The sequence below is a fragment of the Cryptomeria japonica genome, chromosome 6 (genome assembly GCF_030272615.1).
Source record: "Cryptomeria japonica chromosome 6, Sugi_1.0, whole genome shotgun sequence".
Lineage (NCBI taxonomy): Eukaryota > Viridiplantae > Streptophyta > Pinopsida > Cupressales > Cupressaceae > Cryptomeria > Cryptomeria japonica.
In genome coordinates, this window is record NC_081410.1 from 106,412,707 (window position 1) to 106,556,885 (window position 144,179).

The window sequence follows — 144,179 nt, forward strand, 5'->3', positions numbered from 1 at the left end:
GGAGAAAACACGCAATGGACGTATCCTGCATGGTAGTGTACCTCGCAGAAACAAGCACGCATAGGTCACGTCCCACATAGAGATGTATGTAAAAGGATACTCACCATAAGTCAGAGGTATACATGAGTAAGGTCCACCCACATGCCCACCAACACATACTAACTGGAAGCTCATGTGGACAAACCTACCTTTCATGAAGACAAGGCAAAGGATCCTCTAAAATACACCATCACTATGCACAAGAAATGCCATCAAAATGCTCAAATAAAGGAAGGAATAGGTTGCCACACATAAACCTATAAATAGATTCATCAAAAGGGAAAGTATTGAGTACACCTTTGATACAATTTTATAGTATAACTATATCATTCCTTGAAATAGAGAAGCTAAAGTCGCTTCCCACCAACATTACTCGTATGCCAATCCATACTATTCAAGGAATGGTGACTTCGAATACTACCCCCTAACATACTGAATTACCCACAACCCAAGGTTTGGTACTCAATAGGGAAACAAATAAGCAACATCACATAAACAGTATGGTTTCCCATACTCTTAAGCAACATATCCTCCATGGTTGATTATTTCACCAACCCATGGGCACATATAATAAGCATTGGTTTCTTACAATACACACGAATACACCAGTACTGGTTTAATCACAATTTATGGGGAGTACTTTTCAGTGTGCTATCTTCTACTCAAGGAAGATGTTAATTATGCTTCCCACATGAATAACTGAATAAAGTTTACTCTAGATTTAGGCATTGAAATTATTAACAGTTCAAAATTACATAAGGAAATACATCATTCCTATATCTTTCTTGAATTTCACTAAGCATTCATATTCACATGCTTAATAAACATTCTATTTAAATCAATGCATTCTTCGTAGCATTTCTAAAAATCTAATAATATAGTCAACGAGAAGGGAAAGAGAGTTTGATAACCAAACTATTTCCTACAAAGACACAAGATCAACAAGATCACACTACAATATAATATTTCTCACTATAAGCCTATCATTTCAATTTCATGGTTTTCATTTCGCTACCGTTTAAGAAGGATATCAATCAAACTAACATGACATTTCCAATTATTATGGTTGCAATAGAATGTTCTAGTTTTCCAATCAACAGAGATCAAAACAAGTAATCTTATCGATGATGCAAGGTCTCTTGAGAACACTCACTACTATAATACAATACAGACACATGTCATAATTTGCAACCTATCATTGAAAATCAAGTTACGATCAAAAGGTAAGCGAGGAGCTATCAACAAAATAATACATACTAATGCATGCACATCAAACAAGCTTTTCATTTGCACTTTCTAAACATAATAAGGTAATTACATATACCCAAAAGCAAGTTCAATGGAGCATTGCTAAAATAAATTCTCGATCAAATTGGTTTATGAAACACATAAAACAATCTTTCGTGGAACACATTAATACACTCTTGAAGCTATTATAACATGTTCCCTTTAATACTTCTTTTTTACAAACTAAGCAGTTTCACATAACAACTATCCGCATATTAATGCACATTACATAAGATAGAATTTAATTATGTTACTCCTACATTACACATGGAGAAATATTTAATGTAAACATACAGTTTTCTCCCAACAACCAATATTAACTTTCAACCCAAAGCCCTTTTATAATCTAAAACACAGAAGCGTCATAAGGCTCACACAAGGGTTCAAGAAGTCACACCTTTCTCTTGCAAAAAGAAACCTCATATCAGAGATAATTTAAACATATCCCAAACATTTTTAATTTCTAGAGAGAGAGAGGAATGGTCATAATCATTCAGTTTGCTACAAAATAAGCATTCAATATCTACCATACAAGTCCTTCTAGCAAACAACACTAAACTAGATCATAATCTTAAACAAGCACATTTCGTACTTTCAGATTCTAGACAAGCACTGACCAACCCAAATGGATTAGTCTAAAGAGTACAACAATCAATGAGGAAGGTACATACGATTCTCTTGCAGAATATGAGTAATCGTAGACCAAGACGTCAATAAGAAACAAAGAACATATAATCACTCAAAACACCAACATCATGAAGGTGAAAACAAGGTGTGAACACACACGTTACACACAAGTTAAGGTCTGCTCAATCACTCACATACACAAGGGAGGACAATCATGCATGTAAGGTCAATACACCTCACAACAACTAAGGGCACAACCAAACTAGAGATCCTAGTGCTTGCAACATGGGCTCTGATACCAAATGTAAAGCCCTGCCAGGAAACCCCAAAGGAATTAAGCCATAACACAAGAATAGAGTGCAATAAATTTTTTTTAAAAGATAAACACAACATTAAGATACAACAAGATATAAAAATTCAGATTACATAGCGGAAGACAACAACTAACACCTACAGAGTTTCCCAATGTGATTACTTAATTCCACAATTCACTTAACTCACACTAATAAATCCAATAAGCTGATTATCTTATAACGAGATAATTCTTAAACAAGGATAATTCCTTTCAGAAGATGAAAATATAAATCACATGCTAATGTTTATCCATTATGATTCATTCATACCTTACATTCAAACCTTTCATTAAAATATAAGCCATGCATCTAATACTCTAACACACAAGAATTTCATTATAAACTTATGAGATCTTTCAATGCATACTTAATCTTATTAACAATAACTGAATGCATTCTATTGCTCTAATCTACTATCTACCATGATCCCATTCCAACATTAAAAAGACGACTGCATACATGCATTTAAAATTAATTCTATCTTATCCACTTATACATTCTATCAAAATGGCATTCATACATGCTAACACTGAACATGAAATATAAGAAGTAAAAGCATCACATAACACCAAGATGATCTCGGAGTTCACCCCTAAAGGGCTACATCTCCGAGTCTACTCAACTGCAAGACCCCTCTAATAATTAATAAAGTTAAAAATACATGAGGTTCTCATAATTTACAATCCTGCCATCAAGGCGAAACATAATCAATATACAATCGACCACATCGGTCAATAATTACATAAACGATCCCTGAAAAGGAAAGGATCCACCTAAACATAATTGAAGCTAATACAAAGGTCCATTATAGCATCCACAAAACTGAGTCATCACAACCCAAGGTCTAACATAAAGCCGGTACTCACAAGGGCATAGACAATAGGATGACCCACAAACATGCTCCTATCAGGACAATACAACAACATACTAGCGAACGTAGGGACAAGTGTCATCACACGACCTGGTATGGTTACCATGGCAGGTCTTCATAGGTTCCGGTCCCATACACTGGGTTACCCTAGCAACCTAATCCGAACTTCCGGCCCATCCAAGCCTCATGTGGACCCACACATCCTTTCATGAAGACAAGGATGATGGTTTGCCATTTCAGGCCTTCTCACAACATGTCAAGTCTGTGTTACCACTCATCCCATGTGTGAGGCACAATTATCTTACTTAGAGATTAACATTCTAATCTACTATTAGGTTATCACTTATTAGACTCACTTCCGATGGGTTACCCTGTAGCCACTTTAGGTGCGGCCCCCAATCGAAAGCCACTTTCCCATATGACACTAGACTATACTCAGACGAACTCAAAAACCAAGGAATACACATGGTCAAGCAAATGGAGTTCAAAAAGGAGGGAACAACCATTTGGTCAAACATGACTCAAAGAAGAGGTTCACTTACTGACGGTACTCTAACCAGATACCTGACCAACTATGGTCAACCACGAATCATCATTCGACACCCACATAAAGGATATGACCAATAGCAACACCACAACAAAAATAATAGTCAACTCGAGACCAAGGACAGGAACAATTACCCAAATCCACCATATAATAGGGTCAAATCAAACAAATCAAAGCTTGCCATTACGTAAGTAAAGGTGAATACAAAAATTAAACTCGCATAGGCAATAACTAGGAAGGACAATTTTCTTTCCCATTGATTTAATCAATAAAGTTCGATGAAGTTTTCTACCTGATCTAAGTTTCCAAAATACACTAACAAGAAAACATCATAGCAAGGTGAATACAATACCACAATTTGCAATAGTACCATTGTCTATTTCTCAAACAGAGGAAAAATATAATTAAACCATTTATTTTACTAATTGAGAATATCAGTAACTTAACAATTTTTCCAAATGATACTTAATTAAATTTCCAAAAGCATATCGTTTAAATTCATAATGTCCAATGATAAAATATTCATTTCTAACATTTCCAGATGGCCTATAACATTCAAATCTTCAAATAATATATACTCTTGAATAATGTATATTTTATCTAAATTTTTTATCCAATTTAAATAATATTCTATCTTTTTCCAAAAAGAAGCTTCTCTAATATTACAGGTCCAAAAGGATTAAATATTAATTTATATATATATATTAATTTTCACTAATAAAATATATATTATTAATAATTTAATAATGTACAACTTTCACATTAAATATTAATTAACACACACACACACACACACACACACACACACACACACACACACACACACACATATATCTATTTCCATTAATAAATATATATTAATATTAATTAATAATTAATTAAAAACTTTATATAAAAAAAAACTTTTAAATTAATAAATTTATTTATTTATATTTTTTTTTTTAACAAAAAAAATAATAAAAAAACAAACAAAAAGGGGGGCGGCTAGGGCCGGACCCACCTCCCTTACGTGGGGGTTGGGTGGCCAAACCCCAGCTGCGGGGCAGCGCCACCGCAGGGGTTGCAGGCCCCGCAGTGCTCACACAGTGGACGCGGGGACCCTGCGGCCACCGCAGGAGTTGCCGCTCCCTGTGGCCGCCGTGGTGGTCGTAGGCCACCACCGGCTACGACCCGCATAGGGGGAGGAGGCGCGGGTAGAGCTCCACTCCCTGCCCTCCAACCACAAACAAAAGTTTTTATTTTCCCAGTAAAAATTTTGATAAATATATTTTATTTTTTTAAGAAAAACAATTTCGATTTGATAAAAAAACATATTTTGATTTATGATCTTTTCTCAAAAGAAACAAACCCCCATTTATTTATTTTTCCCTTTTTTTTAAAACACAAACACCCATTTGTTTAAAACAGTCTCATAATGAGACTTAAATAAAAATTTCTAGCATAATAGAGGTTTTCAAAGTTGAAGGAATATGCGGAAAAACCATCCAAATAAATAATCTTTTTGGGCATAAGAAAGCTCATTGTTCATGCAAGGATTCAAGCAATAAACCAATATCAACTAATTTCCACAATGATTCATAACCTTGAGGGCAATCAATGGAGAAATTAAAACCAAATAGCATGAAGAACATCCAATGCCCATTTAAATTTTTTTTTTTAACAATAACTAATTGATAACCAGAATTCCTACCTCAATAGCATTCCTGGAAAGGATCTGATGAAGAGCCCCAACCTTCAGCTCAAGAAATCCTTCTCCTTCCAAAATCCCCAAATCTTTCCTCCAAAATATTTTCCAAAAAAAAATATTTTTCTCCAAAAAATTCAATCCCCAATATTTTCCAAAAGTCTAGGTTATAAGGGAAATGTTTGACCAAAAATTTATTTTTTCGAATTAAAATTTTTATTTAAAATAATTCACAAAAATAATTCTTTTCCAACTATATCAATAAATTAAATTGCTTTTCAATTTAAAAATCGATTTTTCCAAATAACTCAATTTAACCTTTCTATTTCCAAAATGCCGAAAGATAAAATCAATTCTATTTCAATTAAATTTCGATCTTTCATTTCATAAGCATAAACATAATGCATTTAATAATTAAATTTAACCATTTAATTGAACTTGCTCCTAAACTGAATCGAGCACTTCAATTAACGATTAATCACATAAAGAAATCTTGATTAATTTAGTCCATAATCTTTAATGCACAACACATATTTAATCAAATTAAAGATTAAGGATTAATTACTCAATTTAACCACACACACCAAACACGCAAACCAAGAATGCCAAACAAACAGATGACCCGCAAACCCAACCAAAGGGAATACCGACAACGACTGACGATGCTCTCTTGAGCACGACTATGGTCACAGGAGGATAACATGACCACCTAATCCAACTCTAAGGATTAAAGAGGTACACTCAAACCCACGAATCCAGGTGAAGACGAACCTCACACTCATGCGGTACTATACTTGAAATCTTCTGCCACCAAGAGTCATACATGCATACATATAAAAACTTAATGAAAGCGTTAGCTTGAGATAATAACATGAAATAGGAGAATTAATTAACTTGCATACAAACTGGTGCGAAAACCACTTCAATAGCTATGCACTAAATCAAAACATCTGACTATAATCATTATATTAAGGTAAACTAACCAAGGTCAAACTGAGATTAGAAATTGATTAGGGTAGGGGTACTACAAAAATCGAGCAGGGATCAGGATAAAGTTGGAGATGGGATTATTTTGGATAAACTCAAAAAATAGTTTGAGGCTCGAATGGGTTTTGATAGGTGGGTTTATGAAGGAATCAAAAATCTAGAAAAAATGGATAAGTAGCAGGAAGAGAAGGGAAAGAAAGCTGAAAATAACCAGAAGCAGTGGAAAAAGGGTATGGAGGAAAAAGTAGAGAAGCTGGAAACTTAGATTAGTAAACTGGAGGAAGGAAAAACTGCCATGAAAAACTTTTTGGTAATGATTCTAGATATCCTTACCTCTGTGACTAAGAATTTGGAGGAAATTACCAAGTTCCTTGATGGCTCCAACACCTCCAAACCTATTGTGGACCTTGATATTGATGAGGATGATATTGAGACAGGGACAGTGGAAAGTGCTCCTGGTGGACCAGCAAAAAGAACAAGGGCAAGCATGAAAAAAGTTGCTTTGGCCTCTTCCAAGGATATCCCTATGCTCGGGGATAATATTAAATATTTTCAAGGGATTAGCGGAAATTTGGCTAATACCCTAAAAAACATTAAGTAATTTGTCTTTTATTTTTTTTCTGTTATGGTTGGATGTTGCTGGTTTTGTTGGGCTTTTATGGTGATTTTTGCCCAAAATTGTGCTGGTTTTTTGGCAAAATGTCTTTCCATGTTTCTTAATGCTACTATCTTTTAAGGATCTTTTGTAAAGGGTTTCAGGATCCCTTCAAAACTTGTTTTTCCTTTAATAAAAAATGTATTATTGGTTAGTTGAAACACTTCACTAATAAGAGTGAAAGGAGAGTGTTGTTTATTTGGTTTTTCTTCATTGGTGCAACATTTTAATATGGATGCATCAGACAAGATGATCTCTAAATGGCTGTTGAGTTTGTTGTATCTAGTGTTTGCTTCCTTAATGGACCCCTTAGAAATAAACATAATGTGAACCTACTTCTGCATGGCTAGAGTGCAGCTGAGCTATTTCATCAAAACATGTGACTCTAATTTCATAGCCCTCGGTGTCGACAATGTCGAAGCTAAATGCGTGGCCATTTTTAGTGGCTGTGTTGTATGGCTTTATAGACCGTTTATGAGTAACTATGCCTTTGATTGTCCATTTATTTTGGTATGGATTTAAACTTTTGATTGGGCTTATATTTTCAAAGGTTGTGCTTTTGGGGGATGGCAATTCAGTAGAAAATTGAAGAGACCATTTAGATGATGATGGTGTATCCTCAGTCATCATTTCTAGTTGTTTTTCTTTGAACAAGTATACTGGTTTACCAAAGAATGGAAAATCACTTTGTTTTACTTGCAAACTAAGTATTATAATAGTCCTATAAAAGGAAAAGACTTTTCTTTAACATACTTTCAATTATAGTTGAAACAATTAAATAGAGAAGAAGGATATTTTATTTAATAAACATAGTCTGTTTCCTACCTTGTGTTCCATATGTATCTACATGTATAAGTGGACAATAGGACTATCGAGCCTATTTTAAGAGTGTTCGAATCTATCAGAGTGACATACTTAGAAGGCAAGATTTCTAACTGCATGTATGTGCCATCAGACAACACTAGTTTATATCTGTCTGTATCATCTTTGTTATTCTGCATTTTTCTGAAATGACAAAACTTGCAGCAATGCTGAAGGAAGCTCATCCCTAGCATTGATAGATTGAATTTCAAATGGGGTAGGGGCATAGTATTGGGTATTTTCCTATAAAAAAATAATATGAATATAGAGGATTTAATGTCAACGGCAACTAAGTCATATATGTGTTTATCTATCAATGTAAAGTTTGTTGTTTATCAGAGTATGTAATTAAGCTATGTAAACTATAGACAACTTATCTATATTTGTCTATGCTATGAAAAAGGATGCATGCAATAATGGAAAGGATGGAATAAAAAAGAGAGATATATTATGAAACAAATAACAGCAAAGTTGTTTTTTTTTAAAAGGTTTGATGTATTAGCTTACCAAAGTATCGATTGTTGATTGTTGTATAGATTCAAAGGTGTTTGGTGGAGATGCCATTGTGGATATAGACCTTTTAATTTGAGAGAAATCTTAGGACTAATTGTACATGCCAGTACATGTTATTAACAACTAATTAATTTATTTCAACGTATAAGTTATATTTATTGGAAGAATTGAATATCGTACAGCTCGTATGAAATAAAGAGATCGACATGTAAAGATATGTTCATTACCTATTTGTTAGTTTCAAAATGCTTTCAAATTCAGTTTGACGAAAGAAGTCTCGTCATCTGGACTGGTATATTGCCTTGCAGAATAAAGATGATTGTGTTCCTATTATGATGTTTCAAATATTCTGTTAGAATAGATTGAATGGCATAATGGATTGAGTAATTCATTGTCATCCATAAGTACGTAGCTAAATCCTACTAAATAGGAAATTTGTAGACAAAACAAATCTGAAATTGCAGTGTGTTTTTTTTGTGTGGTTTTATTTAGTAATCCATTAGTTTGGACCAGTTAAAGTAACTGGTGAACTAACAAATAAAAAGGTAAAATTGTATCTACATTTAGAGTGGATGGATGTTTCTATTACTTTACTTGTCATAGGCATATATGAATCAAATTATAAAGTTTGACTTTGTGATTTCCACAGTTAACAATAAACTACAAGGATCATGAACCGTACTTTTCATTTCAAAATCTAATCAAAACATGAGTTCAACTAATCAAAGATTCATATGTATACAAGTACCAAAATATAAAGTTTCACTTTACAATTTAGATATTTAACAATCAAGTACAATGAACATGAAGTATACTTATTGTTTCAAAGGCTAATCAAAATATGAGTTCAACTCATCAAAGACTGAGTAATTAAAGAGAGAGAGGATCAAACCAGGCAACCCATCCAAGTTGGTTATCATTCTATTTAAAGATCTTGTCTCCTAATGTGAAAATAACTAGTGGATCAGTTAACTGTTCAACAGATGGTATTGGAAGAGGGCATAATTCCATACTATGTATGGAAGTAACACCAGTGGAAGAAGTAGAGGGGGACTCTATTGATTGGTTGGCCATTTTATATTCATACTTATGAATTAACTTTGTCAAGTTGCCCTTTATCTTATTGCTCTCTTGCAACATCTTTGCAATGACACTGTTAATATCCTCTGTTTCATTGATTGCTCTATGCATTGTAGAAATTTGGTTGTGTTAATGTGGCTCTTTTCTGTTGGAACCACAAAATCAAAATCCATCACTTAAAAAGTCAATACAAGAGAAAAACAGAGTCTATCTCAAAGTAAATCATAATTTTTTAAGGAAATGCAAAAGAATTTTTTTTTGACTTGTTATAAAACATTAACTGAAAAAATTAAAAAACAAAAATCACCGGTAGACATCAGGAGTGCTATGAGGGGAAAGAACCTGATTCAAAATGCCGCAAATGAATAGAATTTCTATTTTAAATTTTTTATAATTAGTTGAAGAATTTAATCTGAGTAACTAAGTTTATCTTCGTACAAGTATAATCTCGTACTACAATCTATTTCTCACAGCTTTAAGATGATATGCATCAAATAGATGCACATCAAAAGGCTGCATAACATGCTAGTGTTACCAGCATGGGGGATGAAGAGTGGATGACATAAGTTTTTAGGGTCGAACAAATAGTATTGGTTGCGTTTAGTAGACTCTACAATACAAACCATTTATAACAAGCACTCTTTATAGAAATTGTATTCTGTATAGTATTACAACCTATAATGCAAAGTATATGTAAATTAACTCTTCATGCCACTTTCTTTCTGGGCATCATTTTGCATTTAGTGGCAATGGAGATGGTGGGTGGTCAACTTCTTGTTTTGGAAAAAAATTTAAACTCTGGTTGGTTTTTGTATAGTGCCAATACTATATATTATATATCAATAATGTAATAACCCTCTTTACTCAACCCAACAAAATTTGACCACTTTTTTTTTTGTTTACTTTAATCATTTGTGTTTGATTCAATCACATACTCTGGGCATCCATCCATCAGGATTAGGCATTCATCCATCCAGGATGAGCATCTAACCATACAGGTTAGGCATCTGTCCATACAGAGCAAGAGGTTTCATCTATCCAATACGGGATAGGCATCTACCCATATGGGGTAGGCATCTATCCAATTGGGATAGGAGGTGCTCTGGCCAGAGACTTAGACTCATCAGGACCATTCGAGTCCTGAGTCACTCACTAAGTACTACACTCTTCTAATAGGAGTGCACCGAGGTCGTCGTCCTTAGTTGAAATCAAAATAACATAATACAAGCTTGAATTCCACCTCAGAATTTGGCTTAAAGCCTCAGGAAGTCAAGCGAATCTATACGAGATTCCTTCCAAGTATGCATTGAATTACTTTTTTCCTTTTTATTATACTTATCTTTCAAATTAGGATTCTACTCAATCCTTCTTCTTACCAAACCTAGACCCCATCCACGAATGCCTGAGTGCTAGGGACAACTCCGTCCCTAGACTGCCTACATACCTGTTTCGACATGGGATCAAGGCGTAAAGTATGTAGTTCCATTTTCTACTCTATGCTTTGATGTAAAATGATTAGTGGGTACGCAACCCTTTCTAGGGTCAATGTACCAGACAGTTTCTCTGTGGTTGCTACCCACAGTGGTAGCACTTAAGCAAAGGCTCAAGATGGCCTATTGCTTGTGGCCTAAAACAACTAGATCCTAATACCTATCATAAGCGTCACCCTTGACCCAATTTTCAATCAACAACAACTCTTTGAGATTAAATCAATTTCATAAAAGCATTTCACTCAATCAACCCTACAGGGGATTTACTATGGTTTAACTCAGCGGATGTAAAATCATTTAAGGATTATCTTATTAGATTATCGATCCATGGGGGATTACTCACCCCTTGGATTTTAACTCCCAAGTGTCCCTTATTACTCCTCGAAAATTTATAGGGACGATGCCATAGACATCGTTGATGCAACTTTATTAGGCATTAAGTACAGTAGTTCAACACGATGGCATTACCCGTAAGCGTGACCCAGAGGCACCGTAAATACCGAACGCTGGTAGGTTTTGGTTTTTCAACTTCCTTTATTTAGTTTTCTTAACTAAGAAGCTATGAAAAACATCATGCTTGGAAACAATTATGAATTGAATGTGCATAATTAGACATTGCAAAGTTTAATTAATTGAAATAACTACTTGATGAACCACGTGGAATAAAAACTATAACTGAATTATTTAATATTCAAAACTTGAAATATAACTTGCACAATAATGACAATTATGAAACTCGCATATTAATAATTAAACGTGTAACTTGCATGAAGATGAAGAAAATGTAACTTTGTCATTAATAAATGCAATTAATGTATAAGTAATTCACATGAAGTAAGGATAGTGTAAGTTACATGCAAGGTTAAGCAATGTGTTGATTTCTACCATGAGAATAATCACTTATAGAGTCACTGGTCCCAAAAATAGCAATTAGCTTAGACATTTGGTTTGAATCATATTAATATGAATTAATTGCTAAAATGTCAACTAAGTGCCCTAATGGATCTTAAATAGATTGAATAATTCTAATTATAAAATTTGATATAATTTAATTTACAATTATAAAATTTACTAAAGATAAATTAATTATAAATTTACTAAAGATAATTTAATTATAAATTTACCTAAGTTCAATATTATTAAACTAAGATTTAAATTAAAAAGAATTTAACAAAATCCAATTGCCAAGAATTAAATTTATGTAGGGGCTTTTATAGCCAAGTGGGAGTGGGGGCCACGGGTCCCATCACCACTGCGGACCTGTGGGTGCAGGCCTGCAGTGATGAGGGGACCGCCGTGGTCCCCTCCACTCCCCTGCGGCCACTGTCGTAACAGTGACCGCAGGGTAGTGGAGGGTACCACTCCCGATGGTTGTCATAACTCCGCCCCGTACATTGGCCCATTATTCCATGCAAAGGATGGAATTTAATCTACGGATTTCTCCGTACTATTTCGTATATATTTTGTTTTGTATAAATTTTAATTATATATATATATATATATATATATATATATATATATATATATATATATATATATATATATATATATATATATATATATATATATATATATATATATATATATATGGTTTTTTTTTCATTCCAATTTATTTAATAGTATAAGAGAGAAATATATGAAAAGATATATGTATAAGAGAAATGTTAATGTAAAAATGAGAATAAGAATTTAATCACAGGGATGAAATAAAATAGAGAAATTATTTTGTTTCAGCAATATACAGATAACTAAATTATCACAGAGATAGGTAAATGCTTAAATTTGATTTCACAGTGATCATATTCAACAAATTTGTCTTATGTTGAGATAATAAATTTTTTTATGAGATTTCCAAGAAATTGATATTCACAGAGAAAGATTTATGAAAATAAATAAATAACAAGATAATATTTCCACAAGGATTTCTGAGAAGAATTCTTACTTGAAATATTATATCACATAGTGAGATTTCTTAATATAATGATTATATGCATAGAGAAAGAAATTATTTACATAGATAAAAGATTTTGAGTTTGGAACAAGATTTTATTCCTTTAATCTAATTCACAACAAGAATTTGAACAAGATTTTATTTATCCAATCTACTTCACAGTAAGAATTTGAACAAGATTTTATTAATCTAATTTGCAGCAAGAAATTGAAACAAGAAATCTAATTCTCAGCAAGAAATTGAAACGAGATTTCATTAATCTAATTTGCAGCAAGAAATTGAAACAAGAAATCTAATTCTCAGCAAGAAATTGAACAAGATTTTATTTATCTAATCTACTTCACAACAATAATTTGAACAAGATTTTATTAATCTAATTTGCAGCAAGAAATTGAAACAAGAAATCTAATTCTCAGCAAGAAATTGAAACAAGAAATCTAATTCTCAGCAAGAAATTGAAACAATATTTCATTAATCTAATTTGCAACAGGAAATTGAAACAAGAAATCTAATTCTCGGCAAGAAATTGAAACAAGAACAAGATGCATGATTCAAATAAATAAAAAAAAGAACCTGGATACTTGCAACTTGATGTAAAATCCCCTCTGAATTCTTTAACTAGCCTCCCTTGATCCTTCCTTGCAAGCTTGGAAAAATTCCTTCAAAACAACCTTAACTATTCTCCAAAATGAAAATATGCCTACTAAAACAACTATTTGAGAAAAAATTTCTTCCAAGAATAACCAACTCCCTCTTTTGAAAACTTGCATGCAATATATAGGAAAAATCCCTTAATTCCACTATCTAGAGAAATTAATTAAGAATGAGATTCTTTTCCAATATTGGACCCATACAAAATTGATTAATATCCTAATGGGGGAGTTACATGCAAGGTATTGAAGATTCCTCTAGAAGCTTCTAATTTCTCCTACAACATGTGCCATAATTGGGAATAAAAATAAATAATGCCTTTTGAATTATATTCTCCAAGTGTGTATGTGGGTCCATTATTTATTCTTTTATAATATTCATTCAATTATTTTCAATAGCTCAACCAAAAATATAATAGAATTGTATCAAATCAAAAAGTGATAAAGGAGGGTTGTGACAAATAAAATATTTAATTTGACTCTCATTACATTTTCTCATTATGATGATTTCATATTTTGAAGTTGCTATTGGTTTTACATTTAAGGGCTAGGTGTTTGCTAACTTTCAACACTGTAATGTCATTAGTGTGAAGGTATGTGTCCTATATAAATATGTTTCTAATTATAAATTCAATTGTGAAATAACAAATAAGCTAAACACAAGGTGAGAACCATACACATCAATGGCATTACAATGTTGGCTATTAAGCTAAACACAACCCTAAAACCTAAAATGATTTTCCACTAGGAAAAAATCAGCCGGATTGACTTGCACTTCGGCGGCAAACATCCCTGACTAAAAACCTATCAACCACTGGTTTTATATTTAAGGGTTTCATGTTTGTTAACATCCAACACCCTAATGTCATCTATGCGAAGGTATGTATCCTCTATAAATTTGTTTTTGATTACAAATTTAATCGTAAAATAACAAATAAGCCAAACACAACATGAGAACCATACACATCAAAGGCATTACAGTGTTGGGTATTAAGCCAAACAGAACTGTAAAACCTAAAACAATTTGAAAAGTAAACTTCTTTCTGTTTTAATTGCTTTACTTTTGACATTTTTTTGATACATTGATTTCCTGTCATTAGATAGTCTTTGCAATTGGTAAGTTCTTATTCTTTGTAGGGTTTTTGTGTATATAATTTTTTAAATGGAGTTATAGTTTGTGCTACAGGTTGTGTGTTAATGTTGTTAATCTGCACGGTTCTGCCCTCTTGTAAGGCATTATAACACTAAAAAATTATTTATGTCTTTGCTGCAGTTGATGGCTATTAGAACACTCTAAAATAACTGTGGCATATTTTACGAGTTTTAGAGCACTGTAACAGTGTGCTACATTTCCACCTAGATTTATTGTTTTCTTCTCATTGGATACTGTAGATAGGAATTTGGAATACATCAGAGCAAATAGGAATTTAGACTAGCTCAATCACGAAAAACTAAATTTCAATGATAACAATCCTAAAAACATTCAATAGAGATATGAAAATAAGACATTCAAATCAAATGCAAACCATTCCAAATGTGAATATCTCCTCCATAATTCTCCATTGTCCTTCTTTCTCCTTCAAATTGCTTTGTTTGTGGATCTCACCTACAAATGCAAAGGGATAGCATGAAAGCAAGATGAAATGGCAGCGTAAGGATACTAGAAGCGTGATTGATTGATTGGATCCTTTGATTGAAGAAATTCATCCAATTTATAGATAAATTGAAGAGATGACAAGATTAGCATGAAGAGATTTGAAAGGAAATTTCAAATCAAGGATGACAACTATGACAAATTATGACAAAATTGACACTTTCTATGCAAGATTGATTGATTGACAAATTATGACAAAATTGACAAGATTGCTATGCAAAATTGATTGATTGACAAATTATGACAAATTATGACAAGATTGAAATGCCATTCCCATGAAATTAGGGGAAATATTAGAGAAATAGGAGAAAATAGAAAATTAGATGAATTGGAAATTAGGAAATTAGAAATTGATGAGAATTAGGTAAATTAATTAATAATTTTTCATTCATTAATTAATTCACAACAAGAGGGGGAATTAATTAGCCAATTAAATAAAAATTTAATTGTGACAAGAAGACTTAGGATAAATAAATAAATTATTTAACCTAGAGGGAAAATGACAAACAAGATGAACAAATCATAAAACCCTAAAGATGAATTAGAAATGCAAGGACGATGATTAGGTCTTGACAAAAGATAATTGATGTAAGGTCGATTTGATTAGGATTTTGACTAACAAAGGACCAGTGCTGATAAATGGTTTGATTGATAAATTGACCAAGATTGACAAGGAGATCAAATTGATAGGCGCCAATTGACGAGGAACAATGACTAATTGATCCAAATTGACACGATTTGAAAAGGACAACGATCGATGACGAATCGATCGCAAAATGACAAGATTGACAAGGATGAGGATCAATGACAAATCGATCGTAAGATGACAAGATTGACAAGAACGAGGATCGATGATGAATCGATTGCAAGGTGACAAGATTGACAAGAGGACAAAACCCTAATTCTATCATCGATTAGGATTGACAATGTCCAAAATGATGATAAATGAGCATGCACATTGATGCAACAGGATAAGATTGACCAAAATCATGACTAAAGATTATTATCAACAAGACCAAATTCGAAAGCAAGACAAATGAAGAATACAGAAGAAGGAATCGATGCTCGCAAATGATAAAGACCAAGTGCGCAACATAGAAGAAATGTTAATGCAACGCAAAAACCCTAAAATAAGGCAATGTGCAAATGTTAAAGTATGACTCCGCAAGTGTTGACCATTTTTAGACGTCTATAGATACCATTAATTGCTAGCATTATTGAGTATTTGTTATACTGTCATCAAATTTTGTTTTTGTGTTATGCAACTTTTTGGTACTTATAGATTATAAGGTGTGTTTTTTGTGGGTGCTCCGTAATGCTGTTAATTTGCAGGGTTATTGATGTGATTAGTGACTTTCTAGACATGAAGCGTTTTAGTCTGCAAGGTAAATAGCCTTTTGTCTATAAAGGCTATAAATTTCAGAAAGGATTTATTCAAACAAAGGATTCCTTGGACTGGATAAAATATTTTTAAAAAGCATTACACAAGGTCAGAATCGCACAGACATATAGCACTAAAATGCTTGGATATAACCCAAACTGGACCAGATAAGTTATAAGCACTACCAACCTGCTAAGAAAATATAACGATAGGAAAACAACAATGCTTTTACATTTTAGGGTTCGGTCATGGTTGACATCCTACAGTATAATTTCATTAATCTGAAGGGATGTGCACTCTATAACTATGTTTGCAAATTCAATACCAACCATATATGATAATCCATAAATGTTTGTGCTAAAGAATATCAAACATTCTTGGAAAATAGAGAGAAAGCTAAGTTCAAATACATTTCACATATTCTGCACAACATAAACGCTATAGAAATATCAGGAAGGAAAGTAAGAGCACAATTTAGAAATATAAAATTTTCTTACCTGTGAAGCTTTGAAAAGAATCTTACCTTGCAGAGTATAACGGGTAATAGATAAGCCTAACACAACATCAAACTCGTGCAGAGAAATAACATTACACTATTGGAGGTCAACCCAAAGAGAACCCTAAAACCTAAAACCACTTGCAACCTGCAAGCAAAAGCCAATCATAGGAAAACATTAAACCTCAAACACCTAAAAACGAAGGGAATTGTAAAAGAAGAACTTAAAATGTTAACACTTGCCTTGCATAGTAAAAGGGTTCACGACCATAAAGTGTCAAACAACACCAATAACCCTACAAATTAACAAGATTAGGAAACACCAATAACCGACAAAGAGCAAAAAATTAAGAGCAAAACAAAATCTAACGACAGTATAACAAAAACGCAATAAACCTAAAAACAAAGGATATCCAATTATCACAAAACATTGCAAAATGTAAACGATCAAAACAGGAAACATACCTACACTCATAACTTGGGAAATTGTAAAAGAACTTAAAAAGTGAACACTTGCCTTGCAGAGTAAAAGCCTTCATAGCCACAAAGTGTCAAACAACACCAATAACCCTAGAAATTAATAGGATTAGGAAACACCCACAGGAAAACACCTTCACGAACAGAAAGTGACAAACGATAGGAATAACCCTGCAATGAGAGGAAAACAAAATATAAGGACAATATAACAAAAACACAATAACCCTAAAAACTGAGGGTATCCAATGATCATAAAACATTGAAAAATGAAAACGGTCAAAATAGGAAACATACTTGCACTTGTAGCCTTCTTAAGAAGTCAACGAAAGAATCCCTTGATAGATTAAAAGGGGTAAATCAGAGCAATAAACCTAAGTTGATGCCTAAATCCAACCTTAGCACAAAAATTGTAGACCAAAAGACTTCACACAATGAACAAAGGCAAATGCATATTAGGGTTACGCAGCGGCCATAACATTCTCCAAGCGATGACAACAACTTTGACATGGGTACCCACTGACCGAGGGGAAACCAATGAACAGATCAACACTTGGGGATTTGTGTTGACCGATGGTCTAAATGCGCAGTACGGGCATCCCGTGCGACCCCACGAAGGTCGACGCCAACACGTCATACACCGCAATGGGGAAATTCCAGTCATCGGGAAAAATTTGGCCGGATTGTCTTGCACTTCGGTGGCAAACATCCCCCACTAAAAGCCTATCGGCTTAAAAATAATTGAATTTTGAATGTAAAGAAAAAAGCATATACAAAGTCACGTGTAATTAAAAAAGATCAGACTAAATACAAGCCAATGGAACTGTTACCCACTAAATGTTGCTTTCAATTTTGATGTGTTATGTGTCTGTTTTGTAGATGAATACGTAACTTCATCATTCTCTGTTAGCCTGGACCATGCTCTATATTTGGTGCTATATTTGGTGATGATGAAGCAAAGGCAATTTATCTTTGATTAAGTTAATGGGGATTCTTTTTGTCTTATGCAGTCTTGTGGGGTGGAGTGAATAAAACAAGAAAAAACCAGGGGAAAGCATGATAATTTCCCCATCTTGGCCTCAATTTGGCTTTTAAAAGTGTCAAAGGAAATATGTTAAATTTGTAGTGAAACTGTATAATTATAAGCTTAGAAATACTTCCCATCACTGTGTAATACCTCATATCATTTCTTTGGTAAATTGTTGCCATACAGAGCTTAACTCTTCTGATTTTATTTAGAATTTCAATTTCAATTTATTTATCATTTATTCATTGTATTTTAAAACATTTTAAAAAGTTAAATCTGTTTATTAAATTTTTTTAGTTTAATTTAATATTTATTTTAATGAAATGTTTTTTATATAATTATACATGAATAAATAACGTATATATTTTTTGGGTCTTCTCCATTTGATCCTTCTTTTGAGGGTCCTAGTGATAGTATTGCCTAGACTGTGGTTTGTCACAGGCAGAAGGGGAAGTCTTCACCCCCTCCCCCAAACCCTTCTTTGTCAAGGCCTGGGTGCGTCTCCCCTTCCTTGAGTTGGGTTTTGGGTTGTTATAGGTTGGATAGGTTTTGTGTTAACTTGTCTAACCTTGGTTTGTTCGGGGTTCACACCCCTGGTTTTTATTTTCTCTTTCCTGGCTATGGGCTTTGTATTAAGGGTTAGCACCCTCGTTTTATGCTACTTTTTTAATCAAAAAATATATATTTTATTTTCATTCGCATTTATTCTCAGATATTAATGTATTTACTTTCTTAGTAGTTTCATAGTTTTAGAGCATACAAATATTTTTTATGCATCTTATCTTTCACTATAATTATCTACACAAGGGTTAATATGGATGGGTTAAAGTGGACTTTATTGGTATGAAAGGGAAAAAAATGTCTTTCCAATATCTATGTTTGAAAAATGAGCTAGGGTATAATTGGTTGAGTATAAATGGTATGTGCTTTTTAGGATCAACAACTTAGATTATTAACAACAACAATTATTCTTTCGTAATGAAACCAACTAATGCCTCTCCCGCCTCTATTTTTTTGAATGCCAACTGTATGCCTGCCTCTGGTGATCTTCCTTGAGCCTCTCCTTTTGTGCGGAGTGATTCTGGTCTCCCTTGCATGGGCGCTTCTGCTGGCCCTGTTGATTTTGATGTGCTCGAGTTGGGTACCCCCCCATGGGTGCCCTAGGTGTGGTGAATGTTTCTCCTAGTGCTTTGGTTGGATCATGCCCCCCACCCCCTCGGGGTGCCCTTCTTGCTATCATGGATGGATCGGGCCCTCACCCACCCCTCTCGTGGGTGTTGGTGGTCTAGGGGTCACTCTTCTACCCTTGGTGTTGATGCTAGGGGTGTGGATTCTCTTGGTGTTGTTGATGCCTTGGTCCCTCCCAAACCTCTTTCTTTCACTGGTGGGCCAAGTTTTGCTCATGTAGCCATATCTACTACTCATCCTCCTATAGATATCATCCTCTTCCTTGTGCCAAATCCTCCCCTATGGTGATTTGTGGACAAGATGTTGTGGATAATATTGATTTTTATCAATATTGTGCATTAGTGTGCAGATTTGTTGGGTTTTAGCCTTCTCTTCTAGACCTCCATTGTTGGGTGAGTGATTCTTAGAAGCCTCTGGTTGCTCATAGCGTTGAGATTTTTCCTTGTGCTAATTTTTTTTTCATTGCTTCCTTTACTTCTTCCTTGGATAAAGATTCAATGTTGGGCAAGCTATGGGCTTGGAGAGATCACTCTCTTTCTATCAAGTGTTGGACAATTTCTTTTAACCCCATTACTAAACCACTTAATCTACATCCAGTATGGGTTCACCTTCCTAATCTTCCTTTCCATTCCTGGGAGTATTCTTGCTACGAGGCCATTGGTAACTCTATTGGCCATTTCTTGAAGGTGTATGATGCCATGTCTTCTATGGGGTACTCTACCTTTGCTCACATTTTAATTGATATTGACATCTCTTTGCCTCTCCCAAGGGATGTGGTTCTTATGGTTGGGGATAGGCCATGGACACAATCATTGGATTATGAGGGCCTCTCCTTTCACTATCAGAAATGCTTCTCAATAGGTCATCTTTCTTTAGACAGTTCTATTCCATGTCATACGGGTGATGCTATTTAGTGGAAGGATGTTATTGCAAGTCATTTGACGTTCAATGCTTTGGACTCTGATTTTATTGGCTCCTCTCATGTTCCTCCTAGGAGGAAGTTTTTCCCCTCACTATTGTTGAAGATTCTATTTTTCCTCTCATTTCTACTATTGTGGCCTCCTTTATTCTTGAGGCCCCCACCCTTGTTTCTCCTATTTTGCAACCTCAAATCTACTCCTGTTGAACCTACTTCTGGTGTTGTTTTGTTGCAACAAACTTATGTTATTTTGTTGTAGCAGATTACTGTCATTGCTGATAGAAACACTGCAAGGTCCTCCCCGCTTGGTCCTTCCTTTGAGGGTCCTAGTGATAGTATTTCCTATACTATGGTTTGTTGCAGTGAGAAGAGGAAATCTTCCCCCCTCCGCCAAACCCTTGTTTGTTAAGGCCTAGGTGCTTCTCTCCTTCCTTGAGTTAGTTTTTGGGTTGTTGTAGACCTTGATATAGGTTTTGTGTTAACCTATATAACCTTAGTTTGTTTGAGGCCCGCACCCTTGGTTTGTATTTTCTCTTTGCTGCCTATGGGCTATTGGACATTGGTGCTACTAAGATATGTTATTGTCATTGATGTCAACATATTCATGTGTGTTGGTGTTGTAGAGAATTATTTTGATGATCCGGTGATTGTAGTGAGTTGATCTGGTTGGTTTATCTATTTGGGATGCTAAATCAACTAGAGATACTTCATTCTTTATTGATTCCATGATGCTATGTGATAATTTTATCGAGTTGAGGATTCTAGTATGGAGACTAGTTTTCAATGTTCAGTGTTGTCGTGTTCTGGTGATTAATCCATTGTGCTCTGGTAAGATCATATCTTGTGTTGTGGATTTGGGAGTGTTTGGGATGTTTGTGTGTATCTTCATTTAAGATGGTTCATGATTTGATGCTCCAAAAGATATCTTTCTTATCTGAGTTGTCGTTGTTAAGTATTCTTGAGTGTTAGCATGTTGATTGATGAAAATTTGAATAAGTGGTGTTGGTGTAGCTATTGCAGATGGTTCTAACGTGATTGTTGGTGTTTCCTAATTAGGTCCTATTTGTTTTGGTGGTCTGCATTGATCCTTGTGTGAATTATTAAAGATCTTTTGGGTCCGGTGATGTTCTTCGTGCTATGCGATATTTTGGTGGTGTAATGTGTTGCCATTGATCTTGACAAGATTACCGGTGGTGGTGTGTGTTTGAGGAGTTGATTTAGGTCCATGCTATGTTCTTTATGATATTGTATTGGTTTGGTGGTTGATTTATTTATCATGTGATATAATTTTGTAAAGGATTTGGCCGACCTTGTAGTCAAGGTTTATGATTTGTATAAATGAGTGTAATATTCATGTAATTTGGTGATGATTGTTGAGCAAAGATTGGTGAAGGGCAGACATTTGAGCTTAATCAAAACTATTCTTAGGCATTAGCAAATGCTATTTTTGCAGTTCATCTTTTTTGGATTGTAGTTTGAATTTATTTGTAAGGTAGTGAACCTTCCCTGAGGGTTGTATCATTTTGGGTCATTGTAATTTGAGTAGTGAGATCTAGGCAATGTGCCTAAATGCATGTGAATTCCCCATTGTAATATTTACACATGCTACTACAGAGTATCATCTTATTGTGGGTAGGTTCCCACCATGGTTTTTCCCTTAACTAGGTTTTCCACATCAAAATATTGGTGTTATGTGTGTTGCTATCATTGCTATTATCTTTCTTTTTACTGCAGTTGATCAGATCTGAGATTGTGCTTAATTTGTCTAATTCGGTGAAAACAAATTTACCCCCCCTCTCAATTTTTCTTCTTTGTTGTTGCCAACAAGTGGTATCAGAGCTAGACCATCCAGAAGAAGCTTAGTCACTTCAGGAGATCTTGGATGGCAACATATGTGTTCAAGAAGGAGAGTCCTATATTTGATGGGAATAATTATGTTGTTTGGAAGGAATGGATGGAAGTTCATTTGAAGTGCCTTGGAGAAGATTATTAGAAGATTACAAATAATGTCTACAATGTTCCTCCAAATGGACCGGTTATTGCTGATGAAATCAAGGAAGCTAAACATAACATAAGGGTTAAGGAAGCGTTGCTAAGTGCCTTGACTGATTCAGAGATGACTAATGTGATCTATTTGAAGACTACACACGAGATATGGAAAAAGTTAGAGATCCTGTATGAAGGAGATACATAAGTCAAAGTTACTAAGTTGTAGAGTTTGAAGGGAAAATATGAGATGACTGATTCAGAGATGACTAATGTGATCTTTTTGAAGACTGCACATGAGATACGGAAAAAATTTAGAGATCCTGTATGAAGGAGATGCATAAGTCAAAGTTGGTAAGTTGTAAAGTTTGAAGGGAAAATATAAGACATTGAAGATGAGAGAAGATGAGAACATAACTTCCTTTATGGATGAAGTGATGAGATTATGACTGTGAATACTATGACTAGAGATATGTTTGTTGGAAAGCTTGCTGCATTTGAGTTGATCTAATTTGGAGAATCACATGATAAATCTGAGACTCCATTTAAAGCCTTTGTATCTAGGAAACAATTGTATGATCTGGGAGAGATTTCATCTAGGATTTCAAGATATGAAAGAGAGATGAGAGAGTAGGAGAGAGAGTTGGATGATCTTGAAGCATTTATTGCTCAGAGATTACCTAAGGGAGCTGGTAAGTATGATAGAAAGTTACCTTTGAAATGTTTCTCTTGTAATAAGATAGGGCATTTTTCTTCTAGGTGTCCTAAAAGAATGTCTAGATATGATAAACATGATAAATTTGAAAGACATGATAGACATGATAAGAATGATATATATGAGAAGCATGATAAGTATGACAAGCCTTATAAGACCTACCAAAAGTACATAAATAAGAAGAGATTCTATTATGCTCTAATGAAGGTGTGACATATGAGGAATCAAACAATGGGAATTCAAGAGATGAATTTGTATTTATTGCTATCAAGGAAGATGATCCGATATTAGTGAATCCTACAAGCTGCATTGTTCAAGATAAAGCTTTGACTGCTAAGATTGAAGATAAAGGTGAATGGGTAATTGAAAATGGTTGTTCACATCATATGACAGGTGATAAAAGTAAATTTGTGAATATGTAAAGGTATGATGATCTAATTAATGTACGTTAGGAAATAGGAAATCATCACAAACAATATAAACATACTAATCATTAGCTCAATCACGAAAGCTTAAATGTAATGATCTATCCTAAACAACACTCAATAGAGACATGAAATAAAAACATTCAAAACTAGAAATTAAGCAAACCAAAGGTATGATTTGAATGCTCCTTCATGCAGCTCCATTGTCCTTCTTTCTTCTCCTAATAGTTTTGTTGTGGATCTCACCTACTAGTGCATGATCATGATATGAAAGCAAGTAAATAAGATATTGCTCAGGAATACTCAAAGCATGATTGACTAGAAATTCGATAATCTAATTAGGGACTTGGGGGTTTGATTGAAGAAATTCATCCAATTTATAGAGAAATTGGAGAAAAAGATCAAATTAGCATGATAGTGATTCGAATGGAAATTCAAATCAAGAATAGCAAAATTATGACATGTGTATGACAAATTGCTATGCAAGGATTTATGACAATTTATGACAAATTGCTATGCAAAGATTTATGACAATTTATGACAAATTTCTATGTCATTTCCATGAATTTAGGAGAGAAATAGGAGGAAATTGAAATTAGGAATTAGAAAATTAAGAAATTAGAAAATGAGGAATTTAGGAATTAAGAAATTGATGGAAATTAGAAATTAGGTAAATTAATTAATAATTTGTCATTTATTAATTAATTCACAAAGAGGAATAATTAGCCAATTAAATGAACATTTAATTGTGACAAGAAGACTTAGGATAAATAAATAATTTATTAATCCTAGAGGAAGAAATGACAAACTAGGTTAAATGATGAAATCACGAAACCCTAGAAGATGAATTAGGTCTTGATGAAAGATAATTGACTCGATCATGATTTTAAATTGATAAATGACCAATGTGATAAATGATTTGATTGAGAAAATGCACCAATTGACGAGGAACAATGACAAATTGATCCAAATTGACATAATTGAGACAAACAACGATCGATGACAAATCGATCACAAAATGACAAGATCAAACAAGAGGACAAGAATCGATGACAAAATAGATTGCAAAATGACAATATTGAAAATGACCACGATTGATGACAAATCGATCGCAAAATGACAAAATCGAACATGACAACGACCGATGACAAATCGATCGTTAAACGACAAGATTGAAAATGATAAGGATTGATGATAAATCGATCGCTAGATGACAAGATTGATAAGAGGACAACGATCGATGACAAATCGATTGCAAGATTGACAGGAGGACAAAACCCTAATTAGGATTGACGATGTCCAAAATGATGACAAATGAGCATACACATTGATGCAATAAGATAAGATCGATCATGACTGGAGATTGTTGTCGACAAGACCAAATTCGAGAGTGAGATAAATGAAGAATGTAGAAGAATGACTCGATGCTCGCAAATGATAAAGACCAAGTGCGTGACATAGGAGAAAATGTTAATGCAACACAAAAACCTAAAATGAGGCAATGCGCAAATGTTAAAGTATGACTTCACAGGCATTGACCATTTTTAGGTGTCTACATTTTGCCCCTCTTTGAGACAATGCGATTTTAAGCGTTGTTTCAAAGAACAATAATGAAAATGCCCTAGACAATGACAATGACATATGCATACCCCCTCGAGGAATTGGCCAGAAACATGCAGAGAAGAGGCCAATTGATTGATAAAAATGATAGGATCGAACAGACTGACAATCAAAGATCGGATGCATGAAGGACAAGCAATTGAAGATGCAAAAGACCACAACCAACATAAGATGGAGAGGGTGCACGTCCAGCTATGCACTGACGAAGATCTATAAATGAGACCAAGAGAGGTGAAAAATGTTCATTTGCACTAGACAAAGAGGAGGTTTTGTTTCTCTGGACAAGGAAATTTGCAGATAGATGGCGAACATTCCAATGGTGGATCACCTCAGGGAACATGTATGCACATTCAGACAACCGAACGATGCAGGAGCAGCGGTATGGATCTCAAAAACCCATGTTTTCAATTTCATGAATTTTGATTGCTTGCGGGACATTGTGGGGCCCACAGGGGATGCAGAAAAGGACTCCTGCGCTTGTGTAGGGCGAATCCTGTGCTTATGTAGGGAGACACAAGCACAGGTTACTTGACACAGGCGCAGGTTCCTTGACAGAGGCGCAATTGTGCAATGCAAACCCTAATTTTGGTCAAAATGACATGCAAATGATCTAGAAAAGGGGATAAGGGTAAGATAGGTCAGATTAGATGAAAAACACCCTGATTGTACATGAAAATGAGGAAATGCAACCCATAGGAGAAAACCCTAAAACTGACAAAATATGCCCCAATTTGTGATGCAGAGTCGACAGTATCCGTTGATCACATGAGAGAACCAACCTGACTGCTTCATTCTACGACATAGACTCAGGAGCACAGAGAGAGATACCTTAGCAAGACTTGGGATATACTATGTCACATTCATGCCCGAAATTAGGGCAAACACAGGACTGCTTACCGCATTAGCAGAGCGATGGCATTCAGAGACCTCCTCATTCCATCTGGCGACTGGAGAGGCGACGGTGACACTAGAGGATGTATGGCGTATCCTTCGCATTCTGATTCATGGAGAGATGATAGAGTATGGCCCAGTGACAGGGAGAGATGCATTGTGCAGATTGTTTGAGTGTGACGCAGATGATCTGGATATCGTAGAGAGAGAGATTGGCTGGGAGACAATGGCATCAGAGTATGATCGATGGTATGTGGCGATAGCAGTGGTGATAGCATGCCTACTAGCAGGAGACAAACGAGGACATGGATTCCCTATTGGATGGGGAAGAGTGCTAGAGTGGATGGCGACAGAGGGGACAGTGTACGCATGGGGACCATGTGTACTGGCTATGTTGTATTTTCAGCTGCATCAGATAGCGTATCAGGGAGTTCAGACATTGAGCTGTGGAGTCACATTGCTATAGGTATGGGCATTTGAGCACATAGCCATATGTCGACCGATCACAGATAGACAAGTAGTACCACATTGACCATATGTGTACTACTATGGGGGAGCACTAAGACAGGGTCCTTTTGGATACATACTATATTGGCGACATGAGCTAGATCGACTGAGAGAGTTCATATGGAGGCCATATCGTGATTGCCCGGGATGGTCAGATGATAGTGAGGAGTTACCATATTGTAGACAGGAGAGGTACCTAATTGGGCGACCAGTGAATCGCCAGAGAGTAATTGAGTTTTACTTGCCAGAGAGAGTCAGACGACAGTTTGGAGAGAGGCAGGATGTACCTAGGAGGACAACACACTTTGCCTGATCTCACAGAGAGACGAGTCAGTGGGGGAGTATGATTCAGCCACACATAGCATATACTGATTTCACACAGCTGCAGCAGAGACAATGGGATTGGGGATCAGATGTGGTAGACACTGGGATGATAGAGGAGTATGAGAGGTGGTTTGTACGACAATGGCCAGTGCCATTGACAGATCCGGATATTCCAGTGCCGAGTAGACAGGAGGACTTCCCACTCATAGGAGAGGAGGAGGGAGATGATGAGGATGAGGAGGAGGAGGATAGTGATGAGGATGGGGATGACAAGGATGGAGATGAGGATGGTGGGGATGATGAGGACGTAGATGAGGATGAGGATGATGAGGATGAGCCAGATTCAGGCGAGCATGAGGCATTGCAGGATATATCCATAGAGTTGGAGACAACTAGGACAGAGGAGATGGAGATGTGCAGGGCTACCATAGCGAGTCAGCAGGATCACATTGTGACTTTAGAGAGACAGCAGGATCAGTTCAGAGGAGAGATAGCTAGACTCACAGCAGCTTGAGATGCAGCAATTGCTTAGGCACAGCGAGAGGAACAGAGAGTCACTGAGTACATTGGGTCGATTCGGGATGCCAGTGCACATGAGATGGCATAGATGCTAGTAGAGATCGGAGAGGAGATACGCCATTGGAGGACACTATATGAGAGTGCAGTTCCACCAGAGCAAAGAGCACCTTCATATCGGGCATGATCGAAGACAGAGAGCAGGGCACGCTCTCAGAGGTCATTGAGAAGCATGGGGGTGAGTGGACCTATGAGACCACCACAGCCAGGACCAGGAGGGACATCATCCATGAGACATGGCAGGGATGAGGAGGACAGAGGGAGCACCCAGTGACAGAGGCACGTGCTCAGTGGACATGATGTAGTTTGACATTTTTGTAGTCAGCCTGCGGGCCATACTTAGGACAGACAATCCAATTTTGTACTCTGATATTATGATGATATATGATATGCATCGATATGATGAGATGCAATATGTTATGACTGATGTTATTTTCCATGTATGGATGACTTAGGAACTATTTATGTACCATTGTGGAGCATGTATGGATGTATATTTTGTTTTATGTGTTTTTGGTGCATTGATAATATGAAATGGATAAGATGCCTAATATGATGCTCGATGTAATGCAAATGTACTAACCAAATGGATGCAGGATGCAGCATGTATGTTTGGGGAAATCTGAGCACTAGACTGAACTGACTATCCGAACTGACGGAAGAAATGTTAGTAAGAAGAAAATGAGATAGAGGACAATTAGAGATGAAGAAAAACTTGCTTTCAGTAATGCACTTTGTAGGTGAGAACCTTTATTTTTATGTAGAAAAATGGATGCGTAGCATCATGGCATTGAAGGCCAGAGCTGAAATGCAACCCTTTTTGCAAAAGACAGACACATCATAGAAAAACAACAATCACAAAAAAAGAAAGGGACCATGAACCATCCCGGTCACTCTAAATCACTCAGTGACATCATCGAGCAACATAGGAGCATGATTGAAGATAAATCAATAGAAAGAGAAGATGCACAAATTCCAACAAATCAAACAAACATCTTGATCTTCATTGTCAAAAGTTGAAAGCGTTGATAGGACGATCATGCTGTCTGGTTTCAGGGAATGTGGTACCCTGTCTAAGATAGGACACAGTCTGGTTTTGAGTATACCACACCCTGTATAAGACCCATGATAGTGTGCCAAGGACGAATTGATTTTGAGGTTGATTGATATGACAATGTTGATCAGTTTGAATGTCTAGTTTGAGTGAAAAGTTCATTTGTTAACGCATGATTTCATTAAAGCACAATGTGTGATTGCGCGTCATTGGAGGGATGCTCAGTGATTTGTCTTATGCACAAAAGGGATCATTTATTTTTTGTTTTGCTTTTTGATTGTTTACAAATTTTTTTGTGTTCATTTTTTCAGGACTTTATATGACTTTTTAGGGATTTTCTCAGGACATTTTTCAATTTTTTTAGAGATTTTTTTTCAGGACTTTATTTGATTTTTTTTAGAGATTTTTTCAAGACGTTATTCAATTTTTATGATCTTATTTCAGGACATTTTTCAATTTTTTTGAATTTAGTTCAGGACATTTTCCAATTTTTTTGTTTTTTTTTAAGGACATTTTTAAATTTTTAAGTTCCAGTGATCAATCATGACAAGGGAAACACACCCAATGCGCATCTAAAAGACATACATAGACCGGGACCAAAACATATGTACAAGAAACTGGGGTATGCAAGACAATGATATTGACCAATAACAGGCCTGGAATAGGACATTGGGTCAAGACAAAGATAGACGTGAGAAACTGGTCGAGAAAAAGCATAGCTTAGAGGTCATGATAGATGACGGAGCAACGATCTCATTTTACACATGGCGCCTATTTGCCAGGTTTTCACTAGAGGGCGAATCATTTTTTTTTTCTTTACTTTTTCTTTTTCTCTTTTTTCACTTTTTTTTTTTTCTATTTTTTCTCTTTTTGATTTTTTTTGTTTTTTTTTTTGTATTTTTTTGTTTTTTTTTTGTATTTTTTCAGGATCATATTTGAAGAAGTACTGATAGAAAATTATGCCCAGTACTTGCGAAGATGCATGCTATTTATAGGATTGGATAGAGGTTCACCTTCTGGGGTAGCAAGCTGATATGCCCCCGAGCCATATGCTGCAGTTACTATGAAAGGACCAACCCAATTAGGTTCAAATTTACCTTTGATGATGTCAGTAGACTGTGCATTCTTAGGGTTTGCCTTTAAAACCAGGTCTCCCACTTCGAAGTGTCACCCTTTGACCTTCTTATTATAAGAGCGATGGAGACGGTTTTGATATGCTTGCAAATGTGTCAGAGCTGTCTGACATTTCTCATCTAAAATCTCAAGCTGATGCAGCCGAGAAACTCTGTGTGTCTCATCATCAATCAGATGTTGCAAGGAAACACGTAAGGAAGGAATCTCCACCTCCAAAGGTAAAATAGCTTCTGCACCATACACCAAGGAATAAGGTGTGGCGCCAGTAGGTGTGCAGATAGAAGTGTGATAGGCCCATAGTGCTGGATTCAACTGTACATGCCAATCTCGACCTTCTTCAGGATCTTGATAATGGTTTTATTTGATGCTTCGGCTTGACCATTCCCCTATGGATAGTATGGACTGGAGAAATGGTGTTGGATATGAAACTTTTCGTAGAGTTCTTTAACATCTTTATTCTTGAAAGGACGACCATTATCTGTGACTATGGCAAGGGGAACCCCATACCGGCATATGATATAATTCAGCAAGAATTTTGAAATTTGGACACCCATGATATAGGTCATGGGGATAGCCTCGATCCATTTTGTAAAATACTCTGTGGCTGTAATGATGAACTTGTGTCCATTTGCAGATGTCCGGTGAATCTTGCTAATAAGATCCAATCCCCATTAAGAAAAGGGCCACGGAGATATGACATAATGAAGCTTTTGGGCTGGTGCATGAATGTAGTTTCCATGAATCTGGCATTTGTAGCACTTCTTAACAAAATCATGAACATCTTTTTCCAGAGTGGGCCAATAATACCTAGCACGAATCAACTTTTTGGCTAAGCTTAGACCATTGAAATGGCCCCCACATATACCATCGTGAACCTCGTGTAAAGCCGTTTGTGCTTCGTCAGAATCCAAACACCTGAGGAGGGTATGGTCAAAGGAATGACGGTAAAGGGTGTCGGCGATGATGACATATTTGGCTATCTGTTGGATAAAGGCACGACGTTGGTTAGCGGAAAGGTTAGGTGGTAAGGTTTGGGATTTCAAATATTGATAGACGTCATTGTACCATGGGGAGTTGGGACCAACAAGAACGCACATCACATCCGCTATCAGAATGTCAAAAGAAGGAACCAGCAATTGTTCGACTAAAAATTCACATTTGTCCATATTGTTTGGCATATTCAACATGGAAGCAATCGTAGCCATCGCATCTGCCGACTTGTTTTGCATTCTTGGAACTTGATTGAAATGGATAGTCGTGAATTTGGTCTTGAAGAAATCTACCATGTGCTTATAGGGAATAAGCTTTTCATCTTTTGTTTTGTAGTCATCATTCACTTGACTGATGACTAATTGAGAACCTCCATAGACTTGCAAATGCGTGATGTTCCAGTGGACTGCTACTCGGAGTCCTGTAACCAGTGCTTCATACTCTGCAATGTTATTGGTAGAGTGGAAAGTTATTCTGTAGGACTTTGGAATAGCATCACCTTGAGGGGTGACAAACAAGATGCTTGCTCCGGACCCGAACCTGGTATGGGACCCATCAAAGTATAACTTCCATTCATTAGAGGATGTGAGAGCAAAGATTGATTCATCTGGAAAATCGATCAACATGGGATGATCATCAGAAATAGGAGCCTCTGCAAGTTGATCTGCTATGACTTGTCCTTTTATCGCCTTTCGCTCCATATACTCAATGTCAAATTCACTAAGAATCATGACCCATTTTGCTAGGCGACCCGTCAAAGCTGCTCGGCTAAGCAAATATTTTAAGGGATGAATTTTTGCAACCAACAATGTTTGGTGGCTTAGCATATAATGTTAGAGTTTCTGCATTGCAAATACCACTACTAAGCATGCCCTTTCAATAGTTGAATAATTTAGCTCATAGCCTACCAGTGTCTGGCTGATATAGTAAATGGCTTGCTCTTTGCCATTCTCATCTTGTTGGGCCAAGAGAACTCCTAATACCATTTCAGTTGCAGAAATATACAATAAAAATGGCTTTCCTTCTATTGGAGGCATTAGAATAGGTGGCGATAGCAAATATTCTTTGAGAGCTTGAAAGGTTGATTGACATTGCTCAGTCCATTTGAAAGTGACACCTTTATGCAATAGATGCCGGAATGGATGACATTTGTTGGCCAACTGAGCTATGAAGCGGCGAATTGACTGGAGCTTTCCTTGCAGACTTCTTAATTGCCAGAGGTTTGAAGGTGGAGGCATATCCATTATTGCTTTGACTTTGGCAGGGTTGACCTCAATGCCTCGGTGAGAAACAATGTATCCTAGTAATTTACCAGCTGTGACACCAAAGACACACTTCTTTGGATTGAGCCTGAGTTTGTAGGTCTCCATTCGGTCAAAGATTGGGCCCAGGATGGCTAGATGACTATCTTTGGTGATAGATTTGCATAACAAGTCATCAACATAGTCCTCCATCAAAGTGTGCATAAAATCATGAAAAATTGTCATCATTGCTCTTTGATATGTTGCGCCTGCATTTTTAAGACCGAAGGGCATCACATTCCAATAGTAGGTGCCCCAAGCACAGGTGAATGCTATCTTATGCTGATCTTCAGGAGCAATGTGAATTTGGTTATAGCCGGAGAAACCATCCATTAATGAAAGCATCTCATATCCAGCAGTCATGTCAACTATGATATCAATATTTGGCAATGGAAAATCATCCTTAGGGCATGCTTTATTGAGATCCCTAAAATCTGTGCAGATTCTGATGCCCCCAGTTACTTTGCTAACTAGTACTAAATTTGAAATCCAGTCTGCATAATCAATGGGTCTGATGAAGCCCACATCTAGTAATTTTTTTAGTTCCACTTTGACCAAAAGAGCCACCTGAGGATGCATCTTTCGAAGTTTCTGTTTGATAGGCTTGGCATCAGCTTTTAGTGGCAAATTATGAAGAACCAATTCTGGATCAAGGCCAGGCATATCTGCATACGACCATGCAAAGCTGATCTTCTTCTCAAGAAAGAAATTGACAAATTCTATTTTTTCCTGTAGTGATAGGGAAGCAGCAAAATGAATGACCTTAGGGTTGTCAGGTGTACCCAAATTGATTTCCTCGGTCATTTCCACTAGCAATGTTGATTTGTCCTGACTTGATAGGGGTATGTCCACTCTTCCACCTTTGGGCACCTCAGAGAGGTTTTCACCCGCAGGTACGTCTTTTATTTTGACTTTTGTATGATCAGAGAGTGCCTTACGGTTTTCACTCAAAGATCTATTCTTTTGATTTTTTACTATTTCTTTTCTTTTTTCATTTTGATGACTGGAAGAGGGAGTTGACTCCCCAAAATATGCTATGGAATCCAGGTCAATAGCAAATCCTGCCTTATGATCACCTTGTGGTATGCCTTCTCGTAGTCCAAGGAATTCTGCAATTGCTTCGTCATTTTGAAAACAGTCCAAAGTGAGCGGTTCTTGTTGATCATGTTGGATAAGTTGGGGGTAGATGAGGGGCATGTCATCATCAGTTGTAAGGAGAGAGAGGGCTGATATGGTAAAGATATGAACATCTATGGTGTCACTATCCAAACTGCTTGTATCGGATTCAGAGCTTGGATCCCAAAATGTCTCTATCCAAGCATGAGGACATGTTTTAGGAAGCAGAGTTATTTCGTGTTTGTCTTCCATAGGCAAATTATCAGGGTCAATGAAAATATTGTCGAGGGCATAGGAGCTAGAAGAAAAAGAACTCCACTCCCATTCATTGGAATCAGTTTCGGGCTGGGTATCCTCAGGTGTTATTTCATTGTTAGAATCACGCCCCTTTTGACACGTGGGCACTTTGGTAGATGTGGATCCAATTCGCAACGGTACAAAACCTAACCCTAAAGTTGGAGGTCACCTCTTGGGTATGACAGGTTCTAGCCTTCCATTGTTGTTCAGGCCTAAGCCACTGCAACCATCATATCCTTTCTTTTGCAGCATAGTAAATCCTTTGCCATATCGTTCCACTGGCAATCTGACAGGTGGGGTCTCAGTTGGATCTTTATAAAGCCAATCTATGACATCATCATCTACAATTTCTTTGTCAAGTTCACCCCATCTTGTAAATGTAGTGGGAGGCTGATATTGAATAATGACCTTAGGTTCCTTTTGCAATAAATGCGGTTTGCCATATGATTTTGGAGATATTGGCAAATTCCCGATGAGGAATGTTTGATCCATTGAATATTCTCCACATCCTTGGTCTTTTATTTTCAATTTTCCTTTGATAGCATCTAACAATTGATTAGGATCTACATAGCTATGTAATTTGGCCTCTCTATTGACTGGGACTTGCTACTGAGGGGTATCGTTTAGAGTAGCACAAAATTGAAATGGATTAGGATCTCCCGGAATTGTTATCTCAGTTCCATTGTAAGGATATTTTAAACATTAATGATAGGTGGATGGAACTGCTTTCATTGCATGGATCCATTGACGGCCAAGGATCATATTATAAGGGAGATCAAGGTCGAGGACTTGCAGGAAAGTGTTTTCTGTCACTGGACCAACTCTGATAGGCAATGTAATTATCCCTTTGGATGGGCGCTCAGCATCATCATATGCTTTGATTGTTATTCTTTTAGAAGCATCAATGTCATTTTCTATATATCCAAGGCCAATGACCACTCTCAAGGTACAAATATTAAGACCTGCTCTGCCATCTATCAAGACTCGTCAAATTTTGCAGTTATGAACAAAGACTTCAAGGTGTAAAGGATCATTGTGAGGGAGCTTATCAGGTGAGATATCATTGTCAGAAAATGCGACATTTTGGGAAACAACTAAATGTCCAATCCGGGCTTGAAACTGGTCAACATCAATATCTATCGGGACAGTGGACTCAATTAAAGCTTTATCCAGGACTGCACGATGCATGGGAGACATTTTCAGTAACTCAAGGATTGATATTTGTGCAGGTGTCTTTCCTAGGTGATCCAAAAGATTATACTGACTTGCAGGAGTTGGCTTGGGAGGAGTTGTAGGAGCTCCTTTCAGGACTATTTTGGATCGACGAGTGGTGACTACGCAAGAAGGATCTTGTCCCTTTATTCTCAGGGTAGAAACATACTCATTTGATGCATGAAAACAATTAATGACATTGTTATAACCAGTATTTGCATAATTGGCCGTTTGGGCAGAGTTGGAAGAAGACGCTTTACCCTTGTCATGATCAAGCAAAGGAGTTTTGAAAATAGTATGATCAGTGTTAGAGGTCGGATGGGGTGGATCTACCTCAATTGCTCCTTGCTCTAATAAATCTTGAATCATATGTTTCAACTGAAAACATGATGTAGTTTTATGTCCTTTGGACCGATGATACTCATAGTATTCATTATCATTCCACCAATGCGGTTTTACCGCTAGTTCTGCCTTGATATCTGGTAGCTTAATAAATTTTGATTGTATCAATTATCTCATTACTGATTCAATAGGCTCTCCTAATGGCATAAATTATCGAGGAGGCCCATCCCGTGATCGGAAGGGTTTGCGTTGCTGATTTTGTTGTTGGCCTTGTTGTTGGTTATATTGTTGAGTATGCTGTTCTTGAGCATGCTGTTGGTATTGCGGTTGTTGAGTAACATTGCTCATTGGTACTTGATTTTGTTCCATAGTTGACATATTAGGAACACTCAATTTCTTGATCGTGAATGGGGGTTGATTTGCATTCACCGCTCTTGCATCAACAACTCCATCATTAGTGACATTCTTGTTCTTATACCAAAATCTGTTTCTATCCCCCGAATAATTGGTGTTGTCATTGTCTTTATTGAGCTTGATAATTCCTTTAGCTACCAGAGCCGTTTCAATGCTCATTCCTTTCTTAATGAGTTTCTCTATAGTACTGGGACTTTTCAATTTTAGCTCATACATCATTTCTGGGACCAAATTCTGGATAAATAGATTCACTTGTTGTTCTTCGGGTATATCAAGAGAAGAACGACTATACAAGCTTCGCCATCGTTGCAAGAAAGTCACTAATGATTCACCTTGCTTTTGGTTGGTGTTGCATAAATATGACATGGTCACATCATTGTCGATGTTGAACGCAAAATGAGATAAAAAATTTTGAGCCAATTTAGACCAAGTCTTTATATTTCCTGGTAGATGTGAATACCAATCCATAGCTTGTCCCGTGAGACTTCGTGCAAATAAGCGCATTAAATACGTCTCTTCATAGCTTACCTCAGTACATGCCGCAAAAAATGCTCGAATGTGATCTTTTGGATTGCCATTCCCTTTATATTTCTCAAAATTAGGTGCCTCAAAATGCTTAGGGAATGGAGGCATGTATACACTCTTGTCAAAAGGATTAGGACATAAATCTTGATCTGTATACAACTTCTTTGTTCCTTTAGTTTCTAATGCGTCAACTTTTCATTGCAACTTCTCAAGTTGTTGCGCAATTGTATCAGATTTTAGAGGTCCATCATTAATCCCGATTGGTATCCTTTGTCGATACATCGCATTTCCGATTGGTTGTTGATACTCTGAAATGGCCATTTTTGGTGTCTCTGGCATATAAAGTTCTTGGTACATCGCTTGTTGTTGCGGTTGTGCTATGCCTTGATATCGACCTTGTTTTTGTGCTTCTTGGAGCCTAGGTTGATATTGCAATTGAGTAGGTTGTTGATATTGCACAGGCGCCAATTGCGGTTGTGAAGTAGGATAGCTTGTTTGCCTTGGCACATATTGTGGCACATGTTGGTGTTGAGGCTGACGGATCGGAATTTGTTGACTTTGTGCCAATTTTTGTCGTGGTGTATATCCTATCATTTGTAAAAAACTTTGTTTAGATGGTTTTCGTTGCTTCTCCTTAGGATGGGGTATAGCACTTGCATTAACTTGCTGTGTTGTTTCTCCAATCCATTGTGATGGTTGCAAGTTTGCATTAACTTGTAATGGTGCCGAAGGAACTGCAATTTGTTGTCGAATGCGAAATTGTTGTTGTTGCACATTACTTGTTTGCACATTCGATTGTACCTTTTGTATATGACTCAATTGTTGCAACAATTGTTGTTGGTGCAAACCACTATCTGTAGCTCTTTGTGTCACCATTATCGAAGGATTTGTCGCAATAGTGTTCGGCAAAGATATTGAACTTAACGGGACATAAGAACTTTGTTGCATCATGGAATTATTTTGGACATTGGTGACATTAGGCATTCCAGTTGTGAAGCTTTCCTGCATCTTAGATTTTGATCCAACTTTATGCATGTAAGGAACCACTTCTTGTTGAGGGACAGCTGTGAATACTTGTGTGTTCCTCATTTGATCTTGTGTTACAGGTGTTGCATTGAATAATGGATTATTTATTGTCTCAAATGGTGACTTTTGAGGAATAGTCACTGTCAATGCCTTTGAAGCACGTTTACTCATCAATGTAGGTTGAGTTGCTTGTTGTGCATTTTCTTCATTTGTATGCGAGGAGAAACTTAACAACTCACCACCTTGTTGATCTTGCACATTGATTTGTTGACTTGAAGATGTCACATTACTCATCATGTTAAGATACTTTTGTGGAAACATCTTAAAGACCTTGTTCAAGAACTTATCCATCTTTTTTGTTATCTTTGGATCTTGAAGGAACATGTCAACATCATCAGAAGTATCGGAATCAGATGAAGAATCTAGTTGGACATTTGGATTCGTTTCTTCTTGAATGCCTTGATCTGAACCAAATCCTTGTGAGAGGGTTTGTTCTTCATATAATGTTTGAGTTTGAATGTCATGTTGCAGGTGTGGTTGATACAAATTGAAAGGCACACTTTCTCTTGGAGTTGGTGGAACACTCCCATGTCCTAGTTTCATAGGTACAAACACTGGTTCATATAATGGAGGTGGTCCAAGTTGAACTGTTCCATATGGTGGTAGAGATGTGTTTGATGAACCTTCAATTTGTACTGTTTGACTAGTTTGAAACTGCAAATTTGCTATGTTTTCCATGGGTTGATACATTGGTTTGCCCATCTTTTTAGATTTTGATCTTGTCTCAACAGGCATGTCACTTGTACAAATGCAATGTTTTTGGAATTTTCAAAGATAATGTATGATATGCAACTAAGTGCAAACTTAAATAGATGAAAATGCAATCTATGTTTTTGGTTGTTTTTGAAGATTTTGACAAACTTTTTGAATGCAAGTCTAAGAGAGGGACCCTTAGGAAATTGGAATGATATCTAGACCTCAAAGGACAAAAGGACTTAAGTGACAAATGGACAAAATGACAAAGTGTCCCCTATATGCTTGGATACTAAGCTAGGTTTGACCAAATGATATTGATGACAAAAGGACAAAAGATTTAATAAGGTCTAGATCTCCTAACAATGACCTAGGGTTGTATCAAAGATTTGGATTACTCAAGTATGACAAGACCTAGTTTTGACACTATATGCAAAGGGACAATTACTATGCAAATGACCTAATATGATAATGACCTAAGCTTAATGAAGAGACCTAGGGTATACAAATGCAAATGTATGACAATGGTATGACTCTAATGCAAGAGGACACATGCAAATGGATGACCCTTATTGATATGCAAAGGAGTATGACCTAGATGAAACCTAGCCTTGGTACTTGACAATGAACTTTGCAAAATGCAACCTAGGATGAACCTAAATGTAAGTGACATGCTTGTTGAGATAAGATTTTGAACAATGTTTGCTAACCATGTTTGAAGATGAGTTTTGAATCTTGTTAAACTTTTGTTGGATGAATGTCTCTTGTGTTTAATCTTATGTTGGATCAATTTTTTTTGCTCTTGAAATGGGATACAATTCAACTTTTGACAAGCAAAGAATACAAGATATTGTAACTTAGACTCAAGACAATCATGCTCATTCCCACATTTCTTATGGTAGGCAAGGAAATTAGGTACTTGAGAGGTAGACTTGTTATGGGATTCAAGGAGAATACATAGATGCTTGACCCCATGGGCTCCCCTCCACGACACTCACTTCTCAAGGCAGCCAAGCATCAGTCCCCATGGACATCTCCCCATGGCAAACTTAGTATCTCTTCCAAGTATCCGAACTTGTCCTTCTCAAGCAACTAGAAGGGTTTTTGGCCTCTAAAACAAGGTGTGTAGTAAGGATTTCTGTTAAGCGTTACTCCTTGATGTCATGCAAGCATGATTGAGACATTAAGCCCATCAAGATACCAAACAAATGTAGTCACGCAAGCATGATTTAGACCAAGAGGCCCTACTTAGATGTTGATATGAGAAAGAGTTCAAGGGTCATCACTTCCCAAGTAACTGCAATTCCCACGTAACCCTTCCTTCAAAGCTTTCGCTCATCAGGTATTTTTTTATAGTGAGTTAGAATGCCAAGGTATTCTAGCCGTACTCACTTTGGGTCGTTCCCTTCTCACGATTATCACTTTCTTGCAAAAGCAAAGTGGTCGGGAAGGCAGGCCCTCTAAAGGAGACACGAGCATGGTATCGAAGATCTGGATTTCCGATCACCCTAAGAAGGATGAGAGCATACTCTCCTACTCCAATGTCACACTCAACAATCAAAGCAAAAACATGTTCATTCCAACCTATTTAAAAATCACTAGGTGCCTAAAACATTAATGACAAACACCAAGTTTAGTTGTTTCTCCAAGGCAACTTGCAAAACCCAAGTTAGAAGTTTGAGGAATTTATTCTTTGACTATTGATTCTACATAAAACATGTTAGTAGTTTAATTTGTTGTCTTTGCCATGTGTATGCCAAGATGCTGCACAGATAATTAGTACCAAAAGCCAAAACATAGAAAACAGAATGCAAAAACAAGACAATTTTCAAGTAAAACACTACATTTTTACCTCTGTTCTGGACTTTACACAGGCGTAGAAGTCATGACACAGGTGCAGAATGTCTTCAACACAGGCGCAAGTTGCTTGACACAAGCGCAAGTTGTCTCACATAGGCACAAAAGTCCCCAGAAAGTCCTGCACTGCCCTGTTTTTGGGTTTTTTGGCCTGCAAATCAACTCCAAAGCACTCAAAGACACAGTAAAGGGGTTAGATGGTTAGTGTTCACGTCGAGTTCACCAATTAATGTACGTTAGGAAATAGGAAATCATCACAAACAATATAAACATACTAATCATTAGCTCAATCATGAAAGCTTAAATGTAATGATCTATCCTAAACAACACTCAATAGAGACATGAAATAAAAACATTCAAAACTAGAAATTAAGCAAACCAAAGGTATGATTTGAATGCTCCTTCATGCGGCTCCATTGTCCTTCTTTCTTCTCCTAATAGTTTTGTTGTGGATCTCACCTACTAGTGCATGATCATGATATGAAAGCAAGTAAATAAGATATTGCTCAAGAATACTTGAAGCGTGATTAACTAGAAATTCGATAATCTAATTAGGGACTAGGGGGTTTGATTGAAGAAATTCATCCAATTTATAGAGAAATTGGAGAAAAAGATCAAATTAGCATGATAGTGATTCGAATGGAAATTCAAATCAAGAATAGCAAAATTATGACATGTGTATGACAAATTGCTATGCAAGGATTTATGACAATTTATGACAAATTGCTATGCAAAGATTTATGACAATTTATGACAAATTTCTATGTCATTTCCATGAATTTAGGAGAGAAATAGGAGGAAATTAAAATTAGGAATTAGAAAATTAAGAAATTAGAAAATGAGGAATTTAGGAATTAAGAAATTGATGGAAATTAGAAATTAGGTAAATTAATTAATAATTTGTCATTTATTAATTAATTCACAAAGAGGAATAATTAGCCAATTAAATGAACATTTAATTGTGACAAGAAGACTTAGGATAAATAAATAATTTATTAATCCTAGAGGAAGAAATGACAAACCAGGTTAAATGATGAAATCACGAAACCCTAGAAGATGAATTAGGTCTTGATGAAAGATAATTGACTCGATCATGATTTTAAATTGATAAATGACCAACGTGATAAATGATTTGATTGAGAAAATGTGCCAATTGACGAGGAACACTGACAAATTGATCCAAATTGACATAATTGAGACAAACAACAATCAATGACAAATCGATCGCAAAATGACAAGATCGAACAAGAGGACAAGAATCGATGACAAAATAGATTGCAAAATGACAATATTAAAAATGACCACGATTGATGACAAATCGATTGCAAAATGACAAAATCGAACATGACAACGACCGATGACAAATCGATCGTTAAACGACAGGATTGAAAATGATAAGGATTGATGATAAATCGATCACCAGATGACAAGATTGATAAAAGGACAACGATCGATGACAAATCGATCGCAAGATTGATAGGAGGACAAAACCCTAATTAGGATTGACGATGTCCAAAATGATGACAAATGAGCATGCACATTGATGCAATAAGATAAGATCGATCATGACTGGAGATTGTTGTCGACAAGACCAAATTCGAGAGTGAGATAAATGAAGAATGTAGAAGAATGACTCGATGCTCGCAAATGATAAAGACCAAGTGCATGACATAGGAGAAAATGTTAATGCGACGCAAAAACCTAAAATGAGGCAATGCGCAAATGTTAAAGTATGACTTCGCAGGCGTTGACCATTTTTAGGTGTCTACACACATCATATGACAGGTGATAAAAGTAAATTTGTGAATATGTAAAGGTATGATGGTGGTATAGTAAGATTTGGAGATGATAAAGCTTGTGTGACTCATGGTAGAGGTTCTTTTTTTTTAATGGTAAAAACAATATTTATGATGTCTGGTATGTTGAAGGTTCAAAGAATAATCTTTTGAGTGTTGGATAAACGGTTGACAAGGGATATGATTTGCAATTTAAGAATGGTAAATGCAAGATTCTAAATGCCTTTGGTATAGAGATTGTAACAGGGACTAAAGCTAAAGGTAATATCTTTCACTTGATTACTAGTGAGAAAAGTTGTTTGATTACTCATATAGATGAAAATTGGTTGTGGCATATGAGGATGTGTCATTTTAATTTTGATTGCATGATAAGGATAAGTTCTACTCAAGTTGCTAGAGATTTGCCTAGGATTGTGAAGCCCTCTAATCTGGTATGTAAGGAATGTCAGTTGGGAAAGCAAACGTGAACATCATTTAAGAGTAAGTTGTATACATATAATGGTATATTGGATCTTGTGCATACTGACTTGTGTGGTCCTACAAGAGTTAGAGCCATGCAGGGTGATAGGCATTTCATGTTTCTAATCGATGACTACTCTAGAATGATGTGGGTGACTTTTCTAAGAGAGAAATCAGGAGAATTAGATAAATTCAAGATATTCAAAGAAAAGGTGGAGACTGAGACTGGATTGAAGCCGAAGCGTATGAGATTTGATAGAGGAGGAGAATTCATGTTCAGTGAGTTTGATACATTTTGTGAGAGGAATGGAATTGGAAGACAACTATCTGCTCCTAAAACCCCTTAGAAGAATGGATTTGTTGAAAGGAAGAACAAAACAATCTTGGATGTTGCTAGAATAATGTCGATTGAAGGAAATGTTGCGCAAACCTTTTGGAAAGAAGCTATAAGCACTGTTGTTTACACATTCAACTAGGTGCATATAATAGGTGATTCTAGTAAGACTCCTTATGAGCTATGGTTTGGTCATGTTCCTACAGTTAGATATTTCAAAGTTTTTGGAAGTAAATGTTATATCAAAAGAGGTGAGGATATAGGAAAGTTTTATGCAAGATGTGATGAAGGAATCTTGTTGGGATATTCTACTAAGAGAAAGGTCTACCAGTGTTACAATAAGAGGTTGAAGAAGATAGTGGAAAGTGCAAATATGAAGGTTTATGAATGTCATTAGAAGCATATTAGAGCATGTGGATAGGAGATTGATGATCAGGATATTGTTTCAAAGCCTGCACAGTTTGAGATCCTGAAGCAGAATAATTTGGTAGAGATGGTTAATCCAGACATTGCTACTACCGATGAAGAAGTTTAAGAGCCTGAGAATCATAAAAATCCAAAGAATTTGAGGTATGTGAAATTAAATCATTCCAAGAATCAGATTATTGGTGATAAGAATAAAGGTGTGATGACTATAAGAAGACTTGCTACTGAAGAGATATGTCTGATTTGTAAGATTGAGCCTAAAGATGTTGCTGAAGCATGTAAGGATGAGAATTGGATAAAAGTTATGGAGGAAAAGTTGAAATAGATTGAGAAGAACAACACATGGGAGCTTGTTCTGAGACCTAAAGATAAGAATGTGATTGGTACTAAATGGGTGTTCTAGAATAAACTGAATGAAGCCAGTGATGTGGTGAGAAATAAAGAAAGATTGGTATGTAAGGGATGCTCTCAGATAGAAGGTATTGATTATGAAGAAACTTTTTCTCCTCTACCTAGAATTGAAGCTGTTAGATTGTTGCTTTCATATGTTGCTTACAAGAATATCAAGGTATATTAGATGGATGTCAAGTCAACCTTTTTGAATGGTGATCTTAAGGAGGAAGTCTATGTTGAGAAACCAAAAGGTCATTATCAGATGAAGGAGATATGGTATGTAGATTGAAGAAAGCATTGTATGGATTTAAGCAAGCCCCTAGAGTTTGGTATGCTAGATTAGATAAACATTTGATGAAGTTTTGATTTTGTAAAAGTACTGCTAACAGTAATTTATACTTTAAGGTTGAGAATAATAACTTTTTAATTGTTGAAGTGTTTGTGGATAGTATTATTTTTGGCAGTGATGATGATTTGAGTATGAAGTTTGTTGATGATGTGCAAAAGTAATTTGAGATATCTATGATAGGTGCGATGAAATTCTTCTGAGGATTGTAGATTACTTAGACTGGTAAAGATATTTTCATTTCTCAATTTAAGTATGTGAAGGAACTATTGAATAAATTTGGGTTTGTTGATTCTAAACCTGTTGGAACTCCTATGGTGACTAGATGAAATTTGTATATATTGTAATCCAATAACATTGACAGGGGGGGCGAATCAATATTATACCAGAATGATCAATTTTAGCCTTATTAAAACATGCATACACCAACCGATATACCGGTACATATAGAATTGAAAGAAGTAAAACAACCTGGAATAAGACAATCACATAAACGAGAACCATAACACACTGAATTATATGTGGAAAACCTCAAAGAGGAAAAAAAACGGTGGGATTTGTGACCCACAATATCAATTCACTGGCCATATGAAGAGATATTACAAAATATAGGGGCCTGCACTTGCAAGAAGGCTTACAACGTAGAGCACACTACTCAATCACAAAAGGAGCCTCACTGACTACATATAAATCCATACTACAATCCAGAGAATTGTTGAACTACAAAAGATAACATCTCCTATGCCTGAATATAGTTCCAGTTAAGCTCTGTCGATTCCGGTATGAAACCCTAAACCCTTTACCAGAATAACACTACATAAATATCCTCACATACATGATCTCTCTGATATATTTCACATCTCCTTCCTAATACATATTCACATTAAATGACATCCACATATATCCCAATACAATATCAAAATGATCTAATCCAACTGACCTATATACCCTATACAACTTATCATGCCTTATGTTGGCTTACAAAGATAATTACAATATCAATATACATGTCAGCTAGATAACATAGATACATGAATATAAAAAACAATTTCCGATGCATGATCCAAGAGATGTCGGCCTCCAATAACAATAACCTTATTCTAAACCTTGTCAGCTTGCATTGCTGGTAACCTGAGAATTCCTTCTATCCTTTCAGTGTCGGTGCCGGTGTAGTGTCTGTGAAGTGCCTGCCGGTACACAAGTGAACCAAAACATGAAGCCGAAACAAGATACCATGTTACCATCAATGAAAACATAGTGAAACCAACCAATTGAGTGTCAATTGCCAACAATCTCCCCCTTTGGCATTGATGGCAAAACTCATGTGAAAAATGGTCAAGGTTTCATCTACCGGTTTCATCCTGCCTACTCCCCCTGAGCTGAATATTCTTCAATACAAAATACTCCATACTTCCATAGTTTTCCATCTATATACTCCCCCTAATGTATACAACTCCCTTTTTATTTTTTGCATCTATATCACTCCCCCTTTGACATCAATGCCATCATAATTTCCAAAAAGAATACCAAAATCCCAAAACTATACAATATCTCAAAAATATCTTACCGGAGCTTAACAAATTTGAAAATTTCTAGATATGCCTTCTCCAATAGCTCAAGCTAAGTATTCCAACCAGATTTGAAAGTGCTAGAAATAGATACAAGTCCATTTAGCATATGGGCAAATGACTCTTTCTCTTTTATCTCTGTTGATGTGGGTTTTCCAACTAGATCTATACACTCCTTCTTATGTACACCAAGTGAATCCAATCGGGGACTCAATAAACCTCTCAAACTTCTGGATCTTCTTATGATTTTGTCTTTTTCTTTCTCAATAGCATAAATTTGAGCTTCCAAAACCAAAATTTGACCATCAATGGATGTAGTCAATGAAGTCGATCCATCAAAAGAATTAGATATACTTGCAATTTTCTCCTAAAATTTCTTAATCTTCTTATCCACAATAACTATAAGTACATATTTTTTACAACATGCCCTATAACTATTTGTACACTTCTTTAAAGAATTGTCTATTAATTTCAACTTTTCATCAATTTTCTTCCTCTCAAATTCAATCATCTGATCAAATGCAGCTCTTTTAACCTAAGTGAACCTCTCTAGTGCTTTCCGGTTAGAAATCTACTGCAAGGATTGGAACTCCTTTGAAATGTGCTCAGTAATTGTCTTCATCTTGCTGGATGAGCTCGCTTCCCTGTCAATCTTGCACTTCGGAACTAGTCTGTGTAAAATAGTAATTGAGTGATCAATAATCCCTTTGTCCATAGATCCCTCCTTCATCAATTTCTGTGCAACCATCATCATGAGTTCAGTAGGACTCATCTCGGTTATGTTTTTCTTTACAACCCATGAGGTGTCAATTGACAACAATGATGGACCTACTACCGGTTCCCTACCGGATTCCCCTTTCTTTTCCTTTGATGATTTATCCTTTATAGCTTCCTCACTTGAATCGGTGGCTTCACCACTTGGTGTAGTCTTTGTAACCATCAGTTCCTCTATAGGAACTATAACCTCAACCTATACATTTGTATCTGGAGGACTGATATCCTCAACATTAGTATCCTGTACATTATCAACTTTTATAGTCTTTGTATTTTCTAGTATCTCAGCATTTTCCTATAAATTTGTATCTACCGGGGGCTTAATTTCCACTATCTTAATGTTTTTCAAAATTGAGGGTGAAGTACCCATAATACCCTTTCCTTTTCCTTCAACCAGGATGTTTGCAGTATCCGTTTTAGATTCTAGTGAAGTAAAGAAACCTCGGTTCTCTTCAAAGAACTTAACCCATGCCTTGTGGGTCTCCTTTATTATCTCATTGTAGCGTCCTAAAATTGTGACACTTGCAATTTTGACTGCATTTCGGTCTTCACAATGGCGACGCAACACGCAACCTAAATGGAGACCCCGAAACCTGATTATGACACTGAAAACTGCATTTTCTTGCACCCTAGCCTAAACCTCCTTTGCACCCTGCTGTCCCGGGAGGTGGGACCAGAGCGCCCAGCGCCCTGGTCCTTCAGGACTAGGGCGCCCAGTGCCCTGGTCCCCAGGACCATGGCGCCCAGCACCCTGGTCCCTGGGTCCTATTTTGGGCCCGGTCTCTTTTGGACTTCGGGTCTTTATGTTTGCAAATTGGAAAATTATCTTTCCTGGTCGGCCTAAGGTCGGGAAAATTAGTCTATCAGCCCTAAATGACAAGTATATAAACTACATTTTCCTCTCCCATTTGGGTAAGAGGGACATATGTGTACAAGCGTGGAAACTATACTCAAGCATTCAATCATTCAAGCATTCATTCCAAGTCTCCATTCAAGGCTAAGTGTTGCATTCAAGACAAGGATTCAACCATTGAAGAGGAGATCACTTACTACATGCTACATACAACATACAACATACAACAAACAACAACATCTATACCTTCGCACATAAGGATACAAACATCCTTACAACAAGGTATTAGTACTTGTTTTACATTACAGACATTTACATTTACAACAATTTCTCATTTCTTGGTTAATTCCAAAACCGGGGTTTGATCTAAAGGCAAACCCCTAATCCCTAACCCCCCAATCGTCTTCGCTTTTCTGTGTGTAGGTTGCAGGTACGCGGCTGAAATTGAAGATCTGGAATCCTTGTGCAGAGACGAACAGATCCCCCTTCGTTTCACGGATTTTTCGGAGGACCGTGGCGCTCAGGCGCCATCGTCCCGACAACTTTTGCTCAAATTTGCAGGACAGCGCCGTATCGACATTTTACTACTAATTCCAGGTCCGCAGCTTCATCCTATATCCCTATCTCAGTTTATAAGCGAATCTTTGTCACTTTCTATGCATTCCTAGCTTAATTCTCCTATGCACATTCTTTACAAAAGAGGGTAGCCTTGCTGTCATAACCCTTGAAACTCATCTAGCATCCAATCTTGCATTGCGTGGGATTGGATCTTGTGGTTTTCAACCCCTCTTTTGAATGTAAAGTCTCTCCCTTAAGTGAAAACCATCAACCCTAGAGTGAATCTCCCTTCTCTCTCCTTGGAGTTGGAAGAGGGGAGAGCAACTAGGGTTCGATCGCGATTTTCCGCTTTACATTTTGGTGAACCCGACGTGAACATCCTTTCTGATTATTCATAATTAGATCTGAAAATTGGATTCCTTGATTACATTTCCATGTTTGATCTTTTACAAAATTTTAGAGGTTAATTGCATAAAAACCCTAAATTTTCTTTTTAGTAATTAAACTTGTGAAATGTTTAATTGTTAATGCTTGTTTCAGATCTGCCCTTCTATTACAAATTATCAATTCATATCTATGCTTTAATTTTGAAAATTAAGTGGTTAAGTGTCAAAACCCTAATTTTTGAAACCCTCTTGATTCAACCTTTGTCCGACAATTTCACTGATCAAAACATCTCCAAATCAGCTGTAACTTTGGATTCCGCAATAAAATCACAATATCTTTCATCCCTGAAAATTTGGAAAAAAGTTGCGAGGACCGTGTGCACTCCGAGCGCCATCGTCCCCGACATTTTTTCCGAAATTTCGGGAGCGAGATCTTACTGTATTTTCCTGCTAAAATCCAGAATTTTGACTGATTTTATCAATTTTAACACCTTCAAAATTACAGTCAAAGTTGGTCTAGCGATTGCTTTGATTGAGACTTCTAATCATTCAAAAATTGTTGAAATTGAAATTTGTGTCAAAATTGTGTTTCTTATAGTCCTAAATCTGAAAAGTGTGTTTGCATTCATTCGAAATTTCAGTGCTTTATTCAAATTCTTGCAATTTGTGACTTTTGAAATTAAGTGCTTAATTACAACAACTTTGATTTCCGCTTTCAAAATTGAATTTTGTGTGAAATTGAGTCAACTTTTGAATTTCAAAATTTGCATTGCTCTTGACATTCCCTCTAAAATCACAAAATTCAAAATTTCAGTTTCCCTCTCTTTTTCAAAATTTAAATTTTGCATTTTTCGACAATCTTGGTAGGGTTCAATTTCGAGATTGCAACTTTAATTTGGCCTATCTACAGATCGTAAAACCACTCAATTTTTTCAGATTAGCTCCAAAATCATCATAACTTTCATCCCTGCAAATTTTGAAAAAAGTTGTCGGGACCGTGTGCACTCCGAAGCGCCACGGTCCCTGACATTTTTTCTGAAATTTCGGGAGATTGTCCTGATTGTATTTAACAGCTTAAATCCAGAAGATTGGCTGATTTTACTGAAAAATGCTACCTCTAAATTCAAAACTTTCTCTCTCTCTCTAGTGCATGAGTTTTACAACAATAAGCCCTACTTACACTATTCCTGTTAGACGAAGCCGTAGAATTAAATCTTTCCGAGGTTTAACTACTGAGGAGATGGAACCTAATTTGAATAGCCTTTTTAACGAGGACATGGGTAATTCCTCTAATCCTCCTAATGATGAAGAAGCTCTCCATGAGGTTTCTGTAGAACAACTTTCAAAATTGGATAACCAATTTGACGATTTTCGACACTGGATGTCTCAAGAATACCCCGATAGTCAAGCTCTTCCTTTAATTGAGGGTCTAAAACATATGCTTCAAAGTGATAAGAATGGAATTGGTATTTTGTGTGGTATTGCACACATTGTGGATTCGAATGTGATGCCTATGAAGAGTTGTGCTGAAAATTTGGGTTATACACAACCTCTTACTCAAGACAATCATTCTATTCCTTTGACGACTCCTATTGCTAGTATACCTACTTTTACATCAAACATAATGACTACTTCAACACAAGACATTCCCCCTATGATCACCAGTCATGGGGGCAATCCCTCTTCTTCAATCAACCCTCTTCCTTCATTCAATCCGACTTCTTCATTCATTCCTTGAATAAGTGTTCCTATTATATCACCACAAATGAACATGACACAAGGGGGCAATTCATTTTCCATTCCTCCTTGTAGTGTTCCTCATGTCCAATCATCTCCTATGACTAATTATCATAGGGTCCCGCCACCTTACTCTTTACCTTCTTTCAATAACATAACACCTCCATCTCAATCTAACACATCTAATATGAACTCTTCGACTGAAGCGACCATTAACAATCTTGCACAAATTGTCTCCTCTTTACAGCAACAAATTGCCTCTATGAATCAATCTAAGTTTAGTGTGCCCACATTTGATGTTGTGAGCCCACTTTCTCTTGACATTGTTCAAGCTATCCCTCCTAAACATGTTGAAATCCCGCATTTGGAGCTTTATAATGGTAAAGGTGATCCTCTAACACATGTTAAGACCTTTCAAACAATATGTACTGATTTTGCTTATGACCAAAGGTTGCTTGCAAAATTGTTCACTAGAACATTAAGAGACAAAGCCCTACAATGGTATTGCTTGTTGCCTTCTTATTCTATTACTTCTTTTGAACAACTTGCAAATGCTTTCATTCAACAATTTCAAAACAATATAAGTCCTAAAGTTACTTTGATTGATTTAATGCATTGTAAACAAGGTGTTAAAGAAAAAGTGACTGATTTCATTGGTAGATATAAGCATTTGTATGCTCAAATTTCTTTTCCAGTGCCTGACAATGATATTCAAAGAATCTTTATTTCTAATTTACAAAAAGATATTCGAGACAAACTTCTGTTTTCTGAGTTTACTTCTTTCCAACAGTTGTGTGAGACTCTTCACAATTATCAACTGACTGTGAGTCAAATGGAACAATCACATCCTATGGCTCCGAGTGATAAGGGTGATAGCAGTCAACAACCATTTGGAAAGTTTAAACCGAACAGAGATTCCATCAAATTCAATGAAAACATCATCAACAACAATGTGAATGCAACATCAGGTGTGCCTCCTATTTCTAAATTTTTCAAGAAAGAAAGAAAGTATACTCCTTTGAATGAATCATTGCATAGTATTATGAATAAGTTATTGGAACAAAATGTGCTTACTCTTCCTCCTATAAGGCAAATTGATCCTGCAAAGATTACTTCACCTTATTTTGATAACAAATCTTTTTGTCAATTTCATCGTCAGCCTGGGCATGATACTGAAAAATGTTTTTCTTTAAAAAGGTAAAATTCAAGATTTGATTGATAATAATACTATCTCTGTTTCTGGTGTGAATGATAAAGGCAACAAATCTGTAGCTCCTCCTAACCAAAATCTTCAGATTTTTACTGATCCATTGCCTTCTCATACCTCTAATGCGATTGATACTACTGATTCCTCTATCTCACCTGATGATCTCATGTCTATGACTCCGAATGTGATTAACTTTGTAGAGCAGCAAGAAAACCCTAAAGAACCTTCCATCACATTTGATTCTAGTGAAACCATTAGGGCACCTGATGGTCCTTTATACATAGTTGCAAAAGTCAAGGATACACCTTGCCGTGGAGTGCTTATTGATCCTTCGTGCATGGTTAATGTTATTACTGAAGAATTTCTTTTTACTTTGCAATTGAATCAAGTAATCTATGATGAAACAGATGTGATTGTGAAACTATTTGATGCATTTTCTTCTCCTGCAATTGGTTCTATTACATTGCCTATTGAGGTCCATAACAAATCCCTTGATGTGAACTTTGCTATTATTCCTTCATCCGAACAATTTCGTGTGAAGCTTGGCTATCCTTGGCTATCTTCCATGAAAGCTATTGCTTCTCCTATTCATACGTGTTTGAAATTTCCCCATAATGGTGAAGTTGTTACTGTCAATCATAGTCTCTTTAAACCAGCTGAAAGAACTTCTAGCGTTCCTATTGATTACTTTTGGCCTAAACAATTCCAATCTCTTCCTCCACGAAGTGATCATCTTTTTAAATCTTATCAAAAGTGGAAAACAGATATGATCCTATCTCTAAGTGAACCTAGAACACCCAAACTTGACATTCCTATCATTCTTGAGAAGGAAGTTCTTCCTTTGAAAGATAAAACTAATGTCTTTCCTCAAGAAGATTCCCAACCCATCCCTATGGATGTGACTATGTCTATATCTAATAAACTTCCTAAAAGTAGACCTATCCCTCCTCATCATGATGGACTTGGTCTCCTTCCTAAACCAATATTCCTCCCTTATATGGAGCAGTTCCTCCTCCTTCTTTTTATAGAGAGAAGAGACCTTCTTCTTCTCCTATTATCCAGCCTAAGAGACCACAACCTAAACACCCAAGTGATAAGGATGAGAACATTCCTCCTCCTCAATCTTCTCAACTTCCTACTAAGACTAGACGAAATCATTCTGCACGTGAATGCCGACGAAAGCGTCGTCTTAGAGCTCAAACTTTGCAATCCCCAAAAACACCTTCAACAAGCATTATTCCATTTTCTCCTCAGCCGACGATTGAGCCGAAATCTCCTAAACATAAGATGCATGATGGTCTTGATCCTGTGCAAGTCAAAGATCCTATTTTTATAAATCTTGATGATGATATAGATGAAAATGTTATTCATGATGCAAATGTTACTCCTGTTCATTCTGATAGTGAATATGAACTTGTTGATATTGATAACCATTTATCTAATAAATTTTCTAAAGCACTTATCCTAGCTCCTAGACAAGAACACCATGGCTTGGGGTATGAACATAGCCCTTGTTTGGATCTTGTGATAGCTCCATCTGCTGTGTTGGATGTTCCTCCTCTAGCGTGTTCCCTGCCTTCCCGAAACATTGATCAGCAAGATCGGGGGGTAGATGACGTGCTAGACTAGTTACATTAGCATAGCAGATTCTCTCCTCCTCTCTTGTGTTACTTCTTCTATACGTTATTCTCATTCTTCTATTTGTTGTCCTTGGTGTTGTCTACTTAAGGACGATGCAAAGCATTGAGATCTCTTTTGGTCTCTCTCATGGTGACTCAAAAGACACATGTGTTCCCTTCTTCTAGGTGACCTTCCTTGATTGGGGAATGAAGAACAATTATGCATACATACATATGATATACATGAATTATCATACAGCATACTGACCCCGAGGAAAGCGAAGTCACCTCGTGCTTTGTGTTTTGTGTCTATTATCCTTGGGCTTATCTCACACTTGGGGGCTAAATCCTTGCGATAACGTGCTCCTTTCTCATTTCTTATATGTATCACTACCTTAAAGCAATCACCCCCGGTGCGGCGTGTGCGATCGCTTTAACGTAGGGGGGCATACATCCCGTTCATATCTTTTCAAGATACTTGAAAATTTCTTGGCAAATTTAGCCTTGCCTTGAAATTTTTTGATATCTTTCTTGCATGACTCATAGTGAGGGAACCTTACTACTGACAGTCATGGTTCTCCCTCGTGATCTTCCCTTTTACTTTGTCAATCGAAGTCGTAAGATCCTTAGTCCACTGGGGGCTTGGTGTATCTTGCCTCCTTGACGTGGTGAAAGTTTTTCAATGTTGTTTCCTTGTACTTTACTGGAAGTATGAGCGTACGCTTATACTCCCGCTAAAGTGGGGGCTAAATGTAGCATCCTAAAATTGCGAAACTTGCAATTTCAACTGCATTTCGGTCTTCACGATGGTGATGCAACACGCAACCTGAATGGAGACCCCGAAACCTGATTATGACACTGAAAACTGCATTTTCTTGCACCCTGGCCTGAACCTCCTTTGCACCTTGCTGTCCCGGGAGGTGGGACCAGAGCGCCCAGTACCTTGGTCCTTTAGGACAAGGGCGCCCAGTGCCCTGGTCCCCAGGACCATGGCGCCCAGCACCCTAGTCCCTGGGTCCTATTTTGGGCCCGGTCTCTTTTGGACTTCAGGTCTTTATGTTTACAAATTGGAAAATTATCTTTCCTGGTCAACCTAAGGTTGGGAAAATCAGTCTATCAGCCCTAAATGAAAAGTATATAAACTACATTTTCCTCTCCCATTTGGATAAGAGGGACATATGTGTACAAGCGTGGAAACTATACTTTAGCATTCAAGCATTCAAGCATTCATTCCAAGTCTCCATTCAAGGCTAAGTGTTGCATTCAAGACAAGGATTCAACCATTGAAGAGGAGATCACTTACTACATGCTACATACAACATACAACATACAACAAACAACAACATCTATACCTTCGCACATAAGGATACAAACATCCTTACAACAAGGTATTAGTACTTGTTTTACATTACAGACATTTACATTTACAGCAATTTCTCATTTCTTGGTTAATTCCAAAACTGGGGTTTGACCTAAAGGCAAACCCCTAATCCCTAACCCCCCAATCATCTTCACTTTTTTGTGTGTAGGTTGCAGGTACGCGGCTGAAATTGAAGATCTGGAATCCTTGTGCAGAGACGAACAGATCCCCCTTCGTTTTGTGGATTTTTCGGAGGACCGTGGCGCTCGGGCGCCATCATCCCGACAACTTTTGCTCAAATTTGTAGGACAGTGCCGTATCGACATTTTACTGCTAATTCCAGGTCCGTAGCTTCATCCTATATCCCTATCTCAGTTTATAAGCGAATCTTTGTCACTTTCTATGCATTCCTAGCTTAATTCTCCTATGCACATTCTTTACAAAAGAGGGTAGCCTTGCTGTCATAACCCTTGAAACTCATCTAGCATCCAATCTTGCATTGCGTGGGATTGGATCTTGTGGGTTTCAACCCCTCTTTTGAATGTAAAGTCTCTCCCTTAAGTGAAAACCATCAACCCTAGAGTGAATCTCCCTTATCTCTCCTTGGAGTTGGAAGAGGGGAGAGCAACTAGGGTTCGATCGCGATTTTCCGCTTTACACTCATTTACCCTTCCTAGCATCAGACTGGTTATTTTATGTTTGCTGTTATAGAATTTTCTATCTATCACCTCAAGTGTCCTATCCATTTCTTTTGGAGTAATAGAAATACAAACAGATAACAACTCTTGAATTTTTATGTGCTTTTCTTCTTGCATTGTTGATAGTCTCCTATGATCTAACATATCATACAATTATGTCGGTATTTGATCTTCAATTTCTATCAAGGCTTTCTTATAAATATCCAAATATAACAATACTTCTTCCTCTACCTCTCTTTGTTTATCATTTTTTAAACGATCATAGTAAAACTATACATTCTTTAACATGCCATCCTTAGTTATTTCATCTACTAACTCTGCACAACTTTTTGGTGGAATGATGGCTACATTACCAGATTGAATTGTCGTATCAATGTCATTCTTCTTCTTCCTTTTTGCAGTATCGGATGGAGTTGAAGGTGTTACTTTTGGTGCTTTCTTTTGTGCCAGTAACTTGAATGTAACTTTCCTAACTAGTTGCTTTTTAGCCTCTACCTTGGTTTCCTCTATTTTCTTCCTTATAACCCTTTTGAAAGCCAAGGGTGTGTCATCCTCAGATGTAGACTCAACTATAATAGAATCAATGACCACTTTTGGTTCTTTCCTCTTCCTGCCTTTCTCCAGGACAACATCAATCAATTGTTTTATGTCTTGTGAGACCTTCTCAAAAAAATTGCTTTCCTTTCCTTCCCGCTTCTCTCTTTTCTTCAGGTTGAAATCTGTTTCAACCTCTTGTGTCTTCTGTTTAGCAATACCACAGGGATTCTTAGCTTCATCAACATGTGCATCAATCAACATCTTTGCATAAGAATCAAGGATCTATGCATCAACTTCATAGTCCATTTCCACAATCCAGATCTTCCAGGGTTTGACTGCTTCCATGAGAGTTTCATCCTTCTTCACCATGAAGCATATGTCAGTTGAGTATTTCTCAACAATATTCTTAGGAACCCTTTCCCAAGATCTCATAGACTTCTAGAATCCCTTAAAATATCCCCATACTTTGTCATCCCTCTGACTACCTAATGTAGCAATTTACTGTTTCAATTGCCTCCCTACCGGGATGTCAAATGCCCATTGCCTTTTCCCAAAACCAGGAGTGTCATTCATGAAAAATAACATTAAGAAAACAATTAAACTTTCATACCGGAAAGTCACTTTCTTTTCACCTTTAATCTTTCCTAGGTTTATTAATAATTCATCTAACATCCAACCACATAGATCCAATTTCTCATTTTCTCTCATCATCTTATAAGCTGGGAAAATGCAGGAGCTAGAAACAGAATTCTGTCAGTTTGACTGAGTTACCTTATAACCGATGATCATGCTATCAAATCTGATGTCTATGTCAGTAATAGTGTTGATTCTCATAGATCTCCTATCTGATGTTGCACCGGTGATTTTGTTGACATAACCATTAGAGACCTTCTTATCTGGATGTTGCCCAACCTATGGCAAACCAGTGATTGTCCTAATGGCTTCCTTGGTGATCTTGTAAGGTCTATCCAACTAGATAAAATCTCCATGTACTCTACTTAAAACATACCTAACTATTTCATCTTTAAATTCCAGAATGTCTAAAATGTCGGTAAACCCTAAGTCTTCAATCTGCTTGTATGCAGGTTTAATCTTTCCAGAATCTCCCATAAACTCGCTCATGTACATGCTCTTTATATCAGATGTCCCAAAATCTTCAATGTGATGGTGTATGTATGCCCTAACATCTTTGACATACACAACTCCCTCTAGAACACAGGAAAATGCTCCAACCAAATCTTCCAGGGTAGCCACATGCAGATACCGCTTGAAAATTGGCCCGATACACTCCTTGACCTCAACAAAAATTAGGTTTGCAACAAAGATAGGAACACATGATGATCCCTCTTCCATGATTAAAGATAAATACAAATGGTTTCTGGTGAAACCCTAACAAACTCTTTCAATCGCCGGTGAAATCGCTCAAGAAGATATCATATCACACTGAATTGCCTTTGATTGCTCTTAATTGCTCTTAATCACATTGAATTGCTTCTAAATGCAAGGTGATAAAAAATGAAGTGAATTCGACCTTTTATCCTCCAAGAAAAACCCTAATCTTTCATTGACATCAATGACTTCCGGTGAAAGCTGCCGGATCTTGAACAAAGCATATCCATGCCCGATAAGCATCTCCAATGTCTAGAACATCTTCTAGAACCTCTTCTTGGGGAATATACAACATCTTCATGAATTTTTCCTACTCCTAAGGCATCTGCCTCCGTTACTAGATGAGCTTCCTACCAGTGTAGGAGCAACCTCTTCTGTTGGATAAGTAACCGGTGCATTCCCATCTACTGATTGATCTTCAGTCTTCTTGACCCATCTCTCGGTATGATATTGCCAAATTTCACTAATTTTTTATTTCCCATTCTCATTTGATCCTCCATTACCAACCGGTGGATTTCTGCTTCTACAGAATTTAGTAATATGTCCAACCTCATTACATGCATAACATGTAACATTGTTCTCTTGAATTGCTTTTCTAAAACCAATATAATTGCTTGACCTACACTAATTAGCCATATGTCCAAATTTTCCACATGCATAGTATTTAAAATTCATTCTACAATCTTCTGTCTTATGACCATACTTATTACATTTAGAACATTGACCAGGAGCATAATCAAGGTTCTGATTTGCTCTGTTTCTACATTGTCTAGCCATGTGACCAAATCTATTGCAAACAAAACATCTACCATTAAATTTATAAGCATTAAACTGCCTTACCGGTGCCTTATGGTTTTGATCTTCATTAGCAGTACTGAAACTCTGTCCTTTCTCAAATCCAAGTCCACTGGAATCTCCATTCTACCTTTGTCTCTTCAATAACTCATCTAGTTGTGTTGAACTAATCTTGAATTTTTCTTTATACTCACTTACAGTAGTTAGATAATCTCTCAGAATTATCATTTGTCTCTCAAGCTTTTGTTCATTACTCTAGGATTGTACTAAATCGGTTCTTAACATATCATTCTCATGAACCAACCTACCACATTCTTCAAATTTGTTCTTTAGGGATACAACAAGATTTTCTTCCTTCTTCTTCTGGTCCTCAATCTCCTTAGACATTCTCAGAGTTATAGCTTGCATTTCATTTTTCATGACCATGTTCTCTTGACTCACTTTCTGACACTATTCCTTAAGTGCATCTTTCTCTTCATCATCCTAATTTTGCAAAAGTTCCTTCCTCCTAGCTTGAACAGATGACAACCTCTCCTATAGGACAAGAATGAATTCCTTAGAAAAATTCAATTCATCTTGTAGCTATAAGTTCTTTAGCCTTTCAACATAGTAATCTTCAAGTGCCATCTCAAGTTGCTTTTCCAAACCCATATCCAAGGATTCCAGATTCAGGATCCTCCTCAAGCTGTTAAACTTCCTCTGAGGCACAAGGATCTGATACCAATTGTTGGAAACCAATAATACTGAGAGGGGGGGTGAATCAATGTTATACCAGAATGATCAATTTTAGCCTTATTAAAACATGCATACATCAACCGATATACCAGTACATAGAGAATTGAAAGAAGTAAAGCAACCAATAAGCCAATCACATAAATGAGAACCATAACACACAAAATTATACGTGGAAAACCTCAAAGAGGAAAAACCATGGTGGGATTTGTGACCCACAATATCAATTCACTGGCTATATGAAGAGATATTACAAAATATAGGGGCCTGCACTTGCAGGAAGGCATACAGCCTAGATCACACTACTCAATCACAAAAAGAGCCTCACTGACTACATATAAATCTAGACTACAATCTGGAGAAGTGTTGAACTGCAAAAGATAGCATCTCCTATGCCTGAATAAAGTTCTAGTTAAGCTTTGTCAGTCCTGGTCTGAAACCCTAAACCCTTTACTGGAATAAACCTTACATAAATATCCTCACATACATGATCTCTCTGATATATTTCGTATCTCCTTCCTAATATATATTCACATTAAATCACATCCACATATATCCCAATACAATATCAAAATGATCTAATCCAACTGACCTATATACCCTATACAACTTATCATGCCTTATTTCGGATTACAAAGATAATTACAATATCAATATACATGTCAGTTAGATAACATAAATACATGAATATCAAAAACAATTGTCGATGTCGAATCTAAGAGATGTCATCCTCCAATACCGATAACCTTATTCTAATGCTTTTCGGCCTGCATTCCCAGTAACTTGAGAATTCCTTCTATCCTACTAGTGTTGGTGCTGGTGTAGTGTTTGTGAAGTGCCTGCCGGTACACAAGTGAACCAAAACATGAAGCCGGAACAAGATACCATGTTTCCATCAATGACAACATAGTGAAACCAACCAATTGAGTGTCAATTGCCAACAATCTAAAAATGATGAATCTCATAAAGTTAATCAGACTTTGTATAGATATATGGTTGGTGGATTGTTGTACTTGACTTAGACTAGACCGAATATCATGCATGTTGTATGTCTTTGTGCAAGATTTCAAGTTGATCCTAAAGAGACTCATGTTACTGTTGTGAAGAGGATTTTTCAGATATTTGAAGGGGATTATTGACTATGGATTGTGGTATCTGAAGAATGATGATTTCATTCTATGTACCTATACTGATGCTGACTGGGCAGGTGATGTAGATTATCAGAAGAGTATTTCCAGTGCAAATTTATTTTTGGGGAAGAAGTTGGTTTCATGGGCAAGTAAGAAACACGATGCTATATCTCTATCTATTACTGAAGCTAAATACATTTCTGTTGCTAGCGACTATACTCAAGTAGTTTGGATGAAGTAGATTTTAAAAGATATTAGAGTTGTGTATGATGAGCCTACTGCTATCTATTTTTAAAATTCAAGTTCTATTAATATTTCCAAGAATCGGGTACTGCACTCTAAAACAAAGCATATATCAATTAAGTATCATTTCTTGAGGGAGAAAGTTAGTGATGAGGAAGTTATACTGGAGTCTATATCTACAAAGGATTAGATTGTAGATATTTTCACTAAGCCTTTGCCTCTAGATACATTTGTGTATTTGAGAGACAAGTTAGGGGTCTCTACCCCTCCTGATGAGAACTAGGTGCATTAAGATGCATCAATCTGGTGGACTTTAGAGTCTTATCTTCTTATCCAGGTTGATGGATTAGTGCTACTACTCAACCAGAGTGGTTAGTGTATTTTTCAGAGCTATGAGTGTATTATAATGGTGAGAGATTTTCCTTCTTAGTGGGAGAGAAGCTTGATCTATTTATGTCTTTGGAATTGTTGTAAAAGGGAGAGAGAAGCATGTGAAAAACTGCTTTATCTTTGGTGCTTTATGTGCATGATCTTAGGGGGATTTTGTTGGAATATGTTGGTGTGGATTTATTCCTTTGCATTGATTTTTTATCACATTCAAATGTTTCCATCAATGACAAAGGGGGAGATTGTTGGAAATTGCTACTGCTAGGATATGTTGTTGTCATTGATGTCAACACATTCTCGTGTTTTGGTATTGCAGAGAATTGTTTTGATGATTCGGTGATTGTGGTGAGCGGATCTAGTTGGTTTATTTGTTTGGGATATTGAATCAACTAGAGATACTTAATTCTTTATTGATTCCATGATGTTATGTGATAATTTGATTGAGTTGAGGATTCTGGTATGGAGACTGGTTTTCAGTGTCCAGTGTTGCACGTTCTAGTGATTGATCCGTTGTGCTCCGGTATGATCATATCTTGTGTTGCAGATTTGTGAGAGTGTTTGGGATGTTCATGTGTATATTCATTTCAGATGGTTCATGATTTGATGCTCTGGAAGCTATCTTTCTTATCTGAGTTGTTGTTAAGTGTTCTTGAGTGTTAGCATGTTGACTGATGAAGATTTGAATAAGTGGTGTTGGTGTAGCTATTACGGATGGTTATAACATTCTTGTTGGTGTTTTCTAATCATTTCCTATTTGTTTTGGTGGTCCACATTGATCCTAGTGTGAGTTATTGAAGATCTTTTGGGTCCGATGACATTCTTTATGTTATGCAATATTTTTGGTGGTGTAACGTGTTGTGGTTGATCTTGGCGAGATTTCCGGTGGTGGTGTGTGTTTGAGGAGTTGATTTAGGTCCATGCTATGTTTTTTATGAAATTGTATTGGTCCAGTGGTTGACTTATGTATCATGTGATACAATTTTGTAATTAGGTGTTAAGGGTTTGGCCGACCTTGTAGTCAAGGTTGATGATTTGTATAAATGAGTGTAATATTCATGTAATTTGGTGATGGTTGTTGAATCTGCATTATCAAAGAGTGGTATATATGTGATCAAGTGATTTCATCTTTCAGTGTGGTGTGTTTAGTAGATATTGGTGAAGGACAGATATTTGAGCTTAACCAGAACTGTCATCAGGCATTAGTAGATCCTATTTTTGCAGTTCTTCTTTTCTGGATTGTAGTCCAAATTTATTTGTAAGGTAGTGAACCTTCCCTGAGGGTTGTAGCCTTCCAGATCATTGTAATTTGAGCAGCGAGCTCTAGGTAGTGTGTCTAAATTCATGTGCATTCCCCATTGTAATATTTACACATACTACTACAAAGTATCATCTTATTGTGGGTAGGTTCCCACCATATTTTTTTCCCTTAGCCAAGTTTTCCCTATTAAAATATTGGTGTTATGTGTGTTGCTATCATTGCTGTTATCTTTTTTTTGCTACAGTTAGTTAGTTATGAGATTGTGCTTAATTTGTCTAATTTGGTGAAAACTAATTCACTCCCCCCCACCCCACCCCCGCCTCTCAGTTTTCCTTCTTTGTTGTTGCCAACATAGGATTTGTATTAAGGGTCAACACCCTCATTATATTTTGCCTTTTTAATGAAAAATAGCTGAGATTATTTTCCTATATTTACAATTCAAATTTTTGGTTTTTAGTTCCTACCGATAGGTAGGATTGCTAATGCATTCATTAGATGCATTAGTTTTGTCAGGCTATCCAATCATATTGCAGTATTTTGAAACATTTATAGGTGTTTCTATAGTTTGATTCAAGGTACATTTTATTATTATTTTAATAAAATTATTTATCTTCTTTCTCATTGGTCTATTCTTGAAACATTTATGGGCAAAAATATATTTTTATTTTGATTAAATCATCCAAAATATTATTTATTTAGAACAATCCAAAATCACAATAAATTTTGGTCTTCTTTGTCAATTAATTTCCACCCAAATCTAGAGAAATCTTTTTTCCTTTCAATAAATTGTACGAAACTGTAATAAAATATACCAAAATATGAATAAGATATTATATTGTAAGATTTGTTCCTCTGAAAAATGAGATTTAATTCAGTGGAGATTTAATTGTATTTTTGACAAAATTGGTATGTCTCTAATGCGTTGAACTGTTTGAACAGAAAAATGTACAAAAACTTCCCTGTCGCATCCATATTCTTTCAACTGTAGCTCACAGTGAATGTCCAGATATACTTCTCCATAGTTAGGGTCCAATGCATTATTGGATTGTACAAGTTGAATACTACTATTGTTTTAATTAATGTAAGGGCATAAATTTTTGTGTAGTCATTCATCGTATTAATTATGTTTTGTCGAGTCTAGAATGTTCATTCATCTGCCTCTATCAGCTTTTGTGGCCTTTGTATTTGAGCACAACTATAGATTGTTCTTTTTGTCTTCCCACTTCAGAAACCATCGAGTAGCACACCTTGTTGTGTGGTTTGTGCTTGCAGATTTAGGTAAAATGATTTTCTTTTGAAGTTGTTCCTCTATGTATACCTCTGATTCATATGTGCTTGATAGGCTAAAGTAATATTGTCACATTTGCAGGCTTGTTGAGGACCCTAGGTATTGAGGACAAAGATATCAGTATTTGAAGATAAAAAAAGGTATGCTTTCAAAGTACTATGAAACCATATAGAAGATTTGTCTATATCATTTTTTGTAGTCCACAATATAATTACCTTTTGTTTTCCGCTTTCTTTTCTTTTTGAGTTCTTCGACGTCTCCCTTGTCTATTACAGATCTAGACAATCTACTTACAGATCTGGACAATCTGCTTACAGATCACCTGTCTAGCAGCTAAAACTAATACATTTGTTTGTAATCTTTTGGGCAATGTTTAAATGATATGAAAGGCTTAATTTACATGAGTGGAATTCATTTGAAATCTAACTATTTGAATAGAAACTAAGATTCTAGAGAAATCTTCTTTTGGAAATACCAGAATACACATTGGTGTGTGAAAACACAACTTGGCTAAGTGCCTGTTGCTTATATTGTTGTAGTTGAAGTCTCTTTTCTATCCTTGAAGTTGATTTCCAAGGAAGTATATAATTCCTCTGCTTTTGTGAGGAAGAGCAGAACAAGAGTTAAGCTATAACTAGTATTATGCTTTTTTAATTTCACTTTTGTATTAATTTCAATGAGTTTCATGTTCATAAACATCTCAGACAATGCTTCTATAGAGAAATTTGAGTACAAGACTTGCTATAAGGATTTACCTGTCCAGGACTTCCACAGTTATAATAAGAAGTCTGACTCTTACTATAGAGCACAAAATCCTCTCTTAGATCTCCAAAGCATATATAATGCATCATAACCATAATTCTCCTTCTGAATTTTCCTCTACCATGAATGCATCATTTGTATGTTTACAGAGATAGATCTAAGATGTTATGGCTATGAAAAGGAAAAAACCACATGTCGAAACATTGGAGTATGCCATTGAGATAAACCCACGTTTCATACCTCTAACACTAAAAATACAAATGTCATGCACTCAAAACTCCATGTTTCAGATATCCAAAACAGAGGGAGAAAAGAGGGAGGTTAGCATTAATCAGCGATGGCTAGAAGATGTCTATCATTTGTACATGCTTTTCAACTTGAAACAAATTGAAAAAAAAATTCACACGCAAATTCAAGCACAAATAAATGATACACTTCCATAAGCAAACAAACAATAGATTGTATTTAAGCTCCACTTAACTAAATTAAATAGAGTTTTAGGGGCTTCTGCAAAATTTATACAACATAAGAGTATCATACCACAGGTGTTTTTAGGAAACTTACAGTACAGGATAATTATGCGGCAATAATATTTTGAAAAACTCTTGGACCCTTTCTTCGACAAGAAATTGCTCCTATTGTGTCACAGTTAGTGAATGCGACGAAGGGGACGCCATGGTTAGGAAACACAAGAGCTTGGTTTACAATATTCCTGTTCTCTTCTATGGATCCCTTCGTCCTTCAATTTTGTTAGGGCATTAGACTGCAACTTTTTGACTAGCAAATCATATTTATTAAACCACAACAAAGCTAGCAGTTCATATACTTTCTACTTGCAGTAGCCTAGACTAGTAGAAGAAAAAGATATGTATATTGACTTTGTATATGCTCCCCTCTACGTCTAGATTGTAATGATGCTTGTTCTTCTTGTTGAGCTTTTACATTGCCTTTTTGTTACCAAGTACAATAAAATGATTAGACATCAAAACAATAGAATTATTATACCTGTAAAATTGAAATGATGAACTGAACTGAATGTTACTATTAGGACCTGAAAACTTACATATCACAGTCCTCCCCTTGCTTTGACTTGAAAATACCACCCCACCCACATATGAAAAGGTTACACATGAAACATTTGTTGTCAAAATTGTGCTAGCTACGTTGGCCTATCTGCCAGTTGTCCTCTGCATGCAGAAATACCCAGCCTAGTTGACATGAAGCATGAAACCAAAATAAAATAAAGGGAGAAGATACCTTTATTTGTTCTTTTTTCTATTACATAGGGTTAGGGTTTTGGATGGTTGTATATATTTGTCATCTATCTGCTTTTAAAAAAATATAGTAATAAACTATTATATTCATTTTTTTACTACAAAGCACATGCTATAAAGGAAAAAATGAACTTATATTGCTACATTGGTTTTTTTTTAATATTATATCTCTTGTTGTATATTAGATTTTTTAATTGTGTTCACATTTTTATATGTTTAAGATAGAGTTTCCGATGTGGAAGCTTGGGAAAATCTACTTCTTCTGTTTGTATGTTAATTCATGGTTGTAAGAAGTTCAACTTGACGAAGTGAACCAAAAACAGTTCAATCATTATTCAAGCTTATTTAAAAAAATTGATCATATTTAAAATTAATTTTTTTTATCGATTAACACTACTGAAATAGTTATACTAATCCATTTAGTATCCTTTACAAAGTACATTTTCCTCTTTTCCCATTTTTATATTACTTAAATAAGCGTTGCTAAAATTCTACTTTAAATTAATGCTATTACTAAATCTTTTATCATACAGTTCTGATTAATTAAGAAAAACAAGTTTTCAGGACCCGAAACCTTTAACAAAGGAAATTAAGATAAGTCATCAAAGAGTCCAGAGCATAAAAATAGCTTACAAAATGACTGGCAATAAAGCCAACAAACCAAAAAGATAGCAAAGGAAAGAAACAACAAATAAACTAGAAAGGCACTACACACTTATAGTCTTCAGAAGGTCCTTTGCCTTTTTCACCAACTGGTCATAGGTGGCTGCAATAGCTTTGAGATCATCCAGGTCCTTATTAGGCTTCTTTTCTTTCTTTTTACCTCTGGTTCTAGTTCTGGGTCCTTGAGCATCTCCTATGCCTTCAGTGTCAGGGTCAATATCCTGGGTATCCTTCTCATCGTCCAATTTGCTGATGAGAGTTTTAGTATTGCCAACAAAAACCTTCAGGATGTATATACTTTGCTCTGCAATACTCTTAAGGATACCCTCAATTTTTGTCAACTAATACTTTATACTTGTTTCCATCAAATCCATTTACCCCAGCACTGGAAAAGGAAAGCACAATAAGTGCTTCCCCAACTAGTGGATTGTTGAATGATATTGTCCACAAATACATTTTCTAGCCAACTGTTTGTGGCATTATTAAAAGCGAAGGTGACAATGATGCAAGTCTAATTTCCTATAATTGTTTGGAAAATTATACTGGTACAACTCATTTGTTAACTCCAGCCTTGGAAAAATTAGGACACACAGCTTCAAAGTTTGTATACCTACATCAAATAACTAGTATGAGCCTTATTTGTTGTAAAGCGGAAAAATCAAACCCTAGATGTTCCCCCACTCCATGGAGAGAGAAAGGAGGTCACTAGGATTGACGGTTTTCACTTAGGAGAGACTTTACATTCAAAAGAGGGGTTGAAACTCACAAGATCCAATCCCACATAATGCAAGATTGAATTCTAGATGAGTTTCAAGGGTTGTGACATCAAGGATACCCTCTTTTGTAAAGAATGTAGATAGAATGATTGAACTAGGAATGCATGTAAAGTAGGAAAGATTCGCTTATAAATAGAGATAGGGATACAGGATGAAGTTGCAGACCTGAAATTAGTAGTAAAATGTTGAGACGATGTTGTTCTGCAAATTTGAGCGAAAGTTGACGGGACGATGGTGCCCGGAGTGCACACGGTCCTCCGAAAAATCCGCGAAACGAAGGTGGATCTGTTCGTCTATGCGAAGGTGTAATAATGTTGTATGTTGTATGTTGTATGTTGTAGGTTGTAAGTGATCTCCTCTTCAATGGTTGAATCCTTGTCTTGAATGCAACACCTAGCCTTGAATGGAGACTTAGAATGCTCAATTGCCTGAAGGAATACTTGAATGCTTGAATGTTTGAATATCGCTTCCGCGTCTTGCTCTTGCTTATTTCCTTCCTCTCTCCCTTTCTAGGAGAGGAAAAGTAGTTTATATACTTGTCAATTAGGGTTAGGAGACTGATTTTTCCGACCTTAGGCCAACCTAGAAGTATTGTTTTCCAATTTGCAAACTTGAAGACCCGATGCCCACAAGAGACCGGGCCCAAAATAGGGCCAGGGACCAGGGCGCTGGGTGCCATGGTCCTGGGGGACCAGGGTGCTAGGCGCCATGGTCCTGAAGGACCAGGACGCTGGGCACCATGGTCCCACCTCCCGGAATAGCAGGGTGCAAGGAAGGATCAGGCCAAGGTGCAGAAAGATGCAGTTTTTGATGTCGCAAGCAGGTTTTGGGGTCTCCATTCAGATTCAACGTTGTGCCGCCATCGTGAAGACCCAAATGCAGTTGAAATTGCAAGTGTCACAATTTTAGGACGCTACATTTAGCCCCCACTTTAGCGGGAGTATAAGCGTACGCCCATACTTCCGGTAAAGTACAAGGAAACAACATTGAAAAACTTTCACCACGTCAAGGAGGCAAGATACACCAAGCCCCCAGTGGACTAAGGATCTTATGACTTCGATTAACAAAGTAAAAGGGAAGATCATGAGGGAGAACCATGACTGTCAGTAGTAAGGTTCCCTCACTATGAGTCATGCAAGAAAAATACCAAAAATTTTCAAGGCAAAGCTAAATTTGCCAAGAAATTTTCAAGTATCTTGGAGAGATATGAACGGGGTGTATGCCCCCCTACGTTAAAGCGATCGTACACACCTCATCGGGGTTGATTGCTTTAAGGTAGTGATACATATAGGAAATGAGAAGGGAAAGAAGCATGTTATCACAAGGATTTAGCCCCCAAGTGTGAGATAAGCCCAAGGATAATAGACACAAAACACAAAGCACGAGGTGACTTCGTTTTCCTCGGGGTCAGTATGCTGTATGATAATTCATGTATATCATATGTATGTATGCATAATTGTTCTTCATTACCCAATCAAGGAAGGTCACCTAGAAGAAGGGAACACATGTGTCTTTTAAGTGAACATGAGAGAGACCAAAAGAGATCTCAATGCTTTGCATCGTCCTCAAGTAGACAACACTAAGGACAACAAATAGAAGAATGAGAATAACACATAGAAGAAGTAACAAAAGAGATCAAGAGAGGAGGAGAGAGTCTGCTATGCTAATGAAACTAGTCTAGCACATCATCCACCCCCCGATCTTGCTGATCAGTATTTCGGGAAGGTAGGAAACACGCTAGAGGAGGAACATCCATCACAGCAGATGGAGCTATCACAAGATCCAAACAAGGGCTATGTTCATGTTCCACACCACGTTGTTCTTGTCTAGGAGCTAGGATAAGTGCTTTAGAAAATTCGTTAGATAAATGGTTATCAACATCAACATATTCATATTCACTATCAGAAGAAAGAGGAGTAACATTTTCATCATGAATAACATTTTCATCTATATCATCATCAAGATTTATAACAATAGGATCTTTAACTCACACAAGATCAAAACCATCATGCATCTTATGTTTAGGAGATTTTGGTTCAATTTTCGGATGAGGAGAAAATGGAATAATACTAGCTGAAGGTGTTTTTGGAGATTGCAAAGTTTGAGAAGCAGCTGCTTGAGCTCTAAGATGATGCTTTCGTCGGTGTTCACGTGCAGAACGATTTCATCTAGTCTTAGTAGGAAGTTGAGAAGATTGAGGAGGAGGAATGTTCTCATCCTTATCACTTGGGTGTTTAGGTTGTGGTCTCTTAGGTTGAATAATAGGAGAAGAGGAAGGTCTCTTCTCTCTATAAGAGGAAGGAGGAGGAACTACTCCATATAAAGGAGGAATATATGGTTTAGGAAGGAGACCAAGTCCATCATGATGAGGCGGTATAGGTCTACTTTTAGAAAGTTTATTAGATATAGACATAGTCACATTCATTGGGATGGGTTGGGAATCTTCTTGAGGAACAACATTGGTTTTATCTTTCAAAGGAAGAACTTCCTTCTCAAGAATGATAGGAATATCAAGTTTGGGTGTTCTAGGTTCACTTAGAGATAGGATCATATCTTTTTTCCACTTTTGATAAGATTTGAAAAGATGATCACTTCGCGGTGGAAGAGATTGGAATTGTTTAGGCCAAAAATAATCAATAGGAACACTAGAAGTTCTTTCAGCTGGTTTAAAGAGACTATTATTGATAGTAACAACTTCACCATTATGGGGAAATTTCAAACACTTGTGAATAGGAGAAGCAATAGCTTTCATGGAAGATAGCCAAGGATAGCCTAACTTCACATGAAATTGTTCAGATGATGGAATAATAGCAAAGTCCACATCAAGGGGTATGTTATGAACCTCAATAGGTAATGTAATAGAACTAATTGTAGGAGAAGAAAATGCATCAAACAATTTCAAAACCACATTTGTTTTGTCATAGATCACTTGATTCAATTGCAAAGTAAAAAGAAATTCTTTAGTAATGATATTAACCATACAAGAAGGATCAATAAGCACTCCACAGCAAGGTGTATTCTTGACTTTTGCAACTATATATAAAGGACCATCAAGTGCCCTAATAGTTTCACTGGAATCAAATGTGATGGAAGGGTCTTTAGGGATTTTCTGCTGCTCTACAAAGTTAATCACATTTGGAGTCATAGACACAAGACTATCAGGTGAGAAAGAGGAATCATTAGTCTCAATCACATTAGAGGTATGAGAAGGTAATGGATCAGTAAAAATCTTAAGATTTTGGTTAGGAGGAGCTACAGATGTGTTGCCTTTACCATTCACACCAGAAACAGAGATAGTATTATAATCAATCAAATCCTGAATTTTACCCTTTAAAGCAAAACATTTTTCAGTATCATGCCCAGGTTGACGATGAAATTGACAAAAAGATTTGTTATCAAAATAGGGTGAATTAATCTTTGCAGGATCTATTTGCCTTATAGGAGGGAGAGTAAGCACATTTTGTGCCAATAACTTATTCATAATACTATGCAATGATTCATTCAAAGGAGTAAACTTTCTTTCTTTCTTGAAAAACTTAGAAATAGGAGGCACACTTGATGCTGCATTCACATTGTTGTTGATGATGTTTTCATTGAATTTAATGACCTCTCTGTTTAGTTTAAACTTCCCAAATGGTTGTTGACTACTATCACCCTTATCACTCGGAGCCATAGGATTTGCTTGTTCCATTTGACTCACAGTCAGTTGATAATTGTGAAGAGTTGCGCACAACTATTGGAAAGAAGTAAACTCAGAAAACAGAAGTTTTTCTCTAATATCTTTTTGTAAATTAGAAATAAAGATTCTTTGAATATCATTGTTAGGTACTGGAAAAGAAATTTGAGCATACAAATGCTTATATCTACCAATGAAATCAGTCACTTTTTCTTTAACACCTTGTTTACAATGCATTAAATCAATCAAAGTAACTTTAGGACTTATATTGTTTTGAAATTGTTGAATAAAAGAATTTGCAAGTTGTTCGAAAGAAGTAATAGAATAGGAAGGCAACGAGCAATACCATTGTAGGGCTTTATCTCTTAATGTTCTAGTAAACAGTTTTACAAGCAACCTTTGGTCATAAGCAAAATCGGTACATATTGTTTGAAAGGTCTTAACATGTGTTAGAGGATCACCCTTACCATTATAAAGCTCCAATTGCGGGATTTCAACATGCTTAGGGGGAATAGCTCGAACAATGTCAAGAGAAAGTGGGCTCGCAACATCAAATGTGGGCACACTAAACTTAGATTGATTCATAGAGGCAATTTGTTGCTGTAAAGAAGAGACAGTTTGTGCAAGATTGTTAATGGTCACTTCAGTCGAAGAGTTCAAATTAGACGTGTTAGATTGTGATGGAGGTATTATGTTATTGAAAGAAGGTATTGATTGAGAATAAGGTGGTGGAACACTATGATAGTTAGTCATAGGAGATGATTGGAAAGGAGGAACACTACAAGGAGGAATGGAATGGTTAAATGAATTGCCCCCTTGCGTCATGTTCATTTGTGGAGATGTAATAGGGACACTCATTGAAGGAATGAATGAGGAAGTCAGATTGAATGAAGGAAAAGGGTTGATTGAAGAAGAAGGATTGCCCCCATGACTGGTGATCATAGGCGGAATGTCTTGTATTGAAGTAGTCATTATGTTTGATGTAAAAGTAGCTATACTAGCAATAGAAGTTGTCAAAGGAATAGAATGATTATCTTGAGTAGGAGGTTGTGTATAACCTAAAGTTTCAGCACAACTCTTCATAGGCATCACATTCGAATCCACAATGTGTACAATACTGTGCAAAATATCAATTCCATTCTTATCACTTTGAACCATACATTTTAGACCCTCAATTAATGAAAGAGCTTGACTATCAGGGTATTCTTGAGACATCCATTGTCGAAAATCATCAAATTGGTTATCCAATTTTGAAAGTTGTTCTACAGAAACCTCATGGAGAGCTTCTTCATCATTAAGAGGATTAGAGGAATTACCCATGTCCTCGTTAAAAAGGCCATTCAAATTAGGTTCCATCTCCTCAGTAATTAAACCTTGGAAAGACTTAATTCTAAGGCTTCGTCTAACAGGAATTGTGTAAGTAGGGCTCATTGTTGTAAAACTCATGCACTAAAGAGAGAGAGAAGATTTTGAATTTTAGAGGTAGCAAATTTCAATAAAATCAGCCAATCTCCTAGATTTAAGCTGTTAAATACAATCAGGACAATCTCCCGAAATTTTGGAAAAAATGTCAGGGACCGTGGCGAACGGAGTGCACACGGTCCTCACAACTTTTTTCGAAATTTTCAGGGATGAAAGTTATGATGATTTTAAAGCTAATCTGAAAAAATTGAGTGATTTTAAGATCTGTAGGTAGGCCAAATTAAAGTTGCAATCTCAAAATTGAACCCTACCAAGATTGTTGAAAAATGGAAAATTTGAATTTTGAAAAAGAGAGGGAAACTGAAATTTTGAATTTTATGATTTTAGAGGGAATACTGAAAGCAATGCCAGCTTTGAAATTTAAAAGTTGACTCAATTTCATGCAATATTCAATTTTGAAAGTGGAAATCAAGGTTGTTGCAATTAAAAACTTAATTTCAAAAGTCACAAACTGCAAAAATTTGAATAAAGCACTGAAATTTCGAATGAATGCCAACACACTTTTCAGATTTAGGACAGTAAGTTTCAGATTTAGGACAGTAAGAAACACAATTTTGATACAAATTTCAATTTCAACAATTTTTGAATGATTATAAGCCCTAATCCAAGCAATCACTAGACCAACTTTGACTTTAATTTTGAAAGTGTTAGAATTGATGAAATCAGCCAAGATTCTAGATTTTAGCAGAAAAATACAGTAAGATCTAGCTCCTGAAATTTCAGAAAAAATGTCGGGGACGATGGCGCTCGGGGTGCATACGGTCCTCGCAACTTTTTTCAAAATTTTCAGGGATGAGAGATATTGTGATTTTGTTACGGAATCCAAAGTTACAGCCGATTTGGAGGTGTTTAGATTAGTGAAATCATCGGTCAAAGGTTGAATCAAAAGGGTTTTAAAAATTAGGGTTTTGACACTTAACCACTTAATTTTTAGAATTAAAGCACAAATATGATTTGACAATTTGCAATAGAAGGGTAGATCTGAAACAAGCATTAACAATTAAACATTTCACAAGCTCAATTAAAAAGAAAATTTTAGGGTTTTTTATGCAATTAACCTCTAAAATTTGCAAAAGATCAAACATGGAAATGTAATTAAGGAAGCAAAAAAAAATTTCAGATCTAACCATGAATAATCAGAATTAGGATGTTCACGTCGGGTTCACCAAAATGTAAAGCAAAAAAATCAAACCCTAGATGTTCCCCCACTCCATGGAGAGAGAAAGGAGGTCACTAGGATTGATGGTTTTCACTTAGGAGAGACTTTACATTCAAAAGAGGGTTTGAAACTCACAAGATCCAATCGCACACAATGCAAGATTGAATTCTAGATGAGTTTCAAGGGTTGTGACATCAAGGATACCCTCTTTTGTAAAGAATGTAGATAGAATGATTGAACTAGGAATGCATGTAAAGTAGGAAAGATTCGCTTATAAACAAAGATAGGGATACGGGATGAAGCTGCGGACCTGAAATTAGCAGTAAAATGTCGAGACAATGTTGTTCTGCAAATTTGAGCGAAAGTTGACGGGACGATGGCGCCCGGAGTGCACACGGTCCTCCGAAAAATCCACGAAACGAAGGTGGATCTGTTCGTCTATGCGAAGGTGTAATAATGTTGTATGTTGTATGTTGTAGGTTGTAAGTGATCTCCTCTTCAATGGTTGAATCCTTGTCTTGAATGCAACACCTAGCCTTGAATGGAGACTTAGAATGCTCAATTGCCTAAAGGAATACTTGAATGCTTGAATGTTTGAATGTTTGAATGTTTGAATATCGCTTCCGCATCTTGCTCTTGCTTATTTCCTTCCTCTCTCCCTTTCTAGGAGAGGAAAAGTAGTTTATATACTTGTCAATTAGGGTTAGGAGACTGATTTTTCCGATCTTAGGCCGACCTAGAAGCATTGTTTTCCAATTTGCAAACTTGAAGACCCAATGCCCACAAGTGACTGGACCCAAAATAGGGCCAGGGACCAGGGACCAGGGCGCTGGGCACCATGGTCCTGGGGGACCAGGGCGCTAGGCGCCATGGTCCTGAAGGACCAGGGCGCTGGGCGCCATGGTCCCACTTCCCGGGACAGTAGGGTGCAAGGAAGGATCAGGCCAAGGTGTAGAAAGATGCAGTTTTTGATGTCGCAAGCAGGTTTCGGGGTCTCCATTCAGGTTCAACGTTGCATCGCCATCGTGAAGACCCAAATGCAGTCGAAATTGCAAGTGTCACAATTTTAGGATGCTACATTTGTACATGATTTTCCCAATTTTTTACATTGCTATGCAGTAATTGAAATCACTAACAATTTCTTCTACTCATATATTGTAGAGGATAGTCAAGTTTGGCTTCAACAAAATACTCTATGCCACAAAGATGACAATTTCTCTACGGAGCTTCTTACAACTGACAAAATTTTAAATGTGGAAGGCATGTCAAATAGTGAATAGTTCAATAATGACATATCAATTCAACATCAACACAATGACTACTATTCTTTGAGACAGAAGGGTTCCAACCTGCCACAACAAAGAAAACAATATTGTCAGCTATGTTCAGAAGTTCAATTAGAGGTGCAACAAGTAAAGAAGGACTTAGAAAAGATAGAAAAAAGCTTAAAGCAATTGGAAAACTACAATATTGAACTATGCACATATTTGCAAGACATTGTTAAGCATTCAATGTGAAGAGTTGTGCAAAAAAATTATTATAGTTTGAACTATAAAAAAATTTCAGAGAATGTGCAAACTCTTTGTCAAGCCCCTTCTTTGCAAATATATTGAAAGATTGGATATGAAGGGTGCAAACTATTTCCAACCAAATATTTCTTGTAATAGAAAGCTTCATATGTTTGTATTATTTACAAATGCTTCAAGTTTGACTTTGTAAGCTAATTACTAAAATAAGGATGATTTTTCACCACCATGTATATATAGTTAGAACAACATATACTTGTGGCACTTGTCAACATATTTAAGAGCCTATTAAAAACCCTACTTATATAAATACTTTATTAATTTCTTTTATAAAGTAGAAGTGACATAATAGATTCTAATATTCTGTCTCTATACATTGATCCTATTCAATCTAAACAGAAGAGTTTGTGTCTATACATTTTATGATATTGTTGTATTACTAGGTAATCTATATGTCTGTCTTGTAATTGACCTTGGGAATTAGATCATCTGTGGGAAATTTGTTTCTTATTGCATGTAAAAGTTGACATGAGCATTCTTGATGTTCTTAAACATGTTATTACTCTTTGTGGTAAGTGGATTATTTGCACCATTGAAGGATCTAAGGCCTAGAAGGTTCTTTTGAAGCATTACATTGAAGGATCTGTGTCTTATGACAAACTATGTTGGAAGGAAATTTGATTTAACTATCTTCGTTTCACCAATGCACCTATCAAGAATTAGGGTCCGCTTCTTCTTAAATGCATTTGAAAAATATTTGAAACTATGAAATTCTACCTTAGGTGAGTTGGTGATGAATTTGTAAACAAGCTTTTGGTCAATGAACATAATTTGTGGTGCTCCCTTATCATCAAAATCTATAGAAGATTACATAGTACCAATTGAAATTTTTTACGCCTTACTTTTCGTTCATGTACAAATGACCTGTACTTTTAACGACTATACAATATAACTAGTAGAATCATTTACAACATGTATTCATTGTTGTCTCGGTTGTATCTAGTTTGAAATAGGCAATGGAAAACCATAATTTAAAACAAGAAATAATTTAGAGAAGAGTAATTTATACAATTGCAATTACTGTGAATTATGAAATGATATATAAACATTTCAAAATTAAACAACTTTAATCCATGGTTATCTGAATGTATTGGAAATTAGATATATATGCATTAGTTAATAATAATTGTAGCTTTTCATTAGTGCAAGTAATTAGGTACATTAATATATATATATATTATAGAACAAAACCATATTGTACTCACATTGTCCACTTTTGTGGTAGATATCAACACGTGTATTGACAAACAAGAGATATGCCACACAATTAAACTTCACAAGCTAAGTGAAATACAACCAACTCCATACATATTTAACAATCACAAGATCGGCTAAAACAAACAACAATACCCAATTTCTATTCTCGAAAAACATACCAAAATATTAAAAAAATACTGACAACCAAGAAATGGAAGTAGTAGATGTTGAAAGTTACAAGTGTTCAGGTTGACAACAAATACAAAACATTGACAATGTACTAAAGTGTCATGGACTATATAGAGCACAAAATTTTAAATACAATATAGGTGACTGTCTATTTGATTGTTGGTGTAAATAATTATTCATCATGGATATCATTACACCTTACTTAAGTTTACTAAGGAAATGCATTCCATAGTAGTTTGGGTATGAGACACTTGGGTGTTTGTGCCACATTGGGATAGTGTGTATAGGAGAATTTCCACCTTTTGTGGACCTATCTTGTTGTTACATTCCACATTCAATGGGTGATCCACCTCATGTGGATATTGTTTCTCCTATCTACCCACACCTATTTACTACCTACCCTTGTTTCTTATTGAGCCACATGTCATATTTGTGTGCTCACATATCCATATAGCCTTGCCTATATAAGCAAACTCATATTTATTGTATGTAATGATTGATGATCCAGTTGATCAATATTTTCTCTTGATAGCATATAGTTTATTCCTATTAATATTTTGTCTCTTTAATTGGTCTTTCCATTGCCTCTAGATCTTGGCAAAATCTCACATGGTATTAGAGCCATTAGAGTGTCATTGGTTTGCCAATTAAGAGAAATTTGATGCTATTTGGGGTTTGCATTTTTGGAGCTTTCTATTGCAGGTTATTATTGAAGCTTGATGGGTCAAATATGAGGTTACCATTAGATTGAGGAGGTCCAAGAAAGTCAGTTTTGCCTTTTGTTTCATCCAAATCAGACTTTGGAGGCCAAATCTAGAGACATTTGAAGTTTGAAGCTGCGGCGGAAATTTTCCAGAAATTATAATTTTGTAGGCAATTTTCAAATAGTGACATCTTAGTCATCCGGAATCCTTTTTTCAAGCAATTTTTTTTTTGGGGGGGTATAGTTTCATGATCTGTAAAGTGGTGTAGGATTTTTCTATTTTTCGGATACAAATTTTTCGGAAATCATGAAATCTTGATTTTTACAACTTTGGAGGCTTCATTTAGGCTCATATGAACTCCTTTTCAGGTGCCATTTTTTTTAGAGTGCATAAATTTTTTTCTACTTTCATTATCTACCATTAGTTTGTAGTGATTTTAAGTAGAAATTGTACTTTCAGTATTTGGTCTTTTTTGGCCTGGTACTTGTATTTCGCTTGGATCTCAATTTGAATCACTAGTAGTATTTGTTGAAATCTCTTATATCTCATTTTGAGAAGTTGTAAATTGAAATCAGAAGTCCACTTTGCCTTGTTTTGCAAGTGGCCCATTGTATACGCACTAAGTATAAAGTGCCAAATCACCATTTTTTTTTATTTTTTTATTTTTTGGGGGGGGGGGGGTTGATTGAGTATTTTGGGGGGGTGTCTTATGTGATTGTGCCTCTCTATCTTGTGTTTCTTTCATTTTGGTGCTATGGGTTCTCCTAAATTTCAACTTTTAACTCCTCATAATTATGAATCATGGAAGATTAAGGCATGGAGTAAACTAATGGAAAAATGACTCATTCATTATGTAAATGGATTTATTACAAAACCACCTGATCCTAAGGTTGATCCTAATGCTCAAATTGAATGACTTACTAAGAATGCTATGGCAATTGGAACTCTTAGAAAGTATGTATCAGATGACCTCATTTTTCACATTGATAAGTGTACAACAATTAAAGAGGCTTGGGATATTTTTTCAAAAATTGTATGATCAAGTTGATGAGATTAAGGGATACAAGCTTGATAGTGAACTCACAACTTTGGATCCCAAGGATTTTGATACAATCCAAGATTATGTCACAAAAGAAAATGAGCTAAGAGCAAAGCTAAAGGATTGTGGAATTGACAAAAAGGATGCTCAATTGGTTTATATCTTATTGGACAAGCTTCCTTCAGAGTATGCAACCTTTGTATCTAGCTTTCACACCCAAAGATTAGCTCAAGGTTCCTCATACACTTCTCCCACATTTGATTCATTCATAGAGATGTTGATACTTGAGCAATCTAAGTTGACCAAGATGGGGATTCTCAAATCTTTAAAGTCACAAGCTTTGATGGCTAACGAAGGGAATCAAAGCAATCAAGGAAAAGGCAAGAATCAAAAGCAACCTAAGTCAAAATTGTTGGCATTTTGATGATTATGTTGTGATTGTCATTGATGGACACACACTTGCTATGAGATCACTTTGTGAATGTATGAATTATGCTCAACCGGTAATTATCCCAAACCGGTATCATGTTGTAGTCTTTAGACTATTGATGTTATGAAGAAAGTGTTTACCGATCTCAAGTGATATAAAGACCCAAGCGGCATAGAGAGATCAAGCGGTTTAAGGATCTCAAGCGGAGAGGAGAAAAGGAGCCAGAAGCGGCAATTATCTTTTTCCTAGTCTTCAAATTTTGTCAACCGGAAATCTGTTTGAACCAGTATTACTCTGAGTTACCAATCGGTAACTGGAAAAGTTGTATAAACTAGTAATACTCTGTGATGAGTTACCAACCAGTATATTCTTGTGATGAGTTGCCATCCACCAACACTTTGACGGTGATTTTGTGTCATGTTACCAAATGTGTCTAAATACAATGAACCTAGGAACTTGCAATGTAATCCTATTGGACCGACATGAAATCAGATTCCTTTTAAGGACATCAAGTCTAGGGTTTTGAATGCATGTATGAGTGTAGCTGTTAGGTTTTGGGTGTCCGTTGAAGCTCTTGTATGTACGATCTTAACTGAGAAGATCAAGTCTATGTACTGCAACAAAGTGTGGATTTATTGAAGACTGAAGTAATGCTGAAGAGCATTAGCTATGAGCTACAATGGATCTAATTAAGTAGACTGTGCCATTTGCTAGATCATTCACTTGTTGATTACTCACATCTTTGACAAGTCAGAAACCCTTAATCGGGTAGGCCCATAAAAGCCTTTGTAAATCCTCTAACAAGGTGGTTCACATCTGTGGATCTAAAATCCTCTCACTAGGTAGTCTTTAATCAGACTTATCTCCTAATAGAGATTGAGATTCCTAACCTGATCTATTCTGGTGAAGAACATTGTATGACCTTAACCGATCTGACCTTAATCGGTCTGGTTACTATTCTGTAGATAGTTGTGAGTTTCATGTCACTGTGGTTTTTCCCATTTGTGTTTCCACGTCGAAATCTCTTGTGTTATGGTGATTGTGCTTCTATGGGTGAATACCTTATTTTCTATTTGGTTTGCATGTGTGTTAACCGGTTTGTTTGTTAAATTGTTTTATCGATTTACTGCTAGATTGTTAAAGTGTTTAAGTACAGTATTTTTTGGTATACTAATTCACCCCCCCTCTTAGTATTCATCAATTGGTATCGGACCCAACCTTTCTATAAGTCTAACCACTTGGAAAGAGATATGGGGGAATACACTATGAGGGAACTTACTCATCGGCTCACTCAGACTGAGCAAGCCTATGATGAACTTAAGGTCAAATATAAGGCCTCTGAGACCAAAAGAAGAGAGCATGCTGAAAAACTGATGGAGCTAACTGAAAACATTTCTTTTGATGAAGCAGACATGGAAGCCCTAATTCAAGAAGTTGAAAAACTGAATGAGTCCAATGCCAACCTAAGAAGGGAACTTGAAGGACTAACTATCAGGATGTGTCAAGAGCTTGAGAACCAGAGGAAAGCTGAAGATCTAGTAAAAGACAAAGATCATGAGATCTCCAAGGTGAAGCAAGAAATTAGTGCACTTAACACTCATCTTCTTGAAAATAAAATGGAAAAGGAAGGAATCCAAGGTGAACTAAACATGGCTATTTCTAAGAATGCAACCTTGAAGGAATACAATGCTGTTATTTCCAAAGAACTCACTGAGTCAAAGGAAATACTTGCCAAATTCAATAAGAGCACTGTCAAGCTAGAACATAAGCTTGAATCAGCTAAACCGGTAAAGAATACCAATGGACTTGGTTTCTCCGATTATGAGGAAGGTGAGACCTCTAGAACAAAAGATGGAGCATCAAAGAAACAACCAGCATCAAAGGATAAAGGTAAGCAAAATTTCAAACCTGTTTGCTTTAATTATCTCAAGGAAGGACACACTACTAATGTATGTGAAGTAAGGCTTACAATAATTTTCCTTATTTTCTAAACGATAAGCCTAGACCCAATAGATTCAATGGAAATTGTTATGCATGCAACAAGTTTGGGCATAGAGCATTTGAATGTAGGTCTGTCATGCACAATACCGAAAGGTATCCTCAAAGAAGTCAAGGAGTTTTTCCTGAATCCTTCAAGATCTGAAACCCAAACCGATTGAATACCTATAGTCATCAGTCAAGTAGTGGTGGCTATCAAGCGGCAACTGGATGGAGAGCAATTTGTGTGATTTGTCATGGTCATGGTCACACTGCTGCAACATGCAAAAGGAAGAATGGAAAAATGAAAAATGGACCTTAGAGAGCACCTAGAATGGTTTGCTATCATTGCAACATCCTAGGTCATACAGCAAGATTCTGTAGAACAAGAAAGAGTATATCGGATGATATACTAGTCACTCTGGAAGGAAAGATTGATGTTGAAATTGTTCAAGCAGATATGAAGAAAACCTGGAAGAAGAAGCCAGAAGAAGTGATTCAAGAAGAACCGGTTTTTGCACCTAGTGTGGAAGTCATGGAACCAGAAAACTAAGCATCATAAAAGCTTAGGGGGAGCAAACGGTGAAATATCTCGAACCCCTGGTTCACACCCGTAAAAGACCTCATTCGGTATGTGATACCTGTCAATTGGCAAAAGACTGGAAATGGTAAAAGGCAAATTAGGGTTTACGCCCTAATAGTGGAACATTTATTGTGGTAGGTGAAGAACTTGTTTAAAAGAATTTTTCAAAGTCATTGTTCACTTATCAGTTCACAAGAGAAGAAGTTTTCAAGCACAGAGTGAAGGAAAGCGATTTGGATTGTGATTTAAAGAATTTATCAAAATCCTGAAGAAGAATCAGAAGCAAACATCTGTTGGTGAAGTATAGAACACAAAGCGGTATTTCAGCAACCAAAGGAGTGTGTGGCGAAGTTTAAATTGCGTGCCCTAAATTTGAACTTACGAAGGTATTTTTCACAATTCTCTATTTATCATGGCTTCCGCATCATATACTAGTTCTAGTGCACCTGATGATTTTGTAGACTTCATTCAACGGGAGGCAAAATGCAATGCCTTATCTCAAATACCCATTGGTTTTATAGTGGAGGAAGGAATTTCTGATTACATTGACTGTAAGATTGAAGATCTAGGATCTCTGATGATCCATTCTCAGTTGAGTTTGTTTTGTGGGAAGGACAAAAAGATTAAACCGGAATTCAACATTCTGGAAAAGAAGAAACTTCACAATGCTGTCTATTTCCTTGAAGAATTTTCAGATGATCACATCTGCATTATTCTGAGCAGAGTACACGGTGATAAAATGTACTTAGAGCGGATGTATGATATTACACCAAAAGCAATTCATGCCATCACCAGTTTCTGCAACATCGGTGAAGTGCCAGCCCTAAGGAATATTAGCAAGATAGAAATGACTAAGCTCACCGGTTCAGTGAGTGACTCTCGGGGAATGACTATCAATTCCATCAAGGAAGATCTGGTCAAATATGCGTGTATGGTGATAGGATACCGGGCATTCTATGCCAACAGAATCAACTTTGTCTCTGCTGCAACGGTAAATTCCGCCCACAGGATGATCAAGGAAGATGCATCGTTTCATCTGTGCACTTGTATGCAAAGACAACTTCTGTTGAACCTCAAGTCAATCAAATAGGACAATGCCTTGAGATTCAAGTTTGGACAACTATTGGTTGGGTTGTTCTTCTACTTCCAAGGCTATTTTCCAGGAGTAGGTGATATTCAGTGGTTTGTTGACCAACTGGTGATAAAGAAAATCAACGAAAGCCTACAAGCGGTGGGAACCGGTTATCTAAAAGTGCTGAACAAATACTTTGATGAGTTTAGATGCAAAATGAACCAAAGGGTAAGAATATCCAGTGATATTGTCAGAAGTATGAGGAGGACATCTGCTTCACCATCGGAGTTGATGAGTGCATAATGGAGGCAGTTGAGCCTAGACAAGAAGAAATGGAACTGATGGGATATGAGGTAATGTATGACATTCTAGATGGGTATGCCTCTACCCTAATCACCTCACCCCTAGATCCAAAGGCAAAGAAAACCAGCACCTACTTGGAAAGGGTTACACCGACTAAAGAACCCTCAGTAAAGAAGGGAAAGGTAGTACCTTCATCATCGGCATCGGTTGTCACAGCAAGTCCCAAAGTGACCAAGCGGTCACCAGCAAAGAAGAAACTGGAAGCGGCACCTGCCAAAGTCTTTGAGAGGAAGCGGAAGACAAAAAGCAATACACTAGACTCAGAGGACACTGTCTCTGAAGAACAGCCTAAGAAGACTAGGCAAACAAGGAAAAAGACAAAGAGTGAACCGACAAAATCTGCACCGGTTAATATTGATATTTCCTCTTATAAACCTTTGACACATTGTCAAAGAACAATTAAGAATATTAGAAGAAAATTACTTGGTGATTTGAAAGAGTGCTTTGATGATTTTAATGATGATGAAAAGAAGGAAGTTGAATAGGAAGTTATCAATTATTTGTGTATTAATGACCAGTGGCCATCATAAAATAAATCTGAGGCACCTGATTCTTTGTATAATTCTTTAGATAATAAGTGGCACATTGACATAGAAAAGGAACAAGAAATAAGAGAGGAAGTATTTGCACAATACTTTCCTAATGTGACCAAAATAGAACTGTATGAAGTGGTGGAGAGATATAAGGGCCTCTTCTTCATCAGAAGAAGAAGACTCCTGTTGTTCGAAGGAAAAGTTTTAGAAGTGGTCAAAGATACCCACTCCCTTGCTCAATCAGCTTTAAGATTGCATGAAGTGTCTGAAGCCAACAGGAAAGCCGAGCAAGAACTAGAAATCACTCAACCAGATGAAGTATATGATAGTGAAGGAGAACCGGTCACTACTCAATTGGACCCGATTGATGTTGATGCCTTGAACGGTGAAAATGTTACTCCAAATGCACCAATAGAAACAAAAGGTCAGGAGAAATAGGAGGAAGACAAGAGAAAATAGGCAGAGAGAGAGAAGAAGAAATAGGAGGAAGAAAATAAAAAATAGGAAGACATGGAAAAGAAGCAAAAGGAAGAAGAGAAGAAAAAAGCGGAAGAGGAGAGAAAAGAGGAAGAAAAGAGGAAGAAAGGAGGAAGAAAAGAAAAAGGAAGAGGAGAAGAGGAAACTAGATGAAAAGAAAAGAAATAGGAGAAGAAGAAACAAGAGGAAGAAAAGAAGAAGAAGGAAGCGGAATAGGAAAAGGAGAAGAAAAAGGAAGAGGAGAAGAGAAAGGAAGAAGAGAAGAGAAAGGAAGAGGAGAAGAGAAAGGAGCAAGAGAAAAAGAAGCAGGAAGAGGAGAAAAAGAAGAAGGATGAAGAAGAAGAGAAGCGAAAAGAAGAGGAGAAAATGAAGGTAGAAGAGGACAAGAAAAGAGCTAAAGAGAAAGAAGGGGTGACACAGAGCACTCAGATGGAGACCCCAAAGGCAACCGGTAGTCAAGCCAAACTAGATGACTTTATCAGTCCCATTGACCTCCAGTCTACAAATGAATCAGAGTTGTTGCAGAGCATTAAGGTTGCCCAAGAATGCCTGGAAGCAATAAGGAGAAAGAAAGAGCAAGATGTGATCCAAGTTGCGATAGACACTCTTACCGGTTTGATACCCAGTACCAACCTCCCCAGTACTGATTCCTCTCTTGCATAATTAAAGCTCCTATGCACAGTTGTAGAAGACCAGGTGCAAAGCCTAGAAGAGGTTGCAGAAGCAAATGCTAAGAAGGAGCATCAAAAGGCTCTGGACACTTCCTTAGTGAAAAAGTTAACAGAGCTCTGGTCTGATCTACAAAAGGCACAAAAGGACATTAGAGATGCAATGGATGAGGGCAAATTATTCCTAAGTAAGATATGTCAGCCTCATCTATTCTGTGATGATGTGCTTGCTTAGAAAGCCAAACTACAATCTGATATGCAGTCATTTATAAGCACCTTCAAGATGCCATATGATTCCTTCTCCACATATGGACAAACCGCTCACTGGATTCAACTCGTCTACAAGGATAGAGGTAGAGATAAGCAACCGGACATGTAATTTGCAGGAACTTCAACTGGTCCTACTACCAAGACTGCAAATTCTTCAGAAATGCTATCTAAATCTAGATGCCCTAACGGTCACTCAAGAGATGAGTACCTTGGCTGCCATGGAAGAGCAAGTCTATCAGATGCAAATGGAGAATGAGGTTGCTACCTCATTTCTTGAATCATGGTCTTTATCCATGAAGACATTTATGCAGGACTTTAAATCAGTTTTTGACAAGTTTCACTCTTTATTGTCATAAACTCTTTAAATCAGTTTTTAATGCTAATGGAATAGGGGTTTTTCAGCTGTACCTTGTCATTGTTGGCAAAGGGGGAGTAGTATTCTTTTTTTAAATTTTTTGATGGGGAGTAGTATTTTGTATTTTGATGCATTCTATGTATACTTTCATGTTTATCTCAGTAAGGAAGTAGTATACATGGTATTTTCTACAAAAGGGATAGTGTATATGCTTAGGGGGAGTAATTTTGATTATGGCATAATTTTGTTGTAAAACACTTAGATGTCAAAATCTTTCCCTAAGTCTTGCCATCAATGCCAAAGGGGGAGATTCTTGGCATTTTGATGATTATGTTGTGATTGTCATTAATGGACACACACTTGCTATGAGATCACTTTGTGAATGCATGAATTATGCTCAACCGGTAATTGTCCCAAACCAGTATCATGTTGTAGTCTTTAGACTATTGATGTTATGAAGAAAGTGTTTACCGATCTCAAGCGGTATAAAGACCCAAGTGACATAGAGAGATCAAGAGGTTTAAGGATCTCAAGTGGAGTGGAGCAAAGGAGCTAGAATGGCAGTTATCTTTTTCCCAGTCTTCAAATTTTGTCAACCGAAAATCTATTTGAACCGGTATTACTCTAAGTTACCAACCGGTAACTGGAAAATTTGTATAAACCGGTAATACTCTGTGATGAGTTACCAACCAGTATATTCTTGTGATGAGTTGTCATCCACCGACACTTTGACGATGATTTTGTGTCGTGTTACCAAATGTGTCTAGATATAATGAACCTAGGAACTTGCAATTTAATCCTATTGGACCGACATGAAATTAGATTCCTTTTAAGTACATCATTTCTAGGGTTTTGAATGCATGTATGAGTGTAGATGTTAGGTTTTGGGTGCTCGTTGAAGCTCATGTATGTATGATCTTAACTGAGAAGATCAAGTCTGTGTACTGCAACAGAGTGTGAATTTACTAAAGACTGAAGTAATGCTGAAGAGCGTTAGCTATGAGCTACAATGGATCTAATTAAGCAGACTGTGCCATTTGCTAGATCATTCACTTGTTGATTACTCACATCTTTGACAAGTCAGAAACCCTTAACTGGGTAGGCCTAGAAAAGCCTTTGTAAATCCTCTAACAATGTGGTTCACATCTATGGATCTGAAATCATCTCACAAGGTAGTCTTTAATCAGACTTATCTCCTAACAGAGATTGAGATTCCTAACAGGATCTGTTCTGGTAAAGAACATTGTATGACCTTAACCGGTCTGGTTACTATTCTGCAGATAGTTACTTGTGAGTTTCATCTCACCATGGTTTTTACCATTTGGGTTTCCACATCTAAATCTCTTGTGTTATGGTGATTGTGCTTCTATAGGTGAATGCCTTATTTGCTATTTGGTTTGCATGTGTGTTAATCGGTTTGTTTGTTAAACTATTTTATCGGTTTACTACTAGACTGTTAAAGTGTTTAAGTACAATATTTTTTGGTATACTAATTCCCCCCCCCTCTTAGTGTTCATCAAAAACCACATCAAGATGGAGCACAATCTTCCTCTCCACAACAGGGTGATTCACCATTATCACCTAAGAGGAAATCATATAAGGACAATCTTTTTTGTGGATATTGCAAGAAGTCAGGACATGATGAATATCATTGTTACAAGAAGGATATTGATGAGTTGAAGAATCTTCTTGAGAAGAAAAAAATCAACCTACCTTCTAGAATGTCTACATCGGCTTCTTCTTCTAAGGATAAAGGAAAGGATCACTCTTTTGGGACAGATAAAGAAAATGGACAAGCTCTTTGTGCTACTACAAGTCATGATTCAGGGGCTTCTCATCATATGGCATCTTCGGAGTCTATTTTTTCTACATTTGAGCCTTGCCACATGCCAAAAATTTTGATGGGCAATCATACATACATGGATGTGATTGGGAAAGGATCTATTGCCATTGGGGATAACTCCTTCAATGATGTGTTATGTGTACCCCATTTGACAAACAATCTTCTTTCCATCTATCAAATCACACATGGGGCAACTAGGAAAACTGTGGAGTTCACACCTGATTCAGTTATCATTAGAGACTTGCAGAGTGGAGAAATCATTGCGACTGGAGTGGTTGATCATGCATCTTGATTGTAATCTTTTTCACATTTTAGTCCTATTGATGAGGTTGATTCTACCTGTAGCGTCGTAAATTGTACGCACTTGCTAGGGTGGTACAATTTCACACCTAGTTTAGCACCCGCCTTGGTGCATTTTGCATTTTGCATTACATTTCCCCTTTAGCACTTAATTAATTAAATTAATTAGGTCTAAGGTTCTATTTTATCATCTCCCACATCATAAAGTTGGGCCCTTTCATTAAAGTGTGCCCCTTTCATTTTATTCTTCCAATACATCATTTAATCAAAAACCCTAATTAGGTCCTATTTTGAACTTGGGGGCTTGATTTCGGGGGTCAAAACATCTCGAAATCAGCTGTAACTTCAGGATTCTCTCTAAAATCATCATATCCAATGGCCCTGAAAATTTGGTGAAAAGTTGTCGGGACCATGGCGCCCATGCACATGGTCCCGGACATTTTTCCCGAAATTTTGGGAGCACGATCCAATCATAAAATAAAGCTTAACCCCAAGAAATTAGCGGGATATTCAATCTCTAGGTCGGCCAAAAGTCGAAATTAAGACCTAGGGTTTCATACATAAAAGCTCTCTTTCCTCATTTGAAGGGATCCGATTTTTGATTTCCAGGACCTCATATGCAGCGAAAGAGAAGATCTTTGAAGACTTCAATAACATTCAACATCCATCCATCAAGCATTCATCAATTTCATTCATTTAGGGCTTGGGAGACATTGAAGAACAATAGGAGATTACCGACTGAAGATTGGCTTGTACCATAAATTTCATTTTCTAAATCTACATTCTAAGTGCTTTCATTGGTTAAAATTGAACATTTTCTTCTATTTTTGCATGTGTTATCATTTGAAAGAGGAAAATTGTTGTCATGATGCATTCATTTCATAGATGTGATAATGGGTTGGCTTCCCTTGTTTCAATTTTTCCTTCTCCTAAAGAACCTCCCCCCATCTATAACAACATTTTAGTGCCTAAAAGAGTAGCTACCAATCCCTTTGAGACTCTCCCATGCTCTAAGGATGAAGACTTTAAGAGTGATCTTAACAACTCTCCTAAAATGTACCCTTCCTATTTAGCTATCCTAGAGGAAGAGAATGATATCATAAACACCTTTCTTAATGTTACTTCACCTTCCTTCCATGATGCCTCTCTAAGTGAAAAGGTATTGATGGACATTGACTTATTTTCTCCTAAAGTTGGTCCTTCCAATGGGGGCATGTTAGTGCAACAAGAGGTTATGAACACTTCTTTCAAAGATCTCCTTCCTAAGCATGAATCTTTGGAGAAATATGTTCATGTTCCTCCTAAAAAACACTCCCTTCATGAGGATCCTTTTGTGCAAGAAAATGACATTATCCCTACATTTCCTAGTGATGGCATTTCCTTTTCCAACAAGATTCCCACTAGAGATGATGAATTAATGATAAATGTTTATCCTTCTCCTAAAGTTTGTCTTACCCATAAGCATCCCTTAGAGAAAGAAGATGAAATAATAAGCACTTTCCTTAATTCTCTCTCCCCTAAATATCATATTGAACATATTTTGAGGAAAGAGGATGATTTTAACACATCTATTGATGCTCTCCCTCCTAGGGATGAGGAATTAATAAACAATGTTATCTCCTCTCCCGAAATTGACAATACTTCAAACATTTCTTTCAACAACCTCACTATTTGGGATGAACCATTAGAAGAAGGTGTAGATTATTCTCTCTCCCTTGATAGTTTCTCACCTTCCTTGAATATCAATTATTCTCCCTCTAAAAACAAAGCATCTCCCTCTCCTCAACTTGGTTCTACTCATAAGGAAACCCTAGTTCAAAGCAAGATGGTTAACATCTCTTTCAAAGATCTCCCTCTCAAAAGTGAGACTTTAGAGAGTAATGTTGATCCTTCTCCTAGAGAGTTTATTACCCATGTAGATCCTTTGATGATAGAGGATGATATGACCTTTCCTAGTATTACTCTTCCTACTAGAACATCAATGCCTATTCCTTGTCTCTCTCCTAAAATTGATTTAATCTGTGATAAGATTTTAGTGCAAGAGAAGACTATCAATAATTCTTCCAACACTTTTGTTCATTCCTCTAAACCATCCTCAATCAATTTGATACATGTGAATGAAACACCTAACAAACCTCTCTTTACTATCCAAGGTGCTTTTTCTTCTCAAAATTCTCAACCTTTAAATAAACCTATCTTAGTGGTTCAAGGTGGTTATGCTAATGATTCTTTTTGCACTCCTAAGAAACCTATTATTACTGTGCAAGGAGGTTATTCTTCTAAGAGCCCTTATGAGTATGCTAAGCAACTGACTAGAGAGAGTTATCATGTGGTTGCTCATACCTATAACACAAGAAACAATAGGCAACCTAATCCTCCTCCAGTTATCCCAACTTCACTTCCTCCTTCTCAACCAATTCTTCCGCAAGCTCCACGTATTTCACAAGTTCTTGGTAAGGAATATGATCTCATAGAACAACTTAAAGCTACCCTTGCTAAGATATCCCTTTGGGATTTGATCCAAACTTCTTCCGCTCATCATGGAATGTTACAAGATGCCTTGAAAGATTTGAATGTTCCTCCACTGAATACATCTAGTAATATAGCATCTTTAGTTAACTCTGTGATGAATCCTAAAGCTCAAATTGTGTTTACCCAAGATGAGTTACCTACTAGTGAAATTCAACATCAATATGATCCCTTGATGATTGTGGTTATCATAAATGACACTGCTATAAGACGAACACTGGTAGATAATGGCTCTGGCCTTAATGTGTGTAGCATTAATCTATTGTAGAAGATGAATGTGGATACATCCCTTATTGAGCCTGACTCTTGTCCCATTTGAGGCTTTGATAATGTGGCTAAGTCTTCATTAGGTATTATCACCTTACCCATCACAGTGGGACCTGTTACTTTGCCCACTCCTATCCATGTTATGTCGGGAAATCTAACATACAACTTGTTATTAGGGAGACCTTGGATTCACAATATGCAAGCTGTCCCCTCTACATTGCATAGACAAGTTAAATTTATTTATAACAATAAGACATATACCTTGATAGGTGATACTAATTTTCAAGCTTGTTTGCAAACATCTACTTCCAAAGGGAGTTCTTCCAAGCCTTCCTCTTCTAGTAATGACTCTTTGAACAAGATACCTATGGATGAATCCTTACCCTCTGATAATCAAAATTCTTTGGATGAGTCTAAAGCTCCTGAAGAAGATCCTTCTCGACTTGAGTTTACACATGAAAAGGCTTTTGATCCTGAGAAGGTTCTCGCAGAAGACGATTGGGGATCCCTTGACTTTAATCCCACCTTTGTAGGTGAGTATAGGGTTCCTCCTAGAGATCTTAAAGGTAAAAAGAAGGAAGAAACTAGAGATCAATCAGTCTTACTTGAACCTATGAACAATAATTTTGTGGCCGCTTCTCAAACTTCTTCTCCTCACACCTCTAATTATGAAGAGTTTGATTCTTTGTCTTATGAAAAACCACCTTCTCTTCCTGAAATGGCTGATCGTTATGGTCGTGGTTTTCGCATTTTTGCTAAGCATGGGTATCATGGAAATGGTTGTGGTGCTCATGAACAAGGGATGAAGGTTCCTCTAGAGACTAATTTTCACAATTATGCCTTTGGACTTGGCTACAATCCCTGCAAACGCACTAAAGCATCTAAAAGACCATCTCTCAATGTGAATGCTATATTTAGTAGTGATGATGATCTCACTTCAACTAAATCATCTTCTACTTCTATCAATTCTTATTCCTCTCATAAGGAAATCCTGGCAATGAACAAATCTCTTTATGACTCCCCTCAAATTTCTAAATCCACTTATGAATCTTTATCTCCTATTCATCATAAAGTCCTTTCCTCTAGGGATAAGGCTCTAATAAATTACACTCATCCCTCTTCTAAGATTTCTTGTGAATTTTCTTCTTCAATTTTTATCATTTTACACATGTTTTTGATCTCACTTATAGTTGAGCATTTAGCATGTCATATTCAAATACCTCATTCAATCCATCATGTCTTTAAATAACATTAATGGCTATTATGTTGCTCATCATTATGTGACATTGGTAGCTCATTTACTGGGGGCTCATTGTCATTCATGATGGTACAATTTCAAGTGCAATCATATTTTTTGAAGCAACATAATAGCCTAATTTTCTTGTTCCTATGGGGACAAGAGTGATTTCATACATCTCTTCTTTTTCTTATGTCCAAATCTCTCCCTAGAAGATTGTGTAAGTCCTTCTCATTGTCCTTATCCTTGGGAGGCGATGATCTTTTCTTATTTTTATCTAAGGATCCACTTTTTCCTATTTCGTGGATGGTGTGAACTTTATTACTTGATGTTATTCCTTGTATGCATTTGTTGTTGTTTGTTCAAGGATTCTCTCTTACAAGAGGTGTGAGTCCTTGACTACAACCTCTTTTGCACTTGGTAAACTACATCCATAATGAATTCACTCTCCCAATTGGGTTAAAAAGAGCGTCATCCTTCATTAAGAATCACTTTCACCTCGCAAAAGAAGGAAGTATTGCATTCTTATTCTCTTCTTTGTCTTATTCTAGAAGATGTTATATTTGTCTAAGACAATTCCTCTTTGGGATAGGTGTCTTTTGTACAAATATCTCTTCTCCTCTAAGGATCCCCTTTACACAAACTACAAGCTATCCCTTCTCAACTATCTTATCCTTGCTTAAAGAGTGCAAAACTCTCTTGCTTGGATCTATGACATTGTTGCATTTTTGGGGTATCTTCTTTTGTGATGAAGGTAGGTATCCTTGTTCTACTTTGCTTATGACATAAACATTACACCTTTTGAGCAATGGGTCATTCTCGGAACTAGAGCACAGACTCTTAGAGCGAGATGTCTCCATTTTTCTTTTATGCAAGCTGATTATTCTCGGAACCAGAGCACAGACTCTTAGAGTGAGATGTCACGCTTTTGTACTATACATATATAGGTTGTAGCATACTTGGGCATAGACTCCTATGAGGTGCTTCTAACCTCACTTACACACACATGCACGAGGTTGAGTGGAACTAGCGGCATAAGGCTAGACTTTCTCACTCTCCTCCCTTACATGGATCACCTAGACAGACTCTAGGGGCTAGTTTTCCATGTCCTTTTTCCCATGGATCACCTAGACAAGATCTAGGGGCGAGAAGTCCATGTTTTCTCTCTCACTATTCTTCTCATGGATCACCAATGTGTGTATTCATTCTTTTTTTCCTTTCTTTTCTTCTCTTTGCATGTTGTTTCCATTTACATCCTTCATCTTGTGTTAGAGAACTCTCAAATCCTCACACTCTTTGTTATGTTGGAATTGAGATTTAGTCCTCTTTCTTACCAAATGATTCTCCATTAGTTTTTGATCTCATATCAAATCTTCTTGTGAGCATTTGTCATCAATTTTCTTTAACAATTCGAAGTGGTAAACATGATACCCTGTTTCAACTCACTAAAATTAGCAAGCCAAAATAGGGGGGGGCATATAGCTACCCTCGAATTTTCATCACCTTCCTTAGTAAGCATTAGGTGATTTTGTGATCTAACATGTGGTTTTGTAGGGTGCGGTTCCTAACTGTGTACTGCAGATGCCGCTGGGGGCTTCGTTCGACAGACTTATGGATATATCCTTTTTCAAATAATGTTTACTTTTCTGTACTTTAGCTTGCATATGCACGTAGTGTTCATATGACCGCTAAAGTGGGGGCTAAATGTAGCGTCGTAAATTGTACGCACTTGCTAGGGTGGTACAATTTCACACCTAGTTTAGCACCCGCCTTGGCGCATTTTGCATTTTGCATTACATTTCCCCTTTAGCACTTAATTAATTAAATTAATTAGGTCTAAGGTTCTATTTTATCATCTCCCACATCATAAAGTTGGGCCCTTTCATTAAAGTGTGCCCCTTTCATTTTATTCTTCCAATACATCATTTAATCAAAAACCCTAATTAGGTCCTATTTTGAACTTGGGGGCTTGATTTCGGGGGTCAAAACATCTCGAAATCAGCTGTAACTTCGGGATTCTCTCTAAAATCATCATATCCGACGGCCCTGAAAATTTGGTGAAAAGTTGTCGGGACCATGGCGCCCGTGCACATGGTCCCGGACATTTTTCCCAAAATTTTGGGAGCACGATCCAATCATAAAATAAAGCTTAACCCGAAGAAATTAGTGGGATATTCAATCTCTAGGTCGGCCAAAAGTCGAAATTAAGACCTAGGGTTTCATACATAAAAGCTCTCTTTCCTCATTTGAAGGGATCTGATTTTTGATTTCCAGGACCTCATATGCAGCGAAAGAGAAGATCTTTGAAGACTTCAATAACATTCAACATCCATCCATCAAGCATTCATCAATTTCATTCATTTAGGGCTTGGGAGACATTGAAGAACAATAGGAGATTACCGACTGAAGATTGGCTTGTACCCCTCCCTTGGGGTTGGGTATGATTTCATGTTGTTTTCATGTCTTTGCATAAGCTTCAACATATCATTTGTATTCATGCTTTAGATCACTTTGCATCTTGATTTAGAGCGTTTACATTATCATTTACAAGCAATTAGGGTTTACTTTCTAGGTTGCTCTAGTTTGCTTTCTTGCATTTTAGGACCTTGCACACACACTAGGTCTACACACACAATACATTTTACAATACAACTTGGCTATTCGTGGACGTGGAAATCACCGAAGCGGGGGTTTGAATAAGGCAAAACCCTATATAGCCGCCCAAACACCTTTTCAGATATAAGTGCAGGTTTCAGGACTCGGACGACACCGCAGGTTGCAGATCCGGGAGAAGCAGACAGAGACAGAATAACACACCAAGTTTCAGCCCAGAAGACCAGGATAGGGGCGTGGAGCGCCCTGGTCCTGCCAGGACAGGGGCACTGGGTGCCCTGGTCCCTGGGACAGGGGTGCTGGGCACCCTGGTCCTCCTGACAGACAACATTTTCAGCATTTTTGACAGCTTTTCCAGAGTGCAAAACAGCAGTTTTCGGAGCAGTTTCAGGGGTAGAATCAGGACAGTGGCGCCCGTGCCCCCGTCCTGAACATTTTCAGTCAGATTTTAACTCTGGGTACGCATTTTAATTCTTGTCTTGTCCTTGTGTTTACAGCTTTCCATTGTTTAAGTTCAATTCTGCAATCTCGTTATTAGTTCATACTTGCACTTTGGGGTTAGGGATTGAACTTGCATCATTTCATGTTTCAATTACAACAAAGGAATAGAAATCCTAATAGGTAGCCCGTGGCTCTCTCTTCCACAAGAAGAAGTAGCCAATTATGTGATACCTCTAGGCTCTTTCGTATTCCACAAATGTGTGCTTGAAAGTGAGATTAGGGCATGTTTGCTTAGTGTCACTTTTTCTTCCACACACTACCTATGTTGATTCAAATTTTGAGGAGAACTTTGGGAAATTGAACTTGGGGATTCTCACATGTGACCCCATTTTTGAGCCTTGCATTTCATCTCCTTCTCTTGATATCACACCACCTATTGCACCTGATGATGCAGCTAGTGCCACAGTTTTGCCTTCTTATGATTCAGTGCAGCAGGATATTTCATTTCTTCTAGCTTCAGTTGATTGGGATGACTACTTGATAGACATTGCAGATTTGGGAGACATCATTGATGGCATTCATCTTCTCTTTGATGAAGATGATCCTTCTTCGATTGTTGTGAGGGATCACTCTAACCCTCTTGTGCATTCTCTACATGATCAATCTTTAGAGGTTGACATGATTGTGGATACTTTTGTCTAGCAGTTGGAGGAGGTCTCTTTATCTTTTGAGGAGACATGTGAGTCTTTGGATATTATTCTACATTCATCTCCACTAGATCTTCGAGTTCCTTTTCCAATAGTGTGGTGTAGTTTACCACCTTTGGAGGAGGTAACTTTCAACATCGACATGGGGACACTTGAATAGTTTTCAGAGATTCCTTTCATCATGAGAATTTTTGCTTCATCTTCCCTTCATGATTGGGGAGACTTCATGGATACACCTTTGCTTTTGTTTCTTCCTAAGGGGAGGAACATGGTTTGACATTTGTGGATTAGTTTCTTCATTCATCATCGAGCTTCTATCATTGGTGTAGATTCCACATTGAGGGGGGGCTTCCTAGTCTCTCTTCTTCTCTCATATGGGGGGGACTTATTCCTCACATGGGGTTTTGTCCTTCACATACTTCTATGAGAGTTATTTGTATCTAGTTTTCATCTCTCTTTTGGGGGAGGGTTTTTTCCCATTGGGTTTTTCTCTCTTTCCCCGCTTTGTGAGAGATTTCATTGCATTGGTTTGCATGCATTTTCATTTGTGCATGGGTACCTAACATGGCCTAGTAGCCAGGACCCATCTTGCATTGCTTAGTTTCATTGTAGACTTACGTGCATTCCCCTAAGTTGCACTTAAGGGGGGGTGTTGGTGTAAATAATTATTCATCATGGATATTATTACACCTTACTGAGGAAATACATTCCATAGTACTTTGGGTATGAGACACTTGGGTGTTTGTACCACATTGGGATAGTGTATGTAGGAGAATTTCCACCTTTTGTGGACTTATCTTGTTGTTACATTCCACATTCAGTGGGTGTTCCACCTCATGTGGAATATTATATTGTTTCTCCTACCTACCCACACCTATTTCCAACCTACCGTTGTTTCTTGTTGACACACATATCATGTTTGTGTGCTCACATATCCATATAGCCTTGCCTATATAAGAAGGCTCATATTCATTGTACGTAACGATTGATGATCCAATTGATCAGTATTTTCATCTTGATAGAATACAATTTATTTCTATCAATATTTTGTCTCTTTATTTGTGCTTTCCATTGCTTCTAGATCTTGGCAAAATCTCACATTGATTCCTTTGAACTATAGTTTGAAGGAAAATACACATCAATTGAACTCCGAAATGGGACAATCGACTACTTTGAAACATGTCTTGCTGTAGGATTTTTCCAAGATCAAGGGCACAATGAAAATCATAAAAAGAGAGACAATAGAATGACAAGAACAAACTGTATTCTCATCAATATGCAAATGATCAACTGGATGAACCAATACAATGAATATAGGCCTGCTTATATAGGCAAGGCCATATGGATGTACGAGCACACAATTATGACATGTGGCTCAATGAGAAACAAGGGTAGGTAAGAAATACTAGGGGCAGGTAGGAGAAATAATATACTATTCCACAAGAGGTGGATGACCCACCGAATGTGGAGTGTAACAGCAAAATAAGACCACAAAAGGTGGAATTTCTCCTACAAGCTCTATCCCTATGTGCACACTTCCCTAAGTGTCTCAAATCCAGACTACGAAGAGATGCATTATCCTAAGTTAACTTAAGTAGAGTGTAATAATATCAAAAATGAATATTTATTTACACCAACACCCCCCCTTAAGTGCAACTTAGGGGAATGAAGACTCAAGTCAACAATGCAAGATGGGTCCCGACTACTAGGCCATGATAGGTACCCATGTACAATATGCAAATGCAAGCAAAACCATGCAATGCAATCTCTCACAAACGGAGAAAAGGAGAAAACCCAGTGGGAAAAAACTCCCCCCCAAAAGAGAGATGAAAGTACAAAATACTCTCAAAGAAGAAGGACAAAACCTCAAAGAGGAAAAAGTCCCCCCCATAAGAGAGGAAGGAGAAGTCAACTGACCCCCCCTAATGACACATCCCGCACCCCCAAGAGAGCTTGCAACTGCTGGAACTTACTCTCAGTGAAAGGTTTGGTGAATATGTCAACAACCTGCTCTGCTGTAGGACAATACTGCAAATCAATGACCTGCTCTTGAATGAGCTCTCGGATATAGTGCATATGAATCTCGATGTGTTTGGTCTGCTGGTGCTAGACCAGGTTCTTCAAGATTACAATAGCACTCTGATTGTTGCAATGTAGAACTGTCGGCCATGGAGTGGTGAATCCAAACTCTGTGAGAATCTGCTGGAGCCAAATGGTCTCAATCACTATGTTAACAATGCCTCGATACTCGGCCTCAGTCGAAGAGAGAGAAATAGCATGTTGCTTCTTGCTCTGCCAACAAATGGGGCCCAAACCAAGGTGAAAACTATAACCGGAAGTAGACTTACGATCATCAAGATCACCAACCCAATTAGAGTTTGTGTAACCAACCAAGCGAAGTCTTGTGCCTGCTACATAGTGAATCCCATACTGATGTGTACCCTAGATGTAATGAAGGATGCATTTGATGGCTTTCCAATGAAGCTCATGTGGTTCCTACATGAAATGGGAAACCATGCCAACTGCAAATGAAATATCAGGGCGTGTATGGGTCAAGTAAATGAGACTACCCACAAGCTGACGATACAAAGTGGCATCAACTGGTGGAGAAGAACACTGAGCCTCAAGCTTGAATCCTGAAAGAAAGGGAGTCGGGGCAAGCTTACAATCAGCCATATGAAAGCGTGCAAGTAGATTAAGAGCATACTTGGGCTGTGATAGTGTAATCTTGGAAGGTGACTATGAAATCTCTATCCCGAGAAAGTACTGCAAAAGACCCAAGTCAATCATAGCAAATCTATCATGCAAAGCAGATTTGACCCTGCTAATGATAGATGAAGTACTCCCTGTAATGATCAAGTCATCAACATAGAGCACAAGTATCAAGTGAGAGTCATCCTGTCACAAAATGTAGACATTTAGATCAGAATGACACCTGGTGAACCCTGTGGAGAGAAGAAAGGAATCCATCTTGGCGTACCAAGCCCTGGGGGCCTGCTTAAGGCCATAGAGAGATTTCCTTAGTCTGCAAACCAAGGAAGTATCCTGGATGAAACCCTGTGGCTAATCCATATAAATCTCCTCATCAAGATCACCATGAAGAAAAGCACTCTTCACATCCATCTGATGTACAACCCAACCATGAGCTACAACAATAGCAAGTGTCAAACGAATGGAGTTCATCTTGGCTACGGGTGCAAAGGTCTCAGTATAGTCAACACCTGCAACCTGAGAGAAACATTTTGCAACAAGCTGAGCCTTATACTTATCCACACTACCATCCGCTACAAACTTGGTCTGATAGATCCACTTACATCAAACCATCTTTCTCGCCTTAGGGAGATGGACTAAATCCCATGTGTTGTTCCTCATCAAGGAACTATACTCTTCCTCCATAGCTTGGTCCCACTCAAGAACCCCTAATGCTTCCCTAAATGTTTGTGGATCAAGTTCTCCGTGTATCTGAAGGATCCCCAACAAGAGAACTTGTGGACTCAGGTGTCTGTCGAGCCCAATGAGGTCTAGGTGGAGGTGGAGAACGAGGCTCCTCAACTGCAAGTGGACCCTGCGGTGGTGTAACCCTGCGAGTCGGAGTTGTAGGAGTCTCATCATCTGAATCACTAACATCACTATCCATAATGGAGGAAGGTGGAGGAGGTAGAGAGGCTAAGCTAGGAGAGCTTTCCTCAAAGTGAACACTCCTCTCAATGAACACCTCATGTGTCTCAGGATCCATCAATCTATATGCCTTAACACTCTCAGGATATCCAACAAATATGCAAAGCCGACTCTGAGGTTCCAATGCCTTGCATTTTTGTGGAGGTATGCGAACCCATGCTGGACACCCAAAGACTCTGAAATGTCTCACAATCAATTTCCTACCGGCCCAAGATTCAAAAGGAGTAATACCTTGCAAAGCTTTGTGAGGAACCTGATTCTAGATGTGTGTGGCACAATTGATCGCCTCTGCCCAAAAAGCAAGATCAAGAGAACGTGCATGTATCATACAGCTAGCCATTTCTTTGAGAGTCTGATTCTTGCATTCTGCAACTACATTCTACTATAGAGTGTATGCAACAGAATGCTGAAGATCAATTCCCTCAAGTGTACAAAAATTCTCAAGTCTTTTGTTCACATATTCCCTTCCATTATCTGTGCGAAGAATCTTGACCACTTTCCCTGATTGCTTCTCCACATGAGTCTTGAAGTCCTGAAATCTGTCAAATACTTCACTCTTATGAATAAGAAAGTAGACCCAAGTGAAGCGGGAGTAGTCATCAATGAAGGTGAGGACATAGCGGGCCTTGCTAAATGAAGGTGCTGGAAATGGACCTGCTACATCGCTATGAACAAGTTGAAGAACTTCCAAAGCTCTCCAAGCTTTCCCCTTATCAAACTTCTCCTCTGGATGCTTGCCCTTGGAACAACCTGAACATACACTCTCTGAAAAATTGATTCAAGGTAGACTTGTGACCATTTCTTTAGTGCTGAGCTGCTGAAGATAGCGGTAGTTGAGGTGACCAAACCGCTCATGCCATAGCTTACTTTCTGAATTTGAATGAGTAAGCAAGGCCCTAGAAGGTGAACTTGGCACAAAGTGGGAGAATGAATAAAGCCTTGACTTGTCCCACTGCTACCAAGGCATCATCATCAAGTTCCTTTACCACAACTGAATCTGGTGTAAACTCAACCTTTTCCCCATTTCCATAGTGAGTGATTTGGTAGATAGAGAGAAGGTTGGTAGACAGGTTAGGAACATAGAGAACATTCTCAAATGTTCCATCACCCATGTCAACTGAACCTTTCCCTTCAACCTCTACTTGTGTATCATCTCCTATGTAAATGTGAGGTACTTTAGATGGCTCCAATGAAGAAAACTGCTCCTTTGTAGAACCCATGTGATATGAGGCACCCGAGTCAAGCATCCATTGCTATGAAGGACCTGTTGTAGCCACAAATGCTTGCCCTTTTCCCTTAGACTGTGAGGAAGAGGAAGGAGATGAATCCTTCTTTGTGTAGGTGGATGGCAAGTTGATGTTGTTTTTCTTAAGAAGATTAGTTAACTCATCAACTTGCTTTGCGTGGCATCGATGCTCATCATGACCATACTTCTTGCAATATGCACAAGTTGGTTTATCCTTCTTAGGTGGTGTCCCCTTCTTGGAAGAGGATGAAAAATCGCCTTGTGATGGAGAGGATGATTGTCCTTTTTCTTGGTGTGGCTTAGACTTGGATTGCTTCTTCTTCTTGTTGGAATCTTTGCCTTGACTTCCTTGATTCCCTTGATTAGCCACCAAAGCCTTGGACTTTGAAGACTTGAGAAGGCCCATGTTCAACAACTTAGATTGTTCCAATATCAACATTTCTATGAAAGCATCAAATGAAGGCATAACATAGGAACTCCCCACTGTCAAACAATGAGTTTGGAAGCTAGACACAAATGTTGCATATTCTAGTGCAAGCTTGTCCAACAAGTTGAATATTAACTAAGCATCCTTTTTGTCAATTCCACAATCCTTAAGCTTTTCTCTTAGCTCATTTGCTTTGGTGACATAATCTTGGATTGTATCAAAACTCTTGGGATCCAAGTTGGTGAGCTCATTGTCAATCTTATAACCTCTGATTTCATCAACTTGACCATACAATTTCTAAAACATATCCCAAGCATCTTTGATTGTAGTACACTTTTCAATATGAAAGATGAGGTCATCTGATACATACTTGCGCAAAGTTCCAAGAGCCATGCAATTCTTAGTGAGCCATTCTAATTGAGCATTAGGATCAGCCTTAGGATCAGGTGGTGGTGCGATTGTTCCATCTATGTAATGCGTGAGACCCTTTTCCATTAATTTACTCCATACTTTAATTTTCCATGATGCATAATTATGTGGAGTTAAAGGTGGAAATTTATGAGGACTCATTGCAACAAAAATGAAAGAGCACAAAGAGAGGCACAATCACACAAGACACCCCCCCAAAAGTGATGATTTGGCACTTTATAATTAGTGTATATACAATGGGCCACTTGCAAAAAATGGCAAAGTGGGCTTCTTATTACAATTTTACAACTACCTCAATAAGGCCAAAAGAGACTCAAACTAATATTGCAAGAGATCTAAACTAAGATCCAAGCATTTTACAAGTACCTAATAGGCCAAATAAGACCAATATATGAAAGTATGACTTCCACTCAAAATCTCTGAAATCTGATCATAGATTATGAAAGTAGATGAAAAAAATTCACTTTCAAAAAAAATGGCACCTGAAAAGGAGGTCGTATGAGCTCAAACGAGGCCTTTGAAGTTGTAGAATTGAGGATTGGATAGGTACAACTGAGAGAATCCAAAAATTCAGAAAAACCTATGCACCAAAATCAGAAAATAACCACACCATTGTGAAGATCATGAAATTTTAGCCCATTTCAAAAAAAATTGCACCAAAAAAGGAGCAAAAATGAGCAAGATATGGTCTTTCAAAGTTGAACTGCAAAACTGAAAAGCTCAATGAAGAGGGGTAAAAAAATTTCAAAAGTCTGCTGATGTGGTGCTGATGTCAGCAAATGACAGGCTTAAATTTGACGCCCTTCTGGCCATCACAAAAAAGTCATCTCCCTGCGTGGCATCCGTACCGTACGGACTGCTAATGTGGCGTGGTGACTGGGTAGCTGATGTGGTAGTGACTGGACAGCTAACTGGGTTGCTGATGTGGCGGTGACTGGATAGCTAACTGGGCTGCTGATGTGGCGGTGACTGGGCACACAGGTGGGGTTGTGTGTGCGCCGCGTGGTGGTGTCCCGGAGATTGCGTGGCGGAAGGTGCACGGCCGCCTGAGGTCGAGTGCCGGCGGCGAGGTTGCTGCCGAAGGTCGGGTGCTGGCGGCAGACTGGAGGCACGGTGGTGGAGCTGGGCAGCCGGCAGGAGGTGCACAGTGGTGGCGGGAGGCTCCAGAGGAGTACGGGGCGACAACACCGGTACGACCCTGCAACCTACAACCTGCAGGATACTGCGGGGTCACGGGGGTGGGGGTTTGCGGACCCCCTAAAAAAAAAAAAATCAAATTTTTTTTTTTGATCGCCTTTTTCGAAAAAACAATTTTCTTCTTTTTTTTCAAAAAATAAGTTTAAATTTTTTTTGAAATCCGTACAATAATAGCCAAAATGGGGAAAAAAAATTTCTCACCTAAATAGGTCGACTTTATAGTCGAAATTCATGGAAACGACCTCCTGGATTCAACCGTGAAGTCCAAATCGTTGTATGATGCCCCCCAAAAATGAAGATCCCCAAATCCAAAAATTGAAGCCTCCAAAATGTCTCCAAAAAACTAATCAATGAAGCCCTATAAGCTCTGATACCATGTAGGATTTTGCCAAGATCAAGGGCATAATGAAAAGCATAAAAAGAGAGACAATAGAATGACGAACAAATTGTATTCTCATCAATATGCAAATGATCAACTGGATTAACCAATACAATGAATATAGGCCTGCTTATAGGCAAGGCCATATGGATGTACGAGCACACAATTATGACATGTGGCTCAATGAGAAACAAGGGTAGGTAAGAAATACTAGGGGTAGGTAGGAGAAATAATATAATATTCCACAAGAGGTGGATGACCCACCGAATGTGGAGTGTAACAGCAAAATAAGACCACAAAAGGTGGAATTTCTCCTACAAGCTCTATCCCTATGTGCACACTTCCCTAAGTGTCTCAAATCCAAACTACGAAGAGATGCATTGTCCTAAGTTAACTTAAGTAGAGTGTAATAATATCCAAAATGAATATTTATTTACACCAACACTTGCAAGAGGTGAAGTAGAAGCAGTCAACTCATACAACCTTGAACTACATCCACCTACTCTTCTAGAACTACACAATGTCCCAGATCAAGAAACATATCTACGTAAGATGAGTTTGTCTACAAAACCATGTACATCACTCACTGAAGTTGGATTATGGGGAGACATAATTTTTATACATTGTCTATTCAACTGGTTAAAAATACAAATATGTGTTTGGTCAATGACAGCGGGGAAGAAGTACTTGCACTACAACAAATCATTGCAAAGTGAGAATTACATCCTGTTCCATGATGCTAATCCTCGTAGTGGTCATTTCAAACCACTATTAAAACTTGAAAATGAACATGCCAAATATCACCAAAATACATGATTATCTGAACTTAAACAAATCATTAGAAACAAGAGAGAAGACAAAATTATAGACAGTGGAAAAAGGCGAAATCTTGAAATTAACAATAGCAGTCCAAAAGATGAAACTAAAAAACAAAAGACCAATCATAAAATGAAAATAAAATTACATGAACATAATAAAATGATAAGAAACAAAGGAGAAGAAGAAATTATAGACCATGCAAAAAGGAAAAAGTTTGAAATTGACAATATCAGTTCAGAACAGGAGACTAGAGAAAAAAATAGCAATCTTAAAAAAAAAATAACATTTCACCAATTGAAGAAAATGATTAGAACTAATCAAAAGCATCAAAACATTCAAGAAATAATGCATAAAATATTTCAAACTCTGACCACATCTTCAAATGAGAATAATACAACACAATGCGGGCAAAGTACAATGATAAAATCAAGAAAGTCAACAAGGATAAAATCTTACTCTCCAATTGACATTTACTAAAGACCAATTGAAGACACCCCAAAACATACATGTACAATATGCCACGTATTGCATTTCAGAAAAGATATGAGAACCATCAAAGGAAAACTCAAACAAATATATTATAAGTTAGTAAAATGTGATAATACTATATTGACAGATTTCATATGTCGAATATGCTTTAGTTCTTTGAAGTAATCCAAGTTGCCTAAGTATGCTACACCAAGTAATATACAAACAAACAAACCATTGTACTATGTACAATATCTGTCGCTACTAGAAGAATGTCTTGTTTCACTAAGAATCACATTTGCTCAAATATGGGAGCTAGGCTATAAAAGATCTCAAATAGGACTTACAGGCTCTATTATTAATGTTTCTGTGAACATGAACGTTATACAAAAACCACTACCACAACCAATCAATAGTACAACAACGATAGTTGTATATCTCAAAAGATGCTTACACTATAAAAATGCCTTCCAAAAGGGAATGGTGCGCCCAAACATTGTCATGCAAGATCTAACCCAATTGGTCGAAACAAAACTATACAAATGGCAAAATTTCCAAATTAATGAGGACTGGAAACACTGTTTGGAGACTAGCAATGATGATGAAAACAACAATGAACTTATTACAACGAATAATGAGTCAGATAGTGAGAAAGAACAAGAACATCCATCTGAAACATTGATACACAGATTCACTGAGTCTACATCTATAAAAAAAATGGATGATAAAATCATTGAAATTGCACTTGCACAAGATTTCTATCCAATTGGAATCTTCAAGGACACATACACCGAAGAAATGAATTTTCCCACATTATTCTTTGGTAATCCGCGTTATGAAGACATTGTTAAAAGATTTAGCTACCAAAAGATTGCGCAATGGGAACTGAAAAATTCACATAGACAATTTGCATACCACACAACAAAATTATTCTCCAAAACCATCAAAGTACTTATACGACAAGGTTTGTCCACAATGTGGATATGAATTTGAAAAGGGAAGCTAAAGGGAAGAAAGATATGTGAAAAGGATGTGAAGGAGAAGCTAAACCTAGAGAAATTATTGAAATCAAATATAGGCTACACTGATTTCAAAAGAATAAGAATATCACCAGACTACACACAACAACTTAAAAAGAACATATTTGCAATGATACGACATTTTGGACCTCCAACTTTTTTTTATTACTTTCACTAGTGCAGTAGAACAAAATTGGGATCCCCTCACAAATTCACTGCAACAGTTACAAACTTTACACCAATCAAGACTAGAAGAACATGAATCTTATCAAACAAAGGAAATTGATAAAAAATGATCCAGTCACTTGTGAGCAATACTATAGGCATAGGATAAATGCATTAAAAAAATTGATATTTGCAGATTCCACCTTCTTTGGAAATGTCATAGATTACTTCTCTATAACTGAATTTCAAAATTGAGGAAATGAACATGACCATTTCCTCTTATGGATTGAGAATGCACCAGTCTATGGGAAAGACAAGTATACATACATAATACAATTTGTTGACAAGTATATCACTTGTAGCACAAAACATTTGACTCTTGATTTAGCTATACTACACAAACATCACCACACAAGGCAATGTAAGAGATCTAGAAGACGCGTTTGTAGATACAATTTCCCCATTCTACCAATGCAAAATACTACGATAATGCAACCACTGCCAGAAAAAAATGAAACCCTAACTACAATTGCAACAAACATAAATTTGAAATTGCAAAAAGAAAACTATGACATTTCATACACCTTCCACATGTTCTTAAATGAAATGCAATTAACAGAGGAAGAATACATATTAGCTCTTCGATCTACAATACTTAGACGGACACTACTCCTACAAAGAAAGCCATCACAAATATGGAACAATAGTTTCTCAAAAAAAATAACTCCCCTATGGAAGGCTAATACAAATGCACAATATGTCCTAAATGCATATGCTATAGCAATGTATTGCAATTCATACATGGAAAAAGTTGACAAATCAATGATGCACGCTTTCCAAAAAATTCAAAAAGATCACCAACAAGACAATATTGATGCAGTCAAGATGATAAGTAAAATTGGAAATGCTTTGCTAAACCTCCAACAAATGTCGTCACAACAAGTTGCACACATTGTTCTATCACTACCACTAAATTATAGCTAAATAAAACATGTATTCATAGATACATGATCTGACAATGACCGCACATTCATACTTAAATCTATGAAATGGGTCAAGAAGGAACCAGACGAATCTAAAAACATAATTTGCAAATCCATTATAGACTATTATATAAATCGACCCAACTCTATTGCAAACATTTGCCTTGCACAATTCGTCTTCAAATATAACAATAATGGTACACATATCGAACATAAAAAAACAAACCAAATATTATACGTTATATCAATTTCAACAAACATATAGATGTAGAAAACCACTGCAGAGAGAAATTAGTATTGTACATGCCATTTATGACACATGAGAATACTTTGAAAGACAATTTCAATTCATGGGTAAGTGCATATGTACATCATGAAAGAACAATACAAATGAATCATTCAAAGTTTACATACAACACTACTTCTGCATGGGGTGACATTGACAAAACTGTGAATAATGTAAACTTAGAAAATCAAAACATATAGGACGAGGCCTCTTCATTTACAAATTCTAAAGACAAGGAATTCTATGACATACAATTAGACATGAACAATACAGGACAACAAAAGATATCAAGCAAATTTTTAATGTCCTTTGAAATCAGACACCACCCACAAATAATGGATAACAATGAGTACTTCAAATTAAGGCAAATGCTTAATAAAGAACAACAACAAATTGTGAAGGACGTTGTGATTAAAAAAATGAAAAAAATGAGAACACCATTGCACTTGTTTCTAACAAGAGGAGCTAGAACTAGAAAGAATTTCACTGCGAATGCGATATATGAAGTGTTACTACGTATTTATAACACCTCTATCAAAAATGATCCAGACAAACCAAAGGGTCTTAAAATGACATTCACTAGAAAAGCAACATATAATATAGGTGGAATCACATTACATTCAACATTTCACATTCCATTTAACAAATCCAAATTTCTTCCACTGAATACTGAAACACTAGACAAAATGTCAAAGCATTACAAACAACTCCGTGTACTTCTTATAGATGAAATATCACTTGTGGGCTCTACATTCTTACGGTACATTGACAAAAGGTTACGTGATATAATGCAAATGCCCACTGCACATTTTGGGAACCTTGAGATGATCTTTGTTGGAGATCTATATCAAGCACAACCTGTACTTGACTCTGTTGTCTTTGAAAATAAACCAACTCAAAAAGAATTGATGCCCTACAACTTTTGGAAATAGAAAATAAGGTGTTATTCACTGAATTGTACAATGAGACAAAAAGATGACATTTTTATATCAATTCTTAATAGAATTCGCATTGGGTTACAAACAAAGAATGATTTGCATTATCTCAATCAACATTGCTCACGCCCACCACCCATTGACCCAACATTTCCTTTCCTATTTTATAGGAAAAAGGATGTTGATGAACACAACAATAAAATACTATCTATCATTTCAAACAATGCCATTGTCATAGATGCAATCGATGAATATGAAGAAAATAATATTACAATAAGATTGTACAATCATATGACTATGTTGCCCACACTGATAAAATTGAAATGAAACATTCTTGTCGAAATCTATGTGAGCAACTATAACACAAAAGATGGTCTAGTCAATTGAACAGATGGAATATTTAAAGCATACACAAAATACAATGGCATTGACATTGTATGGCTCAAAATAAACAACCCTACAATAGGACAACAAGAAAGGAAAAAACTAGCTCAATGCTACACAAATGACATTGATAAACAATGGGTACCTATACTTCACATTGCTAGACCCATTCAAAAAATATCAATAAACAACAAAAGAACCATTAGAAAACAATTTTCTATACAAGTAGTATGTGCAAGAACCATGCATCGGTCACAAGGACTAACAATGGAAGGTCTAGCATTTGATCCCATAGTCGTCCGACAACATGGCCTCACATATACCACACTTTCACATACCAAATCAATACAATCATTATTCTTGCTCAAACCTCTAACTACAAACAATTTCAAAATAAAGAAAAAAGTACATCTTGAAATGTCACACCTTCAAACCAATGCAACATGGCAATTTGAAAACATTAATGTATGTTCCCATAACATGGCACAACTCTTGGTCTGCACATTAAACACTTGTACTTTACACGCACACATAAATGATATTCTAAATGACTATGACATAATATCTTTTGACATCATTTGTCTACAAGAGGTTCATACCCATCCTCATCAAAATAACACTCTACTAAACCTTTACAATTGTGTTGATATACATAACATACATGGCATTATGACTTTAACTAAGAAACATCTACAAATCTCAAAAATAAAAGAACATAGATCAAGAAATGTAGAAGCAATGACAATAACAACACCATTCCTGAACAATGATCTCAATGTTTGTAATGTTTATGCAAGACCAAATGCTCCTATACTTGAAATTTTAACAATCATGAACAAAGTACTATCCCACATTCCCCCAAAAAAAATTCTATACATTGTGGGAGATTTCAATATTGACATGGCCATACAAAGCAAATGTCAAAAAATGCTTGCGAGTTATATGAAAAAACACAATATACATTTCTTGTTAGACCAATCACACACTGTAAACAAACCATTAATTGATCACGTCTGGTCTAATTCATACAAAAACATATGCTCCATTTACAAAACAGAGGCATACTGGATTGATCACCTTGCTACTTTTATGAACATGCATATCACTGATTTTACAAACTAAACTTCATAATACTAATAAAAATAACAAATAGAATCACAAATACACATTGTTCAAATATAATAAAAATGCATTTTCCACAACAGATATAAAATTTTGCTTCTACAATTCACAAACAATTCATCCATACATGCAAACAAAACACGACAATTATAAAATTAATTACAATACTACATATCTCTTTTTGCAAGAGAACAATGGAGCTGACAAAGAGATCAGGAAAACAAACACAAATCAATCAAGAACAGATCATAAAAAGGTATTGAACTTATCTTGTTTCAAATTAATAAATACTATGTAAAGTTAACAATATTAATGCACTAGTCTTACGATTCTTGCATATCAAAAGTCGAAGGACAAAATGCCATATCTATTGAAGACTTGAATGCAAGGAAAGAAGGCAACATCTTCCAAGGGGATGTGCTCATTGTCTACAAAGCCACACTTGACAAAGTGAACAAATCAAGGCATGTCCTTTGTGCAGATCTAACATATTTAAAAGCTGAAATGACAATTATAGTTAATATTAATGGTGTCCTCGTAGAAAAATATGAGGAAAACATAGTGGCAAATTCTCCAATTTGCATTTCAGGATTTGATATTGCCCCGAAGATAGGCTACGATCGTGGTGACAGCGACTGTATTTTAATCCTCAAAGATTCCACCACAATTGAAACAATGCCACACATGTATCAAGAATATAATTTCATACCAAGCACCACAATAAAACAACTATGCTTAAGTAAAAATGAGTACCCCATTGGAACAATTGGTGCTTTGGTAACAAGGATAGGCAAACAAGGTTCACAATACACACTTGACATCAAAGATGGTGACAATGAAATAGACAAAGTACAGGTAAAAAAGTTCTTAATTGTTTCCAAATAACCTGTTCCAAACTTTTGTTCACTACAGGAAATACTTTGCATACAAAAACTTTTGACACAAAATAACTAACCATGTTACTCTTCAATAGCTGTACCTCCACCAAATTTTTGGCCAGAAATGCCTCGCAATAGAAGACCACCTACAAAGGAATGAAATCCCTGCAATGCTCTTTAGAAATATTGTAAAAAAAGTGGACCAAAGAATAACATTCCGCACAAGCCTTTCAATGTTCATATGCAAGCTCAATGACAAAAGAACATTGGAAAGGCTCAATGGCTTACTGAGGACAACTTATGAGGTAACTATTTTCACAACATGCATCTCTTTATTTATCAAATGCACCATTTACACACTAGACTAACATTTACCCATCTCTTACAGGTTGATGGTATCCTAAAAGTGGCAAATCCATTCTCAGTTCCATTCTATGCATTTTTCCCACAATGCAATTATAAATTTGAGAACTATGGCATGCTTGAAGACAACACTGCTCACTGCACCAGGTTTGACCAAAAAGTCACCTATGTATACTCACTTTAGCTTAACACAATACTTACAACCGAAAATAAACAAACTATACAATGTTCTTTTGATAAGTCCATAATTGAACAATTGTTGCTAGCTCTTCAAAATACTACATTTGAAGATTACAAAGAAGACAAATCAAAATTTATCTTCATTCTACATGATTTTACAACAAAAGGCCACTTGACTCTCAACCAAAACAATCTCATTACTCATGCCTTTGTTCTTCAAGAATGATTTCTACAAAAGGGTAAACATAATACATTATATTAACCTTTATACATTTCAAACATTTTTATTAACTCTATACTGTAACAAATACTAATTTACAAACAATAAAACCAAATTGTGTTTTGTAGGAAGGACACAATCTCTAAGGCATAAATCATCGATACCTGTCATATGGAACAACTCCTCTCAAATAGACTACTACTGCTTAACAAATCAAAGCATATTAGATACAAATTTGCTTTCTTTGTTTAAAACTTTATATTTATCTTGCACTCTACAAACTGTTGCTTACATATATGTTGCACTATAACAATCAATAAATATTTTTTAAATGTTGCTAATGCTGAGAAGACAAATTTATTATAATATGCACTTACTGATAATACAAATTTATTATATTTAGTTGTCCATTCTCTTCATATTTATCACTGTCTATTAGAGCCAAATAATATTGCTAACAAATTAGAAGTTTGAAAATAATAAACTGCAATCATATTTTCAACTACACACAAACAAAATTTTATTAGTTTTTCTACATAATGTATTTTCAATTGTTATAGTTGACAACTTGGCATTCAAGCACATTACCCATGAATAAGAATATATAGTGGTTGTGCTTCTTATTTGTACTAGCCATCGTATTTTGATGTCAAACTTGTTCCTTCCTTAGTAAACATTATTTATGTGTCGCATATTAGTAGCATCCTTTCAATGGAAGATGTAGAAACTGATATTCATCACAAGGACACAACCACTCTAGAGGAACTTAGTTTAAAGTGAACTACACTGTTGAGATACTCATGTTCAAATATGGCTTGATCTAAACAAGAAGTATTCAAAGCACTCATGCAACTCTTGCCTTGAACCTTTGCACAACTTGTTTGAGTCCCTCCCTGTCAAGAAAAGTATGCAACTATACTTCTTGTACATGTGTACAAAGATCAAGATTTTCATTATGTTATTTCCTTTAAGTTGACTTGTCTACTCTCACATTCATTAGAAATGTTGCATTTCTTGTCGAATCTGCACTTTCTGTAATATGACAATTTCTGCAGTTACAATATATGTCTGATGTATTTTGTATTTCATTGAAAATTGATCTGGAAGATTGTCTTCTTTTCCAAATAATTTTGTTCTCCTCTTATATCATGTGCATCTATTTCTTAAAAATGAGGTATTCTTCTTTGTACCACTTAAGATTTGCTTCATACATTATAACTACGTACATATCCTTCAACTATGCTTTCATGGATCTTCATCTACTTCCTGCTTCAATAGACTTTCTTAACAATCTTTGCAAGACAAGTTGCACTTATAGAGCACCCAAGTAAGTTATCTGTAATTGTATAGCCTCTCTGGGAAAAAGGAAAACTTACATTCCAATGGCAGGAATAGTAAAAGTATCAGGCATCTTATATTACCTGCATGTTACAAAAGATCTCAAGTTTTAATGGGCTAAACAAATTTTGATTCCATGTTTTTACTCTTTCAACCGATATGAATGAATGATTCTTTTTTTTTTTCACAACCCAAATAGCATCAATGGTTTTCATTCTGCAATTCTTCAATTACTAATCATAAACAACTCGGCAGGAACTTGACACTTTGCATCTCTTGTTTAATGTGTGTAAGTGATATCTTATAACATAATATGTTATGTTTTATTTTTGATATATTTTTATTTCTGTTTAGTTTAATTATTATTGTTGTTCATCTTTTATGCATTTAGTTCTAATAGTAAATTATTACTTATTTATATGTATTTTTATAATTTATGTTATATATTTATAGTGTTACATATTATAGTTTTTTATGTTTTTTGTGTTTGTAATTATATGATCTACAGTCCTTATTATATCTTTGTCATGTCTATTTATTTATAACTTTATATTTATTATTTATATATAATCATCCCATTACTAGTCTTTTATTCTTATGCTGCTAGGTTTTATGATCTCTTATCATATTTCATTTGTTGGTTGCATTTGATACCCTAGTCGTGATCTTAACATACACATCCCACTAATAAACTTATTATCCTTATTTTACCTATAGAATCATCTTCATCCTATCATCTTGTCCATATTAGGACAATAATTTTTACATATGCTTTCACACTTATATTCTACTTAAATATTCTTTATATAATTATCTTTTGATTTGAACATATGTATTTTCAATATGTTCACAAAATATTTATCTTGTCTTTATTATCATTTTGTTTTATTATTTGTCTATATATTAAATACAACTATATGTAATGATGCACATTTCTATTTTTTTATCATACATGATGACACATCATCGCACACTTACATCTTATTTAATTATCTTATACTATTTATTATTATCATTAGATTATGTATTATTTTTCCTCTCCTCCAAATATTTAAATACTTTGTTGAAATTTTAGATAGTATCCTATATGGAGATAGAGATTGATCACATTACATGCTTGCATATGAATATCTTACATTAACACATGCAAGATTGCATAAAGTTTGATTTGCAATTACCAAATTTATTTTGTGCAACTCTATATTACATCACCACATGTCATGGATTACTTTGTATTACTTTTCATATAGAAAAATTCTAATCATTTATCCCTAATTTTTATTTTTCACAAATAACATGCTTATTGTTATTAAGATATGGAATCTACTCAAAGCATATATTTTCCCTATTTTGAAACATTGGCTGACTTCTCATTATAAGGAGATTGCAAGAGGATCTTTTTTATCGCTTTTCATAGATAGTACATCATTTTATGAGTGTCAAAATATTTAGTTTTAATGTGTTAATTAAGCATGCCAATATACTTTGAAATGTTATATTCAATTGAATATTAGAGTGGGGAGTCAAGGATTTAATGGTAACATTTGCATGCCTATATAACTTCCCATATATTTTTGTGTCCACCTTAGTAGGGTATCTCAAATACAATCATATATTGATAAGAAATACACCATTATGTGAGTTGTAGCTTATGAGATAGTCTCTATTCATAACCACTTGAAATAATTATTTTTATTTTTTGACATACATTCATCATTAACCCCTCCACATTTTCAATTACTTTTATAAATTTTCACTAGACCTCAAAATTACTATTTTAGCCCCAAGATTCATTAGTTAGCGATGTAGAAATAAACTAGTTTTTTCCAATGATATAGGAGAACGAACCCCAAAATTTAATTTGAAAATTTAAATTTTAACTTTTTGACCATGATTTCTCCTAGTCATTATGAGATCACTTGACACATGTTTGTCTAACATGTTGTTATGCCATGGTAGATAGAGATATATATAATGTAGATGATTAATCCATTACTAGATTTAACAACTACAAACATTATAGCACACTTCAATTTATTAAAATTGATAAACAACCATATATGTATATATGTATGTATGTATGTATGCATATATAAATATATAATATACATATACATATATACAAACATATATATGTACACACACATATGTATGTATATGTATTGATAGTTCTGATATTTAATATAAGTACAAATCCAATAACCAACAAGATGAGAGGGGGGGGGGGTGAATCATACAAACTTAATCCTCCATAAAAACATCAGATTCAACCTTGGTAACATATACTTCAGTAATATAACCAAAACTGTTAAACATGCAAACTCAAAAGAATATAAACATCATAAACCTCATAACACCAGATTTAACATGGAAACCCAAATAGGGAAAAACCACTGTGGGATTTCGGACCCACTAAGAAATATACTCTTCTAGAGTATGCTCGGTTAAAAGCAAATCCTGTTAAAGATTACAAACACATTGCTAGATGTGACCCGGTTAAGGGATTTCCCTTAGATCTGTTAGGATCTTCACCTTGTTAGAGGTGACCTTGTTAAATGATTTCAAACACTCAATCAGAATGTCACCTTGCTAGAGGGTTTTACAAATAAGACTGTTAAGTCCACTTGGTTAAGAGATTTTCTGTCACTTTCACAAAATAACAGTAATAAAATCTATCTGCAACTTCACATCTAAAATGCTAAAGCAGATTCCTATTTGTTCAATACAATCTAGACATAGAACTAATCTTGTCTATTTGCTAGGCTTCTATACTTTGTTATTCTAACAGGTCTTCAAGCTTCTGTGCTTGGTAATCACTATGTACCATCCCTGCGCATACACTTGCCTGCATACATTGTTTATCAACAGTTTCCTATTTATAAACAATTCGGTAACCGCTTAATCTCCTTGATCACATTTCCCATGATCAATCATAGCCATCAGATCTTCTATCTTGTCCAGGTTCAATGCATCTTTCGATCTAAAAATGTTTTACCCCACCTTGGAACTTGCATACATTTCTTGGAACTTGTGCTAGGGTATTACAGTTCAATCTGAGCTGTAGATCTTCATGCCGACTTTTCATTGTCTTAGATTCGTTAACAAAATTCTTCCATGGCTCACCAATCATTGATCAGTTCTAGCTCATCAACTTCCTTCATTAAATAATGCATGCAAACATTTAATGCATTCTGTTATAGCTCAGTTATAACTCGGTAACAACTCGGTGAATACTAAACTTCACTCGGTAGACATTCCGCCTTCATTAACCGATAGTGATAACCTTAGGGTTTACCGACTAGGTTCCTTAGGGTTTATTGACTAGGTTCTTTACTTGATAACATAGTATAGTATTAACCTTTACAATTTACAACATATGTATGATGTTAAAACAATCTAAAACATCATGATCTCATCATTGTTTGACTCGGTACTAGTTGCCCATTGAATACCTTATTCATCCCCTTATTCATCATATTCTTTCCTGTGTCTTTTACTGACATCTATATACTCTTCAAATCATACTTCTCAAGATATGGCAACATCATACTGAATTAGAAAATCAATTTCTTGACATCAATGACAAAATAATAATATCAAGACAGTAAACATCTTTAATTAGTTATATCCATAATCATCGACAACCTTCTCAATATCCTTATTGAAATGCCAACAATCTTTCATTGTCTATTATAATGCAATATTGCCAACAATCTCCCCCTTTGGCATTGAAGGAAAAACCAATTGATTTGACCTTAAAAGATTTGGATTGCTATGATTTTGAAATGCTGAAATGCTCTCTCCCATACATTAGACTTCTCTTGTTTTCAGTCTTCTTTCCAATCTGTAATCTGCTCAGTTTTCTTTTAGTCTTCTCCCCTGATAGGTCTTCTTCCTCTATATTAGTCTTCTCCCCCTTTGTAGGTATTCTCCCTCTTTTACAACAATGCCAAAAAGTAAAAAACTAAAACATAATTACTTTCTGTAAGAAGTGATTTCCTGTTGTTGTGTATCAACTGAGTCTCAGTCAAAGCATTTGTCTTCAATTCCTATTCCCTGTAATATTTCCTGTACACCTTTAGAAAACATCCTAAAGTGTATAAATCAGCATCAACTCCCAAAAGATATTCGATAGAGTCATCGGATTGATGCTTTCACCGAACTCGATCAGTGAGTAGAAGATAGGGGTAGGACCCCTAACTTACTTTTGAGATATTCAAAAGTGTCCCTTGGTAGTGGCTTGGTGAAGATATCTGCTATTTGTTCCTTTGTGCTAACATACTCCAACACCACTTTCTTCTCTTGAGCTTCTTCTCTAAGATAATGATATTTGATAGAGATGTGCTTTGTCTTAGAGTGCATAACAGGATTTTTTGAAATATTAATGGCACTAGTATTGTCATAGAATATAGTTACTGGCTTGGTAACTTGCTCATTTATACCTTCCAATAGTTGTTTGATCCATGCAATATTGGTACAATTCAATGCTGCAACAACGTATTTAGCTTCTGTTGTTGACTGTGAAACACATCCTTGTTTCTTGCTAAGCCAACTCACTAGTCTTTCTCCTAAAAAGAAAGCTCATCCACTTGTTCTTTTTCTGTCATCAATGTTGCCTGCCCAATCAGCATCAGTATAAACTTTTAAATAAAAATCATTTCCTTTCTGATATACTAAGTCATAATCCTCAGTGCCTTTCAAGTATCTAAAAATTCTTTTGATTGTTGTCATGTGTGTTTCCTTAGGATCTGCAAAGAATCTTGCAACTATACCTACTACATGTGCTATGTCTGGTCTGCTATGAACAACATATTGTAGCTTTCCAATCATGGATCGGTAAAGTGTCTCATCAACAGATGCAGATTCATCATTCTTTGACAATTTACAGTTGGTAGTCATAGGAGTACTTACTGGTTTTGAATCCTCCATTCCAAATTTCTTCAAGATTTCCTTTATGTACTTGGATTGAGTAATGAAAATCTCATTTTTCATTTGCAGTATCTATAAACCTATAAAATAGTTTATCTCACCGATTAATGACATCTCAAATTCTTTCCTCATTTCATTTCCAAAGTTCTTGCATAAAGAGTCATTTCCACAAAATATAATGTCATCAACAAATATGGCCGAGATCAGTATTCCATTTTCATCATTCTTCGTGTACATTTTGTTGTTCTCACTTGTCCTTATAAAACCAATCTTAATCAAATAAGAGTGCAATCTTTCATACCATGCTCTAGGTGCTTGTTTCAAACCATATAAAGCTTTGTTCAATTTATATACTTGATCTTTATTATTGTCTTCAACAAATCCTTCAGGTTGTTCAATAAAAACTTCTTCTAATATTCCATTCAGAAAAGCAGATTTGACATCCATTTGATATACCTTGAAATTTTTGAAAGCAGCATAGGCCAACAATGTTCTTACTCCTTCAAGTCTAGCAATAGGTGCAAAATTTTCACCATAATCAATTCCTTCTTCTTAAGCATAACCTTTGTAAACTAGTCTTGCTTTGTTTCGAATGACCTCTCCTTTTTCATTTAGCTTGTTTCTGAAAATCCACTTTGTATCAATTACATTTTTGTCCTTCGGTCTTGGGATTAGTGTCCATGTGTCATTCATCTTGATTTGATCAATCTCTTCTGTCATAGCATTTATCCAATCTTCACTGTTAAATGCCTCTTTCACTATTCTCGGTTCAAATTCAGATATCAAACATGTGTTATGTCTCAATTTGTTCCTTGTCATCACTGGATCATCCTTATCTCCTATAATCTGACTTGGTGCATGATGTCTTCTAACATACTTGGCTAATATAGGCTTGGTAGGCTCTGTATGATCTTCTTCATCACTCGGTAACTGGATATTCTCTTCATTTTCTTCAATAGTCTTCTCGGTAGGACTTCTCGGTTGCACATAGACAAATTCATCATAGTCTTCTGGTTCCTTGGAATTTCCTTCATCAATTTTCACATTTGCACTTTCTACTATTTTGTTAGATGATTTGATCAGACATTTAAATGCTTTGCTTCTAGAAGAATAACCTAGAAATGTTCCTTCTTCACTTTTCTGATCAAACTTGCCATTTCTATCATCTTTATGAACATAGCATCTACTTCCAAAGATTTTAAAATAACTTACATTAGGTTTCTTATCATACCAGATTTCATATGGTGTCTTCAAAGTACCTTTCTTCAATTGAACTCGGTTCAAGGTGTAAACTACTGTGCTTATTGCTTCTCTCCAAAATATTTGTGGCACCTTCATTTCAATCATCAGTGTCCTAGCACAATCCACAATAGATCTGTTTCTTCTCTCAGCTATTCCATTCTGCTGTGGAGTTCTCGATGTAGAGACTTGTCTTTTAATACCATGATCATTGCAAAATAAGTTGAACTCATCAGATGTGAACTCTCCTCCTCTATCTGATCTAAGACATTTTAGTTGTCTTCCTGTTTCATTTTCAACTCTTGCCTTGTACCATTTAAACATTTGAAAAGCTTCTGATTTTTCTTTTGAAAACATTACTGACATCATCCTTGAATAGTCATCCACAAATAATATGAAATATTTATCACCATAATAACTTTGAACTTTCATAGGACCACAAAGATCAGTGTGCACTAGATCTAAAATTCCCTTAGAAGTGTAAGACTTACTTGTAAAGCTTGATCTTGTCATCTTACCCATCTGGCATCCTCGACACTTAGCATTCTCAGGTTTTTCAAGACTCGGTAGACCTCTTACTCTGTGCTTCTTGCTTATTTTGATCAGATTATCAAAATTTGCATGACAAAACCTTTTATGCCATAACCAGGTATCATCAATCTTTGCATGCAAACACTTATTCCGAGTTGAGTCAAGGTGAAATGTGTTACCTTTTGTTTGTGTCCTGGTAGCAGCTAACTTTCCATTTTTGTCATGAACTTTGACAATTCCTTTCTAAAATTCTATTCGGTAACCTATATTGTTTAGCTGTGCTACACTCAACAAATTGTATTTCAAACCTTCAACCCAATAAACATCATTACATCTTTCATTATCAAGAAGTGTTATAGATCCTTTAACTTTCACCAGACATGGTGAATCATTACCAAATCTGACATAGCCTCCATCATAATCTTCTAACATAACAAACTTGTGTTTATCTCATGTCATATGATGTGAGCATCCACTATCTATAATCCAAGAATCATTAGTGTTTATGTGAGATATTAGGGTTTTTTCTTCATACCTTTCTTCATCTGATCCATCTTTGATAGCAACATGAACTACTTCCTCTGTATCAGTCTCATCTGATTTATCATCATTAGATTCCTCATCAGCTATTAGGCATGTCTTTCTATCTCTTCTTCTGAAGTCTCAGTGTCCTCTGTAATGATTATCTTTCTGTCTGTCATCTCGGTAATCTCTCTTTTTAGTAGAATCTTTGTTAGGACAGTTAGAAGCCATATGTCCTATCTTATCACAATTGAAGCATTTCAAAGGTAGCTTTCCTTTATACTTACCTTTGCCTCTCGGTAACCTTTTGGCTAATAGTGCTTCAAACTCTTCTTGCTTTCTGATTTCCTCATACAGTTTGTGTACTGCCTCCATGTTCTTACAAAATCTTTCACTTGCTCCACTATGATCTCCTTCAGAGTACTTATACTTTCTTTCATTGTAATCATTAGATTCATCAAGATGAAAAGAACTAAATGCAGATTCAACTTTATTTACCGAAGATCCACTATTATCAAAGTTACTCAATTCAAATGCATGTAGCTTACCAATAGTAGCATCTAAAGAAACTGGCATATTAGGTACATACCTCAATTCATTGATTACAGAGACTCAGATTGCATAAGCTGGTAGAAGGGTTCTTAACAACTTACTTGTTATATCCTTTTCTTCAATAGTTCCACCTGCTCCTTTGATTTGATTGACAATCTCCTTTAGTCTTGTACAATACTGAGTTATGTTCTCACCTTCATTCATCCTCATAGATTCAAGTTGTCCTCTTATACTATCTACTTTTTCTCTTTGAACATGTTCATCTCCTCCATATAGTGATATGAGCTTATCCCACATTGCCTTTGCATCATTGCAGACTTCTAGATCATTAAACTCTGAGTCGGTCAATGCAGATGTTATTTCAATCATTGCTTGAATATGTTCTTGCTTTGCCTTTATCTCTTCCATAGTCAATGGATAGGTGCTCGGTGTAACAAAATCATTCTCCAGATAGTATACAACATATTCTCCAACTCCTGATAGATGTAGCTTCATCCTTTTCTACCATGTGGAGAAACTTGACTTGTTCAGCTTTGGTGCATCCCTCTTATACATCTTTGGATCTTTAACTCAAGTGCCTTTAAACTTTCCTTCCAGAGTCCAAAGCTCTGATACCAATTGATAGTTCTGATACTTAATATAAGTATAGATCCAATAACCAACAAGATGAGAGGGGGGGGTGAATCATACAAACTTAATCCTCCATAAAAACATCAGATTCAACCTCGGTAACATATACTTCAGTAATATAACCAAAACTGTTAAACATGCAAACTCAAAAGCATATAAACATCATAAACCTCATAACACCAGATTTAATGTGGAAACCCAAATAGGGAAAAACCACTATGGGATTTCAGACCCACTAAGAAATATACTCTTCTAGAGTATGCTCGGTTAAAAGCAAATCATGTTAAAGATTACAAACACATTGCTAGATGTGACCCGGTTAAGGGATTTCCCTTAGATCTGTTAGGATCTTCACCTTGTTAGGGGTGACCTTGTTAAATGATTTCAAACACTCAATCAGAATGTCACCTTGCTAGAGGGTTTTACAAATAAGACTGTTAAGTCCACTTGGTTAAGAGATTTTCTGTCACTTTCACAAAATAATAGTAATAAAATCTATCTGCAACTTCACATCTAAAATGCTAAAGCAGATTCCTATTTGTTCAATACAATCTAGACATAGAACTAATCTTGTCTATCTGCTAGGCTTCTATACTTTGTTATTCTAATAGGTCTTCAAGCTTATGTGCTTGGTAATCACTATGTAGCATCCCTATGCATACACTTGCCCGTATACATTGTTTATCAACAGTTTCCTATTTATAAACAATTCGGTAACCGCTTAATCTCCTTGATCACATTTCCCATGATCAATCATAGCCATCAAATCTTCTATCTTGTCCAGGTTCAATGCATCTTTCGATCTAAAAATGTTTTACCCCACCTTGGAACTTGTATACATTTCTTGGAACTTGTGCCAGCATATTGCAGTTCAATCTGAGCTGTAGATCTTCATGCCAACTTTTCATTGTCTTAGATTCGTTAACAAACTTCTTTCACGGCTCACCAATCATTGATTAGTTCCAGCTCATCAGCTTCCTTCATTAAATAACACAAGCAAACATTTAATGCATTTTGTTATAGCTCGGTTACAACTCGGTGAATACTAAACTTCACTCAGTAGACATTCCGCCTTCATTAACCGATAGCGATAACCTTAGGGTTTACCGACTAGGTTCTTTGCTTGATAACATAGTATAGTATTAACCTTTACAATTTACAACATATGTATGATGTTAAAACAATCTAAAACATCATGATCTCATCATTGTCTGACTCGGTACTAGTTGCCCATTGAATACCTTATTCATCCCCTTATTCATCATATTCTTTCCTGTGTCTTTTACCGACATCTATATACTCTTCAAATCATATTCTCAAGATATGGCAACATCATATTGAATTAGAAAATCAATTTCTTGACATCAATGACAAAATAATAATATCAAGATAGTAAACATCTTTAATTAGTTATATCCATAATCATCAACAACCTTCTCAATATCCTTATTGAAATGCCAACAATCTTTCATTGTCTATTATAATGCAATATTGCCAACAATGTATATGTATATATACATTTAATATATATACATATACCATGTATACATATACATAAACATATACATACACACACAAATACACACACACACACAAATATATATATATATATATATATGTATGTATGTATGTATGTATGTATGTATACACACATGCGCATGTATGTATGCATGTATGTATGTAGAGATACATATACATACATACATACAGACATATATGTAATCCCTTGTAAAATACCCTAGAGAAAATAACTAATCTAGCTAACAAATAGAGATAATGTTTTTTTTTCTAAAACATCTACTAATGCAACATAGATAACTCAATACACAAGTACAAATATCCATACATCTATTTGGTACACATTTAATCTACATTATGAACAAACAAACATATAACTCAAGCAGAAATAAACATTACAACTCAACATATAATATTCTCCCTAGGGTATCTCAACACCATTACTTATGTAACATAACATAGTATCATCTCTACCATTTATCATATTCAATCCTACTTAGCATTTCTTTTCCAACATTAGCCTATTACAATGCATAAGAGTAATCCATTTACTTCAATCATCATGAATGCAACCTACCATTATCCAAATCCTATTAATCCTTTTAGGTTCATTTAAAGCACCAATATTAAGTGTTCCTAATCCCTTTTATTTATCATTATTTCATCACTACTCATATTCCTACAACATGCCTAATCTTCCCTTTCTAGAATGATCATGCGTACATCACATTATCAAAACAAATTCTTAGCCAAGAGATAAGCATGACTAAGAAGTAATTAAATTCATAATTAAAGAACATAAACAATCCATGTATCCAAATATAATAAAATGACATGTTTTAATTAAACCATAATTCCAATTCCTTATTCTATTTAATGCATATCCAAGTTACACAATAAACCCAACAATGATTACAACCATAAGTCCTATCATATGATAGAGTTACACGATTATATACATCAATACATAGCCTTAATCAATAGTTACATCTTTCTAATTCCAATCTCATTATTACATTACCATATGAATTACATTACATTAATCTACTACAAGAACCATCCATATGTTGAATAGATAAGAATCTAATCCATGCTCAAGCATCCAATGAAGAACATCCGAATGGAAGAAGACATCAAACCACCTGACCATGTGGAACCAAAGGAACCACCCCCCATGCTAGGAGATGACACAAGGACCCACACACACTCTAGATCTAGGTCGACACCTATCAACCAAAGAGGACTCAACAATAAGCAACCACACAAGAAGTATTACATAACTAATAAGATAAGTCACATCACAAGGCTAACCATAGAACATAGAAACTCCCAGAGGTGTGCACCATTCAAGGGATAAGGAATAGGGACACATGTAGAGAAAGAGTGGCATCACATGATATCCTCAGATAGAAGGGAATAATTTCACACCCTAATAGACATGTCGTTGCATGCTATCCTCACAAAGAGGGGATAATCTCAGCCCTGATAGACATGTGGAGCCATCTCAACCTATGAGAGAATCAAGGGAGATTGACTTACCATCTCTAGGGTCTTCCCAAGCTCATCCCAAGTCTCCACTCAATGGCCATGAGGTGGGGCACCAAAACCAATTTATTCTTGTTTAGGCGAGTCCTAGTTACCCAACCCAAATAATTAATTATTATACTTATCACTTATTTAAACCAAGGAAAACCCCTAACGTGTTCTTGGTGATCTAGACTACAAGCATCCTTACAGGGAACCTCTTGATAGCCTATTCTCTCATAATCCCAACCATCACGTGGAAGCCCACTCTCCCTAACCATGTTCCAAGACCTTTAGAGTAAACACAAAACATAATAACAACAAGATATAAGGAGGATCAACATCATAGAATATCGACATAAACATATACAATAAGAACAAGTCCAATGCCATATTGCCAAGAAGATAAGTCAAGAGCCTCAACATATGCCAAATCAAAACAATATCACAAAAGAAAGGTATAAATCCATCTCACTTAGCCAAGAATAAAAAAATACTCAACAGTGATCCCACTGGAGCTATACAATCTATCCTTTATAGCAAGGAAATCTACTTCTTGTTGGAGCTAACAAAACATCCTTAACAACAAGGCACCAAACCCCTTGTCAGAGTCAATAATAAAATTATAATAGCCAAATTTGGGCTCAATATAACTCTAAGAAACTCAAAAGAATCGACAGAAGCCTCTGGTACATAAACAAATTCAAGAAAGTACATCACATATTGGTGAAATCATCAAAATACCAAATACAAATAAGAATGCCATTTTTGCTATATAGTTTAGTGTCTTTACTCAACATAACAACACCTTTGACAATAGATTTAGTGCATATAAAAATAGTAATAGCATTTTTTATTGGTGATTTAACACAGAAACAATGCCTCCCTTACTCAGGTTAGTGCATTCACAAATAGTAGTAGCACATGCATAACGATTATTAGCACTTTTAACCAAAACATTAGCACGTTTTCCAAATCAGCACATTTACTTAGAAGTTTAACGCTTTTACCAAAAAACTTAGACATACAAAAAATAGAAATACGACAAGGCTTAAAAAATTAACAAGACTTCGAAATAGCTTAGCAACAAGGCCATAAGAAGCACAAAAACCACTTAAAACCAAGGACTTAATAAAATATCAAATGTAAGTCAAAAGCATAGAGGAATACTCCATCTAGAGCACATACATGGCTCCCAACCATGCCCAAAATAACCTAACATAGAAAGAACAATAAGAGTTCAACACAATGATCTTCAAGGGATTCAATGGAAACAAATTCAATTCCCCAAATAGTGCAAATCCAAATCAACCAACAACACAGATTTATCATGACAAACACAGAGTATTCACAAAGATGTTCATGACAACATCCAACAAAATAACGAATGCATAAATAAATTAATCCCTAACTATATAATATAACTATATTATTGTTGTTATTCTATTTCTATGGTATTTCTCCCATCCGACAAACAACATACACAAGCACGAAGAAGTCAATATTTTCTGAAATGGAAATTTGTAGAGAAGGTAAATCAACCAACCTGGAAATTGAAGTTATGACCAAATAATTCAAAGAAGAGAAAATGAAAATGCAAATCTAGAAATCTCCAATCCACCAAAATCCAAAATCAAGCTCCAAAACAACTCAAATTTTCAATAGTGCAAATAATTTTCTCAAAAAGCCAACCTTGACAATTGCACAGAAAGGAAAATAAATAGAACTACATTCAAAACTATACGAAAAAATTGGCTAATCAAAATAATGCAAAATGCTCTATTCCATACCAACCCCCTTCCCAAATACGAGATAAAAATATAAAATAATTTTATTTTCTTACCCCCAAATCTCAGCCAATAGAAATACAAAGTAGTTAAGAAATATAATATTTAAATCACCCAAATAGTAAAAAGATAAATGCAATTTAATATAAATAATCAATGATTAAACAAACTAAGGGCATAATAAAATATTAAAGCCCAATAAATAAATAGTCAAAGACAATATAAATAAATGCCACCAATTAAATATTAAGCCACAACTATATGAAATAATAAAACCAAAGCTCCATTAATAAAATAATAACACATTAAATAAATAATAAATAAATACCCAATAAACATTAAATAATAAATCAAAGCTAAATAATAATAACCAAAATAATATAAATAAGTATTAAACCCCAACAATAAATCATTCAATAATAATTTAATGACCAAACTATATAATAAATTAATTTTAACATTAATAAACCGTATTAATTAAATATCAATTAAATAAATAATCAAATACTCACACCATCTCAAGGCAACCTGACGTTGGGTCAAACATCATAACACAAGACTCTAATCACCAACTCAAGCCATAACATTGATCGACAAGGATGACAACTTAAGCCTAGAGTATATAGAGGGAACTCATGCCATCTCCAACAACTTGCCATTGGGATGAAGACACACTCAAACCTGTGGAACCAAGTGGAGTCAATGTCTGGTACCTGCAATCCTGCAACCACCAATAACCACGATACAACATATACAATAAAATATCATAAATCATTAAGCAATTGATAGAGAATCACAACGTCATATCATTCTCGCTATGAGTGATATAACATCGTCTCTATCATGAATATAGTAAATGGAAAGTCACAAACATCATAACATCATCTCATCAAATATAGTCATGAAATGGGGTTAGTATAATCAAGATGCCATCATAAACCATGAGTACACATAGGCCAACAATGTAAGTCCATCATCATAATATCCAAGATATGTCATCATCCATGAGAGTCATCAAATACCATATGTCCATATAAATGTCTATCATCATGAAAATAGCATCTAAGATATAAATAGAGTCATAAGAAAAAGTCAAAACATCATCATAAAATCTAAGTAATTCTATCAATGTAAGAATCAAAAGAGGAATCAAGGAGGGACACTACATCCTCCCTCCCTTTTCCTAGGCTTATTACTGGAAGCCTGAGAACAAATAGGGGTAAAGCTCTCTCATTTGCATTGCATCCTCCCAAGTCATCAAAGAATCATCACTTGGGTCTCATTGGACCCTTACCTTCTCTATGTATCGACCCTTGAGGGTTAGCCCCTAGCATTGAAGAATGCACATGGGCTCCAAAGAAATATGCCCATCCTCTACCTGCAAAGAATTCCAATCCAAAACATGGACTATATCAGGATAATATAGCCTCAAAACAAATACATGAAACACATCATGGATGTGGAACAAGCTGGGTGGAAAGGCAAGGCGATAAGCCATAGGGCCAATCCTCTCCAAAATATCAAATGCTCCAACAAAACAAGTTGCCAACTTAGAGCCTTTTCTATGATGGACATGACTCTTTTGTGGCCAACACACCCTCAATAATACCTTGTCACCCACTGAAAATAGTTGATCTATATGATGAGAATCCACATATTTCTTTTGCATGTCCTACATAGCCATCAAATTCTCTCTAATGCGAGTCACCTACTACTCCATATCCTACAACATCTCTGAACCAAGAAGCACTTTGTCCTCCAAACGATCCCTACTCAATGGCGTATGACATGGTCTCCCATACAATTCTTGAAAAGGTAATGTACCAATCCAACTGTGATGACCATTATTATATGCAAACTCCACCAAATAGAGATAATCCTCCCAATGAGACTACTGATCCATCACATACATCCACAACATATCCTCAAAAACCTAGTTAACTCTCTCAATCTAGCCACCTTTCTCAGGATGATATGCTGAAATAATGTTCAACTAGGCTCCTAAATCATGTTGAAGAGAAGTCTACAATGCTGAAGTGAACACCAGATTGTGATATGATATAATCTGTTGAGGAATACCATGCAACCTCACTATAGTTTCCATGAAAGTATGAGCCATTGTCATTGCTATGTAGGAAGATCTGATCAGAGAGAAATGTGCCACCTTGGTCAACCTATCAACGGTGACCATAATTCATGACAATGCGAAGACATAGGCAATCCAACTATAAAATCCATAGATATGATGTCCCATTTCCAATTTGGAACTAGGGTTGACTACAACAAACCTGGTAGATGCAGATTCTCTGCCTTTACTCTTTGCCACTCCAAGCAACAAGACATAAAATCTTCTATATCTCTCCTCATACTGGCCCAATAATACAATTGTCACGAATCTGTGTGCATCTTCTTGACAGTTGAATGTGCCGAGGAAGGTGCATGATGAGCGTGTGACAAGATAAAAGCTCGAAGTCCATCTGAAGGTGGAACATAGATATGTCCCGAATGTCGAAGAAGACCATCTAACTCCAATGAATAACTTATATATCTTCCATCAAAATCTCTCCCTGAATCAATCTCTGCACTCAACTCTTGGTACCAAGCATTTAAAGGAAGTGCACTAAGAATATGGCTCCTCAAATCCACACTAAGAGTCATCACTAAAACCTCATTCCTCCTATGGCTCAATGCATTTTCTACCACATTCTCCTTACCTTGAATATATTTCACCTCAAAATAATACTCGCACAAGAACTCCATCCAACGCCATTGCCTAACATTTAGGTTTGACTGCATGAAGATATACTGTAAACTACAGTGATCACTATGCAGCTCAAACTGGTGCCCAAAAAGGAAATGTCTCCATCAAAACAAAGCATGTACAACTGCCGCTAACTCTAAATCATGATTAGGATAACTCATGATCTTTGAGTTTACACAACTCATATGCTACCACTCGACCATCTTGTATGAGTACTACTCCAAGACCCTCCAAAGAAAATCTGTGCACACCATAAAATCTTCTAATGGATCTGGCACTGCTAGAATAGGGGCAGTAGTCAAATGCTCCTTAAGGATTTGAAAAGTTTCCTCTCACTGATCTGACCCTACAAACTTCTTCCCTTTCCTTTGAAGAGAAGTAATAGGATGGGCAATCTTTGAAAATCCCTGAAAAAATTGGCGATAATAACCTGCAAGCCCCATGAAACTGCGAACTTTGCTCACATTAGTGGGTGCTAGGAAATCGATAATATCCTAAATCTTAGAGGGATCCACTATGATACCCTTTCCTAATATTGTTGATATGTGGCAACTGATCAAAAAAGTGTTGTACACTCAGCTGCAGGGGTTTGGGGGCGGCAGCCCTCAAGAAATTTTTTTTTGCCATTTTTGGTTGATGAAAACTGACATTGTAATAAAACCCTAAAAAGGCCGACTTTGTTTGTTGCCCTAAAAATGCATGTTATAAGCAGCTGGGATGCTTAAGGCACTGTAATGTTGATGTATTGTTTTTGCTAGATAATAAGAAAGATTGGATGGCTGTGTATGGTGGACGTAACCCATTATGGGTGAACCACGTTAAATCTCTGTGTTATCTGTGTCCTGTTTTATTTCTTTATCTTTTGTATTTAAATCTGCATATAATTGTTAGTTCATATTTGCTTCGGATCTTCTTGAAACCCTAACAATTGGTATCAGAGCGAGGTTTTTTGTAAATTGGTAGGACTTTCAGATTTGAGTGGGAGCAATGGAGGATTCCAAATTCAAGGTCGAAAAGATTAACGGCCAGAATTATCAGTTATGGAAAATGCAAATGGAGGATTACCTGTATCAAAAGGATTTGTGGTGGCCATTGGAAGGAAAGGCAAAGAAAGAAACCACAATGTCAAATGAAGAGTGGGACATTTTAGATAGAAAGGCACTGGGATCCATTCAATTGTGCATTTCACCATCTGTAGCATTCAATATAACAGAAGCAAAAATGACTGTAGATTTGATGGCGACATTGGCTAAGTTGTATGAGAAACCCTCAGCTTCGAATAAGGTATTTCTTATGAAGTATTTGTTAAATTTGAAAATGAGTGAGGGAGGATCTGTAGCAGAGTACTTAAATGAATTTAATACAATTACCAATCAATTGTCTTCGGTAAAAATTACCTTTGTAGAAGAGGTTAGGGCTCTCTTGATTTTATGTTCTTTGCCAAAAAGATAGAATAGCTTGGTTAGGGCTGTAAGTAACTCTGTCTCTAGTAAAAAATACTTTGGTATTTGATGATATTGTTGGTGTTATCCTAAGCGAGGAAATGCAAAGGAAAAGAACAGGTGAGACTCCAACATCATCAAGTAGTGTTTTGAATATGGAGAATAGAGGAAGATCAAAGGAAAGAGGAAAAGGCCCTTGGAATGAGAAGTCATGAGGGAAGTCAAAGAAAGGAAGCTCTCAATCTAGAGGAAAGAAAGATTGTTGGTACTGCGGAAAGCCTGGTCATCTAAAGAAAGACCATTGGTCTCGAAAAAACAAAGAAGGAGACAAAAAATGAAAATGACAGTAAGGAAGCGAATATTGCAAGTAATACTTTACAAGATGCTTGAATCTTATGTTTGGATAATGTTAATGATTCCTGGGTAATAGATTCTGGGGCTTCATTTCATGCTACACCCCATAGAAAATATTTTCTAGATTATCTTCAAGGTGATTTTGGATAGGTATATTTGGGTGATGATGAGCCCTGTCAAATTGTTGGAACAGGAAAGATAAAAGATCAAGTTGTAGAATGGAAATGACTGGTTTCTGCAGGAGGTAAGACATGTTCCTAATTTAAGAAGAAATTTAATTTCTGCAGGGCAACTAGGTAGTGAAGGTTGCATAGTTACCTTCTCAAATAGTATCTGGAAGGTTAGTAAAGGATCATTAGTAGTAGCTAAAGGTGTGAAGGTAGGCACATTATACCTGTGTAATGGTAACACTTACTCTACCCTAGCTGCTATAGATAAAGTTACTGAAGGGACAACAACAATAGATGTTGCAAGAACAGATTCAATAATGTGGCACCATAGGCTTGGGCACATGAGTGAGAAAGGGATGAAAATCCTTCACTCCAAAAATCTATTGCCAAGACTAAAGAAGATTGATTTAGAGTTCTGTGAAAATTGTGTTTATGGTAAACAGAAAAGAGTCAGATTTCTCAAGGTTGGGAAAGAGAAGAAGAGTGAGAAGTTAGAGCTTGTGCATTCAGATGTATGGGGACTGGCTCAGATATCATCTCTTGGTGGCTCTTGTTATTATGTTATTTTTATTGATGACTCAATTAGAAAAACATGGGTATATTTCCTAAAACAAAAATTAGATGTTTTTGAAACTTTTAAGAAATGGAAAGCTTTGGTTGAGAATAAGACAGAAAAAAAGTTGAAGTGTCTCAGATCAGATAATGGAGGTGAGTATTGTAGCAAAGCATTTGAAGATTACTGCTCCTTAAATGGGATTCGAAAGAAGAAGACAGTTCCAGGAACTCCACAGGAAAATGGTGTGTTAGAGAGAATGAATAGGACTATCATGGAACGCGAGAGGAGCATGAGATTGCATGCTGGATTGCCCTTACATTTTTAGGCAGAAACTGTACATACTGTTGTCTATTTGATAAATAGAGGACCTTCAACCCCTTTGGATGGTGGTATTCCAAAGGAGGCATGGATTGGTAAAAAGGTAAATTATTCTTTTCTAAAAACCTTTGGTTGTGAATCTTTTGTCCATATTGATAAAGAAAACAGAACCAAGCTTGATGCTAAATCTCAGAAATGTACCTTCATTGGATATGGGATAGATGAATATGGCTATCGGTTATGGGATTTTGAAAATAAGAAAATAATTAGAAGTAGAGATGTTATATTCAACGAGAAGGTTATGTATAAAGAACAGATGCAGGAAAAGAAGCATGAACAAGACAAACAAGAATATGTGGTGTTGGATGAGATTCTTGAAAAATGAAATGCCACAAGTACCTGATGCTCAGCAACAACAGATTTTCCCACAAACTCCTGCAAGTGTTAGACATTCTACGAGGTCAAGTAGACCCCCTAAAATATTTTCTCCTTCTATGTATTCTATTTTATTAACTGATTCTAGTGAACCAAAAGAATATGAAGAAGCAATGCAGGTGGATGCCAAACAACAGTGGGAGCTAGGCATGAAAGAGGAGATGGACTCCTTGATGAAAAATAAGACTTGGGACTTAGTCCCTTTACCTACAGAAAAAAGAGTCTTGCTTAACAAATGGGTTTATTGGCTGAAGGAGGAAGAAGGAGGTCAGAAAAGATATAAGGCCAAACTTGTGGTAAAAGGTTTTGCACAGAAAAAGGGTATAGATTATGATGAAATATTTTCTCCAATTGTAAAAATGACTTCAATTAGAACTGTACTTAGTCTTGTGGCTGTAGATGATTTACATCTTGAACAATTAGATGTCAAAACAACTTTTCTCCATGGAGATTTGGAGGAGGAAATTTACATGCTGCAACCATAGGGATATGAGGTCAAAGGTAAGGAGAACTTGGCGTGCAGGTTGAAGAAAAGTTTGTATGGCTTAAAGCAAGCACCTCGACAATGGTATTTTAAATTTGATAGTTTCATGGCTGAAAACGGTTATCATAGATGTCATTTTGATCATTGTGTATATTTTAAGTGACTGGATAATGGCAGTTATATTATCCTATTGCTTTATGTTGATGACATGCTTGTTGCTGGGTCTAACAAGCAACATATAAATGATCTTAAATAGAAATTAGCTAGGTCATTTGCTATGAAGGATTTGGGTGCAGCTAAGAAAATTATCTCTATGAGGATTACATGGGATAGGAAAATTAGAACCTTGAATTTGTCCCTAAGCGAGTATATAAAGAAGGTGTTGAAAAGATTTAACATGCAAGATGCAAAAGCAGCTAGTACACCTTTGGCTAGTCATTTCAAATTGACTAAGGAGATGTGCCCAAAGGCACAGGAAGAGGTAAACAAAATTTCTAACATCCCATATTCATCATTTATTGGCAGTCTGATGTATGCAATGGTTTGCACAAGGCCAGATATTGCACATGCAGTGGGAGTTGTGAGCAGGTTTATGAGTAATCAGGGTATGGAACATTGGAATGCTATGAAATGGATTCTTCGGTATTTGAAAGGAACTACTACGAAGGCATTATGTTTCAAAGGATCTAATGCTACTCTAAGTGGATTTGTTGACTCTAATTTGGCAGGTGATATTGATTCACAGAGGAGTACTACAGGGTATGTTTTTACTATAGGGGGAACTGCAGTCAATTGGATTTCTAGGCTGCAAAAGGTTGTTGCACTTTCAACCACTGAAGCTGAGTATGTTGCTGCTACAGAAGTCAGAAAGGAGATGATTTGGTTACAATGTTTTCTAGAGGAATAGGGTCAGACATAGGAGGATCGCCCATTGTATACTGATAGCCAAAGTGCCATTCATCTTGCAAAGAACTCTGCTTTTCATTCAAGGACAAAGCACATTTAGCTCAGGTACCACTTCATTCGGACTGTTTTGGAGGAGGGTCAGTTACGGCTTGAGAAGATTCACATAAGTGAGAATCCTATCGATATGTTCACGAAGGTAGTTCCACACAAGAAGCTGATTTCTTCATTAGTTTCTGTTGGTATTCTTGATTGATAATTGTGGAATTTATACCAGTCAAGTCCAAGTGTTTTATCCAGCGAATGCAGCAAGTATAGTGGTGTCGTCTAGTATCAGTCTCCAAGTGGGAGATTGTTGATATGTGGTGACTGATCAAAAAAGTACTGTATACTCAACATGTATGGGATATGTGGCCGACTTTGTTTGTTTCCCTAAAAATGCATGTTATAAGCGGCTAGGATGCTTAAGGCATTGTAATGTTGATGTATTGTTTTTACTGGATAATAAGAAAGATTGGACGACTGTGTATGGTGGATGTAACCCATTCTGGGTGAACCATGTTAAATCTCTGTGTTATTTGTGTCTTGTTTTATTTCTTTATCTTTTGTATTTAAATCAACATATAATTGTTAGTTCATATTTGCTTCGAATCTGCTTGAAACCCTAACAAATATTACATGGCCAAGATACTTAACCTCTAACAAGAAGAAATCACATTAGCCATATTGGCACATAATTTATTCTCTCAGAGACACTACAAAACCTACCTCAAAAGATCCTCATGCCCCTCTACTAATGTCAAATAAACCAATATATCATCCAAGAATACAAGCACAAACTTGTCAAGGTAGGTCCTAAAAAATACATTCATCAAACTCATAAACATTGAAGGAGCATTGGTAAGCCCAAATTGTAGCATGATAAACTCATAATGTCCATATCGAGTACAAAACATTGTACGATGAATATCCACCTCATGAATCCTCAACTAATGATAATCAAACTTAAGGGACCTATCTTCAAGAAGACCTTGGAATCCATGATCTGATCAAAGAGGTCATCAATCCTCGACAATGGATAATGATTCTTCATCGTCACCTTATTCAGCTATATGTAATCAATGCATAAGTGAAGAGATCTGTCCTTCTTCTTCACAAACAACACAAGCGCACCCCATGGAGAAAAAACTAGGATGTATGAATCCCTTAGCTAGAAACTCCAACTATAACCTCAACTTGCTCAACTCTTGAGTAGTCATCCAATAAGGAGCCTTAGAGATAGGCTTTTCTCTTGGAATAAAATCAATGTCACTCTTAGTTGGCATACCTAGAATCTCACTAGGGAAGACATCTAAAAACTCCTAAAGGATGGGATGACAATGAAAGAGATCATCATGATTCTTTCCCTCATCCAAGTCATTCACCCTCACTACAAACAACTGACAACCTTACCATGCACAATGATTCAACTACATAGCATAAATCATGCAAAGAGAAATAGGTCGTTGCACACCTACTATCTCCACATTCTTCCCACCATTATCAAGACACTATGCTCTCTTTCCATGACAATCAATTTAAGCTTGATGAGACTTGAGCCAATCCATACCTAGAACAACACCATAGGATCATAAAGAAATATCACAAAGATCCACTGTGGTGGAACATACTCCCAAATCCAATACACAACCATGCATAAATAAATCCACTGCCACCTTGGACCCTGTAGCCAACTCTACTTGCCACCTATCATCTTGCTTTGCCACAACAATATTGTATCACTCTACTAAGGATGGATAAATGCAAGAATATATAGCTCTTGAATCAAATAGTATTGAGCAAGAAATAGCACCTATCTCACATGTAGTCACAACAGCTGTACCCTAGTGCTCAGCTTGAGGGTTATCAACTGCCGGAAACACATGATGATATTCCTTGCATCACCAACTGTAGGTTCTAAAGCAACTAGTCTCTAAATAGACATCTGTGTAGACCTTTGAGGATAATGAATGGCAATCTGTCCCTACTATCCACAAGAGAAATGACCTACTCCCCAGCTAAATCCTCTACTAACCGGAAGTGCATTGGACTGCTAAACATTGCCTCTACTAAATTTCTATCGAGAACTCTGTTTTGGACCCTATGTTGGTTGAGAAGGAAACGATCAATTATCATGCTGCCTACTATGATTCCTATCAGCCTGTGATCTAGTACCACACACAAAGTTATGACTTTGAGGAAACTTCTTCCAACATTGCTGACCACCCTTGAAGGAAGATGGAAAACTCTTGGCAAAACCTAAAGTCTATTACTACACACCTCTCACAACTGATCTTATAGTTGGAGCACTAACTGTCTATACATCTATCATACCTCCTAATGCCAAAGTCAAATTATCCTTCACCAAGTGTGCCTTCTCCACGACTATCTCCATAGACAGGATAAAAATGCCAAAATCCACCACTAATACAATCATTAAGACCTCTAACAAAATGTTGTATCAACATAAGCTCATCATCCACTATCCCAACATATTTCTTAAGTTCAAAGAACCTATGCTCGTGTTGCTCAATTGTCATATTTTGGTGTCTCAAATCATGAAACTCATCAACCTTCCTCTACCTCCAAATATTTGATAAGAAATAGGCATGAAACTGCTCAAGAAATAGCTCCCAAGAAACTGTCACAATATCCAAATACAACTTCTGCTCCTCTATATACCACCATGTAAAAGAAAAATAAAAAAGATGTGTAATCACACACCTAGCCTTGGTGTTACTACTATACATGTGCATAGAAAAACACCTACCCAAATCTAGAAGCCAAGTCTCTGCCTCCGTGTCACAACTAGAATCATCAGAAGTAGGGGGACGAAACCTAAGAAGATCCCTCATGTTACTTGTTGCAATCACATCCTAATTAGCCACTACATCAAATATCCTCCAAGGTGAACATGGACTCTACCTCTCCTAACATCCAAAATGATGAGACTCCTCTTATCTTGGTCTTAGGCGACCAAGAAGCTCCTAAAGCACATTAACCAACTGTGAAACTACATCACCCTGGGCTCCTTCCTCCTGATGCTCATGCTATCGCTCCACATAGCATGACTCTTTAGAAACATCAGAATAAGGATTTCATCAATTACCCATACGACCACCACATCCATGACCTCTACCTCTAGCAGGCATCTTGTCTAACCAAGATGCAAAGAAACTATAAGCTAAAAGATAAGGAAACTAATGCAGGAAAATAACCAGCAGGTAAAACCATGTAGCTAAACCACACTAAAATTCTAACATGCACAGTGGGCTCATGTGAACCAGAGTACACAGTGTATGAACATGGGCTTTGATACCAGATGTAATGCCCACCAAAATACCCTAGAGAAAATAACTAATCTAGCTAACAAATAGAGAATAATTTTTTTTATAAAACATCTACTAATGCAATATAGATAGCTTAATACACAAGTACAAATATCCATACATCTATTTGGTACACATTTAATCTACATTATAAATAAATGAAGATATAACGTAAGCAGAAATAAACATTACAACTCAACATTTAACATTATCCCTAGGGTATCTCAACGCCATTACTTATGTAACATAACATATCATCATCTCTACCATTCATCATATTCAATCCTACTTAGCACATCCTTTCCAACATTAGCCTATCACAATGCATAAGAATAATCCATTTACTTCAATCATCATGAATGCAACCTACCATTATTCAAATCCCATTAATCCTTTTAGGTTCATTTAAAAGCACCAATATTAAGTGTTCCTAATCCCTTTTATTCATCATTATTTCATCACTACTCATATTCCTAGAACATACCTAATCTTCTCTTTTTAGAATGATCATGCATACATCACATTACCAAAACATATTCTAGCCAAGAGATAAGCATGACTAAGAAATAATTAATTTCATAATTAAAGAACATAAACAATCTGGATGTATCTGAATATAATCAAATGATATCCTTTAATTAAACCATAATTATGTTGGCAAGAGACACTATTCCAGTGTAGATTGGTGCATGATAGATGTTTAGGGGTTGTCATTGATGGCAACTCAATTTGTAGATCACATCCAGTGTACATAGATTTGACTTACCGGAATTCATTTTGTTCATAGGCACAAGTCTGGAATGTGGAACATAGTAACCAGTAGAGCATGAGATCAATATTCACATCTTGATGTTGGTGTTGTAATTTTTGTTGTAGTGATCACGGGAATTGATTCAAGGTTTGAGATAGATTATCTTGTGATCTTGATACCTGATGTTGAATTTTGTACAAGTTTAGATCTCTAGTATTTGGTAATTCATTTAGGGCAGAGCTATTTGGGTGCAACATGTGCTACAAATTTGTCGGGTTGATTCCGGTGATCAGTTGTGTGTTTGAGGTGATTTAGCCGACTTATGGGAAGTATATTATCATCTTATTTTGGTATGCATTTGGATTTGTGATTGGATTGAGACAACATGGTGATAAATGTTTCATGTTGCGTGTTATGTAGTTTTTGGAAGCTGACTTAGTAAATGATTCTTTTTGTTGGTGCGGATAGATAAGATCAATTTGGTTGATCATTTTGGTGTGTGTTATGAGAAAATAAAGTTTGTGTGAGAATTTTTTTTAAAGTTTGGTGAGTGTGATTGAAGATTAACTTGAACCAGTATTTGACAGAGCAGAAGAACATAGCAAAATATCAGATTAGTTGCAGGAGTCAATTAGAGCCTAGCTGTAATTGCATTTTGGCATAGTTAGATGCTATACTTCAGTTCACTCATCATTGTACTCAATTGTAATAGCCTGTGAGGTAGTAAGCCTTCCTCCTAGTTGTAGCCCTTTTTGTAATTGAGCAGTGAGCTCTAGGAAGTGAGCCTGAATGCAAGTGTATGCCCCATATGTAATATTATCATACTTCTGGCCATAGTATAATAATATTGTGGGTTCAAATCCCACCCTATTCTTTGCCTTTCTGGGTTTCCATGTAAAAATCTTGGTGTTATGGTTGTATGGTTAATTGCTTTATGTTTTTGCATTTCACTTTCTTTCTTGTGAATTTGGTGGTTTAAGAATCAACTTGATAAGTCTACAAATTATAAAACACTGATTTACCCCCCCTCTTAGTGTTCATTTATTCCAACAAATTCCAATTCCTTATTCAATTTATTCCATATCCAAGTTACACAATAAACCCAACAATAATTACAACCATAAGTCCTATCACATGATAGAGTTACAAAATCATTTACATCATTACATAGCCTTAATCATTAGTTACATCTTTCTTCCAATCTCATTATTACATTACCATGTGAATTATATTATATTAATTTCTACTACAATAACCATCCATATGCTAAAGAGATAAGAATCCAATCCAAGCTCAAAAATCCAATGGACAACATCTCAATGGAAGAAGGCATCAAACCCCCCGACCATGTGGAACCAAAGAGAACCACCCCTCATGCTAGGAGAAGACACAAGGACCCACACACACTCTAGACCTAAGGTGACACCTATCAATGAAAGAGAACTCAACAAGAAGCAACCACACAAGAAATATCACATAACCAATAAGCCAGGTCACATCACAAGGCTAATCATAGAACATAGAAAATCCCAGAGGCGTGCAACATTCAAGGCATGAGGAACAAGGACACATGTAGGGAAAGAGTCTCATCACATGCTATCCTCACATAGAATCTTGAATAATGGCATACCCTAATAGACATGCTGTTGAATGCTATTCTCACAAAGAGGGGATAATCTCAACCCTGATAGACATGTGGAGCCATCTCAACCTATGAGAGAATCAAGGGAGATTGACTTACTATCGAGCTATGGTCTTTCAAGGACTTAATAAAATATCGAATGTAAATTAAAAGCTCAGAGGAATACTCTACCAAGAGAACATAAATGGCTCTTGACCATGCCCAAAATAACCAGGCACAGAAAGAACAATAAGAGTTCAACACAATGATCTTCAAGGGATTCAATGGAAACAAATTCAATTCCCCAAACAATGAAAGTCCAAATCAACCAACAACACAAATTTATCATGGCAAACATAGAGTATTCATAGAGCCATTCATGACATTAGCTAAGAAAATAAATAATACATAAACAAATTATTCACCAGCTATATAATATAACTATATTATTGTTGTTATTATATTTCTATGGTAATTCTCCCATCTGACAAACAACATACATAGGCACAAAGAAGTCAATCTTTTTCAAAATGAAAATTTGCAAAGAAGGTAAATCAACCAACCTAGAAATTGAAGTTATGGAAAAAAAGAAGAGAAAATGCAAATCCAAATCCAGCAAGCTCCAATCCACCAAAATCCAAAATCAAGCTCCAAAACAACTCGGATTTTCAATAGTGCAAATAATTTTCTCAAAAAACTAACCTCAACAATCGCACAGGAAGGAAAATAAATAAAAATACATTCAAAACTATACAACAAAATTGGCCTATCAAAATAATGCAAATTACTATATTTCATACCAACCCCATTCCCAAATATGAGGTAAAAATATAAAATAATATTATTGACTTACCCCCAAATCCCAGCCAATAGAAATACAAGGTAGGTAAGAAATATAATATTTAAATAATCCAAATAGTAAAAAGAGAAATGCAATAACATAAATAATCAATGATTAAATAAACTAAGGGCATAATAAAATATGAAAGCCCAATAAATAAATAGTCAAATACAATATAAATGCATGCCACCATTAAATATAAAGCCACAACTATATGAAATAAGAAAAGCAAAAATTCATTAATAAAATAATTAAACATTTAAAAAAAAACCCAATAAATATTAAATAATAAATAATATTAAACCAATAAATCCAAGCTAAATAAGAATAACCAAAATAACATAAATAAATATTAAACCCCAACAATAAATCATCCAATAATAATTAAATGACCAAACTATATAATAAATTAATTTTAATAAAAATAAACCATATTAATTAAATATTAATTAAATAAATAATCAAATACTCACAGCATCTCAAGGCAACCCGACATTGAGTCAAAAATTATAACAAAAGACTCTAACCACCAACTCAAGCCATAACACTGACCGACAATGATGACAAATTAAGCCTAGAGTGTATAGAGGGAACTGTTAGACATTGTTGCTGCTAGGATATGTTGCTGTCAACATATTCTTGCTCTGGTGCTTGCAGATTGGTTTATTGGGATTTTGGTTTGATGTATAGATTATTTATAGTATCATTATATTCTTTTTTATTGGTTTGGTGATCCAAAAATCTTAATTGATCATATCATATGATCCCATTTTGCAGTTTGTTTGATCAGTGCTTTGCAGAGTTTAGTATTTCCTCCAGTATATTCCTGTGTGATCGGATATTGAGCTAATATTTTGGGAGATTGTTTGGAATGGTCTTGTGTATCTTCATTTCAGATGGTTCATGATTTGATGCTCCACAAGTTATCTTTCTTCATGGCAGTTGCTATTGTTTGAGTATTCTTGAGGTTCAGATGTTGATCAAAGAAGATTTGATAAGTGGTGTTGGTGTAGCTATTACTGATGATTCTAATGCGCTTTTTGGTGTTTCATAACTATATCCTATTTTTCTTTATGATCCACATTGATTGTTGTGCGATTTTTTGGTGATTTTGCTGATCCGGTGATGTTCTTCATGTTACGCGATTTTACTGGTGGTTTAGCACAATTGAAGTTGATCTTGGCATGATTACCGGTGGTGACGACCATTTGGAAATTTGATTTAGGTCCATGTTATGTCATGTACATAATTATATTGGTTTGGTGGTCAATCTTTGTATCGTGTGATGTAATTTTGTAGTTGTGAGTTGAGGGTTTAGCTGACCTTGTTGTCAAGGTTGATGAATTGTATAAATAGGTGATATTGTCATGTAATTTAGGTGTCGAGGTTTTGTCTGCATTATAAAATATTGGTGTATGTGAAAACAACTGATTCATCCTTCTGTATTGTGATTGGGCAAATATTGGTGTTGCAGAGCAGACAATTATGCTTAACTAGAACTGTCATCAAGCATTTGGAGATGCTACTATTTAAATTCATTTCCTTTTTGTAGTCTAAATCTTGTTGTAAGTCAGTGAGACTTCCTTGAGGGTTGTAGCCTTTCGGGCTATCATATTTGGGCAGTGATCTCTAGGAAGTGTTCCTAAATGCATGTGCATTCTCCATTGTAATATTTTCACATACTACTACAGAGTATCATTTTATTGTGGTTTATCAGATCTGTATTTGTGGTTAAGTTTGTAGATCCAATGAAAAATGATTCACCCCCCCTCGCAGTTTTCCTTCATTGTTGTTGCCAACAAAAACTCATGCCATCTCCAACAACTTGCCATTGGGATGAAGACACGCTCAAACCCATGAAATTACGTAGAGTCGATGTCTGGTACCCGCAATCTTGCAACCACCAATAACCATAATACAACATATACAATAATACATGATAAATGATTAGGAAAATGATAGAGAATCACAACATCATATCATGCTCGCAATGAGTGATATGACATCGTCTCTATCACAAATATAGTAGTAAAATTGTCACAAACATCATAGCATCATCTCATCAAATATAGTCATGAAATGGGGTTACTATAATGATGCCATCATTAACCATGAGTATACATAGGCTAACAATGTAAGTCCATCACCATAATATCCAAGCTATGTCATCATCCATGAAAGTCATCAAATATCACATGTACATATAAATGTCTATCATCATGAAAAAATAATTTGAGATATAAATAGAGTCATAAGCATAAATCAAAACATCATCATGGATTCTAAGTAAGTCTATCAATGCTTGAATCATAAGAGGAATTAAGGAAAGACACTACATATATGTGTGTGTGTGTGTGTACATGCATATATATATGCATGTACACACACACACACACACACACACACACACATACATATATCTATATGTATGTATGTATGTATGTATACATACATACATACATACATACATACATACATATATATATACACACACACACACATATATATGTATGTGTATATATATATATATATATATATGATAAACTTATAAGGCACTGTGAGGGGGGGTGAATTAGTTCAAGCAAAAACAATAAGAATATGATCACCAACTTTAACAACTTAAAAATTATCAAACATATAAGAAATATCACCACATATGCAATCACCCAATAAAGAAAATTCCACATAACACAAGAGATTTATACATGGAAAAACCAAAAGGGAAAAACCATGGTGGCAGTTGGTACCCACAAGATTCACTATCTACAGAATAGAAATCTTGACCAGTTAAGGTCTTACAACTATGCCCTGTTAGGAGCAGACCTAGTTAAGAGTCACTCGGTTAAGGGATTTCAATGATAAGACCTGTTAGGAGCTATGACCTATTAGGATCAACCTCATGTGAGGATTTAAAACTCTGATATAGAGCTATCCCATTAGGGGATTTACATATTTAAGGCTTGTTAGGACCTACCCAGTTAGAGGATTTAGATGCTGCAAACTGTTAGGTAAACAACAGTGAAAAGATCTTCATGTAACACGTTCTGTGTCTGATAAGATCCAATTCAAATCCTCAGAACTTAAACAACACTTCATTACAGAGCTTCCCTATTCACTGCACATTCACATTCACAATATTTGCTAATGATTTCTCTCTTTACACCCATCGAATTCATACCTCATCACACTTTTTATAAACATCTCTTTTAGTTGGCTACAACCTTGGAACAATTTCCTAGGTTCAATGAATCTAGACAAAATTACATCGCACACTTTACTTATATCGGCCACCGACATAAGAAATCAAAAATTGTATCGGTTTACCGATTTAAGTGAGTTATAGCACTACCGGTTAAGTGTTCTTCCAATTTGTCTACTCTGTACATCAAATCTCGCTCATCCAGTTGAATCTGTCAATGTGGTTGTGAACAGAAGTCCAAATACTTGTCTCCAACACTACTTTGAAACCATATCATCCTACTCTTCATCGATCGCCTGTACCGGTTGTCAAAATGCAACATTGTCCTCTATTTATCGGTTAAAGTCCTAATTACCGGTTCTTTGTCAAACTATCTTATGTACCAATTAAGCTTTACCGGTTGGCTTCCAAGACTTAGATGACTACAAAAAAATTGCTGCCATCAATGACAACACAAAAGTTAGTCATCAAACATGAATCTCAATCTCTTCATCACATTCCACCAATCAACTATTTACCAATTGCATATCACTAACAATCTTTACCGGTTTAGTCAAATGTCAATAATATACACACATATACAGACACACGGATACACACACACATATATGTATGCATGTATATGTATATATGTATATATGTATATATATGTATGTACATATATATGTATGTATGTATATGTATATATATGTATGTACATATATATGTATGTATATGTATGTATATGTATGTATGTATGTATGTATGCATATGTATACACACACACACAGACACACACACACTCACACATATATACACACACACATATGTATATGTACATTTATATAGAGATATATGTATATATACATACACATATATGTAAGTATGTTGTATATATATGTGTGTGTGTGTGTGTGTGTGTGTGTGTGTGTGTACATGCATGTATGTATGCATATACATATACATAGATACACATACACAAACACAAACACACACAACTCATATGCATGTTAGTGAATGATGTATTTAAAATCATTCCCTTTTATCAATCTAGCTCACTAAGGGGATTGAAAAAAAATATTACAATCACTTATTAAGTTAAGAATCTCCCCATCAACATTCTTAGACACCATCTTGAAAAAATTAAATATAACATAAGTGAAAACATTTTTGAAGTACATCCTAAAAAATCAACCACAAGCATGCAAATAAACTTTGTAGGTTAGATATAATTTGTATAGATTGGGAAACCATGTGAAGCTCAAATTTTAACCAATGTATTAGAGCCATTTTAGATTTTGAGACAGTGAGCATATTGAGGACATGAAATTTTTGAAATAGAAAATATCTATATTATATCAATATCATCAATTATAGATCTTTGATTCTAGAGCTATGTACACCTCACATGCTCTTATTTAACTTTTCATATTTATTTCATTAATTAATCCCATATTAATCAGTTTAGAGATTTATTTATGCTTATTGATTGCACACATTTTGTAGTACCCCTCCTTGATTCATCTTGTCTTTTGTACATCAAAAGATTGTATTGATCTAGCCTAGTCTACTTTATGATGATTTGATAGTGTCATGTTATGTACTAACCCTATTCCATGATTGTAATGGATGATGATTGATCTATATTTGATGGTTTATGTGTTCATTATTCATGATGGATCATATTGCTTATGGTATTTTTATGACATTATGATTATTCTAATGCTACTCTTTGATTATGATGACTAAGTTGATGCAATGATATTGTGATTGTCTTCTAGTGTTTTCATGATTAGAGACGGTGTCATATCACTCATTGCAAGCACGATGTGACATTTGTGATTCTTTATCACTTGCCTAACCATTTATGATGTATATGTGTTGTATATATGTTTTGTTGCATTTAGTGGTGGATGTAGGATTGCAAGTACCAGACATCAACTCCACCCGGTCTCAGAGGTTTGAGCATGTCTTTATTCCAATTGCAAGTTGTTAGAGATGGCATGTGTTTCCCTCACACACTCTAGGCTTAAGTTGTCACCTTGTCAGTTGAGTCATGTTAGTATTGTCTTGTGGTACATTGTGGTTGTTAGGACCCTTGTTATGTGGTCTTGTGAGTATGATTTTTTAATTAAATTAGTAATTGATTCTATTGCATAGTTTATTAAGTGGCTAGATTAAGATATTAATATTATTTTATTATTTATTTATTGGGTTCTGATGTTTATCTTATTTTACTTTAGTTTATTCTATTTATTTAATTTAAATGGTTTCGATGATTTAGTGTTTAATGGATTATTTAATTTATTGTTAAGAAGGAGCATTTCACATATATTCAAAGGGCCTTAGACAGACATCATAGAGCAATTGGGCAAGAGATGACAAAAATTGTGAAAAAGAAAGTTAACACTCTTTCTTATTCTCCTTCGTGTTCCCCCTAAGCATGTTGGGAACCCTCTCCTTCATCCCCCTCTTCCGCAGGATAACTTGGTAACGGTACCAGACCTCAACATACCAGCAGAGCATGTAGCTTTTCAGGCCAATGTAGAGGTTGCCTCCACTTCTCAAGTCCCAATTGTTGGCTCGTGGGACCCGACACCTCGTGTGTAGAATCAGAATGTGATGATTTCAAATGCAATGGAGGAATGAAAGTTATATCTCCTATTTTTGGCCAAATTCCCCAAAGGTGGTCGAATTTTTTATTTGTAGCTATGCAAATTTTGTATTGTTATCAATTGCCATTTTTGGCTATTTGATTAGTCATCGTCATTATTTGCAATTGGTGATAGCTTTGTTCTAGGTTTATACAATGATACTTGTAAATTGAAGAAGTTTGTAATCTCTTTCAGGCTATAACTAGAGGTTTTCTTCCTCTGGTATGCCCTTTGAACCAAAATTTGTAATTTCAAATATTATTATTAATATATTCTAGTGGTTTTCCACTTTTGCCAAAAAAAAATTATTATTGAGATTTTATAATTATTTGATTTATTGATTTATTTGTTCTATCATTTATTTAATGTTTAATGATTATTTATTTATTATTTAATTGATTTATTGATTTATTGTTAAATTATGATTTATTAATTATTTGATTTTATAAATTAATGGGATTTTTATTTATCTATTGAGTTTTATTTATTTATTAATTATTCTTTATTTATAATGGCTTTATTCATTTGATTATAATCTATTTGATATTTAATTATTAGTTGCTTATTAAGTTTATAACAATAAGATTATTAAATATTATATCCTCGCTGTTATTAAGTTATTTGATTTGATAAATGTAGACACCTAAAATTAATATTTTATTAATTTAAGCCTATCAACATAATTAATTGACTTAATTGTGTTATCCTTATTCTTCTTAGTGTTAATTAAAACGAATTTTATTAATTCTATCACTATTGCCCAATAATTAATTTATCAAATAAATTAATTACTCCCCTATTCTTCTAAAGTCCCCTCCAATAATTATTTCCTCTATACCCACTCATTTAATTAATTTTAATTAATTAACCTTTCATGTGATTCCTACAAATCACTTTTTCCTAATCCCACTCAGCCTAATTAATCCTTCTAGAATCTCTCATAATTATTCTCGAATTTTTAATTCCCACTCATGTCACATCAACATTGAGTCTCTCAAAGAAATTTGAATTTCCCTCAATTCATCCTTATTCTGAAATTTTTAATTCCTCATTTTGAAATTCAAATTTCTCCCCCCTTTCCCCAAGGAATTTTATATTCCTATTTATTTTCCCAAGGCACCCTTGATCCATGCCTTCTATCTCAAATCAATCTCAACCCTCCATAAGGAAATCAATCTTGGCCCTTCATTGGCCTCCTCCAATCTATAAGTTGGATGATCATTTCCTCACAAAGAATCCACTTATTCTCATAGCATTCTCATTCTGCCCATTTTTCCTCTCTCTTCTTCCTTCAATCTTCCAATTCAAATCCATCCAAAATCCTATCAAAATCCTATCAAATCCAACCTAT